Source organism: Onychostruthus taczanowskii, unplaced genomic scaffold (genome assembly GCF_017590055.1).
Source record: "Onychostruthus taczanowskii isolate IOZ18803 unplaced genomic scaffold, ASM1759005v1 scaffold9, whole genome shotgun sequence".
NCBI classification, from domain to species: domain Eukaryota; kingdom Metazoa; phylum Chordata; class Aves; order Passeriformes; family Passeridae; genus Onychostruthus; species Onychostruthus taczanowskii.
In genome coordinates this window covers 12,489,235-12,629,886 of record NW_024506993.1, presented here as the reverse complement: position 1 = coordinate 12,629,886, position 140,652 = coordinate 12,489,235, and the positions used below count along the sequence as shown (strand labels likewise).

Sequence of the window (140,652 nt, the reverse complement as noted above, 5' to 3'; positions counted from 1 at the left end):
GGGGGGAGGGGACACAAACACATATACCACATATGTGTATAAATATATATATTTATACATAAAATATTTTGTCAGCACTTAGCAAGAAATTAAGTTGAACTCTTTGTTCAACTCTTGGCTCTTTTTTCCAAGTTCAGAACCAATGTTTCTGATGTAGTTCTGATTTCCCTGCCCTGGTGACACCCCACAGGTCAGGCAGGGCTGACTCCAAGCCCTCTGGGCACTGCAAGCACCAACAGTCAGATACAACCTTGTACACATATGCAGTCAGTATTCCATTTTAAAGTACTTGATCTTGTTATCCCTCACCCTTTCCTTGAATGTGGGTGCAGTCTTTTCACCCCAAGTGCATTGCATAACCTTAATTACTGAAATAGTAGTGTACCCATATGCTGGGCTAATGTTTAGTGGTCTTCAAACTCCCTAAGTGTCCAGAAACCTTCAAGGGGCCCCTTTGTTGTCAACTTCAATTAAAAAAAAAACAGGTACTGGGGTCATTTCAGGCTAAATGCATTCCACAGTGCTGAATTTTAAATTGTTAGCACTATCTGCTTTTCCTCCAACAGTCTATTGGTTTTTTCCTCATTTTTCACACTGCTTTAAGTAAGCATGCTGCAAGAATATTCAGTTTTTACAGGTATTAAGAAAGAAAGGATCTATTAAACCTCTGCAACTACTGTTCAACCAAACACAAAAGAAACCAATTATGAAGGTAAGAGCAAATAAAGCAATTTGATTATCTGCTCTGTGCCCCAAGCATTACACTCACACAAAAAAAAATAATGCTAACTTCCACAAGTACACCACTACTATCAATTTTCTCTCCATCACCCCACATTAGGGATAAGACACCATAAGATCCAGGGGCGGGTAATGGATTTTAGAGCCACCTTGAAGTACAAAATGTTTATTTAGTTGTAACTGCCAGGGTTTTTGGTTTTTTGTTTTTTTTTTTTTTTTCTGCACGTCACATGCTTACACATCTGTTGGCTATATAATGTAAACTCATTGCAATTTAAGTACAGATTTGTGATCAGATTGAATATCCCTTTCAACATATCCTGCCTTAATCCCCAGTTTTTGCACTGTATGACCAGAGAGGATTTGTTCTATTCTGTATAAAAGGAAGTGAGAGTATACAATCAATACTCCTGTTCTCATCTAAAACACTCCATGCATCCTGCTCAGCTAATGTCAGTTTCTGTCAATAATTTAATAAAACATATGGGTTCCTTTCTGTGTAAAAAGCTATATAATAATATATCTTTCTACTTTTCAATTCATGCTCAGGTGCATCTTATATTTGACTTGGAAAACTCCACAATCCTTTACTATGCCTACTTTTTGTGGTTCACAAAGATTCACAAGTTTTGCTGTTTCTGCTGTACAGGTGCTCAAAGAGCACTGACAATCATTTAGTGAGGCAGCTGTTCCTAGAGGTGTTTCTCAAGGAAAGCATTTCAGTGTTTCCTCAGTTCTGTTTCACCACACTGGTTATCATCTGTATCCTGACTTTCAGGAAAAACTTAAGATTAACCAGCAAGCTCATAATCACACATTGCTGCACTTAATCTCTCAGAAGGCAGACTACCTAGGGTCAGTACACTGCACTTCATTAATGTTCTTACCTCTCCTAATTATTGTAAGATAAATAATTCTATTGGTGGACACCATTCAAATTCCATCCTAGAATTTTAGGAGAGTACTAGCAAAAAGCACACTTTTTTTACAGCACAAGTTACTTAAATAATAATATGGTAAACTGAAGACAATATTTTAAAATTAGATAATCAAAGGTAAATGAATTTCAGTGTAAAGGTCATGGGATTAACATTTGTATATAAGGACTAAGGGAAACAAAGCATCATTGCATTCTTGCTCTGGCCACTATTTGTTGCTCCTTAAGAGCAAAGCTGTTGGAAAATACAAATGCTGCCCCTCCAAACCTGAGAGCCTGTATGGCAATGAGAGCACTACCACTGAAGGATGAGTGTGACAAGCAATATGATCTTCGTAATTGTTACTTTGTTTTCCCACATCTCAAACTACTCTTCTAATGCCTTCTCTCCACCGAGCTATTGCTGTCACCAGTCCTTAGGATTCTTGCATCAAATCCCGAAGAGCTGATTCCAACCCCTCCATCTGAGATTCTTCCCCTAACAAACAAGGGAATCATCACTCTACAAGGTGTTCTTTTCACACCACATTCATAGTAACAGATACAGCATATTCCACTTTTTTGAACAGTTTTATACACACTAATTGCACAGAAAAAGTAATATTGATGATATTCCAAAGTGCACTGCTTCCAAAGGTAATAACATATTAAATTACTGTTCTCTAATTCAGGGCCATCTAAGCACTAAGAATTGGAAGAGATCCTGCTCTGCAACACTCTAATGCTGTACAGATGAGATCATTTGTAGCAGTAAAGGATTAGTTGCAGGGGAATTGCTCACTACTACTTCACATGCTCCCATAATTTCCAGTTTGCTTTCTCACTCAATCTATAAAGAAGCAAACGCACTTAGATTACCTCTGAGGTAAACAGTACTGCAAGATGCTCCTTCAGGTGTAAAACCTGTCCCAGAATTCTCTAGATCAAACCTGTATGCTACTCAGCAAATGAGAAAGCCCCATGCAAAGGAAGTTCTTACAGAGGATACAATCCACCACAAATGAGAACTTAGAGCAGCTATTATAAATTCATTTAGAAGCCTGCATTTTAAGCTATTAAATGTAATTACACTTATGAAGAAAACTGAATTAATTTTTTCAACTGAAAAGGGGAGAAATCAGATTTTATTCTGTAAGTATTATCTAACATCTTTACAGTCAAATCTAATAGCCCAAGAAGCCAAGCTTCTGTATAACCTTACATTCAAAACATGTCAGACAGAAGAGTCTGTTAATTAAACATTAGCATCACTCCAATCAAGAGACATTTTGTTAGAGATGCACAGAGAAATTAGCATTAAACACAACACTCTTCTTTAATGCTCCAGAGCAGACATTCTTACTTGCAGCCTGTAGATCAACTTGCTGGTGAAATGAGTGGATTGATGATCACAGGATAATTTGCTTACTTCAAATTTACTCTACAGTGGGAAGATATAGTTGCTAACAACAACAGGAAGCCACCCCAGGCACATTTATTAAAAATTATTTCTACACAAGAAGAAAATAATTAAGGCCTTTTCTCCAAGGAATGATGCCACACTCAGTGGTGTAGAACTGTCACCAATGAGGCAGAGGTACAAAAAGCATAACAGCCAGACTGCGTTCAAAGACACTGAGGAGAAGAGAACTAGACATCAAAAAGTGTGATCATGGAGTTCACAAAAGAGATTAGAAATCCTAGAAATGAGAATAAAATGGAACTTCAAAGGCATTACACTACCTTTTATCCCTAACAAGAACACTTGCCAGAATGGTAGCAGTAAAAACTGCATTACAGGGTTTTTTAATTCCTATGATCATTTTTTGTATCTCATACAGAGATGTTAGATGATGAGAGAAGCAAACAGGTGGTCAATGGAACACACCTTTTGTCAAGTCTTAACCCATTATCTCAGACAACACAGGATATGAATTCTACAACTTTTTCCCTTCTCTTCCTGCTTCAATTCCTCTGTATTATCGCTTACCTTATTAAAAAAGAAAACCCAAAGATGAAAAGAAAGACTGTAGCATTAAAACTGCAATTGTGCTCACAAACAGGACATACTGACCTTACTGATGTTTGCAACAGTGAATCAGACAGCCTTAGCTCAAAGGCCTATTTCATACTTTTTATTTAATATAACTTTACTCCTAATTCAAAAATCAGTTGAATAATGAACCACTCGCTATCACTTCTAATAAAAAACCCAGTACATTCAGTCTGTTCAACCCATGTCAAAAGTACTCACTGGGGTTTTTGTTACCTCTCCCAGCTGTCTTTTACTGAAACAACCTTGATCAGCTCCATGAGTCATTTGTTACTTTGACCCTCTCTTTAATATTCTCAGTTGTATTGGAAACACAAGTTCAGTCCTAGATATTGAATTTTATCTATTAAGAGAAAGAAGCCTAGGCCACTTGTACTCTGGAACTTGAAGCAAAAAAGCTTCTATAGAAAAGTGTACCTTAAAATAGCACTCTGCCATTTCTACTGCCAAAAACCTTAGTAAAACATATTATACTTTTTAGAGAGGATTAGAGGATTTTTTTTTCCTTTGATACACAGAGCCTGTAGAAATCCTGAGTGTTATCCATATTCAATAACAATCAAGTACCTGAATATGGTAATGTGAATAACCATCCCATTTTCCTCTGTTCATCATAAATATTTATCGACAAACCACAATCTAAAATATCTCAAGCACTTTTTGTAATTATTGATTACTCTAAAAGATAAAGGCTGTCCATTCCAAACACCACATTTCTGACTTGTACGCATATTTATATATAAAAAGCTTGTTAGTTGCAGTAAAATGTAAACATGTATTGGGATTAGCCCTATTCCTTTTCATCTCTCAGTTCACCAGATTGCAGAAGCTGCCAACATGTTACACAGTAATCTGTGCTGATTCCTTGTGCTTGGATGGGGAGAACTTGCTGCTCCTCAGGTATTTCTCAGACAGAAATGGAGGGGGATACCCACATAATCCACTGGTCAAAAATTTGCCCTGGAAAGGGTAACAGGAGATGCTGTAATCACTGCAGGGCTCTGCTGGTTCTCTTCAGTCTCAAAGAGAAGGAAAAATAACCTTCAAGCACAACTGTTTGGAGGGGCCCATCTAGCTTGCAATGCTTTGCTATCCAAATTTAAACTGCTTTACTTCTTTAGGTATTTCTCCTCTTTATTTCTTTTTATTTGTATCTCACTTTCACCCTTCCAATACTCTCCCAGGGGAGTGTGTGTGTGGGGCTCAGGCACCACCTGGGCTTAAACCACAAGAAAGATAATTGCCAATTAAATAATCAAATAAACAATGTATATTTCTAAGTAACTGTTCTGTGATTACCCTGCATTGCGTTTAGTAAAAATAGTATTAGAAAGGGAGCAAATATAAATTACATTTGTATTGTCCTAAACTTCAATTAGTCAGTAGCAATTTTCTTGTTTTAAGAGGTGTGCTTCCTTTTCTTCCAGTGCCACAGGAGGCTTAATCAAGCTGGACCATAAAAAACAAATTCCAGGAATGATGAAATGCAAAATATCCTGACCTCCTTGGAGAGTAATACTGTTTACCTGCCAAGTGAAAAGCTTTCAGCCAGCTGGATCATTTATTTTTAGCTATCTCTAAATAGAAGAGAAAATGGCTCCAGGCACTTCAGAAAACAAAGGAAATTAAACATTTAATTGCCTTTGTAATCAAATAGACTTACATTATTATTTTCTTCTGTATAATCTTTTATCACCTCTTTCCCTAATAATTTCTAGAATGAAAATGCTAGAGTCTTTGCAAGTTCAGAGCAAAGAGTTCAATAATTTTTTACTTGGGTAACCTGACAAGACCCAAGGACCTGGTGTAAGACCTCTCTTCAGCTAAATGTGCTAAGTCTAAATGAGAATTTCAGAATAAATCCTAATAATCAAGCATCTCTACTCAGCCTTATTGTGCAACTTCATTTGTATATTCTTCTATACTCCATCTTCTCTTCAAAATGAAACTGTGCTGGAAGTTATCCCAACAGCAAAAGATTGATAACTACATACCTGCCAACAAAAGAAAGTATGCGCAGAGTTTTCATTGTATTAAAATCAATTGTATGAGACAAAATACCAGCAGGCTGTTATTACTGATGTACAGATACATTTTTCTGTCCTGCAGCCTGATTCAATGCAAGCATCTGATAAAACCATTCAATAAATAAATCTATGCACTGTAGTCAGTTATAAATAATACCCAAATGTAGCATACTTCCACCAGCCAGAATTCAAATTTCATTTCAGCAGAAATAATGCAAGTATTTGTAATAGCTTTAGCTAATTAGACTTCTCAGCATATTGATGGTTTTCCTGGCTCTTAGTCTGGGAAGCAGTAAAAGCAAAATTTTCATGACATCCAAAAGAAATATCAAAATGTGCTTACTTAAGTTACAGGAAAAGGAAGCACTTTTAGACTTTTGATTTTAAACTTTACAACCTTTTTGACAATCTTCATCCCTCTGAACTTGATTTTATTTTCTCAATTCAAACTTATATGGACCATTTCTAGTACTTTATGGTGCTTTGGATTTTGAGTGCTTTCCAAAGTAAATGACATCCACTTAAAACAAGTTTTGTCTATAAAGGTCAGACTAGTCCTGATCAGATGGTAAACCTCAACACTTGTGTTGTCCCTAATAAAATGTTGCCTTTACTAAACAAAAATGCATTGTCTCCTAAAATATCCTGTAATGAATCTATGTGGCAGTTTTGATATTATGCCTGTATTGGATAGCAGCAGCTCCTGTTGAGAGATCAACATTCTTCAGTGTTTGAAGAGCTTTTGTGCAGTGAGTTACCACAACCTGCCTGTGAACAGGAGTGTCTGCTCTAGGTTTGCCACCAATTAATTTAGGTTCACTGTGGGCATGCTTCCAGATGGAGGTGTCCTTCTGGCACTTCTCCCCCTGATTTGGAGACAGATTCCCTGGTTGAGAGAAGCAGCATGAAAGAATGTCTGGAACACAGACTGATGTATTTGCCTGGATGATGTCACTGGTCATTGATGATGTCATTATTTATGATGTGAGCACCCTGCTGTTATTAAGGGAGGGGTTTGGAATACAAAGCAGATCTACCACAGGTAATTAATCTTTTAAACTTCCAGGGAGAGGTGAAGTATGAACGCAGTTCAAACACAAGCTGAGTGCTGTATTTTACAGAAAATATTGTAATTGAATGATTTAGTGAATGTCTTACAAATCAAAAAAAAAAAAAAAAAAAGGAAAAAAAAGGAAAAAAACCCCAAAAACCTTCCTAGATGATGGGCCTCCATTGCTAACCTAGCAATTAACAATTTAAATAACTGGAACAACTGAAATACCAGTAACCTTAGATGAACTGGGAAAGCATAGGTCCAACTCATTGTTAGGTGATAACAGGAACTAGCAAGCAAGAGAAGCCATCACAAAGTTTTATCCCTGGCTACAAAAGTATTTGGTCTCCCAATACAGATCAAAAAGCACAAGAGCTGAAAAAATAAATCAAGAATCAAAGCAAAAGTCTCAACTGTTCTCAAAAACTGTTCCAGATGCAATATAAGAAATTAAATTATTATTATAAAGCTTGGGATTTTTTATTTCCTATTTTATTGTGTCAGTCAGCACAGCAGCTACACAGTGGAAAGTGTGCATGTCTAAAAAAATACATATAATGGAAATCTTTTAAGTACATCAAAATTCAGACCTCCTTAGATAACAAATTAAGGACCTCTTGGTACTCCAAAGGGAATAACTCCTAAGGGGTTTTCTGTAATAGCCTCATTTTTACCCATTAAAACATACATATCACAAAATGGCATTTTAGTCTATTCAATGCACAGCCTTTAAATCCACTCTTTGGTAAATGCTCTTAACAAAAGAGATGAGCTCTCTTTTACTTGCTTTCTATAAAATTATCTCTGACCTAAAAAGTACTACAGAAACCTACAATAATATTATAATGCAAACTTCATATGTTCAAAAATCTAAAGGTGAATCATTGCTTTTAGCATAGAATCAACTTATACAGAAAAATGTATTGAAAACACCACAAAGAACACACACCATTGATGGGTATCAAGTTTTGCCCATGTGAATAAGGTTTTGTGCCCTTATTCAAACACAAGATTTCACAGAATTTAACTTAGTTCTACAGGAAATTCCTAGAGTTACAGTGGAACCAATCCTACTAGCCCTTTTTAACAGGTACTTTGCACATGTTTCAGATTATTTCTATTTAATTGCAGAAGGAAGTTCTCTTCATCAAGTGAAACACTGAATGAACTTCAAGATCACTCTGCACATTGAGATATTCACATGCAGCTACAATATGAACAGTAAATGAAGCTCTTTTAATATTATTTCAGTAAAAATTACAGAAGTGCAGTATCTTGCATATATGAAATTGGAAGGCATGTATTGAACAAGTTATTTTACTCATACATAAAAGTAATGTGGGTGCTTCACAAATTACTGTGACACAGATCATAAAATTAAGGCAGAACAAGAAAAATCATTATGCTGATGACATTATTTAACATGTTTCTAATATGCCAATTGAATGTATTTGCAGTTTCTAATACACAAAGGGCTAAACTCTATAGAATAAGTCAAGACTAAATTCTCTTTTCTGTGGAGCTTTCTAGGATCTTTGGGGCTGTAGAGGGAAAGCTGTGGACATTTCCTTGCTTTTATAGGTAGAAAATGTCCTGAAGACTTCAAATATTCTCATTTTCAGACAAACTCAGACCTCATATTTCCACAGAAATCCATAGTGCCTTCATTTCTCACCAGTGGATCAGCTGGCAATAAATACTAAACTACTAATTTTTTTCTAATTTTTTTTTAATTGCAGGTAGGAGGTGACAAAATACTTTACCAATAAATATACTCTGTAATTCAAGTAATTCCTACATGTAAACCTTAAAAGTAGCATTCACAACAATTTTCTATCTTTTGCTATGGTAAAATAATTGGAGGCTGCCAGAAATAACAGGGAAATCTTAGCACATCTATCCACTTCCAGTGCATAAAAGCCATACAGGCCTTCTAAACTCCATTATATCCCCAAGAAAACCTAGGGAAAGTATTAGTGCAGGATACATGTACATTTGCTAAATTCTGCACCTCAAAGTCTGCTCCCTCTTGCAAAAATAATATTCATACCAGCTTTTGAGGGCATTTGAGGCCCATTTCATGTCTTCCCAATTGCCAAAAAAGCACACAGAAAAAAGGGCAAAAAAACCCCCACGGTCAGTGATTATAAACAGTAAACACTACGATAAAGGTAGTTCATCTGAATGAACCAAATATAAATTTGGGGCTTTCTCCAACCCTTGAAAAAAGAAATCAAACTTACTTTTTTTTAGTATACACTTCTTCTTGCATGCCTCATGGTTTTATTATAGAAAACAAGTGCACAGGAACATATGGTACATCTGTTTCATATTTTGTCTTTCTGCTGTCGTGCTGTTTCTCTCAACATTCAGTTACACACACTTCTGTTGGCTCATAATAATTATTTTTAAGCTGCATATGAAACACAGCCCACCTCCGCTGTCGCTCCAGGGACATGATATTCCTCCCCACTTCCCTCCTCCTACAAATGCACAGTGGAATGTAAAGATAGCAGAACCAAAGCTAAAACATGAGAAACCAGGAGTCATTACCAAACACTTTACATTCCTCCACTTCCAGAAGTTTGGTTTTGCAAACACTCCTACACTGTAATTCACAGAGCAAGGGGTGGCAATGGAAAGGAGATGGTACCAGCAGAAACAATAGTTAAAACTCATTTAAGCAAACCCTAATACTCACTCAAATCTGTACAAAGACATATTCTCCAAGTGAATAGGCAACCTCAGGCACAACAGCCATGTGGGAACATCTGTGAGGCAAAAAACAGGACAAGAGCTGGGAGAGAGCACTGAGAAAAGAATGGTGAGGAACTGAAACCAGGAACACGGCATGAGCCAGCAAAAGGCACAAGGGGGGAAACAGAGGATGAAAACAGATATTATCTGTAGGGTGAACTGCTAGCTTGAAGCTCTCTAAGAAATAATAACCCTCGCAGCAAAGAATGTGTAATCTCTAGAAAATCTCAACCCAGAAAGGGGCAATGAAAGCACAACAAGGGAGGTGAGATGGGAGCAGTAAATATGCAAATAGTCAAGATAACTTGGAGTACAGCATCACGGAGAGAATTTTTTACACCTGCATACATACAGAACAGCCTGTGTCTCAAAAGAGAAGATATGGGCAAAATATAGAGAGAAACCAAAAGAAGCAATCTTTTGTGAATCTGATATTGGAAATTGATGGTGCCAGCATTGCATAAAAAATGCCACAATAAATATAACCAAAAAAATCTTAGTTTGTCAAAAATTTGCTTCCAGTCTGTCCAAGAAAATCTAAATACTTCTTAGCAGCTGTCTATTCCTATGGGCTTTAAGTCACGCTTCACAATGGGACACTGATTGGCAAACCTGAATGCCACTTTGTTAAATAAACAAACACGCAATAAAAATAATACAGCACTATTGCTGAAATGCCAACTTTAATTGCAGGACTTCAAGCCTCCCCATTTCTTTGGGAAGCAGATGGTAGTTTTGCTGGAAAGCAAAGGACTGGAGGTAGTTGGATTTGGCACACTGAAAATTGGCACCAGAATTTGAAAAGGTTCCATTTCAATTTTGTCACGGGGAAAGATGAATCTATGAATTAGGTCATAAACAGCGAAGTAGAAGCTAAAGGAGCTTTTAACTCTCCAGCCACTTCACCATTAAAGAGTCTGAATAGTCTCCTCTTATTACACACTTTACAGTATGCTGTAAATACCATAAATTAACAAATTATTCCAGCTCTAACCTGAGGGCCTCTTACTGTTTTTCTTTCCTGTTCTTTGTACATAACCACCAAAACAACTGCATCTTAATAAAAAGTTAGCATCTGTATAGTAAAAAAAAAGGCAAATGATTCTCATGAAAAAAGGTGTTTCAGGCACATGTTGAGCAAATACAGCATTATTTACTGGAGGAAAAGGGTTTTTAGAGATTCATTGATCCAACTGGTAACACTGACATAAGATCATCTATCATATTTCATATTTCAATAGAACATATGGCTGTCAGTAGATTATTTTATGAATTGGACTGTTGACAAAAAAAGCTTTCCAGATATGCCATTAGCACTACACTAAACTGAAATATTATTATATTCCCACACACCAACATAACAATATCAATATGCTTCCCAGCTGTATGGAAAGTCCTTTATACATAAAGATATATGTGTTTATAAATATCTAATCAGAAAATACAAAGTCCTATGAAATTGTTTCTACAGGATGATTCAGGATTCCAGTAGAAAGGGCACAGTAGAATATTTAAAGAAAGCTATAGAAAGGAAAACTCAAAAACTGGATGTTTACAGATAGTATTTCAGAAAGTTTTATTTTTCACTCATACAAAGAGAGCTAGGTCATACTTTCTCAGTATTTCAACAGCAAGTAAACAGGGCATTACTAATATACAAAATACAATCAATTACCAACTTTCTTCCTCCTGGTTACTTCACACTGCTGAAGATACAGCAGTGTAAGGCTACTGAGTGTGTATTACATCACTTTTTCAAAACTTCTGTTTTACTTTAGAATGGGATTTTGCAAGACCTTAAAAGAATTTCACAGCATGAATTCAATAGCTAAATTTAGCGAGATCTGCTCCCAATTTCCCCAGGCATTTTTCACAACCTTCCTTCAAAGCATTAACTACAAGCTTGCACAAACTAACTTTAAAAAGAACATTCTTCTCTGTCTCAAGAAAAGATATATGAAAATACATTGCTTGTCTCAAAAGTGGCATTGTTTGGGTAACATTCACTCCAATTCAAGGAAGAAACAAACAGGGTCCTCATACATCCCTGCTTCCCTCATGTCAAGACCATGTTCCTGTTCCAGATGCACTCAGAAGTTACCCTCCTGTCTGCTATTAGATTTGGGTGGGTTTTTTTTAATTAAAGTACAAATAGCAACATTTACCAAAGTCAAACTATGAAATAACACATTTACAATTCTTCAATTCACTCTCACTTTGATTACCATGTATTCATTGTTCCACCAATATTTTTATTCCATTGCCCTCATATCTCACCATATATTCATTCAGTGCTGACAGACACGTTATCCCCTAACCATATATGTACTTATGCCACCAACTTCAGGGCAGTAAGGAGGATATAAACAATCTCAGGGCAGAGTAAATTCAATTATAGGCATGCAGCTAAAATACAGCACAGCATACCTAGTGAAATGCTTTCATTTCTCAATTAAATTTTTCAAAGTAAACATTTCTGCAATCATGTTACGAACATTTTTAAATTCAGGCAACCATAAAATGATCACTTAATACTGTTTTTATTCTAGATGGGTCATATCCTGCCAATTTTCTTGGTAAGCTACTGCCTTCTTTTTGCCATGGCTCCACAATACCCAGAGGATGTCAAAAGGAAGCAGACAAAATCCAGCCCTCCCAGTGAAGCCACCTCCAGAGAAGACACAGAGCTGACACTGAGCTGCACTGCCTGGACCCGCTCCAGGGCTCAGGGCTGGCAGAAGCTGCCGGCTCTGAGCCCTCACCCTCCACCACAGCCTTGGCCACCACAGTGTCTCAGCCACCAGAGGCACCAGCCAAGCACCCAGGTGCTCACAGCACAGCAGAGCTGGCAGCTGGGACGTAACAAATGTGATAAAATTTCTTAGTGGCAGACATGACCTCACCCGAGAGAAACTAGTTGAGACCAAGGGATTTGACCCATCAGATACACACTTCTTTCTCCACCTAATGAAATGTTCAAATGTACATTCTAGTATTACTCTAATATGTTGGAAGAAGTCAGTTTTGTACACGTTGAAAAATAAATCAAACTGAATTAATATTGTGTAAAAAGAAAGTTAATTAGTATGTGAGATATAAAACTAAATTTGCAGAAACATTCCCTATTTCATGTTATAGAAGGAATTACTCTAGGGATTAATTTATGGTCTTATTCACAACCACTTTTCTAATACAGTCATTGAATTCTGCTTTATGAATCACTGTTCTCATCTGGGCTAAAGCAATTAAGTTCTCAAGACAGAACAGTAGGTGTGCTGGTGCTAATTAATACTCCCCTGAGGTAAGCCTAGAGTTTGCCTGTGTCTCCAGTACACCTGAGGTTGGCATTAATCAAGGTAACAATTCTTTCTTGGCATCTCTCTGTAGGAACAAACTGGGCACTTAGGATCAAATTTCTTTCCTTAAGACCCCCACCTCCATGGGCTATCCCTGCTCTAGTCCTGAGAATGTGATGCCACCCTCACTTGTAACCAGAATTTCACCCACAAACTGCAGTGCCTCCTACCTAATCCTTTTCTGTTATATTAACAGCCAGAAAATACTAAGTTTTCTAATTTTTAAGTCTTAAGATTTTTCTTTAGTTCGTTAATTCAAAGTTGTCAGGAAAAAAATGCAACTTTGAAAAATACTACTACGTATTCTTGCACAAAATCTGAAAATCTTGGAAGTTTCAATAAAAGAAGCTCTTCCATCTCATAACAGATTAAGGAATAAAAGAGATATGCCACACTAGGTGGGGGGAATCAAACAAAAACAAAAAAAAAAAAAACCCAAGCCCCTGAGATTGCTAGTTTCCCAGTACAGGGGAAGCAGTCAGTCTTGAAAGTACTTCTGTATGTCAAGATATTTTTAGTCTCACAAAGAAGGATGCTGGAATTGCCAAAGGCTGCCAACCAGCTAATGGAAGCAAAGAACACTACAGATATCTAAGAGTCAATGTAAAACTGTGTTTCAATAAATAGACTTCTGTAAAGTGCTTTCATACTTCTCTGGTACTCTGACAAGTGTCAGAAGAAATATCTTATTACATTGGTCCACTTCATTGCAAATAATATCACTCATTCTTAAACATATTCACATTGCAGCTTACAAAACAGGGGCTCACCATGAAAAATCAGAGATGCTGCAAGGGCAGTGAAAAGGCATCCCCAATGTTAGACACAACGTGCTAGGTGCCAGCACCTATTCCAGATATTTGTGCATTTTTTTACTCACAGTAATTATATTATCAAGGGAAAAGCTACTTATGCTCAGGCATATTTGAAAAGTTAGTCAAGGTATACCAAGAGCATAACAGAGAAAAGATTTAGTCTCAACTTAGAATATTACTCTGCAGATTCCTGATCATCAATTACAAGTGGGAAAAAAAAAAAAGGTAAATTAAATTCACAGTAAGGAATCTTATACACTAAAAAGAAAGCATTTCCTGCATCCCTTTAGGTATAATCACTGTTCTGATGTCCTACTGATATGAAACCTCCCAGTTTATATTTCAGTAATCAATTACTATAAAGAGATAAATTTCAACACAGGATAATATTAGCAAAAGATTAATGAGAATATTTATTTAGAAAAACTTACAGTGGTCTTAAAGGTCAGATTTGGGTTCAGTTTTGGTAAGATTTAATCATGAAATCTCTTGCAGCACAGCAAGAAACCATGCAACTAAGAAAGTGAGAACCAGTCTGAGCTGATGGAAAGCTGCTATGATATTTCACACCAGAAAAATCAAAGCCTCAGTCACTAAAGTATAAAAATACTTCTTCATGATTGACGAAGGCAAATGAAGTTATTTGATGGCAGAGACCCACACTCAAAAGCAATGCAAGAATTAAATTCATATGCTTAGATGCTATGAAACCTTTGCCAATAGGATTTCTGTACATCAAGTTTTACACTAGATCCAAGAGGCTAAATCCAACAAAAGAATGTATTTATCCAGTGAGTATTTCCAGATGCCCAGACAGGACAAAGCATGAACTCCTTTTGCTGCTGTACAGGGGTTTTTGTTTCTGAAATGAAACCTCCACAGTTTAATTCTCAAATACAGACACTTCTAAAGTATTTGTCCTTAAATACTCAGTACAGCACAGCTAAATTATTTTAAAGATTCTGCACAAAGAACTGTACTCCATTTTCAATAGGAAACATTGCTAAGGCCTCTTGATTTGCTGTGTCATTCAGGTTTTGCCCAGCTTAAAGGAAATTGTGAAGGAAAATAGAATAGCTCTGCCAAATTCATGAGACTGTGTTTGGACTCACTTATTTCATTACTCAGATACTAGATAGTTAGATTAAAAGAGTAAACTGCTGAAGCAAAAGAATCCACAAGAAAAACAGCAGAAAATGGAAGGGCATTAAAAGAAAAAGCTGTATCATCTCAACAGATAGATCAGGAGAGTTACTTCATATACAAGAATTAGCAATTTAAAATGTAAAGTTCACCAGGGTAGCTATGCACAGGCAGAATTTAAAAATACCAGTACAGCAAACATGCACATGTATATTTATTCTTTCTAGCATTTATCACCATTTGCTCTGTTTTCCTTCATATTCTTATCTGGCAGCCTGGTAAATGGAATGGTGAAGTGCAGAAGTGTGTACAGTTCCCTACCCTGGCAAACTATGAAAAGTGCTTCTACCTTTGTTGAGCATTACAATGCAAATTGTCAAAGCTACTGCTGGGTTCTCCTGAATTCCTACCTTTCTTCTTTCAGTCATTTTACATGTGTTCCTAGAAGATATTTCAGCATAATTTCTTGAAATGCAAAAAATATTACTATCTTCTTTGAAATAATGCTTCATTTATATTTCATATTATAGGACATTTCCTCTCTGAAACAAGCTGAACTTATAATTTATCCATGTTTTACCTACAGAGTAGCAGGAGCTGTGACACACTGGTCCAAAACCAATCAACTTCTGTCTAACATTTAACAGATAAGCAAAAGCAAGTGACTTTATGAAACAACCTATTAGTTAAGTTAACCATTCTAAACGATGAAGTTCTCTTCAATTGTATATTGGTCTGCACTGGTTTTGGATATCTAACAGTTGCAAAAGTATTGATCTGAAGTTCATTGCTTGCCTCTGCAGGTGACATGAGAATATCCACCTTCCCTAGTCTCCTATAATAGCTGTAGGAAATGCAGCTCACCCCTGAAGACAGAATCACTTCTCAATCTGAAAAAAAAAAAAAACCAAAAACTACTTCTTTGTCTGTTTTGTTTGGGTTTTTTTGCTTCCAAGCTAAAAAATTAGGTTTCACAGTTTTACAATAATTTTGTAATACCAAATTTCATCTGATCATTCTGTTTAGAGTCTTTTTACAATTGCACTTCCTAGTGCTTTAAAAAAAAAGAACATTTCAAGCCATGGTTATTTTATGTAACAGTTCTCTTTTGGACTGTTGGTGAGGTCTTTTTTTATTGGTTTTAAGAGTGGCTTATTCTTTCCAGAATTTGCACCAAAATTTTTCCTTCATCTGCAGCTTATGAACTGCAATTTAAGTTTTTTCATCCAAAAAACTGATGTCTGATTGAGTACTCAAATCATCTGCGTACTCCCAGAAATTCACAGTCTAAGTGGCAAGTTCACAACAGCATGAACTGATAATATCTATTTTCCCTTATCCATTTATTAGAGAAAGTAAATTGACTCAGAAGAACTTGTTGCAGACTATCAGAATGTTCCTCTTCCCTGAACTGTGAAGAGAGCAGGATTAACCTATTTTATAGTGGTCATTATAAAGGTTTAGCAATATCTACAAACTCTTCCCTTGTGTCCTGTGAAAAATGCCAATCACTTGGGTTTTTTTCAAATTTAAAAGTTTAATAGTAGTAATATAATCAGAATAATAAAATTTGAACAATTGAGATTAGGACAATATGAGACAATAAAAGAGATACAGACGTCTAGGTACCTTTTTCTGGGCATCACGAGTTAACAGAGGATTAACCCTTAAAAACCATCGCCTGTTGCATATTCATACATCTCATACATGATGCATAAATTCCATTCAAACACAGGATTCTGTCTGGTCACTGTCAACTTCTTCCTCTTAATCCTAATGCCTCCTCCTGTCTGAGCGAGGTGGGAAGAAGTTGTGGTTTTCTGCTGATAAGGGAGCAATAAATTCCCTTTCTCTGAAAGATTTAGGTGTCCTGTGGCATCTATCTGTGGCATCTAAGGTGCAAGTCCTTTCTTAACCAAATATCTTACATAGCATAGTTTCTATTTTAACATTATGTTATAATCTAAAACAGTACTTAATAGTTCATTTAATACTTAAGAAAATTAATACAGCATAACTTTCTAACTTAACACATACAATATTCATTTTAATACTTGCGAAAAGCCAATCATAAAATACACTTCTTTCACATGTCCACATCCATGCTCCCAACTGACAGCGAGTTTCAGTTCAGCTGCTGGTCCTGCAGCACTTCCCTCCATGGCCTCACTCCTGGGCAATATGGGAAAAGGGAAGGACAAGCCCTGGGGAACAGGGAACATTGCCTTTTCTCCTGTCTCCTCACATCTAAGCTTTTTATCCTCTCACATGTGGGTGATGCCTGCTGCAGTGAAGCAGAAGGGAGCACTGCTTGTAATAATCACACCATGCAAAGCACTAATGAAGAGCAAAGTTACTTTTGAATTTGGGAAAAGGAGGTGAGTAGCCACACTGTCCTAGAGAATTACTGCCTCAAGACAGCAGACTTTAAATTTAGGAGTCAAAGAAAATGCATCGTCAAAGCTGAACAGCACAACAGAGGAAAGGGAGATAATACAGAACATGCAAGATGTGTAAATGGTATAAATAAGGAGGTTATACAAATTGACTCACTCTTCTTAATCACACAATCCTGTCAGTAGCCTTTTGCAAGCTGAATTAAAAACAAAAACAGCAGCAAGCCTCATTATGTGTTTTCCTGAATTTTCTACCATCTGGCAAAAATGAGGTAATCAATAAAACAAATGGAAATTCACATTCATACTATAGTTTTTACAGTAAAAACTGTTTGGTTTTGCACATTTTGGAATTCCTCATCTGTTAAGATTATTACTAAAAACAGATTACTTAATTCTACCAAAAAAAATGTATGACAAAAATAGGTCTTGAAGGGTGAAGTTTGTAGTAGACACTATTAAACCAGGATTAAGGGGAAAAAAAAAAGAAAAAGAAAAACAACCAAAAACACCACACCAATATATTTCCACGGTAGTCAGAAAAGATTGACCTTAATTAAGATACTGAAAAAAAAAAAAAACACAACCCTTCAGATTATATAAAGATAGAATTTAAAAAATATATTTATGAACACTTGAAAATAAAGTGTCCAGGGCAAAAACCAAACACACTATTAGAGCTAAAACACACTGACCTGCCAAAGAGAGAGTAACTCAATGGCAAATTGTGTTGTTCACTGCACTCACAATATCATCAGCATCCAACACGGTCATGAAGCAGCAATGCAAGTGTGAAACTCCTGAGGGACCCCAAATGTGACACTAACTTAGGAAAAACAGCAGAAGAACGTCAGCAATTGCTGGTTGGCACAGAAATAAAGTGATTCTGCAAGTGGTGGGGAGAAAGGTGGGGGGAAAGGCACCTGCACAAAATAATTGTACAGGTTAGGACCAATTTAGTGTGAGGCAAAGGTGTCTTCCTGTATCCAAACTACTCCACTTTTTTGGGTGACTTTTTATTAAGATTGTTAAAATGCCTGAAATATTAATAATGCAACACTGTGTAACAAAATTTGCCATAAAATATGTATGTTAATATTTCAATTAGTTAATGCCACTAATTTTTTAATATATTTTATCTCCAAGTTATCATCAAATTAAGCTTTTGGAATATCAAAGAGTAGATTCTAATTCACATACTTGGAAACAATTCAACTGGACACAGTTGGGAAATGAATACCTAGAAAAACTTGGGGACAAAATTTGGTTTCCAAATACAGTTTCTAAATGGATCAAGTTACCATTTTCTTCTGAGACCACTGTGACACAAAAAAAAAGGAGACCCTCTAGATAAAACAACTAGGAAAAATATCTTCCTAAAGATAATTTCATTTTCTTGTACATCTGCATAATCTTTCCTCCAATACTCGATTCTGTGTTTAGCCATCCAGGCACCACTTCCCTACACAGTGAGGCAATGCTTTATACAAGCCCTGAACAGGATAATGACCTCACCCTATTTAACACAGGACCACTGGTGCCTTCAATTCATGTTTTATAGTTACATCTATATATGTCTTTAAGAAAAAAAAAAAATCTCTGCTCTAAAATGTTACTTACATATTTTTCCTTTCCAGGAGTTTGCCTGACTGGCACTGCTTGTTAATTCTGCAGTCCTGCAGCCAGGACAGTGCAGTGCACTCAGGTGGAAAAGTCTATCACCAGTGTCCTTATCTAATTGCTCAAATTCTCCATCTGACAGTTCTCCCTCTTCAGGGGATGAGTTGCCTGAACAGGATGAAGAATGCCTGGTTTTGCTTTCTTCAGCAGCTTCTGTGTTTTCGACTCCTTAGCTCTCTCCTTCCTTCCCTTACTGCACCAGAGAATCTGAAGTCAAAAATATCTCTCAAGTGTAAGGAAAGGACCAGATCCTTCATACACAATTATGCAGATCATTCATTCCCTTATTTCAACCAAGCTAAGAATGTACAAGTTATGTTATAAGTAGAAAAATAAATACACTAAAAATAAACTGAAATAATAATAATATAAAACTAAAATTTTATCTACCAGAGGGTGACATAGGAAGCAGTGGTTGTTAACCAATGATGAAAAAACATGCCAAATCACTCTTGATAGCAAAACTTACACCAGCATACAGCCCAATGTGCTTCTGAGAACAAGTTTTTTTAAGAAAAACATGATATTTCCAGAGTATTGTAGCATCATTCCAGTGGTATATTGTAATTTCCATTACAGTGTTAGTTATCAGAAATATTAAATGTTGTGGGTTTATTTTGGATTTTTCACAATATACATTAAAACAGATAAGACAATATAATATGTACCTAAATGTATTCATGTTCACATCAAACTTACAATAAACCTCAGTAAATTTTCAATAGGTAGCACGTACTCCATAGCCCAGAGAGATGTGCTGACAAGAAGGTACATTTTCACAATGATGAGGAGAGAATTTTGGCTTCCAAATAAAGGGTAATTGCAAATTTTGATTTTCCTCAAGATACAGCTAAGTTTCTGTCACTCAGGTAAGAAATTTAGTGACCATTGAATGCAAAACAGCCTGATTATCACAATTTATGTAAAATTTCTTAATATACACATGTGCATAATTATATATACACATGAATACAACAGACAGACATGTCATTACAGACATGTTGAGTGCAAACAGTGATTCTTCAAGTTTGGGATTGACACATTTTATTTATGCTTTGGTTTATCATGAGTTACATATAACCCACTAGTTGATCTCCACCTTCCAGAGTATCCAAAGGAATATCATACCACAATATTCAGACATTTCTTCGCTGAATTAGTTAAGACCATTATTATGCTTTACCAGTAACCAGGTACTTGGAAGTTAATCTCACACACAAGCAAAAGTTGACACTAACAGGACTATTCTTTCAGCCTTTCTACCTACAAATTGCAAAAGCTATGTGTCCATTTACAGTTTAAATCAAAACACAGAGAGAAGATTAATTTTCAAAGCACAGATCCCTGCCTCTTACTGTGATTCTCTCAATTTAAATGCAGGCTTTTGCAGTGAGACTTGTACTGTATACAATTAATGCTGCAGTCAATTAAATGGAAACTTGAGTTCAAAAAGCAGGCCTTGTTTTAGGGTTTGCTGCTCCTCTGAATCTGCACCCCAACGTGTGTTTATGCTTTTCCTGTAGGTTCTGCTGACCTTGGCTTTCATTCTACAGCAATGTCTGTGATGAGACCCCACCCTCTCTTTCAATTAGAGATGAGACTGGAACACAGACCTTACCAGACCTTAGCATTCTCTGCATCTCTAACACTGAAATATTCACTCTGATCTGCCTCAGAATTTTCCTTTTGGCAAACCCATCATTTATTCCTTTTCCTTCAGGGTACAAAGTACTTACATGAAATCTACTGCTTTCTTTTAACATGTGTTTTGTTAGCTTTTTTGTCAGCTTCCAACACCAAGAGTAAGAGCAATAACTATCCTGTGACAGATGCTTAAGGAAATTCAGAAAGTAAATATTTTCCCCATCCCACAGGCCAAATATTCTAAAATTAATAGATTCAAAAGACTTATTTGCTCCTGCCACAAGCAATCCAACTTGAACCAAAGTTATCCTTTATAAAATATGCCAAGGGTTCTTGAATTCTAGTTTCTTTACCAACTCAGCTAACAGATATTCCAGCAAAAAATTCAAGTAACAAATATTATCTTGTTGACAGGTTTCACAAGTAACTTGCTAGCACCATGGAATACACAGTTCCATAGTCAGGAATGCCAGACACCTTCAACTGAGCAAATGACAAACAGCCCAAATCTGACCCTGTGTGACATTAGCCGAGCAGAACTCCCAGACATGCAAAAACTCAGAAGAAAATTGAATCAATGACCAACAGGCTAAGTCACCATCACAACACTGCCCTCACCCTGACAACAATCTGAAATGCATCCTATAAATTCAGGAATATAAGAGAAAAGAGGGAGGTTAGCAAGTGTCATGCAAGTTTATCTTTAAATTATACACATATATAAAATAAATATAATGCTTTGCAGCACAGCCAAAAGGGTTGTGTTTCAGAAACAGCCCAGAGGAGGAGTTCTGTACTGCAGGTAATTGAATGTGGCATTATCAATGACCTGTTACATGATTTGGGGACAACTGTCAGAAAATACAAGATGAAAGGACCAAAAGGAAGGAAAATATCTGAAATTTTACTAATAAAGACTAAAAACATAAAATGAGAAAGAAATAACTTTTTCAGTACTCCTTTTCTCTCCCCCACTTTAGATGATGGAAAATTCTGGAAAATTATTTCCAGCATTTTCTTTATATTAAGTCTAAGACCTCAAGGAAAGAAGCCAGTTTGGAGAACCTAACAGAGAAATAAAAATATATTTTTTAAAAATACTCCATGAACTACTGGCTCCATGACAATCAGTGCAAAAGAAATTCATCAAGGATAACGTTTGATGTATTATTTATTATACCTGTGAGAAACTGTATTATTGATGAGATTAAAGGCTTAATTAACATCTCCAGGAGACTCCATTTATGTTCTGTAAAACTTGCTTTCCGAACAAATTCCTGCATTATGAACCCATTTATGATTAATGTGATGTATCCAACACTCCCCAAGTCTAACAAAATTCAAAATGGCTTATATACAATTACCTCTCTTCTAATTTCCTTAAGTCATTCTGACAGCATAAAGTACCTACCAGGATAGAATTGAAGCTGGACTTCCCTAATTTAAGACAGGAAGGGGTAAAAAGCAGCAGGTGTGGTTTAGCAGTAGGTGCTGAAGGAACACCTTCCAGCAGGGCTACAAGCATAAAGGGTAACTTAAAGGAAGTTTTATTCCAGCTAATATTCTGCTAGGTCTACATTTTTTCTGAAGTGATCTTTTCTGAGACCCTGACAGAATCCTGGCTTCTGTTCAAGGGTTTTATCCACACAGCCACACAACAATCACAGCTGAACAACAGAACAAAATGCATCAGACTGGGGAACAGAGAACACAGTATCCATCTGGTGTTGCAAGGGAAGTTTAACAAACAGGACGAAATTTTAACAAACAGGATGAAATTACTAAATTCAGCTGAAATATCTTCAACAATAAATAATAAACCCATAGCCTTTCAGAAAACTCCTCATGTGATACTTCAGTTTTCAGACGATCACGGCCATTACAGGACAAAAAATCCACAACAAACAGCAGCAGCTTTCATAGTGTTTTTGGGTGAACCATCAAATACCAGTTAAAGAAGTGACTATGTTCAAAGTTCCAACCACCTTTCATTTCAATGGTCAGTCTGCTATAGAGTCAATCCACATTTGCAAAATGTTGCTGGTCTTGTCTATTCTTTTTTATGAAGAACACTCACTGATACTCCTTATTTGACACTCATTCTAAGACTTCAAGATGCAAATGAAATTTCATGCTAGCACTTTGACACTGGATAACTGAGAATGACCTATATCCTGAATTTAGTAGGTATTTTGCAACAGTCAACTTTTAGTTTCCAACATGATGAATAAAGTCCCTTTTGTTCTAAATACAATAGCACTCTTTCAGTTGACAGCTACACACAGTACATTCTAAAGACTACAAATCATGGTCCTTATCTTTTTTAAAATACTGGTGACAACAGAACAAAACCAAAAACTACTTTCCTCAGATCTCTTTATATCTCAAAAATGCCCAAAGGGGTGAAACTTCTTATTAGTATCCTTTCCAATTTACCACTAACATGTGATACAGTTTTCATACAGCTTAAACTATTAGTTTCTACTTTTTAATGTATACATGAATACTACTATCTAAACTAGAATAGCACCAAAAAGCTTCAGGTTACAGAGTCACATAATAATAATGAATAATTGCAATTATACACTTACCAAGCTTTTTGAGATAGAGGGTCTCAAAAGGTTGAAAGTAACTAAATTCCTTCATTCACCCTCAGGCACTTCCAGGTTATTACTCCATCAAAATTTCCTTGGTTATCTGTAGTATCATGACCCCCTCCATGTCAAATTCTACTCCCCACCAGAGCCAGGAGCCTTTGCTCCTCATCAGTAACAGCAGAAGGCAACACACACCCTTGTGGCACAGCTTATTCACTGTTCCTCACCCATTACACACCATCCCTCCTCAGCAGAAGAGTACTGCTGTTTTCCCTTTTCCCATATTTTGAGTATAATTTAAAATCCACTGATTTCATTCTATTTTGCTATTCAGATAATGACCATTTGATCTATTCTATGTGGTGAAATGCCTAAGCACTTTGTCGCATTTAACAAACAAAGTAAAGAAGAATATTTTGCACTTACCTAAATTGCCACCAATGTACATGAATTTAAATGAAGAAAACAGTGGAAACATGCAAAATAAAGTTAAAAATCAACAAGTATGCATGCAGCTTAAGACAAATATTTTTTTAAAAGCTGAAGAAAGCAGAAAACAACGGTACAGTGAAAAACAGAAAACAAGATGAATGGGTGCGTTGAACCTACTGGCTTTATAGAATCATCCTAAAACACCTTAAGAAGCTTTCACTGGTTGTAAGTACTATATTAAAATTTGATGTTGGAAGTTTGTTGGTTTTTTTTTTAAGAAACTCATTTAGTAAAAATACAGTCAATTTCTTTTTGAAGATTATTCATATGAAAATATACCTCAGATAGCATAGTAAACCACAAGCACATTTCCATTCCTCAGATTCCTAGCTTTGAGTTGTATAACCATGTACTTCATTAATATTCACAATAAGCTTCAAAATCCTTGCTGTTTCAGACATTTACACAATGAGATGGGCTGAAAAATATTTATACCCCAAAAAATCCTCCTCTGACCACAACTGGTATTAACAAACAATAAAAGGTCCTTTCCAACCAGTAATCATGTGCACACTTTGACCCATTAAGGAAGGCAATACCCATCTACAGACTCACACTAAATACCCAAGGGCTGGCAACTGCCTGCATATTGCACTACAATGAACCTACAACAATTTCCAAGAGCATAAACAAAATATCTAAAAATTATTTTTGTAATAATGTACACCTTAGCCTAATCAATATTTTATTATGAACATAGTTTAATTAGTACAGAGAAGAGAAATGCCATTTCAGAATATTTGTTAGTGTGTTTTCTCTTATTGTTCTATTTAGATACTTGTCATGAATCAACGTGAAAATGAAGAGCACATTGTGAAATAACATTAGTAGCTACTCACAGGTCTAAATTCATGAATACACATTCCCTTCTGTACTGATTATTTTATCAGCTCTTTTCTGCTAATTGCAGCATCTGAGTTATTCGCATTGCTACAGATGGACAAAAGTTGCTCGGAGAAACTATTTCAAGAAAATTTTTTTTTCAGAACTATAAGCCTCAGAGGAACGGCTCACTATCCTTTTTATCTTGTCTCCATCTCATTAATCAGAAGTAAATTCCTCCAGTATCAGGATAGGAACTAAACTTCAAAAGATCAAAATCCGTAATGTGTTTTCAAAGAACGCATTAAGTCAATTAAAATTACCTGGTTTTTTGTAAGGGGAAAAAAGGATCATGACCACTCTTTATTTCCAGTATAACCAAGCCATGCCTGAAAAGAGCCACTGTTCTTGACACACAGTGTCCATTTTGTATTAATTATGTAGTATTAAACGATGCCATTTCTAACTAAGTAAAAGGGGCCTTATTTTGTGCAACAGGGCTTAATATGTGACTTTTTTAAAAGTCAAAGCGATTCAGTTTCTGCAGTGTCATAAAAGCAGTGTAACAACCAATAAACATTAATGTATTGTATTAGAAACAGCTAATCCAAACCAATAAATTAGTTTTCCCTCTTGACAGGCAGGCAACAACCTTAGAAATGAATATTGCTGAATAATGTCTTGTGTCTTCCCAGCACTTCCCACCTCATGGCCTTCTGCTCTCCACTGAAGCCTTCCACACTAACTCTCCTGTACATTACACATAATTAGAAGCTTCTAATCAAGCCAGATTAGAGAGAATAACTACCTACCTAGGGGGGAAAAAGCAAAACCTCTGTTTGAGACACTGTAAATGGATGATTCCAGGATGAAGAACTACTTTAAATAGTTATAAACATGTAGAGTACTTCCTGCCCCTATGTATACCAACACATATATAAAATAGTTCCAGTTAGACTCTGAGAAAATATCACAAAGAATAAGAAGACCAAAAAAGCAAACTAAATTAGAATAACTACCTACCTAGGGGGGAAAAAGCAAAACCTCTGTTTGAGACACTGGATAATTCCAGGATGAAGAACTACTTTAAATAGTTATAAACATGTAGAGTACTTCCTGCCCTTATGTATCCAACACATATATAAAACAGTTCCAGTTAGGCTGTGAGAAAATATCACAAAGAATATGAAGACCAAAAAGCAAACTAAATGTGGGCTGTGATATCAAAGTACAGGTGCTGAAAGCATACACATTCAGAAATATAACAACTTTCAAAAGAAAAACAGGAATGTCCAAGTTACTGTCCATAAACTTCCTCATGGATCTCCTTCTGCTTCTAAAAGGTTTAATTTCATCAATTTTCCTGTTGAAACAGATCCTACTGTTTCAAACTAATTCATTTATTTGGCAAATTTATTTTCTTTTACAATCCTACTTTCCAGGATGTTTTTAAGGCTTCCCAATCTTGCCATTATCTGGATGCATAACACATCCATCCTTTAGGACACTGATGAAAGCCTCAAGCACATGACAGATCCCTACCAGATCCTACTGGAAACCTTTCCAATTTCACCATGAATCATTGATAATTACACTTTGACATAGGCTTCCAATCCAGTACTTCTCCATGTAGTAGCAATTTGCTGTCATATGCTTCCCACCAACTCACTAAAGGAAAATCTTTTGAGACAAAGTTTCTTAACATCAATATGTTGCTACTACTCTTCCATTATGCATAAGGTGTGTTTTCCTGTCACCCAAGACAAATCAGATGTCTTTGACATTATTTTTGATCAATCCTTATTGGGTGAGTGTATTTTTTTACTTTCCATCTTTATATTTAGAAATAGCTGATGACTTTTAAAAATACAGCTTCCAAATAATTCTTTGGGTTTTGCAATATTTTTTTCAGAAACCACTATAAAAATATGAAACACATTTCACTCATTCTCTCATTTCACTTCATTTTTGGCAGGCAGATTTGCCCTTCTCCAGTCTCCTGGGAGCTCCCAAACTTTGCTAGGAGACCCAGAAATCCAGACAGGGTCACTTCCATCATGGGCAGCCAATGTGAAAGCACTTTTTAGTGTTTCAGAGTGAAACAACTCAGCTTTTAAGAAAGTTTTATAAGCCAACAAACCTGAGAGACACAAGGACAGACTGACCACTTTTAGGATAGAGGTGATAGAGCACATCACCTTTTTTGTTCTTTAAAATTACAGCTTTTTGATTATTCTAATTTAAATTAATTGTTTGAAAGAATCAATAGCCTCCTGAATAAGTGTGACAAACAAGCCGACACAGCCAGCTTGGGCTTCCAAAGCCATTCCTTCAGAAAGGCTCCTCTCCAAATGCTTACAAGAAAAGTAAGCAGCAATTACATAAGAGCATGGGTACTTTTATACACAAATATTTAATTACAAGAGAGGAAATAGCAGAAACACATGGTTGACTCCTAAAACCAACAGAAGGACCCTGGAGTTTTGCTGGAACCTGTGGCTGGGGTTTGTGCTGACTGACACTTCCTGAGTAGCCCAAAGAACAGGGTGATCAGTAAGATGACTGATTTTCCTCATGGTGTTTGGTTATTCAAGACAGTGAAGACAAAAGCCAAATGCAAAGAAGAATTTTATAAGACTGAGCAAATAGTCAGAGGCTGGCAGATGAAATTCAGGGAGATTAAAGTGACACACAAGTAAAAATAATCCTACCTTTAAGCATAACAAGCTGGGATCTAAACTGGTTAGAATGAATGGTGAGGGATTTTTCAGCTATGATAAATATTCCCATTAAGATATTAGCTTAGTACTCAGTAGCAGCAAAAATAAAGGCATCCAAAACTGGAAAGAATAAACTAATTGTTGGGAATTTCTGTGAGAGACACACAGAATAAAAGGGCAAACACTACAACATCAACACAACTCATTTTACACCTTATCAAAAACATAAGATGTTTTGGTCACCTTGCCTCAAAAAAAAAAAAAAAAAAAGAAATCCCAAACATTTAACAGGTCTGAAAAATATCATGTTACTGTTTCACAAGGAATTATCACACATGGTAAAATGCTGCTGTCTGGAAAAGAGCTGAGGGAGGGATGTGATGATGGCACTGTAAAGTCCTAAGTGGCACTGAGACTGGCACCAGACATCAATTATTTATTGCTTCTTTCAGTACAAGGAGCAAGAAATCCTAGCAAAAGCAGCCAAAGTCTAGTGCAAAACCAAATGAAAGCAGTGGTTCCTCACAGATATGTTAGGCTGTAAGAGCCTGTGGACACTGGCATTTTAAACAGGTCCAAAAGTAACTGGCTGAATGTAAAGTTCACTGAGTTATTAAGCACAAAGAAACAGCAGCTGGATCATAAGGAGCACTCTCTGGGGATACTTGGCCTCTTCTGTGAATGTTTGGACACTTAGCAATGGAATAGAGCTACCCAATCTCTGTGTATTATAGAGGAAGGATTCATGTTAAAAATACACATAGAGGAAAATACATTGCTTTTGTCAGGTTTGCTGTTACAAGAAAATAAGAATTTGGGGAAAAGATACAACATGAATGAACTCATAACTGCGTTACTAGTTTATTTTCCTTCAAGATAAGCAAAACTAGCTTTTAGGGGGAAAAACCAAAACAGAATTGTCATTGGTGTGTGATAAAGTCTCTAAATACCAGATTCAAATTCCAAATGTCAGTATAAGATATTAATGTGACATTTCCATAAGAAATACATGACAGACTATTAGAACAATTCTCCTCCTAAGGTGACACCAACTACCACCATTAAAGTATCTAACCAGCAAAGTTTTTGAAAAACAGAACCTCCACCACGCATCTTTTTGTTAATATTGGTTCTAGCAGCATCCTACTGCATCTGCTATAAATAAATAATCAGCAACTACTATTATCAGTCTGGATACAAAAGTTATACAAGAAAGTAATAAATTCATTTCACTGAATTCCTGATGACAAGCCAGCCAGTTTCCCACTGAAGTAACTGGTAACAGACTTGCCAGCTCAGTAGATATTCAGGTTCATGACATGCCTAAAGGTGGAAAGTTTGCTGAGAATCTCTAATTGATCACAACTTGAAAGTAAATTAAAAATCTCAGTTGTTGCTGCCTGCCAGCAAAGAAGTTTAGATTTGGAATCTGGAAGTGAGAGAAACACAGGACTGTGTTTTTGTCTGGAGAAAGTTAACAGATGGTCTAAAAAGGAGCAGCTTTAAAATTAGACCAGAAGCCAAAAAGTGTGCAGAGAATGGAAGGATAATTTTTTTATCTATTCTGTGCTGCTGTTGCGTATAGCTTTGTATATGTAGCTGTATATTTGATATAGCAAAGTCTCAATGTTTGACTTCACAGATTTATCCATCCAGACTAAAATATTTGACTCTTTTTATAACTTCAGGAAAATAATGTTACAATGTGAAAAGAAGTATTTGAAATACATATTTACAAGATACTCATTTACTACAAAGCAGGTCTCTGAAATGTTACTGAAAACTTCATTTTGTAATGCAGAAGTACAGAAAGCTGAATATGAGGATTTATCTTCTTTTAACTTTGAAACTGTTAACTCCCTGCACAGCTTAAGCAAAATATGCCTCTGGATATTTATTTACACTTTTTCAAAAATGGCTCATTTACCTCTTCAGAAAATGTTGCCAAGACAGCATTTAGGCAATTGCAAAACAAAACCCCAGAGACTTTCAAACATAAGAGACAGGGTAACAACAATTATTTTATCCATCTAAAGCATGAAGGGATGCTGCATGAAGGAACTTATAATCTGCATTTGGATTCCTATTAGTGTGCTTTCCTGCAGTTTAGTAGTCAGAAGCAGATATACCAAGACCTAAAATTCTTGTGGCAAATATCAAACTTGTGCCAGCCCTGGACACAGTACCAAAAGCAAAACATCAAGTGCTTGGTTGTAAATCAATACAAGGAAACTTTCATAATTACTTACCTGATTTTCTTCATGGGAAACTCTCATCTGTTCTTTAAGAACTGACATTCTGGCTGCTTCTTCTTTCCTCAATACTCTCTCTTTCTTTAGCTCAGGACTCCAGAAAGTTTTGATGCTGTTCATAGAGGACCCCAACTTGCTGTCCTTAATGTCTAGTTCTTTTCTGAGAAGGTCATTCTCCCTCTGTAGATCCTTAAGCTGAGCCTGCAGATCTAACATGGTGCTATCCCTAACCTGTCTCAGCATGGAAGGAACCTGGTGGTGGTGGTGGTGTGAGGATGTGGTCAGCCCTCCGTGCTGGTCAGCGTAAGAAAGGACATCTGTGTGTGACAGTCCAGCAGAAGCGATATTGGGGCTGCTCCCCATGGCTGTGACTCGGCCACCATACACAGCTCGATTTGTAGCCCTTCCAAGAGTCATTGTGCCCTTTGGGAAAGTAGTAGAAGCTACACCCTCGTGGTCACTCAGGTACATTGGTCCAGATGTTGCATAGGCTGCGTTAAGGGACTGGATGTTCTCCATGGACAACGTCTTCCCTGTGCCCCCTCCTCCCCCGCTGCTGGTTCTCCTGTGGCCCAGGCGAGGGGACCTTGGCAGGCGGGGAGACCTGGAGGGACTTCCTTCCAAGTTGCCGATTGTTCTTGCACTTCCATACATTTTTCTTCTACTTTGAGGTACTATTTAGTAAGAAACTAGTAACACTAAAGTTGAATATTAAATTAATAATTCCGGCTAGAAATACTGGCAGTTTCACTGCATTCTTCCAGTAGGCAAAATCAGGTTTACCACCCAAGACAGACCTGAAAAAAGATTATAAAATTAAATTTTCATTTTGGAAAATAATCTTACAAGTAATCACCATACATCAGAAAAACCAACTTCCCAGAGTAATGACTACAAAAATAAAATCTGCTATACATTTTATATTTAGGATGATTAGTTAAAAACGCATTTTTAAACTAATTTTAATCAAAATAAAATTCCCCATTTCTTTCTTGCTAGAAAACTGCAAGCTAAAGCTTGTTAAAATAAGTTGGAACACACAACATGGGCCCAATACCATACCTTACCTTGTCACTTAAATGACTGACAATATGAAATTTATATGAAGAAAAATATTTCTTATTGGCATAAAGAACTACCCTCTTAAAGCCTCCAGAATTCACTCCCAAGGCACACAGATATAAAGGAAACTTGTTGCTTTGCTTTTCCAAGTTTTGGCATTTTAACATCACTGTCCAAATCTGCCCCTCTTCTCAGCTGTCATGCAGCATTCAAGGGATGACCCACAGCTTGTTCCACCACAAGAACTTGTGCAGCTTTTCTGCTGTCTCAACTTCAACATATCAACCAATAAAAAAAGAAAATTCTTATCATGGTGAGTGGGGCAAGGCAACTGCTTATCCTCATTCTCAAGTGCCAGCCATCCTCTGGCCAAGTAACTCAGCAAGCCCTCTGAGAAATCCATCCTTGTATCTTTGTAGTTGCCTGAAAGAGTTCTGTAGCACCTTCACAAACAAACCTCCCATGAGACCAGAGCTGAAGATCACTTTCCTTCCACTGGGTCCTGGCAGATCCTGAGAAAAAGCAACAAACCTTCGGAACTGACAGAATTCACCCCACCCTCTTGCTCACTCCAATAAAAAAAAAACAAAAACAAAACACAAACAGCCCCATAAAAAACCCTACAATCTGGTCTGGTGAAAAAAAACAATACTGCTAGGAGGAAATGCCAGTGTCAATTTAAACTGCACACAATAAAATATCTCTAAATACAGTAGATATGATACACAGCCAGGTGGTGGGGTTGGGTATAAATTTGTTGATCCTCAGAAGCAGAAGTACAGAATATTTTATTTTATATCATGCCTGTGCTGTTTTTCCTTTTCAGTCTGATAAATCAGTACATTTCTTGCTTAGAGTTACATAATAACTTACTTAGCCTTCTGTTTATGTTTTTAGTACTTGTTTTGCCTTTTAGAGCTTATTAGTTGTGGCCCTTTTTTCTCAACTTGTGTGAAGTTTTCAAAGTTCTTATCTCATATCAGAGAACACTTATCTTGCATAGCACTCCAGCGCTTACCACTGAGCTCTGCTGAAAAAAGGGTCCTCATTCCTTATCCAAAGGGAGGGCTAACTTCTCACTGAACTTCTTAAACAATGTTCCAATGCTGATTCAACATTGTAACTTCTATAAACTTGGGAAAATTCTGAAAGCAACAGGAAAAGCGAAGCAAAACACCACCTACCAGTGTGATTACCTCCACAGCACTTTCAATTTTTTTTTTTTCCCCCAGAAGTATTCTAATCAAAACAGAGACCTCTATGTTGTAAACACAAGCACACTGATGATATGCTTGATTTTCTTATTTTAGCAGGCTATTAAGGACAGCTCACAGACCAAAAGCTGAAAACTCTGACTTTGCAAATGAAAACAGAGAAATGCTAAGAATTTTTTAGTTTGCTACCTTCTACAACCTCAATTATACAGACTGACTTTCCTGCAAACACCTCAGAAAAAGGCAAGCATGCAAAAACATGCCTTTTCAACATGTGTACTTGTTAAGGGTAAAACTGGAGCCTTCCTTTATGGCTGGGAAGTCTCAGACACAGTAGAAGCCATACACCATTGCTTTATGAAAGAGGGGAGAAAAAGCACCTACATCATTTTCTTTACTAGCTTCTATGTGGAGCCTTCCTAGCTTCAGGAAGATTTACTGTGTGTCTCAACACATCAGGAATTGGAGATATGAAGAAGCAATATCACCCTGAGGACCTCAACAATTGCCACACAGATCATCATCTACTGCCTGGAGAAAAAGAGAGAGGAGAAATTCTGCCTTCCCACAGAACCAGCTGACAGAGCCATCCCAGTTGAACTTAGAGTGGACAGGTGAGATATAGACAGCTCTATTTTGAGACCTCAACAATTGCCACACAGATCATCATCTACTGCCTGGAGAAAAAGAGGAGAAATTCCATCTTCCCACAGAACCAGCTGACAGAGCCATCCCAGTTGAACGAGTGGACAGGTGAGATGTAGACACCTCTATTTTGAAAGGTAAATTTATTTTATATTGCTATTTTAATTGCAAAGGGAGGAAGGAATACTAATACTCTCAAGTAATAATTCTTTACCAAAGCTGTGGATGTTGCAGTAGCCAGGACAAAGGAGTCAAAAAGGTCATATCCCCCTAAAGCCTTCTCTGAGAAAAAAAGTCACCCTGCTTCACTCAATCTTGTAGGGACAGACTGCAGAGCCACTACACATCTCTTCCTCTAGTTGAGTTTCAAAATCCAAAACAGCTTAGTACTAGGGGGAAAAAAAACCCCACAACAGCTACTCACCTGCTTGACTCAACATCTTTTTATTTTAAAGAAATGCCTTTAATGTACATGATGTAAAATTAGCCATTATAATAATGAATTTATTATTCTGCATTGAAATCAAAACTATATTTTGTGTGGATCCTTTTAGAATCCAGAAAATTAAGCATATGCATTCTCAGCTGGGGGCAGGAGGACAGGCACTAGACACTTTGCACCATGCTCTCAGCAGCCTTGCAAACCCCAGCAGACCTGATACCATTCATGCCAAAGTGCCCCCGACACCAGTTAAACTTCAGCTTGCCTCGTTCTCCACACTCCTGCCCCACCTGATCAGCTGCATTCTGCACACAGCAACGTCATGGGCTCACATTACTCACATGGCTCAAGTCTGACAACTCACTTTGTCCTTTATCCTTCTAGTTTTTGAGAAACTTGGAGCATAGTATTCTAATACAGATGCTGCTAGAAGATCTCACTCAATTTAGTTTCCAAATCCTTACTTCTACATTTAACATAATTACAGAGTTTGCTTGAAATACTGTATAGAGAGAACCCATAAGCTCTGATTTTTACTGGTTACACACTCTTACATGCTGAGGGATGATTTAGGCTTTTAGTGTCCCCTCCTGTGGCCTGAATCACCTAGTCAGCAGGAAGTTTGGGTATCAGCCAAATACTTAATAGCTTTGCACAACTACTTGCCAATATTAACACTGAGCCAAGAGCTCAAACATTTGTAAAAGTACCAAAAGCTTTAAGGAAACCTCTTCTTTAGAGTTAACCTTCCCCAAGAATATATGCTGACAATTAAGTGCAGAAATTATCAATCTGATTCCAAACTGCCTAAAACAGTTTAGTACTATACAACTCCCCACATATAAACCAAAAGAAGCAAAATAGGGAAGAAAAAAAAAATAAAAAGAGGTGACGTAGAACACAACAGTGCTTGTATTTTCTCTGCCAGGACTGCACTTGGAGGCACCACAAGAGGAAGGAGATTGACAGAAAAAAATCTGTTCCACAAAAACATGTCCTAGCAAACAATGATTTCTTTATTTTGATAACGTCTTTTAAATACTCTCATTTAAAACACAACATCTCCATACACAGGAAGACCAGGAGCACATCTATATTAGAAACAGTGACTAAGAGTCAGAAATATTTCTAACACTTTCTTCTGTTTTACCTAGGTTTTCTACTGCTTTCATAGCAGCACAATACATTTGCACAGCAGAGAATACTCTTGTCTTCACATTTATTATCAGTGCTGATGTAAAAGGAAAAAAAAGGGCAGCAAGCTGACACAAACTAGATACAGAGAACCCAAATCTGTTGTAGAGTAACCTTCCTTTCTTCATTAATCTAAGTGGACAGCCTGGCACGCCTTCTTTTAATAAAGTCAAGGAAAAAAAAAACATAAATACAATGCTGTTTATATGGTGTTAGTATAAGACCAGCACTGTTTCTATTAAAAGGACCAAGTACTCTCTTTTCCTACTTAGCAGGCTGACCAAGTAACTTCTTCTCCCCACCTTTTTTTAAACGAAAAAAGAAAATAATCCATTTCTTCCTGCTACTCTACTATTCCTTACAAGTTTGAAAAGCAAAGCGTATATGCCAACTTCAATAGCAACATTTTCATTTAGGCTGCTTACAGTGTCCTGAATCTGCATTTCTTATGTAAATTTGAGTTTTACTACAGTCTGCACGCTACGTTTCTTTTTACTAGTTAACAGACATTAATTTAGCCCCTCTCTTGTAGCTTGTTGTAAAAATTACACATATGTAGCTGTAAATAAAGTTAGTTCCAACGCCTGTTTTCATCTTGCGAGCTGCTCGTGTCCCTGAACTCCCATCAGCGCTAAAAGGAAGAACTGGCATTTATCACCTCACAGGAGCAGTTCACATCAGGCCTGCCTCTCCTTTCCCTTTCACAAAGAAGAAAATACGAAGGCAAAAGTAGGAGTGGCTGCTTAATATGCATCTAATGACATATATGGAAAATAAAGTTGTCAGGCATTCTAAAGCTGTCAGGTACAGTGACAGCAATGAATACTTGTCATGCAATCAGAAAACTCCACCAATTGAAATATTTGCTCAAAATGCTGTATTAAAAATCTTGAAAAGCAAGCAGTTCTGACACCATTATCAGGACTCTCAATTATATTACTCTCAAATATACTTAAGTGAAGGGTCAACAATACATTTTTAACTCTTTTATAAAGTTTCATGGGTTTAAAACAAGCCTAGTGTTCGAGAAAGGTGCATTTCTTTCAAAGCATTTTACTCTTTATTACAATGTTTGAGACATTGTAATTGTTTTAAAACATAATAGTTAGAAGTAGACTTGAAATAATATAAGTAATATTTAAACTCCATCAGTTGACACCTCCATTATTTTATAACTTTTAAATTAGGTCCCTTTGTTGCTCAAACTCCAATTCTTAATGTTTTATCTCTAACACTTCCATTAAAACAATTATTTCCTGCACTCCTGCATGTGACAAGTCTTCCTGGGGTTTCTAAGATACCTAAGAAAAGGGAGAATTTTCATATTTGTCTCATTTTACTTTTCTGATGTTATGTAAAATATTAAAGACTTAAAAATGGAACATTAAAAAAACGCTTCTACAGGCAAGCAAAGGCAGAACCATCACATCTAATTTTAATTGTTATGCCAGAGAACACACTGTAATCCTTATAAAAAACTATAGGGCAGCCAAATCTGGGCAAACACAACCACGTACAGTCTGTAAAAGTTATCTGCTAGTGCTGAGCCTTTCTCACTATCCAGTCCCTTGTGATCTAACAGCCACCCTCAATGCAGGGATGTTTAGGGTTACCCCTTGTTTAAACTAAAAAGCACAAGCACCAACAGTGGCATGAAGAGTTCCAGAGGTGCAGGGTAAAGCACCTCAGCTGTAACTGACTGAAGCACCCAGTCCCACACTCACTGTGTCATTGTTTTGCTGCCCATCTGCTCTCTGCAGCTCCTAACATTGGGATTCTATTTTTTATTGACGGGTGGGAGGGTGGCTGGTGTGAATCACAAGCAACAAGGGATAGAAACACATAAATTCCAAAACACTGCTTGTCCCGGCTCAGTTTTCTGGTTCTCATCTTCCCCACACCATAATGACCTTCCCAGGCTACACAGACATTTCTAAAAACCTGGCAAGCTTTTGGTTTTCCAGAGAAATATTACCTAACATTTCAGTCCTCGCAGGTAGGCAGGTGTCTTGTATGCTGAATTCTGCATCCCAGTGTGTATTCATCATGCCTTCCATCCTGCAATTGTTATTCACTTGCCTTTTATTCCCTTCTCAATAAGAATTCTCATTTATCAATGCAAGCCTGAATTTACAAACTCCAGTATTTTGTGGAGGATTATTCTAAGGCACTTCATAAATCAGGCAAACAGTACTTTTCATTTAATGACTATTAAAGAAAAACAGCAACAACAATCATATGTCTTGAATTTTTACTAAAATAGTCTCCTTTGGAGAAAAATAATAAAATGTAAAAGTACCAAACATTCTTCAGGATTACTTGAAAGTTATACCTAATTATTAGCACAGTTATGCTTTGCTTTTGTCAGCATTTACCTAACTTGAATGACTAAATAATTTACAGAAACACAGCTATAGACTGAATTATTCTTTGAGAAGGTAGAGCTTAAAAATAAGCATGATTTAAGAAAACCTAGAAGTTTCCTAGGAAAAACCTTAAAGACCCAACTTTTTCTATCATTGCTATACTGTCAGCATTTATACCAATTCATATATGACATGCATATAAAGACTACCTTCCTTTTAGTAAAATAACCTAAGAACTGAGAATAGTGTAAAAGGAAATTGACCGAGTTCATAGTTTGACCTGTAGGTTTGTCTATTTTCACATTAAGTATGCTTTAAAATAGTCTGTCATTTACAATTATGTCACACTTTTGATTTTAAGATGCATTTATAACTCTTAATGGTTTAGAAACCGACAGAGATACTCCCACACAACGGAGTACTTGCAATTTAATTCAATAAGGCTACTTCCATGAATGTTACTAAACACGGGCTTACACATTTTGCAAGATAAAGCTGTATTTTTCTTTTTTTGCTACAAAGCTTCCACTCTCTGTAAAACGGCAACAAAATAGTCACAGGATCAGCTATTAAGACTACCTATGCAGCCTATTTAGAATACTTAAATACTGGGATATTTAGCAAGCCTAAATATCCATTCCGCAGTTTACATTTATTTACTTCTAGAACAGCAATATGCCTACTCAAACTGCAAAACAAGAAGCATTCAGCATGTTTTGAAACCATCACAATGTAAAAACCTGTAGAACATCCCTCCTCTGTTGTCTTTGCCCAGATAAAAGAGCACGCACGTTTCAGTACCATGCCAAAGAAAAACTGGCTGTGCTTCAGCCCATCAGATCAAAGCTGTCCAAGGAACTTACAGGCTCTGTAAGCAGTGCAAGTGATTTAGCAGATTAGCTTTCAATTCATCATAGAATCAGCATCCTGGAACCATTAGAAGACATTGCACTTCAGGAATTGCCTTTTTGTTTATTTATTCATCAAAAGAGTTGAAGAGTTCCCCAAGCACTTGGTGGCTGGCTCGTAATTTCACAGCACAGCCCAATCTGCCCCCTTTGGGCTCACACTCAGCTAAGCACAATCACACCAGCTCACAAGTGTAATTTATAAGTCCTCACAGGCATCTGACTTAACATTTGAAGTTGATGACAGATGTTATTGTAGCTGTTTCCTTAAGGAAAAACAAATGGCTTGAGCAGATTTCAAATGAGGTCTATAAATGAAAGCTGAGGTACATCCTGACTGCCAAGACTCAGCCATCAAAAATAAACTTGCTGTACACAGCAAACTGTCTTCCAGAGAAGCCCCTGAGAGAGAGTACCGATTTCTTCCACTATTATTGGACATAGGTAAACAAAAAGAACTGTGCTTTATTTACCAGGTCATATCTGTCCACTAACCTGAATTGTCCAAAGAACATAAGTGGTAAGAACTGTATTTCAGCAATATATTTTGAGGAAAATAATGCACTTCAGAAAACTGTTTAAATCAAAAGCCTGACCATCACAGAAATGACACAGAGCTGTGCTGTTTTATAAAGTAATTAAATAATTCAGACACTGCATGTGCCAAGAGATAATGAAATATATATCTAAGCAGATTACCAGTAAATTAATTTTACTGACCGTGAAAAGTGTTTAGATAACAACACTGAAAACTGAAGGGGCAGCAGCAAAATCTCTAACAGGACTCAACTCATATTTGACAAAGAAAAATCAGTTTCTGAGAATTCAAGTACTATGGCCTGCAAGTCCTGCAATGAAACCATCCAAACATACCAAACAGTGTAACCACAAGTACAGACATATTAAACCTCCATGAGGCAATGGAATGAGGGGACCAAGATGTTCTCTGTAAACCTTTCAATGTATGGAGAAGATCATGTCCCATTAGTCAGCATCCCAAGTGATCTGAGTTGTTCACTTTGAGGGAAACTGCCCCACACATTACCAATGCTCTGTGCAAAATTCAGAAATGGCAGAGATTTGTTACATTTTTTTCACTTCCTTCAAAATAAATTGCACATTATATCCAACTAAGCAATTACTATAGACAATGCTTTCTCCAGTGGCTTCCCACCCCAGCTCCAAGTACTTCCTGAAACTATAGCACATCATTTCCACACAAACATATACAATATACATTTATATATACACACACCACTTCCATCAATCCTTTTATGCCATCCAATGTCCCAGTTTCTCACACAATGAGAGTTTAGACTTAAATCACTTGGAAAATCTCTCAGTTTTCAATTTTTGTAGAATTTAGCTGCTAGATTCTACATCTGCACTGTGACTTCAGTTAGAGGAATAGGATAATGAGCAGGACAAACAGTGGGAAGTATTAAAAAAAAAACAGAGTACTTGCTGCAAGTGGGGTATTCTAATCAAATAAAAAGTACATTGACCATTAAAGAAGCCCCATGGTAACTAGCCTGCAACATTTCCAGTGAATGCCAGTCTGCAAGACTTAGAATGAAGTCTTTAAGATAATCTAGAAAGCAAGTATCACCTTTCAAAAAACCTAATCTTAACATTTCACAGAAAAGCTCCAGCTTTGCTAAACATCCAAAATGTTAAAGACTCCCACACATCCAATCACAACTCAAAACTGACATACACCTCAAATTCTTCGACACATTCTTCTGCTTTCCTAATAGCACAGAAATTCCAACTCTATACATCTCCCTCTCATTTTAAAGTAAAGGAACAGCACTTCACCTGCCCATTGCAAAGTCATGAAGGAATTCCAAGTTCTGTAAATAGAAATGGTGTAGCAGTAATGGAGCCTTATCCAGAGAAGTGCTAAAACATCTTTGCTCCTCCTCTCCCTTTTGGCAGAGCTCAGCACCTGACAGACTGTCCCTGAAAGGAGATGTGGTTCCTAGTTGCTGCCATTACCCCAAAACAAAACCTGGCTACTTAAGAGACTCCAAAGCTGGGAATCTAAAAGCCACCATCACTAAATTAATCATAAAAATCCCTGAAATCAACTGCCAAGAAAACAACAACAAAATTTAAATTCCACAATGCTAGTTCATCAGACACCCACATTTTCTCATACAAACATTGGATACCCACGCTTAGAAAAGTCCTTGGACCTCCACAAGTAGTCAAGTGCTGCTTTCCAAGAAACAGGCTGGAGGTTTTTCTGCATCTTACAAAGCATTAACAAATCAACATAAGTCTATTTCACTTGATTTCAGAAAGACTTTAAGAGAGGTTTCTTTCTATAAAATACTTTACATCTTTAAAAAGGGAATAAAACAAAAATACTTCAGAACAACATTTAACTGATGTTTCTGCTGATATGCCTTTGTATTTTCTTAATGCCAAAGTATCACTCAGATACACAGTTCATTTTGAGAATTTAGTTTCAACTATGACCCTGAAAAAGAAATGACAAAGTCATTCTACATTCAAATAGCTCTTACCCTTTTGTCAGCACATAACAGAAAATATAAGCTAGTGTTAGTGTTGCAAAATATAAGCTCATCATTGCTAAGTACACATGAGATCATTCAAAAACTAAGATTTAATCACAAAAATACATTAACACAATCCTAAACCAAACAAATAAAATATCACAGATGAGAGGGGGTCACATAATAATTTAAAAAAAAAATCAGCATCACAGTAATACTTCCTAGGTGGATCCAAGATCCTCCATATATATTTCCCAGGCATTAAAAACTAAATTAAACAGATAACAAATGCATCATAGCAGATAAAAATATAATAAACACCCTAAGAGATACAGGTGGGGGAGCATATGTGGTCTTCAGAAGCGATACACAGGCTGGTTACCTCACCCTCTTTGAGGGGTGAACAACCCACTCTTTTTTCTTAGTCATCCTTCAAAGGTCAGTAACAATCATCTTTCTAAAGCAAAAGAAAAAAATATCACCTTGAGCATGCTTATACAAAAACACATGACGAATAGATAATCCTCTAAGTATCACATATATTTGACATTCTAAAATGGTTGAATGTATTCTTTTGGTATTTGGCTGCTAAGAATAAGGCCCACACCTTTCTACAGCCTTCAGAGCAGGCAAGGAATAGCAGGAGGGATCGGCATGGATGCTGGATCTCACACTACCATCCATCAGAATTTGACTAGCAGTAGAGGAGTTGAAGAACCACCCACAGGATAAGAGGCAGTAAGATGGGTCTCCTCCAAATGCTGGCAAACTACAAGAGCAAGGATAATGAGTATAACAAGGCACCCAAACACTAACCAAGAAATTTCTCAGTTCTTAACTGGAAGATCTACCCCACCCTGGGTGTGCTCATGAAACACAGGATGCGGTTTGTCCATATTTCAAAGGTGTAGTTTCAACCTGAGCTGGACAGCCATGAACCCCAGGGACTGACCTTATCTCAGTGAGCCTTTGGAAGAAGAAATTATGTTCCCTTCACTCACTGGACAGAAAGCCTCTCCTTCCTCCCAGATGGCTCTAGGAAAAGTGAAAATGCTAACTCACCTTGATGCCTTTGAAAGCCATTTTACACACAGCTTTCAAACAAAAATAACAGCAGTAAAAATGCTTCCTTTAAGGCACTGAGGAGATGTGGAGGCACTTTCACACACAGCCCTTAACACAGTCACCCACAAAGCCAAGGCTTGGACTGCAAGTTTCTTCTATCAAGAAACTAGGAAAGCTTTTCCCACAGAAACATATTCCTCAAGGAACCTGATATACCATTACACTATCTGCGTGTGCAGAAATAGACCCTTTTAAAAAAGGCCCTTTTGGAAAGGAACAAACAGGGAACGCACTGCTCCAGCACATGCGACCGTGAGGGGACTGCGGCTGAGGGAGCTTCGCCTGCCTTGCTGCTGGTGGGGTCTTATGGCTGGTGTTTCCTTCACCTGAGCTGTGGGAGCGTTCGCCATCCTCCGCCCTTACACGGGGACAGCCCGAGGAGATTCCCCGGGCACGGGGACTGGTTTGGGGTCCCCGTGGGGACGGGCAGCCCTGACACCGCCGCTGCGCGGAGCCGGGCCGGGCAGGCGGCCGGGCTCCCTCAGCCCCGCTGCCGAGCAGGGAGGCTGGGAGGGCAGCGCCCGATGTTCCCCCCGCACCGGGGCTGGGCAAGGGCCGCAGGAGGGCTCTGCCCGCGCCCCCATCCAGGCTGTGGAGCTCTGCGATTCCCGGGGGAGGGAGGAAGGGAGGGAGCGCATGTCCAGCATCTCCCCTCAGGGCAGGGCGGCGGGGCTGACACGGGGGATCCGCTCCGTCCTCGGCTTGGCAACGGGGAAACCAAGTGCCAGGGGCGAAGCGACTCGGTGGAGAGGAACCTCCCTCCCTTCCCCGCCCTCCGAGGAGGGGGAGCCGGAGCTGGGCCTGCGCCCGGCGCGGCTGCCGGGAAGGGGCCGCGTTCGAGGCGGCCGCCCTGGACACGCACGTGGGGCTGGAGGTACAGGGATAGAAATAAAAACAAATCCCGAACGACAACAGCTAAGTGAAACCACTGATTTAGAAAGCCGACCAGAAAACTAACCCTGGCAAGTAGGATTTGCCCTCCCCTTGGCTGCACTTATTGGCCGCGCTCTTGTGCAACGAGCTCGATCTGCCAATGCCAGTGGTCGGCCGGCGTGTCCATCACCACGGGAAGAGCAATTCGCCGCTAAGGGAATAGATTCCCATCCATCCATCCATCACAAGGCTTAGCAGGTAGCCGCCTAGAAATCAATCACACACTAATAAAAAAAAAAAAAATATCCTTCTCCATCAAATTACTACTGTAGTGCTCCCAGAAAAAGATCTATGTATCCTTGGTGAACACAGGCGTGGACTTCATCACATCCATCACTTGTCCAGCCTAAAATGATCTTTTCTTAAAAAAAATAAAAATAAATCCCAGCATCATAAATGAGCGACCCCAGTAAGTATTCATTAATTATATAACTGAAAAATAATACCCTGTTAGCGTCTGTTTCCATTTGCCAGCCACTAGAAGGGAACAGAAATCTCTCACCTTTTTTCTTGACATGGTTTTTAAAACAGCAAACATTATCCATTATTTAGGTATAAAGCTCGGAATTTCCAAAACTGATCAATTCTATTCTAGAAAACTTTAACAACAACAATAATATTTTTAAACACTAAGTACAAAAAAATAAATAAATAAATAAAAAATTAAAAAACATACCAAAAAATAGTGTCCTATGGCTGCTTTTAATAGAAATTGCAAGAGAGGTTTCTGGTTGACGATTCTGTAGGGAGAGGCACTCTGTTACCAGAATAAGATGTTCACTTGGTCCCGTTTATTACAATGTATTTCCAAAGCAATATAAAAAGCCTATTCTGCAAATTCATCTCCAGATTCAGCTACCAGACAGTTGTAAAAAGCAATACCCAGCATTTCCTTAATCACAGCAAATTTACAGTCATGCATCCCAGCCATATTCTTGTTTAAGCGTCTCACCTTTCAAATCATTGCATCTGCCTTTCGTCCTCACATGGATTTTACAACATCACGTTTAGCTGGCATCCCATTTGCGCGGAGGAGGGAGGCAGCAGGGAGAGCCGGAGCCGCGGAATACCCGCCAGGGGCTGAAGAGAAGGAACCTGCTGCAGCCGGGGGAGGCTCGCGTGCCCCTATCCCTCGTCTTTCCGTCCCTCAGCGAGTCTCCCTCAGTCAGCTGCGAGCCCGGCTGTCTGGGCTGCCAGTCCCTGACTCAACATTCCCAGCATTCCCGGGGAGCCGGGCTCCAGCGGCGCGGCTCGGAGCCGCCGGGGGCAGCAGCAGCAGCAGCGGCGGCACACGCACCGCAGCCCGTGATTCCTGCGAGCGTCTGTCTCCGTCCATTCATCGCCAGCCCGCAGGTTCCAGTCCCCACCCAGCCGACGGCTGCGAGTGTGTTACTCATTGGGAAACAGCCTAAAAATACACCTAGGTCTGCGTAAAACTGCAGAGGATAAATTGCTTCCTCGCCCCTGTTCACCGAAGGCCAGAAACCTTCAAAGGCAGGTGCTTCAGAACATGATGCCTAAAAATCTATTCCTATATGCGTGCATTTACATAAACAGAACAAACCCAGAAATCTGAATCTGTGTTTGGGCTTAAGTGTAAAAGAAGATGACAACCATATTTTTTGTGGGGTTTTTTTTTTTTTTTTTCCAAAAAGCAGTATGCAGGAGGGGGGGAAAAAAACACAGATTAGCTGCTACACAAAGCCTGAAAGTCTTTTTCAGAAGAAAACTGCATTAAAAATTATTCCTGAAGTTTTATTGCTTTTTATTCAGGCGAGTGAAAGAAACTTCTGTAAACATCACTGGCTTCTCATCCTACGATCAGAGGGTTTGTGCCTTTTCTATTTTTCCCCCTCTTCCCAAGTCTTTTTAGTTTAATCACTTTGTATACAATAATAAGTGATCACCTTCGGTCTTCAGCAGCAATGCACCTTCATACCTTACCCTACACAAAATTTCACAAATATATTTTATCTGTCTCCTCTTGATGCCATTGCCAGAACGATGATTTTAAGAACAATTTCAGATCTGTAGTTGCTTTAATATAATCTCTATTTTATTTCTCTCTTGCCCACATATGCATCTATAAACGCCGCTATTAAACAGCAAGAACAACTCTTAGGGAATTACAGTTAAAAACTATATCAAATCAAATTGATTTCAACCAATCATGTTTAAAATTAGCATAATCCTTTTATTGCTGTATCTGAATTCTCCAAAGCCAATTGAAATAATTGGCTGTAACAGGTATTTATTTGGAGATGCTAGAATGTCATTCCCAGCAGGGGCATAGCAGGTTTGTATTTCCCCAAGAAAGGATCACACTCTTACAGTACCCATGTACCTTAGCTATAATTGCAATAGAGGGCAAATACTTTTTCTAAGTTCATAGTAATGGAATAACCATGATTAAAATCAGACTTCAATTGCTTTTAAACCTGCATACTTATTTGAAGACATATCTGCTCAAATAGTTTCAAAACCGTAAGAAATATGGACAGAAAATCTGTTCCTGAAGAAATTGACAAGGAGGGACATGGTTTTGTATACAAATAATTTCACTTGATCTGAAAAGCAAACAAAGTATTCCTCAAGAGTTAGCATCTGTAAGAAAACGAATAAGCACTACAAAATGTGGGTCACTACACTGAATGCTTCAGAGCACAAGAAGTGTCCATTTTCAGCTTAGCCCTTAATTTGGATTCAGAGTGAAATAAGAATCTTTTACAGACCTGTCTCAATATTGCTAAATCCAATTCCATCTCAGTACTGTATCCAATTCCATAACAGTACTGTTAATGACAGGACTTTTGTTCTAAGTGGTGTCAGCTGCTGACAGTTTTTTAAACAACATGTCACACCATTCCTGTCTATATGGAAAGACAAGGAACATCAGGTTCTGCCTTATCTTTTTATGACTCATTCACTGGCAAAGACTGAGGGCCCTAGGATAGCCAGCAAAAGCCAGAAGTGTCCTGACAGAGGACCAGTAGCCTAAGAATCTTCTTTCCAAGGAATAATCACTGTGGGAAGACAGAGAGCCCCCATAAGGCTGCAACAATACTACAATGAATTAAGCTTGCTGTCATTCAATAACCTTTACAGCAGAGTTCATCACAGCCCATCTCAGAGCTGCAGACCCTCTGCAGGGGACTGCCAGCATTACCAGTGCCAAAGAACAGAATATATCGACCATGGATAAGGCCATTGGAGAACTTTGTGGGGAAAAAAATATTTTGCCAAATTATACTCAAAAAGACCTGTTAGAAAAATGTGCAGTTCAAGAGAAGGAAGGAAAAAATAATCAGAATTTGACAGCTAATCTACTTATTGTATTAGTAGAAATAACATCCATGCAAAGAACCTCAGGGTCACATAATCCAAACCCTTCAATAATATTCATTCCTTATGTTCAAGGCCATGCTGGAATTCAAAGGGTAGGATAATAACAATTGTGTCCTTAAGGCTGAATTCTCTGCAGCTGATGAAAGTTCTCATTTCAGTCTAATCACAGAACCATCTGTGTTGTCCTTGGTACCATGATGCAGGTGGGTGCCATTAAGCACAAAAAGAGCCAGATCCTATAAGCAAACTACCACTTTTTCCTTTTTTTTTTTTATTGTAAGAGGTTCCCATTAACTACCAGACATATCTTTCAGCCAACTGTTAGCAGAAAGCAGTCTGTTGTAAACCTTAAACCACTATTTATATTATAAGGTGCCATGTGATGCAGTGTCTAATGTTTGCACTTGTCAACAGTTTCCATCTTCAAATAGATTTTTGGCTAGCAGACTTCAGTTTATTTGTTTTCTACCTTAAAAATGCAGTATAGCCACAGTTCTTTCTGCTTTCACATCAGGAGCTGTGGAAACCCCACTGAAATTAATAGGCCAAATTAGCCCAGATTAAGGCCCTAACCAAGCACAGTAAATATGAAATACAGATTTTTCAAGTCTCTTATTTTCCTTCATCTATGCTATACTGATTTTGGAAGCAGAAGAGTATAAAACATTTATTACAACCGTTCTGTTATTCGCATCTATGCTATACTGATTTTGGAAGCAGAAGAGTATAAAACATATTTATTACAACCATTCTGTTTTATTATTCTAAGCACAAATAATTCAAAATAACATATAATGTAGAATGTTACTTACTCTCTTCAATTCCTGTGCATCCCTTCATCCTTCCCAATTCTTTCTCACCTGTGGTACTAAGACTTTAGCAGCATCTAGCTCCTTTTCATGTTTTGGTGAAGATGGATGTTATTTAGTACTTCATTTCTTTGAAAACAGAAATACAAATAGAGGCTTGGTCCCTGCTGCATAATTCCTAGCAAGCAAGTGCAGGTGTGTGCTTTAAAAAGCCAGGAAAATGTAGTTCAGCTTTAGTCATGGAACCTGGCCACACCCTATTCCTCTGTGCTTCCCTAACTTGAGTTACACTGAAATTTACAGAGCTAAAAAAACAAGAAAAATATTTGCCTTTACCATGATGTGGTGATGAGATTTCAAGTAAGCACTAGAACCGAAAGAAACAAAAAACCAAACAATGTAACTAAAATAAAATTCAATTTTCTGTTGATTTCAGAATGAGGCCCTATCGGTCAAGTCCACAGAGACTGTGCATTCATCAGTCATTAACTATGGACTGTTCTTACCTCTTTAGCAGTTTATATACTCACCTACAAATACCTGTCAAACTGAATGACAAAATAGTTTCTACTACACATTAAGCTTCTGTTTTGCTTTCCTCATGACATATCACCCAAGACTGATATTTGTGGTTTTAAAAATCATTAATATAACTTATTTATTATTAGTTTACATGATCACATACTTTCTAAAGGATAGAAAAGTGTTACTTAAATATACCTGAACACACAAGAGGCCATTGAGGAATTTATTATAATGTATTATAATAAAACAAAACAAACAAGGAAAATATACTCATTTGTAATTACATAATTTAGCAGTTTATTGTCCAGGATAGAAACAGAGCTACTCTGGCAGATACTGTTACTATCACAATTAGAGCAAAAATACCAAAATAACTTAATAGTAAAAATACCCATCTCACAGAAGATCTCCAGCTTCCACATCTCAAAATAGGGCTATTAATAGGCTTGTGCACCAAACCTAAAACATATTTCAGAGAGTTAAAAATGCTTCCTAGGAAAACTCAAACTCCAGGAATTTCTAACAGTGCATAGCAAAGACAACTTAAACATCTTGAATTAAGTTTAACATTTTAAATTTTATCAATAGCCCTTTATTTCCATGGTTGGAAACACAGGATTACTGCTACCACTATTGTACACTTGAATATGCACAGTGACTGTTACATAGAAATGCTGCTAAATGAGCACTGACTAGCAAAACTCTTAGATGCTGGTTTGGGAATTTTTTAATCACTTCAGTGCTAATATTCAACTGACTTTTCAGGAAGAATTAAGCTTTCAAATGCCAACCTCACTCCAGAAAAGTCAATCCAGATACTAAGATTTTACTAACGAGGATCAACATAAGGCACTTCATGTGCAGGCAGCTGAGGTTCTCCTCTCAATCCTCAAGCTGCAGAAAACACATCTTCTTCCCTACTTATGATCTCAACCTCTACAGCAAACCTGGCACACACAAACACCGGGATTGTAGGACTACTCACCCGTACCCATCACCTTTTCCCAACAGAGCTACAGGGCAGCTATTCAGTGAGGGAGCCTTTTATTGGCAGCAGATCTCCTCCAATTTTAAACAGCTGACTACTGAAGCCTGAGGCACTGCCTTAATCATGTTCACATGGTGGGAGGGGAGGACTGGGGCAGGAACAAAACTACCTGGGCTAAAATCTATCCACCACAGCAGTCCCCAATGGAAGCAAATTTCTGCAGTGAATGTGGCCGTATTAGATTAACCAAATTCAGGAATAATGTGAAAATAATTAAAACCAGTAGCCCTGTATGGCTGCTTTGAAACTGACACTGAGCCTACAGCTGCTTCCCTCTTTTGTGGTCCTTGTGGATTCTGTTGGGGAGCTGCGTGTCCAAATGAATAACAAGAAACACAAAACACCTGACCAGGGATGGCAACTCCAGCTCCCACAAAGGTTAATTATTAGCTAATAACTGACATTAAGTAGCAGGTGTGAGCTTCACACTACTGTTACATTTATAATAAGGTGACTTGATAGTATTCCATCTGTTACTCTAGAGACACACTGAGACAATTTCTACACTGTTTTGAGAGGGTAACACATTAACTCCACTTTATAATACTTCACAGGATTACACAAAGTACATTTATGAGAAATTAAGTTGGATTTACTTTATATATTAATTTAAACAATTTAAAACATGGTTTTATAGGTGCTCTTACACATACAGTAATACTCCTCTGCATGCAAACATGAAAAAAACCTCCAGAAATTCCACAGTAAAAAATCTATTATACAAAGGTTCAGGTTGTCTCGATCTTGAAATCTTCACTACAAAGTCCCAGAGCCTTTAAGAAGGAAACACTTTTCTTGCTTCAATGGTTCATCCAAAAGTTTTTTTTTTTTATGCAAAAAACCCCCAAAAAACCCCCAAACCAAAACAAAAAAAACCCACCAATCTAGAGTACACAAGAATGTTAGATTTCTATCTTTCCTAATGTAGTTTTTGCTTCATGTACAACCTAAGGCTAGACAAGGAATCCTGCATTTCAGTAACCAGACAGTTGTCACATAGTCCATAATCTTCACTGAAGTAACCTTAACTTTGTTGTCCCATTTTACTCACAACAGGACCTCATTGGATATCCTCATTGAGATTGTCAGTGCTGTGACACAGAGTAACAAATAACACAAACAATTCTGACCACTTAAGTTCTGGTCTTTAAAACTGAAGAAAGATAAAATATAGGCTTTAAAATTGCCTATTAAATATAGGCTTTAAAAGAAAGGCTTTAAAACATCCTTTTATCAGTATTTCTATGTCGACCATCCACTAGCCTGGCTTTGTGAAATATCAGGACTTCTCCCACATTTGAGCAAAACTTGGCCACTACTTGAGGATCTGACTTCAAGAGGTTATGTCCCCTTATTGCACCAATTCTAGAACTAAGAAGAGATGATGGTCTTTTTCTCATTTATTTTATCACTTAGAACCAGCCCTATGAATGCAAGCACATGTAATTAATTTTTTGTAGAACAACTCTCTGGTATAAAGAAGAAATGGCTTAGCATTATCTTGATTTATGCCTCTGGACTCTCTCAACTCCCAAAATAGCAAAGTCCCATGAAGAATTCCAGTTGAGAATATGCACAAACTTATGCCAGTTTCCAAAACATGCTTGAGAACTGGGATAGGGGGAGTTTGTCCAGTCCAAAACATGATTTTTCTAACAACTCAACAGTTCCTGTGCCAAGAATTGTTTCCTGAACCTGTTTAATTTACTAGCAGAGATGTAACCACAGGTGAAGTTCCTTCTCTCTGCTTGATTGTCTGACTAGAGAAGCATCTAAGGAATAAGTTCCCCTCAGAAACTGAAATGTGCCTTTAAAGAAAGCCTATTTAGTACTGATGATAGCAGATTAAGCACTTTCCTTAGGGGAGGCTTCAGATCCAGGATGCAACTTGGCAGAGCCTTTTTTGCATTCCTCCCCTGAGAGTTTCTGCTTTCTTCATTGCTCCAATCCCACTTTTACATCCTATTCCACTCATAAAGTTTGCTGTTTATCTTTCTAACTAAGAGCAATCTGTGACTTTAGTGATAGAAATCACACATTGTAACAGAAGAACTTACGTATATACCAGTAATGGAGGTCAACATTAAATTCAACTGATTACCTTTTATTTCTTTATTAAGCTATATAGAAAAAAAATGAGAGAAGGCTCATAAGTTAAAATAGAAAGGAAGAAATACTTTTAATTGTCAGTTCGATATTGTATAACATTTCCCTACAACTGGGCACGAAATGGCTGCTGAAGTACAGGAATCCCTCCCTGCCAGTCTGGCACTTCTATTTCTTGTGTGCAGATCGTGAGCATGACTGTGCCTGAGGTGTAACTGTGCCATGGGGGAGAAGGTGGCTCTCATAATAAATTTCTTGCAAATTCAAGGATTTTTTTTTATTACCACTCAGTTCTGGTCACGGATTAAATATACCATAGCAACTTTCATCTCCCCATAATTTTCCTGTCCATTTAGACATAATCTTGGGAAGAAAACTTACTTGAATTAGCTGAAAAAATTATACACCTTGAAAACACAGGAAGAAAAATGAATCCTATAAACAATTGTTACTCTGTCCTTCACTCACTTGTAAGGGTGAAGAAATATGGATGCTCCTGTCAATGCATTGGTATTGAGGATTCTTTTGGCAGGAAAAAAACAGAAGAAAACCATACTTTTTGCTGAATCAATATAGAAATTATGAGAAGCAGATTTAGAACTCCCAGAAAAAAGCCAGGCAATAAAAACAAACAAAAGTATTGGTAAACCTCTTTTGTTAAATTACAAGCTAAAGCAATGCAATGCAATATTTCACTACATTTATCAGCCAAATAGAAGGTAAGGGAAAAGCAATGGAAAACCTCACAAATATAGCTTATTTCCATTTTTTGCTCCTTCAGGATGTCAGATACCTATATACAAGTGAACTATTGACTCTAAAGAAAATGATTTTTCATGTTGGGTAAAGCAGTATTTTGCCATGCAGTACTGGATTTATTCTGAAATCTTCAGGGCAATCAGAAAGCAAATATGTATAGCACAAGAGAGACAGGCAAACCACATTTTACAGCAGCAGCCACTGTGAAAGGAAGGATAAATGCATTAATCACTTGAGTATAGCTCAGTTAAAAAGATTTTTATAAACCATGAAAGATCAGACTACAATACAGAGCATGATTTCTTGATCCTTGAGCAGACTGTGCTGCTGCTACTGTGTGAGAGCTGTATATGACCATCTTTAACATGAATTAAGAACCAGAGAGACCTTGGGATAAAACAGAAGGCAGAAGTAACAGCAGCAGTATTTTAAATAACATTTCTATGCATCTTATTTACACTTACTTAAATTTCTCTGCTCCTTATTTAAATGTATTTTCAATTTTCAAATATATATTTTTATTTCCTGCATTAAATCTTTCTTAGTACCTTGACCAGGCAGCCACAAAGAGGAGTACATTTGAAAATTAGTAGAAATATTTTGCAGCTACAGCAATTGGTCTAAGAAAACATATTGCCTCTCTGCACAAACCGTATTTCAATGGAAATATTTTGTCTGCTTCTTTTATGCAGCTAATTGGATTCATGGATTTGGTGTTAAGGTTCACTTGCAATTTTAGGATCCTAAACATTTCCATAGCCTGTGCTTGACAGACAGAAGGGTTAGTTTAGAAATAAAAGGTAATGTAAACTACTTTGTGGTTTTTAATGAGAAGAAATGTCGGGAACATGGGAGCATAACTAGAGACAACTAAATATTTTGGAAGTTGACAGTTATTTAATTTATAATAGTTTACAATTTTATTGATTGAGTGAAATAGCACTTCTGTGGTATTGTTACAGAGCAGAGATTATGGTGATTCACAATGTATTATAAGGAACACAGGTGAAGAAAGAAGATCAGGCTTATGAAGGATTTAGTTTGGTACAGCAGCAGGTACTCAGGAGTGTAAGGTGAGTTCAAATTGTGAGCACATAAACCCCCCAGATCTCCAAGACCTCATATAGTGCCTGCCCAGCACACCCATTACTGAACTTTCCTGTCATACCTCCTAACACAAAAGGTTGGTAGGCAAGGAAAAATGCTTGGTGGAAATATTCTGGCTACACTTTTTCTTGCAGGGCTCCTACATGCATTCAATTTTCAGGAGCTCTCTGTAAAGAAGATTAGGCTGCCCAAAGGCTCTGAGTCTTGGTTTCAGGCCCTTCTCACACCCTGGTTGCACTATAGCACAGGTGTTCTTTTTCTTGCCAGGCTACTTTCTTTGCTTCTTAAGAAGCTGCATGTTGATGGTTTTTTTGTTGATCTCTTCTTCCTCCTAATTTTTTTGATAAACACAACACAGCAGCAAAGGCAGCTGTGGAACTGAAGGATGATGTCTGACAGGTAGCTCCTGGTGAGATGAAGCCAGCAGGGGTATAAAAGCCCGAAAGCATGCCTTTGAAAGAAGAGTCATGTTCTTAAATATTGAGAAGTGATTCTCTTAAGATAATACTTGCAATCAGCACTCAGCATGAACACTCTGAAGCAGCCACGTTCTGCAAGACAAAATTGGCTGCTTCAGAGAGTTCAGCAAAAAGCAGACGGTTGGGGTACTGCAGCTCTCCTACACTGAGTTATTAAAAGACAAATCCTATACACTACTGAAGCTCCAACTGAGGTGTTCCAAAATCATGCAGTTCTGATATAGAACAGAAAATATTCAAGATCTGCATATTGCCATTTGAAATTTAAGCTGTGGTCACCAAACCCACCCATGTAATTAGCGTGGATCTTAGAGATGCTTTTGGCAGAGCAGCTGGGAGTGTAGAACGCTTTCAGAGGTGTAGAAATGACTAAGACACTTAAAAGTAGAGCAAAAAACCTAAGGAAGATATGAATAAGAGAGGTGGGGGAAAGATCAGAATAAAGTACTGCAATCATTAGAATTTTTATTTGTAGAAGAAAAAAAACTCCACATTGCAACAGAATTATGGCTGTGGTTATGGACTAGATACCAGAAGAATAAGTGCAAGTTAGTGAGTTACTGATGAAGCACTTTTTATTAGCCCAGGTGCAAGAATGGTCAGGGATGATGGTGATGATGATGACGCCTACACCAATGAACTCTGGTAGCAGGGTTTTGATGGAATTTAGGATACAGTACTATCCCTAAGATTGCAATTTTCTTCTTAATGTAGAACACAAGGTGAACCAGTATCCCTAAGGTTTCACAGTTCTTGTACTCAAAAACCAGATTGTTTCCTAGCACTATCAGTGCTATATTTTATTGCAGAAACATAAACTAAAGATGCATTTGTTTTACTCAATCTCTCAACATTATATCCCCCCTTTTCAGAAAATGTGGTCTTTTCACGATCTGATTTTGAAGGGAAGCTATCAAAAAAACCCCATAAATTGTTGAAACATTATTTTCATTTTTATATGCTGTTCCCTCTGCTGCTCTCCTGATGCCATCATATTTTATAGGAACGCAGTAAGGATACTTCTGAGCTATTTTTATCTTTCCCAAGTTATTTATTTGCAGTACCAACTTGTTTGTTAGTCATAATTTGAGTAAGCAATTATTGCTTATATTAAACACATATCTCTCTAGGAAAAAGGAACAATTATTATCTTTGAAGTGCTGACATACAATTGACTGGGAAAATTTACAGTAGATCAAATAGCATTTTTAAATCTAAAATAAATGCTTGTGTAATTTTAGTTAAAAATTCCATTTGTGTCAAATTAAAGACTCATCAAAGGCTGCAGAGCATCTATATGTTATATACAATAACAGACATTTGCCTTTGTCATCAGAGGGAAAAATATCTATTTACTGATATGCCTGAGCTATCTTTTAGGAAGTATTACCATTCTGGTAATGAATGGTAATACTTACATCCTTTGGATGATCTATTATTCAGAAGTGGTGTGTTCTAAGGACAGTAGAGTGTAACTGTGTTTTTTATTAGTTATTTCATGATAAGCATTACAGACCAGAATTTAACAACTCCAAGAACAAAAATGGCCTCTTGTAACAGGGGCTCTCCTGCCAAGGGCTGACATCCATGGGTCCCCCAGCTTCTGTCACATGCAGCCTGTTGGTTGTTTAGTTTGTAAATACAAACACTGCATAAATCAGGAACATTTTCAATCTAAACAGGGATAAAATATGACAGATGGCTGTAGAACGCAGATGGAAGGAGGGAATAGAGTCTTCATTGCTGTATCGTACTTATTAGGAAGACAGAAAATAGCTGGTTCTGAAGCACCTGTAGAATGTATTTTTAGCTTGGAACTCTCATAAATCAGTTCCTCACAAATTGCTCAGCAGCTTCAGCTCTTTAGGCAGTCAACAGTCCCACTGCCCCTATTTTTCTCCCTTTTTTTAAATTTTGCATGACATAAAGTTCTAATTGCCACAGACATCATCATCATCCTTTTATTCAGCAAACCAAGAGTTAAATGTGTAAGCATTTTATGATTTCCCAAGTGGTCTTAAAGTTTAGTTTAATCCCACGGTGGTGTTATTTGGCTTATTCAAACTTCACAGGTATAGAAAGGTCTTTCAGAAAGATCTCAAGTGTTCTACATTGTTGATTTCCTTAGCATGAGGAAAGAAAACACAATAACTCCTTTTTTTTAAGGAAAGAGACGGAAGTGAAAAAGACACAGGCAACAGGTCCCTTCTATCTATTATCTCTCTCTCTTTCTCTGTATACATACTTATATATATATATATACACACACACACACAGAAAGGGAGAGATCATTCAGACAACCACTCCTTCTATACTGCAGCTATCAGGGGTGATATGTATACAGCAAGTTCTGGGTAAGGAATCCCCTTCAGAGAAGCTTTTATGCAAAGCTTCAGTCCTTCAATTTGCCAACTATTTAAATCATTTATGAAATATTACATATCATATCATGAAGAGCCATGTAGCATTTCTAATACCATTATTTTCAGTATTTTACTTCTCCCTGAGACTGAACAAAAGAATTCATTTACCTTGAAAAAAAATAAATTACAATTTTTCAAAAGTCACATTGTATAACGCCACGTAGCCATAGAGATGAGATGAAACTGCATTTTTCTGTGTTACTGGAAACAAGAGCAGTGTACATGCTACGAAAGGGAGATGCCATTTAGAGCATAATCTAACATATTTGAAGAAAAACCTTATCAAAGTCTTTATTAATACTGGTCTTTTTTGCAAAAGGAAAAATGAAGTAGGGAGGGAAGAGGTTACACCCCAATTATGCAGGAACAGCAAGCAGTGTGTTTGAGCTCCTGGCCATAGGGCAGTTTCACAGGTTATCTTTGGGAATTCTATTTCTGCATTTCTGACAGGATAGTAGTAGCACACAGTATAGCTAGCTCTGTAGTTTAACTCCCAAAATATAAGACAAAAAGCACTTACAGACATACAATTGGCTAAGAATAATCATCCAACATTTCAGGGAAAATATTTGTAATCAGTGTTAGCAACATAAATGGTCATTACTGTGTCAATGTGCAGCCTCTACACTTGCAGCTTTCCAGATACAGATTCCTTTTCTGAAACATTCATTGGTCTGGCAATAATCCTTTCAGACCCCAGTTATCTTCGACTTGGTGTACATGAAAGTGACAGAATTGAGCTCATTCTTATGATTATGATCCAATAATGTACACTTGTGAATTACCCACGTTGTGTAAGCATACTCAATTAAAAAGCCAGGTAATGACACAGCATTACAGAACTCCCTTTCAGAAACTGGTAACTTTTTATAACCCATAAAGATTTGTCCAAGTATGAAGCACTTACTTGTAGATACTGGAATAATGGCTGGCAATTTCATTTGTTCCAGAATACAATACAGCAGCACTATCAGATGTGCACTTGCTTACAGCAGGACAGAAAAGAAACTCCCTGCAGCAGGAACTCCAGCCTGACCTGAGCTCCAGTAAGAACATGATGGTTCCATGTCACACTTGTCATCACCACCTTCAGGCTCGTTCTGTAGTAGCCAGATAAGTGTTTTTTCTTTGAAGAGAATCTTAATTATAATGGAAATAATTGTTTTGCAGAAGCACAGAACATTTTTGAAAGCCATGGCACAACAGTTTTATCATCTCCTTTTCTTAATAAAGTTATTTTGCCTTTTCAAAAAGAATATCCTGAATTACTGCTGTCCCAATCTGTTTCTATTCAAGCTTATCTAATTCAACAGTGTGAAGCTTTCAGAACAAGCAGAAAAGCAATACAGTAAATACTTGTATTTTTGGATAAGTATGCTTATAAGAACTCCATATATTTATATATATTTGATATATGCATGCATGTGTACACACCCCCACATATATAAAGGTTTCATTATAAAAACAAAACAGTTGGCAAAGCTTACTCATGAAGTGAGATTGAATCATAAACCGTTCAAGAGATCCAGGCTGATTTCCCAATTTTCTGCAAAACAATTATTGCCAGATATAATTAACATTCTCTTCAAAGACTGATAAGGACTACAACTAAATTAATTTACATGCTCAGAAATTCTAAAGCACTAATGAAAATGATAATACTCAGCAAGTAGTACTTGTTGAGATTTATTTAAATTATTTTGAAATATATCAAAGATCAAGCCTAACTTGGTTTAAGAAGCAAGTTACCGTTAAAGAGCTTTGCTTAGAAAACTTGACAAAATGACACACTCATATAAAAAAATGACGGAAAGCATTACATTAGCATAGGTCATTCTTTCCTTTTTTGTTAAATCTCCATTATGCTGCATTTTTTCTTTTGGCTATACCTGAGGTTTGGACAGGTTAAAAACAAGGTATAAGCATAAAAGCAAAATATTTCCAATTCTAAAAGGCTTTTTCTATTGTTAAATTTAACAGGCAGGAGGATTCAGTGTAGTTGATGATTTTTAACCAAATCAATTTCTGCAATTATTTCTTCTACTCAGAGCTGAATCTGCAATTTGTTATCTTTTTCATGCATGATTTAGGCAGTCAGAAATCTCCACAGGCTCATTTTTGCCTGTGGCCCATGGATGTGTTTCCCTACCTTTATCAGACAAATAAACTTGAATGTAGATTGGTGATCTCAACAAAACTTTTAAATACACAAAATAGTCCCATATTCCCTAAACATCACAAGGGTATATTAATTATTTTCCTAATTCATGTTACAATAAATTGTAATATTTGTACTTACTACACCTTCACTCACCACTTTAACATGTGCAGCATTTCTGTAGTTGAAAAAAGCATGTAAACATTCATTTTTGAAGAAAAAAAAAAATGTGTTTGTACATACTGTCAGGGCTCCATTTATTTCCTGCACAAAAATAAGCCCCTTTATACCTGCCCTCACTTCCCAAGTTGAGGGAGCTCTGCAAGTCAGTGCTGAATCCACCCTAAAATCCCTGGAAAACTTGGCTTTAGAAATCAAACAGAAGAAGCCCCAGGAGCTCAGAACATACCTTTCATATTCCAGATATGATCCATTACAGTGTGAACACATGGTTTTACTTCCCCTCAGAGCTTCTTCTGAACAGTCCCTTTGCCCAAGTTCTAACAATCAGAATGGTTCAGACTGAATAAGTTCAATCTTATCCCAAGACAAACAATATAATACAAAGTGATGGAAATATAATTACTAGCATTCATTTGCCAAAGCTATAATTTTCTTTTTTATTTCTGCAGCTGGTTTAAGTCTGATTGCTTCAATGCTTTCTCCTAGAATATCCTCTGCATAATGATTTGTCCAAGCTCTGATGAACATTTCTTATTGAATGGATATAGTTGTTTTTATCTTAGGAGTTTTGGATTTATGGACATTTTCTTTTTAAGGTAAGTTGCACTTTAAAAGTGTATGTTTACAAAAGCAGAATAAAGGAGAGGGAAGGTATAAGACCTGATCAAGTGCTTGCTCTGAAAAATTCAGTGGCTTGACCCATTTTTTGTATGCAGAGGACTTAATTTTCTCCTTCTTTTCTCCACTTCTTTGGTCCCTTTAAGACAACATTCTTAATTTTTAAACTATAATACAGTTTTATTTTATTAGTATTTGATTTACCACAGTTCTTCCTGGTTTCATGAAAATCATTAATATTTTATAACAATAACAAATAAACATCATTACTAGCTCAATTATTTGGTTGTTTTCTGCTGTTCTTGCTAAGGTTCTTGTTGTTTTTCACTCAGCTTTCATTGGTGTATCTTCCAATCCATACTGATTGATTTCTTGTGAGGACAGTTTCTTCAGTCCTCATGTTGGACATTTATTTTATACCTGCTCTAAGATACTAATTTTATAACATTAAATTCTTCTATGTAGCAAAATCTCATCAGTTCACATGGGCCAGTTACTATGCATGAAGCTGAAAAACTCACCAGTGCCAATTTGATGTCTCTATACATAAGAAGGCTCCTTCAAGAAAAGCAGAAGATGATTTGACAACCTCTTGGAATTTTATGAAGGGGAAAAGTGGGAGAGGGAAAAAAAAATCAGATTTATTAACCTGGAGCAAAAACTCTGAGCTGTCAAAGGCTAATCCTGAGATGCTTGCCATGTCTTAATTAAACACAACATGGGCTATAAAATGCAGAGAAACGACCTAAAGTCCCTGCTGCACAGTGAATTTCTGCCTAGACATCAAAGACTATTTTGAATTCTCTGCAGCTTGCAAATTGTACTGAGCAGTTGTCAGATTTCTGCATAATGCATTTCAGTCAAGACTGCAGAAGAGACTAATTTGTAAGTATTTTGCAGGAGATGCTTTCCTGACAAAAATGAAATGTTAAGTGGTAATCCTTGTTTTTATAATGTTTAATTATAAACTGCATCAAGATATATTTTTGGGGGAACAAAAAAATTATACATTGTTTCAAAGGAACACTTGTCCATCCCCACTTAATAAGCTGATCATTTGTAATTTAATTTTTTAAAAACCCAAAGTTGACACTACATATTAGCATTATATAAATAGCACTCTAATCTCTCACTACCAGAAAATACTGCTATTTTGGTGCAAAATTTATCCTTTTCCAACACCTGTTGAGAAATATATTTGTTAGGAATATGACAATTTCATTGTTTTGACAGTCACTCTGTATTGCAGTAAAGGACCACGAGGTTTTGTTCCTTTGCTAGTAAGAATGCAGAAAGAAAACTTGGTAAAAATCTGCAGCCCCTCAGGTTCTTTACTTGGACTGCAATACATTCTTTTCTTGATAGCCTTTTGCCTTACCATAAGTTCTTACATAAGTTCTACACTTGATACCACTTCTATCATAACTCTACATAGAAATCCTTTTTAGTCACAAAAATGTTGAAAAGAGTTTTTGTGATGGATTTGAGAAATTTTTTTTCAGTTAAAATTTCCATGTGAAGAAACAGTACAGGAATTGACTGTGAGGAGAACTATGGCTATGTGCAATTTGAAAGTGCTGTGCACAAACAGAATTGCAGCAACCACACCTGTCCTTTTGAAGCAGGCTTGCTTTCAAAAGTGAGTAACCTTTTTGGGAAAGATCCAGTTATGTCATCTTTGAATAATTCCTACAAACAAAGCTGAGTGCAAAGGTTACCATCCTTAGGTGTGCATGACATACCCAAATACACAAAATACTTCACAAATACTTATGGCAAATGCTATAGAGCCCACGCAGCCAATTGAAGGGTTTATCTCAAGTGGAAATTAAGATTTCTTGTTCTGATATGGAGCAACAGCTATTTTACCACCCATCCATCTGACTGCAGCCCAATCAAACCCATGGTTTGCATGTCATGGAAGGAAAAGACTGCTGCAGGTTTCAATTTACATAAATTTGGGTTGTTTATTCCCAAGTCTCTCCTCCCAGTTTAATGATGCTCAGTAACATATATGCAGTAAGAACATACTTTCTTTACCTTCCTTATGTGCTTCTTGGTGGTCTAAACTGTGCATATTTGAGAACATAAAAGTATTAATACCCCACAGAACAGGTTATGCAAACACAATGCCCATGTACACAATCTCAAGCACAGCTATCATTTAAATTCATCTGTATGAAGGAAGAAAATGTGCAAAACCCCACACTGAGAACAAAAGTATGGTATGGATGGCCTGCACATTTCTTGGCCGCAAAAGCAGGTTTCAGAAACTTAATTCCTCTGCTACAGATAAATATATTTTATAAATATTCTAGTGTTTATAAACTTCTCAGTAGGTAGTAATCTATGATATCAGATATAAAGACTAATTTTTGGACATCACATAAGCCCCTGTTTGAAATTATAGTTTAGAATCAGAACACGCAGTCCTGTGTCAACTGCAGTATCAAAAATTATTTTCTTTAAAGAAAGATTTTTTTTTTTAAATTTTAACACTCACTTTATTTGGCACACAGATCACACATTCATTCCATTAATCATCAAGTGCCTGCTGGCTAAAGATTAACACCATCTCATGCTAGCATTTGATTGCATTCAGTTGATAGTTACTCCTCATCTTGTTGCTTTTGCAGGAAGCAATCAAGGAAACAAGTCTAAAAAACTTCCATTTGCATTATCTAAAATGTATTGGAAGCAAGGCCAAAACTGTTTAGGTTTCCCATTTAACTCCAGAAGCCCTGAAAGCTACATATGAGTTTGAAACTTTAAGGACACTCCTGATTTCCTTTACTGCAATGGCTGGGTACAGAAAGTACATCCAAGTATTAAGAGGAAGGATATACCCATCACTGTAGGGTATAAGGATACACTTTCTATGAAAGTTATATTATTCTGAAAACGTTTGGGTATCACTCCTCCAAAAGTAAGTTAAAAACCAGAAATTAATGGACTCAAACCACACTAGAAATATTCAACTATTTAAAAAACACTTGCCCATACAGCAACAATGCCAAATACAAATCTGGCTACATTCCACGTGCAAGCCCCAAATAAATGTATTCTTGGGGGACTCTCTCAGCCACATTTGCATTGTAAATATATTTACAAACTAACTTCCAGGCCAAAGCCCCATTGTTCCAACTTCAACAAGGCATCACTACTGTGTTGAATTTAATCATTGTGCCAACCCATTTATCCACCTAGAATACAACAACCATTCTGAGTGGGGTTCTCATGAGTAAGTGATTGAAAAATCAATGTGACTTGTTCTCTTAAGTCAATTATAACCAGATATTAATGATATTTATGTGTCTGGAGATCAAGACAGACACCTGGTGGGGCTTTCATAACACCCACCTCCCACTGAAATCTCATCCTCTTACCTGGCTTATACGAGCTAGTCAAAATTTTAATTAATGAGTGATTGAAGTGCTTGTGTAGTGTTTCACGAGCCTTAGGAGAGATGCATGTAGCCTGAAAGCATTTTTATTCAGTCCTCTAGAATGATAAATCAAAGACTTGGGAATGCTGGCTGTGAAACTGCAGCTCTGTTAAGGGACTTTGGATATTTTTAGACTTCGGCCTCTTAATGCAGGAATGACACACGACATTCCCAAGGCAGTTTGAAAGCAAAAAAGAAGTTATCCGGCCTTCATGGTAACATAAAGCCAAGGGTGCAGAATGGAATCAGTAATTTTTTTACCACGTAGGAAGTCTTTTTACACAATCTTCTTATTTGCCCAAATAATTTTATTTTGCATAGTATTTTATCAGATGCCTGAAAGACTTGCCAGTTTTGAAAGATCCACTTCCATATATGCAGGACAAGTTTTGTAGATAGTCTTGATTTGTCTACAAAGAACAGAACTGTTTTGTACCCATGTTCTGAAACCACCAATTAACTACTATCAGCTTTTTGAAAGAATATATCACTTGCCTAGCAAAATATTAATGATTTACAAAATATTAAAATATAAAGAAATATAAATGGACTGCGAAACTTGTTTTATTGTTCTTATGATTTTCTCTATGAGAAAGTTTTGAAAATATGCTTGAAATTATATTGCCACCTGCTGTTTCTGACAAAAAAGCAGGAGCCAGGACTGGTTGGCTGTATTATTTAAAATTCTGCAAGTATAATGGAAATCTATTAATTTAGGGAATCCATTGTGAAGCAGGTGATGAAATTTCACTGCTTTTATCACCCATCTTGTATGTTCTGTGCTTCACAGGACTTCATAAGCAGTGCACTATTATGAAAAACTCCAGGCTTTCTTTTCTTTTCTTCCCTTGTTCTAGACCCTAAATGACAGTTTCAAAGACTTCTTAGCTGATGTATAGAAAGCACCGAACAATAAGCTGCAAAGTAATATTTCGAGGGGAAAAAAAGGTAGTAATTTTGTCTGATAAATGATAATTTTACAGAAATACAAGCAAAGCAGTTCCGAGATTTTGTGCGCACAATAAATTCCACCTCAATTGTCTATTCCTCTATTATTGCTTAGTTTCCTGTGCAACCTCACAAGGGCAGCACTTCTCTTGCCGTCAGCTGGAGAACACACCAGAGGATCTCCGCCTTTATCTGTGGTACCTTTGGCAAGACAAAGGTCCTGCCAACCACATCTAGAAGCAACACTATTCCAGACAGATCTGCAGGTCTTAACTTCCTTTGAAATACTGGAATCCAGTAAGCATTTAGCCTTAAGCCTAAATGCCATCTTGAATAGTAAAATAACGGAACGGGCTCTGAAGCATTTTATTGAATCCGACTATATTCTTTAACACGACCAAATCCTCCTTTGCAAAACGCTTAATTTGCAGATTTACGGGTCCCATTATTCCAGAAGGTGTACCCACACAACAGCAGTGCTCAGCCTCCAGCTCCTAAAGCGCTCCGCGAGCATCACAAAGGAGCCAGGAACACGCAGCAGCACCTGGAGCGCGGGCTGGGAAAGCGGCAGGAGCGGGCTGGGAAAGCGGCAGGAGCGGGCTGGGAAAGCGGCAGGAGCGCGCTGGGAAAGCGGCAGGCCGGCGGCGATCGCTAAGGGCCGGATAGCCCAGCTCGGCAGGAGCGGGATGCAGAAACCGCCCCGGGCCCGGCAGGGACGGGGCGGCTCCTACCGGGACACGGCTCCGAGGCTCGCTGGGGAGCTCCCGGCCTCCGCTCCGGCCCCGGGCAGTGTCCCCCTGGCAGTGTCCCGTCTGGCAGTGTCCCGTCTGGCAGTGTCCCCCTGGCTGTGTCCCCCTGGCTGTGTCCCCCTGGCAGTGTCCCCCGGGCAGTGTCCCCCTGCTCGGCTGCCCCGGCTCTCCCTTCCCTGCCGCTCCCTCCTCTCCGGACGGGACAGCGCGGCCGCCGCTCCCCTCACAGTGCCGGGACACCGGAGACCGCCGTGCCGTCCTCCACCTTCGGCCTCTCGCTCCTCTCCTACCTTGTCCGCTTTGCCCGAACCACACCAGAAAATAAATCAATACGAAATTAAATGATAAAATGGAAATGCGAGCGAGCAGCCGCCGTCCTCCCGCGCAGCGCGGCCGCTCCGGGGGCAGTGGCCGGCTCGGACCCTCCCCACACCGATCTTCTGTCTCCCCCCGCCCGCCCCTCGTTCCCCTGCGTTCCCTCCTGCCTCCGCAGCTGCTCGAGGCCGAGGACAATCCCCCGGCAATTGCTTCGCACCCTCGGCCGGACTGCGAGACCCCATCCCCCAGGACAGGCAGGTGCAGAACCACCGGACCCATGCCCGGCTCTCCGGGCCCAAGGCAATGTGCGGGACTCCATCGGACCCATGCCCGGTGCTCCGAGCCCAAGGCAATGTGCGGGACTCCATCGGACCCATGCCCGGCTCTCCGGGCCCAAGGCAATGTGCGGGACTCCATCGGATCCATGCCCGGTGCTCCGAGCCCAAGGCAATGTGCGGGACTCCATCGGATCCATGCCCGGCTCTCCGGGCCCAAGGCAATGTGCGGGACTCCATCGGACCCATCCCTGGCTCTCCGGGCCCGGGGTACGCGGGACTCCATCCCCCAGCGCTCCCGGCCGCGCCGCCCCGCAGTGCTGCGGGTGCCCATTGGTGAAGGCCCCCCAGCGGGCAGCCAATCGGCGAGCGGCTCCTTCGGCGGGGCGCGGAGCTGAGGGCGGGCGATGCTCGGGGCTCCGCGGCGCTCCGCGGCCGCTGGGCAGCGCCATGAACCTGGGGTAAGGAGCGAGCGGGGCCGGGCCGGACGCGATGGGCCCGGCCCCGCGGAACGCGTCCGTCCCGCGCGGCTGAGGGAGTGGGGGCGATCTGCGGGACAGAGCCGGGGGCCAGCGACCCTTCCCGTTCCCTCGGGACGGGCTCCGGGGAGCGGTGCCCGGCACAGCGCGTTCCGCGGAGCGGGGGCGGCGCGCACCCTCCGCGCCCGCGGCACAGAGCGGGCCGGGCCGGGCTCCGCTCCCCGCAGCGCCGCGTTCGGAGGCGCCCCTCACAGAGCTGCGTGCGAGCTCGAACTGCGCTGGGCTCTTTCACTGTTAACATTTTACAATGAAATGTGAAGATAAGTGATGTTTGGGGCGCTTATCGTCACGCTGGATTGTCCCAGCGCGCCGAGCAAAGAAAGGCACGCGGGTATTGACACTGGCACGTTTTTCTCTTCTCCCGAACGCTTAAAACAGCGCTTGTTCACTTGCGAGGGTGAACTGTTGTGCATGGAAGCACAACTTCCCAGAATGCAGCCCCGCTTTGTGATCAGCGCTGGCGTTCCGGGAGGCTGGGGTAGCGATTTGTGCAGCGCCCAGTTCATAGTGTTGGATTGTTAAATTCTTGAGGCGTATTGCTCTGTGTAACGATACTGAGTGGCACCTTTAAAGATCTGCTTTGCAACGTGGAAAGTTGTAGTAGTTTTTTCAGTGTCAATAAAACTACACCTTCAAGGCGTGTTCATTTCTTTGTTTTAAGTAACTTCTCAAAACGTAGCTTGGGATGTGAAGGACCATCTGGAACAACAGGAATTGTTCTTGTTGTGAATGTTCAAATCTTACCATTATCAGATTACCTAATATTTCAGATTCCTCTCTCTCTCTCTCTCTCTCTCGTTTTGCAGCGATGGACTGAAGCTCGAAACTGAAGTGCTGGATGGAAAGCCTAGGCTAATTTTAGCTGCTTCTGGTATTTTTTTAATTTAATCTTTAAAGCTTCTTGAAGTTAAACCTAATATCCAAGAGACATAAAGCCCAGCTTTCCTGAAATATTTTTGAGATTAGGAAGAATGTTTGTGCATTGTTATTTATAAGTCCTCTCTCTCTGTAGCTCAATTCTCAACAGTAGGTTGATGATGAATAGTCTGTGCACCAGGGAACAGCTGGCAAACAGTCTCCACTGCTTAGCTAGTCATTAAAATAAAAAGTTAAGTGCTATTGTGTATCAACTGGCATGACTTGATAATTTCTGTAACTTTATAGCACGTCACTTGCCAGGATAAGAGAGGCTGAATAACAGCTTAATTTACACAGCATGACATCATTACAATCACATTTTTAAAGCAGCTTCAGTATTTGTGGTAAACATTTCTAATTTTCAATAAGCAGTTTATTTAGGCCAAATCTCACTACTACCATCTGAGACAATTATCAACATAGGTTTTTCCAGTATAAGTGTAAATAAATTCTGTTTCTGTGGTTTGTCAGGCATACGTCTCTGCAATAAATTCCAGCTTTGTGATTTGTCAGACATACATTTCTGTGCAAGTCTACTTTTCCTAACTGTTCTGCATAGTCAGGGCAGATGATATAGGAAAAGTACTTTCCCCCTGATTTACAAAAATCACATTACTAGAGTGTTTTAGTAATTTCTCAAGATTGTTTTTCAGGGACAAGTTGTTATTAAATACTTCTTTCATATGTTTGTGTTTGTTTCCCAAAAGAGAAATCAAAGCCTGCCATGAAGGTAAGTGTAAAATTTTTAGAACACACAAATTCACTATTTGTTAATAGAAAATTTGAGAAATTGAACTGTATAAATACTTGGAAACAGTTATATTTATGAAAGAGAAAGATGTGCTTCTGAGTCTCTTTTAACTTGAGATATTCTGTTATTTCACAGGCTTATAATAGCTGTTCAAAAGGATGAATTCAAAGTTTTGTGACTATTTTTACCTTTAGAAAATGCGTTAATTTCCTTGGCCAAGAATTTAGAGCAGCAGAGGGAATCATCTAAATCAGAACTTTAGAGATCCTTTCAGAGATCTTAAAGGAATTCTGGCAAAATAGAGCTCTGAAGTGTGTTTAATTTCAAGTTTGGTCATACAGGCTGTCTCTGAGTAAACTGCAGTGGGGTGGGTTTGGGAAGGAGAAAAAGCAGAAAAAGGCCCCAATACACAGGAAATAATTACAAGTTTGCACCAAGGACCTTGGAAAGAATAAAACTTAGCTCAGAATGGAAGAATCAAGACTGAAATACTGCTGGCTGCACGGTGAAAACATGTACCTATGTGGAGCCAGGAAACACCTGTTCCCTATTCAGAAACACCAAAGTAAAGCAGAATTAATGCTTGTTAATTCTTTTAAATGTCATGCTACATAAAGTTATTATTCATACTGTCATTTTGAAATACTCATTCAGGTGCTGTGTCCTCTTCCAAAGTTTTTCTGGTGCTTGTGAAGATGTTTCATTAGCTTATGCAGAGTTTCTATTGATGGAACAGAAAAGAAAAAAATGACATTTTCCTTGTTGCTTTAGTCTTGTTTTTATTTGTTACAAATACAGTTTTTTTCCTTATTTAATAGATGGTGAAATCTTTTTGCTTTAACAGATGGGTAATAAAGCCAGAGCCCCTAAACAGGCATTGAGAATAAAGCACACTGGACTCCTTTTGAGGCCAACACAAAATGCTTGTATCAAGCAGGAAAACTTAACAAAACCAAGGAGTGAATCAAGCTTATCAATGACAAAAGGTGAAAAACTGCAAGTTAATAAGCACTCCTCACATGAAGCCACAACTAAAGGTTACTCTTTGATTTTCCAAAGAGATAAGACAAACAGATATCCTGATTCAGAGGATACTAGCATTGTGAAAAAAACTAAACACAAACCTCAAGGCCCACATGTATCAGCTGAAGACTTAAAAAGTTTGGTGTGTTTAACACAAGCACAGCTTCAACAGATTTTGATGATTGTTAAAGAAGGAAGAAGCATCTCTGAGACTCAGAATGAAAAGCAAGAGGAAATGGGTAAGATACCAGCCATTGGATGCATTTGTTCCATGGAAACAGAGTAAAACATGAAAGCTTAACTTGCAGTCAATAATTTCAGGTTATTTGCACATTGTAGAAATTTTACACTTCTGTTGAATGGTCTCAGACAAAATACCATTTGCCATTATGAATGTGACATTGTTACTGGGAGAGCCAAGCATTTCAGAATCATCACAGTAAAAAAGACTGTTAGGTTTCCAGTATTCTGAAGAGCAAACCAGCCAGAAACATTTCACTGTTCCATGCAAAATAAAAACCATTTTACACTGGGGGGTAAAACATAGAACTGCACTGTACCACTACCCAAGGAGAAGAGCCCTTCTGGTTTGTGAAGAGTTCAGGCCTTCCTCTGTGTCTCAAGAGCAGTTCTGGCATTTTCCTGTGGCCAAAGTTGGATATGTGTCTTTTAGCCTAACTGGACTATTAGTGCTGAATAGTATTTTTCCTTTCCCCTCTCCAGTTCTTACAATCAGAAGTGTAAGAACTGTTGTTTATCTTCCTTTATTGCATCCTTCCTCCTTTTGGTGGATGTGTGGAGGGGGTCAGCTTTTGCACCAAGACATCCTGCAATTAATTACAGTCCCAAACTCTGAGCCCTTAGCCAAGAGTAAGCGATTGCTACATCTAGCATTTTAAAAATACCCTGTGAAGGTCTAACTTACGTGCCTTAGGCTGAAAACACTTATGTTAAATTGTGGGGAATCTGAAAGTTTCTGCTGCTCTCAAAGTATTTACTCAAAGCTGAAGCAAGTTTAGTGGCTATATGTACATTTTTATATATTTATGTTCTACCACAGCTACTAATGAGGCATCAGAGGAAAGTGTTATAGCATCACTCCAAAAAGTTTGTGAAGTGTCCCCAGTTCCAGATGAAGCAAACTCTGATTCAGGCAGGAAACAAGAACCACAACCACAGCCAGCACAGAATGTTATGTAGGTACATTTGTGTTACTGTATACAAAAATTGTGTCTCCAATAAAGGTTCATATCATATGTTCTTAATAACATTAATATTTTTATAAATACTAATTAAAAAGTTACCTCTAAAATTTAACAGATAGCTTTCTAGATAAAAATCTTCCCCCTCCTTCCTTTTCTCTAGAAAGGATTCGTGGAAACCTGCTGACTTGTTTAGTACCTTGGGTGAAAGAGAAGGGGAGAAAGCCTTATTGGAATTTAAAAAGACCCAGTGGAAGAAGGAATTAGGTATTTATGATGTATAAAATACATTTTTGATATATTTTTATTACACTCAGGATGCCAAGAAATTTGGTATTCCTCATGCCCTTTTAAATTGACTTAGATCAGTGCAATTGCTGGAAATTGAAAAGAAAATAATAAGTCTCCAAGACAGATTAAGATTCTTGAATTTCAAAAGTTTATGCAAAGATTATAAATTCTTGCAAGAAACACTTCTTTGTCAATTAAATACTATCTCAAATGTATTGTTATGCTTTGTATTTTAGGTGCTACTTGCCAGCAGTTTTGTCACATTCTGACAGTAATTGACAGCCATTATCATTAAAAAATTCATTTGGTTTTTAATGGGAACAGCATCACCCCAGTCTACAAGCATGACTGAGTGTATGAAATTGCAATTTGAACTTGGGAGAGTTTGCAGTCCAGCCCCATCACCAATCAAGGGGAGGCTCTGGAGGAAATGAAAACTGTTCAATACAGTAGCAAATTCTCTCTGACAAATTAAGCTTTTTATGATTCACATGGAGGAGTGCTGTGTTTTGTTTTGAAATTGGATTTAGACCATTTGGTTTCAAGGCAAAACTCCATTGGTTTGAATATGTTTTGAAATTGGATTTAGACCATTTGGTTTCAAGGTTCAATTCTGCATTGTCAGTAGCTTCCATTATGGCTCCATTGGTTTGAATCATATTAATGTAGTTCAAGACTGGTGTAACAAAATGGAGAGAGTTCATATACTTGGTTATTTGTTGGTTTTCCGTGGGAAATTGTTACTCCAGTGTTTTTTAGTCTCCCCAGAGAGACTCCCCACTTACCTCTGCATCCCTGGGCAGATGCCCTCTTTGCTCTTAAGAGCAAGGTCATGAATGATGGTCAGACTGACTGGTGACAAGTCTTGTGTCCATTTCACAGTCCAAGTGACAGGGAAGATGTGCATTACTGTCGTGTTTTCTTGGGTTTTTTTTTAATGTTTGCAATAGGAATTCTAGTAAGAGTTTGGTTTTGTTTGTTTAAGATGAACAGGTAGCACTGAAGAAGAAGCTGAAAGAAACTTTGGAGGGAGAAGTGGGTTATTTCTGGGCCAAACTTGGCAGTAAGAAAACCCCTAAAGTGGAAACACCTGACCCAGACCAGGTAAGACTGTCTATAAACACAAGAGCACAGTTTTCACAGCACTGTTGTAGAACAGTTTAACTTCTAATTCATAGAATATTTTATTTTCTGTACAAATCCTCTAGAATCCAATATTGGTGGTGCTTTAAGCCTTCTCAGGGCATGAATTGCTGCAGCACCCTGGCCCACGCTTACTTGTTGCTCCAGGTCATAACTTTTCAGCTTAAGATCTTTATAGCAGGAACAACCATTTTATGTCTCTCCATTTGGATTCCTGACTAAAAAGTATAAATCTTTTCTTGTTCTGTTTTGGGGAATAGTCTCAAATGTAATTCCTGGCTATATAATTAGATATATGTGACAGCTCATGAACAATGTATTTGACGGCTTAAATAATGAGCATAGCCAATATGACATCTAGCTTTTTAAAACCAGTGTGTTAGATAAATGCATGATATTCACAAGACTCTTCTCCAGTGAAATTTATTGCTGTTAAACAGAAGTTAGGGTTGCATCTGCTATAATTTCTTTTAGCAAAAGCAACTTGCACTTTTTTGTGGCACATTCAGCATTCCTAGCAAAGTTTTGACTCTGTCCTATAAGAATTTGTTTTAATCTACATAATTGATAAATAGTGGATAAAAGATGCTTAGTTAAAAACTTGGGCTGAGGTTTTAATGAACAGCAGCTTCTAGAAGTATAATTTTGTTAACAAACAGAACAGGTGAACTGAATAAGTCTTAAAATGGTCCCTTTGTTTGCAGACAGTGCTTCCAGCTGACACAGTTCATGGCACTGAGGAGAACTCTGCCTGCACAGCTGCTTTAGCCACAGAGGCTGATGGAGTTGCACTGAATGTTCCAAGAGCTCCAGCTGGGCAGTCTTCTGATTTCAGTCCTTCTGACTTTCCAGCTGGCAGTTGCACAGCATTGCCTTTCAGGGTAAGATCTTTAACTGCATGCAGGGTATTTTTACTTATTTATTAACAGCAAATGTTTATCTCAATAAGTTCTTTTAAAACAGAAGAATTCCTTAGACCTTTCTACTGTATATAAATACAAAAATGTCAATGTTTTGAAGACAACACTTCCTTCAAGGCTGATGTGAAGAGCTTTACTAGAGGTGTGACATGCAGTATTAATTAGTTTTGAAGTACGTGCTGAGGAAATAGAGAGGTGGGAGCCTATATAAAACAAATTATATTGATGGCAGAAGGTTCAAGAAGTAGGTCTTAATTTATGGCTGGTAGGCAGTGATTGAAGAGAGTTTTTTGTCAGATGGCATTGGAAATTCTCAGTGCCACTGGAGCTTATTAAATAGTACAGAGATCCCTTAAGCAGAAACAGAAGAATGAAGATGGCAGCTCCTTAATTTGAGACAGATCACTGCTAATTAGGTTGTGGTGCTGAATCTGCCTGGAACATAGACTGAGCAGTGAACCACAGGAAGAAAAAGGGATTTCTGTTCATGATACAAATAAGTAGGAGTGAGATGGAGTGGCTGATGGTTTAACTTACAGTAATATTCAGAATTCATCTTTCTATTAGCAGTCAGATACTTGCTACAGTTAAAAAGTCCCATCCTTTTATTGTGCTAGAGAAAGACCCAGTTTTGCGGAGCTTTCTGCCAAGTCCTTATTATGTGACTAGAGAAGATACTTAATTTTTTGTAGAAGAACTAGCAGTTATCTTATTTCAGGAAGCTGTGCCACAGGAGAGACCTTTTAGTGCTCTGAAACATGAGCAACAGAAGAAGTGGCTTGAAGAGTTGGACAAGCAGAAGGAAGAAGCTAAACTACGAAAATTAGAAGAAAAACTTAATTCATCAAAGGTATCTGTGGTTTAGAGGAGTCCTGATTTTTGTTTTAAGAAATAAAAAATGGAATTAGTGAAGTGGCAACAAAAATGGAATTTTGTGCAGCATGTCTAGGTTTTCACCATAAGGATGCACTTACTGAACATGGAGCCAGTGGCTGTTCAGTATTTCAGTGATGTGTTTGAGGGCTTGCTGCAGGGAGGGAGACAGTGAAAATCGGGGAGGAAATAAAACCCTCTAGCACTATATTTGAAGTGAGAGAGAATCAGGCATTACTTTATTTTCTGGCCGGGATGTGCCAAGGAAAATGTTCCAAAGATACGTTTGTGCAGGATTTTCCCCCCTACTTTATACGGTCAAAACCCATAGAGATGAACTGTTTTTAGGTTAATTGGGCTAGAGTTGAGCAACCCCCAGTATTCAGTTTGCCACTGGATCCTAATCTCCTTGCCTCCAGTGTTAATTAGATTTTCATTCTTACCAGATGTCTCCAATTCTGCCAAAGGCAGCATCTGAGGGTAGATGTTTTTTAGATGACCACTAATGTTTTGTTGATGTTCCGTTGATGGCCTTTTATCTTTCTGGGTATCTTTGGGCTACTCCTTGTCTGTTGCTGAGTTCAGCCCATCTCCTTAGAGTGATGCTACAGCTCCTAAAAATATCAAAAAAATTCCTTTTCCTCAAAGCCAAGTCAAGCCCAACTAGAGAGACAAAATAAAAACTTACAAGTTACATTGTTTTCAGCAGTAGTAGTTTCTTTCTCTTTTCCACTATATGTAGAAGAATTTGGGTTGGTGGTGTAGAGACCACGGCTAGATGCTTTGGAAAAAGAAAATTTGCATAGACTACAGGAGGTGAGAAAAGAGAAACCGAGTACAATGTGTCACAGCGATGGCAAAATCCTGGTTGTAGATTTATTTTTTTTTTTAATACACATACACACTCATGCAGCTATAAAAAAGTTTAAAAGCAAGTACTTTTCCAGAAAGTTAGGAAGAAAATAGCCTTACCTTTCTTTACCCCCAAAGCTAGCCTTGTTGCCAGGGGTGGTTACAGACCTGCACAGGCTTCCTGTGTAAATGGAGTTTTTACTGTGTAAGGGAACACAGCTGGGATATGTTTCTTCATTAGCTGCCTTGTTGTTAATTGGGTAGGTGTGCTGTGAAAGGAGGGCTGCAGGCACCAGGGAGTGACCCTTTCCTTTTTTTCATGAAAATGTAGTAGCAATATGTTTGTGCTGACCAGGTGTTGGCGTTCAGAAACACATAATCACAGAATGATGATATGCAGCTGCTTTTATTGAAGGGCTCTGGGTGCCAGGGGTACGGACACAAATCTGACTCCCACGTGGGTTTGGGATGAACACGTTTTTATACCCTTATCGATATATAACTACATATTCATAATTAAACTTATATTGTTCTGTTGTATACATTGATTTCATCAAGCGTGGATTCTTGTAATTTCCATCAAACCCCCCAAACATCGTTTCTCATGATTCCTGTTGCAAAAAAAAAAAAACAGACATCACATTTAACAATCATATAATTTATCATAGTCATTAAATGATTATACAGGTGCAGTTTCACATGATCCAGTAAAGCCTTACGTTTTCCCAGGGCCCACCAGGCCCAACCTTTCTTTCCAACTCCCCTGAATATCCCATGATTTTAGAAACATTTTATCCCTATACTATCACAGGTATGGATCAGCATTATAATCTGTGATTTGACTTGCATTTTAATTGTCTTCTCACTTAAGGAATTAACTGCTGTCTGCATTACAGCTTTTCAGATGTTCCTGGTGTACAAAATGTGTATTGTCTGTTTTATTAACTACACTTTACGCTTTATAGACACAATGTAACTTTTTTTTGTTTTTTGTTTTTGTTTTTGTTGCTTGATACTTATTTAGGCAGAAGAGCATGACAGATGGGAAATGCATTTTGATTCTTTTAAGAAGCACTTTAATACTAATGCACAACACCCCTTAAATGGAATGCACGGAAAGCCTGAAAGTCTTTCCTTGTCACCTGACCCCAAGGACCAGACTGCTTTCATTCACCCTTTGTCCCCTGCAGCTTTAGGCAACCTCATGCCCTTGCAGATGGGAACTGCAGAAAAAGCTACTAAAAATTGTGCTTTGGAACAAAGTCAGAGAGTCAGGTGAGTGAGCTTTGTAAGGGTAATTCTTTTCCCAGCCAGTACATTTATGGTACTGCCTCAGAAAAAAAAAAAAAATTCACATTCATTTGGCTTTTTTTTGGTTTTTTGTTTTTTTTTTTTAAATACCTTTTGTTTCACTGTTGAAAGAAACGAGTGCTGCCAATGTTTATTAATGAAATTTACTGCAAATAACCTTACTTTGTTCCTTAATGAAAAGGATTTCCTAATCTATGAATTAATTTCTATATTAATTTATAATTAACAGAATAACCTCAATATGAAAATGCAGTCTAACTGATTCTAATTAAGAAAGGCTTAAGGATTATTTTGTCATGATTAGAAACACTGACATGTCCCTGTGTTCAGTTTCCTCCGCTCCATGACGGCTCTGCTGGACCCTGCACAGATCGAGGAGAGGGACAGGAGGCGGCAGAAGCAGTTGGAACATCAGGTACACTTGGGTTTTAAAGCCTCACACGTGTTTAATAAGCAGACAGGATGAAAGGTATTAAATCTCATGAATAAAGCATGACATTTAATACCACAACCCAGGGAGGCACTTGACTTTTACACTTTAGATGACATGGGCATTATTCGGCAGTGTTTCCTTCAGTCAGACTCCACAATTCTCTTTCAATATTTGCACAAGATTATTGCATTTCTGTTACTGAATTCCTGCCTCAAAAAAAGGCACAGTTCAGCCCTTAGAGCTCTAGCAGGTTTGTGTGTATTTTCCTTCAGTCTCCACTGTTATAAGGAGGAGAAAGCTGATATTTACAGATTCCCACTCCATGAACCTCTAGTTTTTTATCTACTTCACTACCATTTACCTAACCTCTGTGGCACCCTAACAATGTGTGTCTCTGTGCTGGTGTGTCTCTAGCACGGTGTGAAGAAGTCTCAATATAAATGTAGAGCCTGTTCTGGACATGCTGTTACTCTGCTGGATCAAACTCCTGGATTAGCAGGAGCTTTTTCACCAATAAAGTGAAAATCAGACCTTCATTTCTTTACAAGAAAAAAAAAAGTATTTTCTAAAACATAAAAAGCTCCTTTTTTTCGCTGGATTAGCAGGAGCTTTTTCACCAATAAGGTGAAAATCAGACCTTCATTTCTTTACAAGAAAAAAAAAAAAAGTATTTTCTAAAACAAAAAAAGCTCCTTTTTTTCTATCTGAGTATTTCAGACTGCTCAATTGGGCTGGTGGTTTTCCAGAAACAAAACCAGGAGTATTTGAAATAAATTGTCTTCAGGCTTTTTTTTTCACTTGTCCAAATCCAATCCTACACATATACCAAAATACATTAATAAATACCTTACAATATGTTAATGTTCTATCTTTTACTTTGTCCTTTTTTTTCTGATCCTGCCAGAAAGCAATAATGGCTCAGGTGGAAGAAAAACGGAAGCAGAAACAACTGGAGGAAGAGCAGAGAAAATGGGAAGAGCAACAGGAAGAACTGCGCCTGGCACGAGAAAAAGCACAACTGCAGAAACAGTTTGAAGAAGAAATGCTGAAACAAAAACAAAAGGAGGTGGGGTTTGCATTATCTTTAATGCAGATAACACTGAATTTTGAGGAAATAACACTGAATTTTGATAACACTGAATAACACTGAATTTTGAGGAAAATAGTTCTTGTTCCTTACTTACAAAATTTTGCTCATCATTTTGAAAATGAAAGCTATCCAAAATGTAGACTTTCTTAATAAATATACAACACCATACAAGAATAAGGCCAGATTCTTTTTTTGAACAAGGGCCTTTTCAGGAAGAGAAATTATAAGAAATGGCAAAACCAGAAATGTAGTTGTAAATAGTGCAGAAACATCCATTTTAAAATGCAAATTTAAAATTAAAAAATATCTTGAAGTATGTGGTCCATTTCTTGTTATTGGTAACTTGGTGCTTTTAAGGTGCTTCAATACCATGAAGTTCATCCAAGTGAATGTGCTTTCAGTCTGAATTTAAGACTTAGGATATAGTCTGGAAAAGGCATTTTAAAAGTCATTCAAGTTCTCCATCTTTTTCCTGCATAGCTGTTGCTGAGCTTTACACAGTGCTTTCATATAAAAGTTAAACCAAAGGTACATTTTGACCTTTGGTAAATACAGATTTTGCATTTCTATCTCTCCTTTAACCCCTGTGGAAAGTTAAACACTTGGTCTGATGTTTTGTTCTTCCTTTTGGCACAGTAGAGCTATTACTGTTTCTTTCCTCTTTGGAGCAGTAGCAGATTCCATGGTGTCATAAGACAAGGTGATTCCAGAAACAGACTCCAAAGCCTGCAGAAATGTGGATTGCTGATTTCTCTGCATTTTCTGGATGAAGTGTGTGGCATCTGCTTGTAGATGCTTAAACAGACTGGTTCAGCATGGGGAAAGTCATCCTCTGTAATTGCTCAGCTCCTTTGAAACATGTCACAGCACCAGTTGTTCTTTCCAACTGCAAATGCAGGAGGGAGCAGGACAGGCTGCTAATAGCAGTTGGGAAATGAGATTTTCCTTGGCCAAGTCTCCTGCACCTTGAACCCCTGAGTCAGGGAACTGTAACCCCCTGACATTTGCTGGGGAGCTTGTACTGTCTCCTTCCTGTGCAAGTAGGAGTGGGGTTTATTGATTTTGTTTGGGCTCCTTTGATTTTATTAAACCATATGTTACAGGAAGTCACAGATGGCTGACATCAGATGGCATCTAGAAAAACATGAATTTATTAGAAGGGAAATAAATATCCAGATAACTTGAAGGATATAAATGCTCATTTTTTAATGCTAAGACTGAAGATGTTTCATTAGTACAGCAGAGGTTCTGAACTTATAATAATAGAAATTATAGCTTACATACTGTACTTACTCAACTAGTTTTAGTTTTGAAATAAAATACTTTCCCTAAATAAAAATACATATAAACATTGAGGATTATATGGTCATTAAATAATCCAACTGATTTTATTCTCAAAATAAATAATCACATATTTACCTTTTTTTTTTTTTTTTTTTTTTTTTAAGGAGCTTGCAACTCTTAAAGCCAAAGAGCTTTATCAGACAATGGAGAAAGCTCAGGAGTTAGCCCAGGGATCAAGACAAGACCAGCACATTCCAGACTTGGCTCAGAAGGCACATGACATTTCAGAACTTCAGAACAGTCTTGGTGGTGGCAAGTATTAGTCTTACACTCAGTTTTCCTCTCCTTTAGTGGTTAAAAGCAAGATGTTTATAGGATTGGGGTGGTTTTTTTTTGTTTTTGTTTCCCTGTCTGCATTTGGGTCACAAACCAAATTTCATTACAATTTATTTACCTTTCAAACAAATCTAAGTGTTAACTCCTCTGGAGAATATTGTGTTTTAATAAGTTTCAAATACTGTATTACATAAAGGAGGAAATGCAGAGATATTGGCAGGAATGCACAGGAATATTCAGGCCTGTGTGCTGTCAGATTTCCAGTGGAAGAGGGAGAGTATTGGGATTTGGACCAGAGCTCTCAGTTGCTTTGAGCTCTAAACCACAACAGTCTGATAACTCTGTAACATAGTTTAAATTGAACATAGGTTACTAAATGGAACAACTCTACCACTTTTCAGGTGATAGAGAGTTGGACAACTGTAATTCTGGCATTTCAGCACAAAGTACTGCTTGCCCTGCAGGTGTGGAGAGCCCCCCTGAGCAGCAGGCCTCCCCTCGGAAGGACACGGCGGTGCAGACAGGTACAGAGCCCACGCCCGAGTTACTCTGACAGGGGGGGCTTGTTTGTCAAACTGAGCCAAATCACTGACACTCACAGGGAATAAAGCTAGGGAGAAATACCTGCACAGACACTGTCATGTTGGTGTGTCACAGGGTACCACTTCAATCCTCTATTTATCGCTATTTATTCTTCTAAATAAATGATATTTCTGTGTAGCTGTTACTTACCAGTTACAAATCCCATAGTCTGGAATACTGTGTCAATTTAGGGTCACAAGCCACATAGGTCCAAATTTTTAAGGTAACTTGATTTGGTCTCCAGTCTTCTGTGTCTTATCCCTTCCTCACTGAGTTTGCTTCTACAGGTCCTATCTGTCTTACAAAGAAAAAAAAGAATAAAAAAGCATTATAAACCTGTAGCAGCCATTTTTAAAGTAAAATAAGTAATGGTAGATTGATACATATACAAAAGTCAACAAAGTAATTTCAATAGCTCAGACTTGGAGTCAAAATATTTTTTTTTTTTAGATTGCTTTAATACTTCAGCATACATGGGATCAGCTGAGGAAAGAACTGCATGTTGTGAATCACCTGATATTTCCATAGAATATAAAGAAATCTCTAACAGCAAAAAATACCAGAAGGAAATTCAGTATATGGATAAAAATAAACTTCCAGGAAAAGGGACCAGTGGTATTTACAGTGATCTATATGAACAATATGCAAGAAAAGAAAGGCACATTAAATCTTCCGAAAAATACAGCAAAAGACCTGACTGGAACATAAACAAGCCTGGGAAAAGATACATTCCAGCCTCAGAAAGGTACCCTGAACCTCTGCAGAAACAGAGGGAGGAGAACAAGGTGCGCCGCCAAATGGAGCTGCTGCAGCTGGTGGAGAGGAACAGCCCTGGGCAGCTCAGTGCAAGGAGAGGGGGGCACTCAGCCAGGTCTCTCTCACCTCGGGAAGAAACAGCTGTGAAGAGCAAGGGCCACAGAGGCAGAAAGGTGGGTCACTGGCTGGCCTTTGAGAACAAGAATGTGTTTTTAAAACTTTTGTTCCTCACCGTTTTACCTGTGTGGGAATTCAGTTGTGTAACTGGAGCACTGAAATTCTCCTATTGCTCATCCTTGTGTCAGCACTCTGTTGTTCATCAGGAGCAGAAGAACATACTCAGATTTTGTGACTGAGTTTTTACTGTTATTTCAGTCTTCCAAAGTGTTGATTCCTTTTCACTAACACTGATTCATGATGTAAAAAGAGAGCTTAAACGAAAGCAGTGTGCAGGACACAGTGACATGACTGACTTTCTCTTTTTTGTCCAGTCATTTTGTTGTGCTGACAGGTGAGGTACAGCAGCACCTGCTCAAAAACACTGTTTATTTCTGCAAAGAATATGGATTACTGGGGCTGTGCTCCATTGCCACAGAAATGCATCCTTCTTAGTGGAGTCATTCTCCATTTGGAGGAAGCATTATATCAGCAGAGCTGGATTACTGGGGCTGTGCTCCATTGCCACAGAAATGCATCCTTAGTGGAGTCGTTCTCCATTTGCAGGAAGCATTATATCAGCAGAGTTTGTGGCTGGAAAAAAGTATTTTGAAGAATATACTATCAAATATATTTTTGGCTTCTCTCTTGCCCTCTCTCTCACACCTTCAAATAACAAAACTCTGGACCTTTCCTTTAATATCTTGGATTGAACCTTTCAAGTTTATAAATCCCTATGTTCCAAGGACAGGAGAACAGACATAATATTTTTGATAGTGCTTAGAGCTGCCAAAGACAGAAACTTAGAGTAAATCCTCCTGTATTTTGTTGCTTTATTTCATGGGCACTACAAGTCTCTTAAATGCAAATCTTTGATAAATACCCTTCTCCTGAACCCAGGTCAAACAAGTCCTTTTGGAATTTCAGAACAAACTTTCTCTGAAAAATCAAAGCTTTTAATATAAAAAACACAGAGTTTTTTTGTTTTACTTTTGATTTTTTTGGTTTTCTCCTAGGAAGAAAAATTTCATAAGAATCACTTGGATGAAGAAAGGTATGTCAATACTCTGCACTAATGAAATGTAGGAATACATTATTACTGAAATGCCCTTGCTTTTGTTTCCTCATTTTTTAAAAGAATTTAAGATATATCTAATTGTCTACTATTAAAAAGACACAAGACCATACAGATTGCAGGTATAAAAGCAGAATAAATAACCAAAAATCTTGTCCTTCAAAGATTCTTAGTCTCTGTTATTTGAGAAAATCACATTACTGAAGCATTGTTCGAGCTTTTTAATAACTTCAATTGTTCCATACAGATCCGAATCACCGCCTGTTCCAGCAGTTAGGAACACATTACTCCAAGTCCAACAAAGACAGATGCGAGCTTCCCATTTCCCGGCGTACAGCCCGCGCTGTGGAAGGGAGAAGGAGGGCCGGGCAGGCCCCCAGCACGGGAGCAGCCCCGCCGCCGCCCCCGCGAGCCCTCCGCCGGCGCGCTTCGTGCCCTACGTGCGCACCCGCCAGGTTTTGTGCCTGCCCCCCGAGGCACCGCCCAGCCACCCCCACGGTACTGCCGGCATCCCGGGAGAGCGGAAAGCTGACCCTGCGCTGCTGCTGCTTCAGCCCAGCCCCTCGCTGCTTTTCACTGCATTGCGCACTGACCTCTCTGTGTCGCAGCAGCGCACAGGAAGGCTGTGCAACCGAGTTATATTCGGTATTAAAAAAAAAAATCAAACCACAGTTTTAGAAAATCAGCAAAGCAACAAATGTGTTATCAATTTTTTGTTTGTTTACCTTTCATGAAGTATGACTGCGCTTTCTTGCTTTGCTGTATAGAGATTGGTTAGGAATCTAAGTGTTGTTTGATTTAAAAATAGAGATTATAATCTCGATAGCAACCAACCCCTGATTTTCATAAACTTTCAAAATCTGCTGCTTCAAAATAAAAAGAAAATTAATAGAGTTTCGTTAACTGATTTGATATACGTTTCCTTTTAGATTCTTACCAAATGCCACGACAGATTTTTAGCTCAGATCATGTTAGAGATCCTCTTCTAAATCCTGATGCAGTTACAATCAGAGAGAGACAACAAGAAATTCTCAAAGGATTGTCAAAATTACGACAGGTAAGTAGAAATTTATTGGCTAACTGTGCATGTGTATGTGTGTGTATATATATATATGTATACTGAAGTAAAAATTATCACATCATTATCTTTAATTCTGTTTCCATAATTTGATTTGTATTTTGGGCCCTGTCCTCTACTTTTGTTCCATTTTACTAGTTTTGTTTTTCACGTCTTGCTTCCATCTTTGGACAGTCTTTACAGAGAGAATATGGACTCCTTAGTCCTTAAATTAGCTCTGAAACAGTGAAGTGCCTGAGCAAACTTGAAACCAAGAGAAATTACTTTGTTTGGTGTCCAGGTTTCTGTGGTTAGGGTTGTTTATAAAGAATGTATCAGTTTCAAAAGAGCAGACACTAGAACCTTGTTAATGAGGTTTCCCCTCTGCTGTTCCCAGGTTAGGACAGAACCTGGGTTGGTGGGGTGGTCTCATGTCAGGCCTGGAAAAGTACTGGAATTTGGAAACTGGAAGTATGAACACTTAAAAAATCCTTCCAAAACACCTGCTACTTGTTAGCATGTAAAAAGAAAACTCAGGATTTGTCAATCAACCAGGTTTTCTGATAAAAAAAATGAAAATTAGCTTAATGCCACAGACACACGAGCTCCTGAGATAAAAGGCTTTGTGTTTGTGTACGTTGTTCTCTCTGTAGTCAGGCACTGGTAATGGCATCTGGTTATCAAAGCCTGAGTGAACTGGACCTGTTGGCAGCAAGGTGTGGCCACAGCCACTGAAGCCACAGGTCTGGACATGCACGTGAGCACTTCTCCTTTGTGCTTCTAAATGGCCTGACAGACCTGCAAGACAAAAAAGTATTTCCTTCAGGCTTGCCTTTTCATTGTGAAGAACCTGAAAATAAACATGTACCACTATCTTCCCTTGCTTTTGAATGGGTCCAAACTAAATGTACCTTATTGCTAGCAACAGGATTTTTCTCTGCTTTCAGAGAGGAAAATTTCATAAATAATCAAAGGGAAGAAAATCTGACAGTGAAGCAAAACAAAATTAACAGTACTTGAGGCTGTTGACTACCTGTTGTGCTTTAGAAAGACAGAAGCACTGCCTGTACACTGTGAGAAACGAAGCCCACTCTTAAATTTTTAAGAGTTTCAATAAATGATAATAAGGGATAAAGCAAAAGTTAGAGGCCTGAGTGCTTGGCAAAGCTAGTGGCACACCCACTTCCTCAGCTTACAGTCTTTTATACTGTTACAGTTGCATTGCTTCCTCAAATGCCTGCAAATTTATTTTGAGCTCATTGACTACAATCTTGCTTCAAAGTTTTGCAGCATTTGCACAATTCAATAGTTGCAGATGTCAGCAGTCTAGGGTGGTCTTTGGATGCCACTTTTAGACTTGGTAGTTTTCCTGTTAGGGTCTTCTGCTCTCCACTTTATGCTGTCTTAGATATACATTTTGCAATAGCCAGCATATCTTAAAATACATCTTGTGAAAGCCTTGCTTTCCCTGTTACACTGCCCACAAATGATTACAAATGCTATCACACTTGAAAAGCAGTTTAAAACTTTCAATAATTATTTGCAAACAATTAAAATTTAATAATGAAAGCAAATAAATTGTAGCAAAAGTGAACTTCTACAGAGCCATTTATAACATACCCACAGTCCTTCAGTGGTAGGTAAACTCCTTGTGCAAAAAAAGGTTCATGACTCTCCCCAGGTCAGTAAGGAAAGTTGTGACCCAAGAACACTGAAAGGCTGTCAGTTTCTAACAGCTACTACATTGATTTCACTGGGTCTGGTGTTCCCCACTGCTCATTAACATCTTTGTTAAATATCTACGGCTTTTAAGTATTTTGGCTTCTGATCCAAAGGAATCTACTCCCCAGCAGGTACTGTAAAGACAGCTTTACTGGTGCCAGGGGTGTGCAGGGGTCAGCACACCCATCTGCACACCCCACTGCTATTCATTTCACACCAGCTTTTATACAAATCTGACACCAATCCCTGCCACTTACTTATCTTGGAGTCCCAGATCTGGGGGTTGGGGCCTTACATAACTTGTGGTTTTGTTATCTTCAGCTTACAAATACAACACACCATTCCAATCTAACACAAATAACTACATCTTCTTTATGACACAGAGATCTTCACATTAGACTTATGAGCCACTTATACCTATTTCACTGATTACACTCTAGTTCCATATCTGTTCTAGCAGAACCTATGACTTTGCATCTATACTGTTTTCTGCTGGTACTTTGGGAGTTTTCCACTCATTATCACTTCCAGCTGGCCAGGGCCAGGTCCTTGTTTGGGAAGCAGTTGCAGTTATCACTCCTAGCATAGGGCTAGGTCCCTCCTTGGGAAGCAGTTACAGTTTGCAGTAGCCAGCCCCTAGGTCCTGCTGGTTCACCTTGCTGAGACAAGTCCATGTTCTGTATTTCACTTCACTTACCAGTGGCATTTTGTTGAGTGAAGTCAGATTCAAGGTACAGCTTGATCCATGTGCTTGCTGAGGCTAAAAAACCCTGGTTATGTAAACAGGTTAAAGTTGGCAAGCTCAGGGAAGCCACGTGAACTTATTTCGCAGTGGCTAAAAAGTAACAGGTTAGTGTTTCAGTAGGTCTTGATTCTGCAAGAGAGTTAACTCAAAACATGTGGAGTTTCTTTTGAAATACCCTGCCAGCTGCAGAAGGCATTTAGGACATGAGCTGTTCAATTTCAGTATACCAAAGTATTGTACTCCTCCTGATGTACAGATGACACCTGCTCTGCATCAGTTATTTCACTGAGAAGGTATGAACAGTGCAGGATTTTGTCTGAAATACAAAAAGCTGAGTTTTCTGTTTCAGAAGAGAATCTAGTCTTGCCCTTCTACATTTATATACACACATCTGGAGTGGCTTTATAGTTTCAGTCTACATACATACATAGCTGTATTTACAACATATGAAGCCATTGTTTTGTTTGGGGGAATTCACATAATAGTCACATAATTTCGACCAGTCTTTAGTCTTTGAACGCCACACTGAGCCAGTGATAAATACAGCTGTGCTGGTGCAGTAAGAGCCCAGTGGGACTGGCTGACCCAGGGAAAGGAGGAGGGAGGGCGAGTCTGCCACTGCATTTGCTACAAGACAGCAAATCTCTTCCTATGTCCCAGGTCACAGCAGGTATAGGAACTAGCAACAGACTCTCTTTCCTCACTGAAATCAAAAGTCAGTGGATAAGCCAAGCAAAGTGAATTATTTGTGAAAAAGAAGGTACAAAGTTTAAGAGGACTCGCCCCCAGGTCAGTACTACCAGAGCAGCCCATTGTTCCTGAGGCAGCAGCACTGCCAAGGGCTGCAGGTGACAATGGCTGGGTGGGGACACACCCCCACGGCTCCCTGGGGAGCTACTTCCCATTGCTGAGCCCCTTTCCAGTACCTGTGCAACCCTTCTGATAAACACTCAGCTGCCAACTTTCAGGGTTACTTGTTCCTCAGCTCTTGGTCTATTTCGGGCACTTTAATTTATAACTTGGTTTTGTGACATGCTTCTAAATGCAAAAAAATGCTCTGCAAAAATACTAATTATTGACACAGAGACTGAAAACACTGACCCATTAAGAGAAATAAGCAGATCCTGTTGATTAATTAGAAAGCAATTTATTAAGTGATTGAAAGTAGGCTCCTTAGAAGGAGCCAAAGTGAAGTCTTACAGGCTGCTTTACTGACTTTGTTTGGTGCTACCAGGAATCTGTGTCTAAATTGCTGTAGGAGCTGCAGCCTTGCATTAGGTCTGCACTGAGCTGTGCCAGCAGCCTGTAACTCTTATCTTTGAGAAAGGCCTTGTAACTTTGAGAAAAATAATTACCTTTTCTTTTTTTTAAATACCAAGCTTCTACAGTATCAAATTATTTCTGATAAGTCTAAAATAGATGGAGAGCAAGGGGCCAGATGCATCAATATATATGATCCTGTAATTACAGTAAAAAAACTTTTAATTTATGCACATACTTGTCATAGTTCTATCATGTATGACTTGATAGACAGGGATACATTTCCAGGAGGTTTTTTGTGACAGGCTTTCTCTGTCGTCAGTACTTACAAGAACCATTGCCACAGCAGGAACCTCAAACCTTTTGACAGGTAATCTGTGTCTCCTGCAATGCCAGACACTGCTCTGGTTCCAGTGGCCCTGCTGCCCTTGCTCTGAAGGGTATTACTTGTGTTAAGGCCAAAAGCCAACACCCATCAGGGTTTTGGGTTCTGCTTCATTCAGGAATTCACTATACTGCAAATGCTGAGGCAGTGCACAAAGGGATGAGAAAGTTCCATTTCATACAGTGGAAAAGTCCTTTTCTCCTCTGCATGGTCATCCCTGGAAACTGGCCTGGCCTCCACTCCAGTCACACTTCAAAGGCTGCTGCAGAAGTTCCCTCTTCCCTGAGTCTGTGAGGCTTTACTGTTTTTTCTGAAGTTGTGTACTTAAAAACCATTGGGCCTTAACAAGGAGATTGTTTTGAACTATGAAACAATGATGCTATCTTGGTTCAGGATGCAGAGAAGACAGAACATTCACATTTGCATTTATTTCAGGGCCTCCTGCAGAAGCAGAAGGAGTTGGAGAACACTTTGATTCCACTGTAGCTCAAGAGAACTTCATGCCACCGTTTTGAGAGGTGCATATGAACGTTCTGAATCCTTAATATGGAAATGCACAGCACTTTGCTACTGTAATTAATTACAAACCACCTCTAGCTTTTTTATGAAAATTAAATTATGAGAATTTTGATAGACTACAGGGTCATGTTACATTTTATATTGAAGATATTTAAACTTAAGATGGTTTGTCTGTTTAGGAATGGTTTTCATGCTACATGAAGACAAGTGTCAATTTAATATAAACCACCAAAAACATGGAAGAAAACTGTTATATGGGTTTTTATAGAACTCAGTGTGTGAATTTTGATAAATAAAAAGATTAAGATGCATTCTGAATGGCTTTAGTTATCTTTGTTGCTATTTTTAACTATACAAAACTGCCTGTATTTCAATATTCAGCCACCTTTCAGCCTTATACAGTGAGTATCAACTCAAGTACTCCCAGATTCGAAGACCACAGTTCATCACACAGTCTGGTACAATTAATGGATAAAAGGCAGTTCTGTTTTCCAGAAAAATTATTTGTCATGCTTGGGGGGAGGGTAAGAGGTTTTACACTAGTCTGGTACTGGTTCTTAACTTGAATAAATCAATCCACTGTTTCTAGAGGGAAATAATCAACTTTAGGCAAAAGTCTATGGGTTTTGCTTGTTTTTAAAAACTGCCCTTTTTAACCAGTAATTTTTTCCCAACTAATTTTGTGGATTTAGAGTTATGTAGTTTCAAACACTCACCTGGTACCAAACAGCACATCCCAGAGAAAAGCACTAAAATCAAATTACAACCAGGAAGTCCCCCAAACACAGACTTTAGAGAACCTGAAGATGAGCACTAAAAGCCAGGAGTCTCAGCAAAGTGAGCAATGCAGCTACTCCACAGCTGCTCCCTGGGGCTGCTGCCTGTGGAAGCCTGAGGCAGAACAAAATGAGAGAATCGCTGAGGGGGAAAAGGTTGGTAACTCAGCAGATGTGAAATTTAAAAGACAGGATTAAGAAACAGATAAAATTGTACTTACCCCAGTGCCAGTTCACAAAACAAACAAACAAAACCAAATTTTAAAAAAAAAACCCTGAAAGCCTCAGGAATCATTAAGCTGAAGTGGGAGAGGATTGAGGTTTTTCTGATGCAAACTGAATTGCCACAGTCATTAAATCCAGTTTTGTCCTTCTCTCATTACAGTAATCACAGTGGCCAGAGGAAAGCTGGGAGGACACTGCTGGTGCTGCAATGGCACAGAGCACCAAGTGACACACAGATAACTGCTGTGCATGAAACCAGGCTTGGGTGCTCCTCAAGCACTTTGCAAACAATGTAAAAACCACAGACAAAGCAATGTGTTAGCAAGCCCCTTGTGCATTAAGAGTTTATTTGATTTTTTTGTAATGGAACTGCACCATCGGTTACTCTAATTGAGGTATTTAGCCAAAATCCAGTATATAGTCATGAAAATAAGTACACTGCCTTAGAGCTATGTAAAAACATTGTACAAAATTTGTGTCCATGTCAAATAAATACATTAATTTGAATATTTACGTAAAGAAACATGACTTGGATACTCTTGTGGTTAAGAAAAAAAAACCAACTGGCTCTTTCACATATTTTAGGCAAACATTCAGCTTTACATTAAACAGACCTCAAACTGAAGCTTAGGTAACAGGTCAAATACAAATGTAGAAACTTAAAAGTGCCAACAAACAAGATAATTCAAGTACAGTAAACGTTAAAAAATATATGTATTTATTTAAATTTTCAGATGGTTCCAACAGGGACAGGCCATCAGGGATTTAAATAGAACATGAAAACATCTGAGATAACAAGAACAAGAAACATTTTGTTCCAGAATAAAATAGAAATCATTAATCCAACATTTTAGAAACAGAGAAGTCCACAGCAACATAGAAAAAGAGACTTAAGAGTTCATTTCTGTTCTGAATATGGCCTGGAAGAATCACAGCAGCTATCCCAGCCACTAGGTGATGATGACTTTTCTGTATCCATGCTCTGATTGTAAGCAGATAGAAAATAATTGCTCCCTTCTTGGTTTTGATTTGCAGGAGAAATTGGGTATGTTGTTCCCAGAAAAGTCTGATGAGTGAGGACATTAAAGTGGCTGAATTGATGGGACATGTTTAATGGTCTGCTATAAACCTGGAAGTTACTGAAAGGAGTTTGTTCAACTGCATTGTGTTTTTCTCCTTCAGCAGAGCATGTTGTAGAAACTCTAGTAATTGGCTGCTTCTCTTCCAAGCCAGTTTTGTGAGTCTTTTCCCCAAGGCCAGTTTGTGCTTCAGGAGTTAACTCTGTAACTGATAAGCAGCTTTCTTTAGCATCTACTCCATGTGGGCCCTTGGCCTCTGCATGCAAAGCTTCCACATGAGTATCATACTTAGAGGCACCACTGCAGATTTCTATTTCTGCCAATTCATCCCCTGAATCCAGAGACATGTCCTCCTCATCCTTCTCATCCTTTTCTACAAGAACTACATTAAAAGAGAGAGAAAGTTCTATTCTATTGAAATATAAACTTTGGTTAAAAAGGCCATACACTACTCACAGTGTTACACTTCAGGTCTGCCAGTCCAACAGCACTTTAAGTCTTGGTCTTCTGCCACTCGTGTTCACTTACTCAACACACACACTCAACCCTCTGTAGGAGTGTCCAGTTACTTGGTGCTAAAAGCTTCTGCACAGCGTGCTCTTATTTAGTGCTGGGAAATCCCAACTCCCAGCTCCAAAGGGGACAATGTCAAAACAGCATCTAAAGTTACACAGCAGGTGAGTATTTGATCAGACAATTAAAGGAGTACAATTACTGACATCTCAGTACAGTTTATCTACTCTAGTAGATAAAGCAGGTAGAGACAAGTTTATCCTTTTCCTGAAAACAATGCCCTGTCTAGTGCCTCAAATACCACGTTAGCCTGTTCTTTAAGGTCTCCGTGCTCCATCCCCACTGCTTTTCCCCCATCATTCAAACACAAGAGTAGCTTGAGAGTTGGGTTTTCCTTGCCAGCTGCAGTGGCTGTTGACCAGAGTCAAGGCACACTGTCCCAGCACCTCCACCCCACACATGCAGTTTAGAAAGGAAAGCTTAAGTGTGTTTGACCTCACCTGATTGTCTTTGGCCAGCACTGCAGGAAGCAAGGTGGTTCTGCTCAGTAACAGTGTTGTTAAACCCAACGAGGCTTTTAAAGTTACGCATGAAGTCATCAACAGCAGCCACCACTATGCCGTTATCGACGTAACTCGAGAGCGTCTGCAGGTTCTTTTCTAAACACATAAAAGAGTTTGTATTAATATTTAGCACCTATTGTCCAAAAAGGGGGAGAGGTATTAACAAATGTGGGATTTACCTGTTAGGAAGACAACATGTCTCTGTTTTATGTTTTGAGCCTGAAGCCTGATGAGACAGTCAAGTTCTGGAGCATTTCGAGTTTGAGAATCACAGTTATGGTAAGACAGAATCTCAACCAAGTACTTCTTTTCATAGGTGTTCAGCAGGGTGAGCAGGTCCAGGGCATTGGCATTCATCCTGCAGCGGGGGAAAGCTCACTGTTAGAAACAATTTAAGGTCAGTCTAAATATCAAAAGACAAACATAGGAGTAAGTTCTATTTAAGTGTTTTGGATGGCATAATGAAAGCTGAAGCATTTTAACAGCTCATATTATAGAACCTTACTTACCTCCCCAGCTCCTTCAGTTTTTTTTGTATTTTGCAGTGGACTTTCCATTGCCATTTCCCATCTGGGGTATTGAGATCCTCCAGAAATGTTAGGAACTGTTTTAGTTTATCTGTTATGGAGATATTGAATAAAAGTTAAATTTTGTGGTACGTAGACTGAGAATACTGCTTCAGTGTATACAAAAAGCTGTTTCCTGTTTTCATCAGAGTACAGTCACACAATTACAAACAGCAGCCACTTACTTCAAAGTTTTATTCCATACAGACTGGCCAACAGCAGTATCATAAAACTGAGCTGCCTTTCTGTACCTCAGGTGCCCAGCAGTGGTATTTAAAAGCTGACCTCAGTATACACACTCTGCCTTGCTAAAATATTTCAAAAAATTCTAACTTCATTAACTATTCAATTTCAAATGAAGAAAAAGTATATATAACATATTTGTGGATGGAGTAGTAAGGAATAAATGGCTTCACAGACACAACTACACAATGTAATACAAACTGAAGACAAAATCTCCCTGTTCATGTGTTCTTCAAGAACACCACTGGGCTGAGAAAGAGACTGAATTAGCTGAAGTTCTCAAAGAACATCACAAAAATTGGAACACCTGATCTTCACTCTGGTGAGTATGGGACTTCTCACACACTGAAATGTCAGGATTTTAGTTCTAAAGCTTCCAGAAGGATCACACCTACCTGTAGTGATGGACTCCGGGTTAAGGACAGATTCATCTGACACAACAAAACCCCCAGACACAAACAGGTCATTGTAAGTGTGATTTTTCACATCATCCAAACTATCGACCCCTGCAAAGCTGACACAGGAGAACCTCTTCAGAGTCACCAGGCCAGGGATCTGTTAAAAAACATCTGAAATCAGAGGTGTAACCACAGGTCACGCAGAAAAAGGAATTACAGAACTCTCCTACCTACTAATGCCAGACACCAAACTTCAAAACACATTTTCAAAAAATTACTGTTTCTTCTCCTGCCTAGGGAGGTGCTGTCTCAGGACCATTACAGGAATAAGGTAAATGGATGTTGAGCACTTCAAATAATTTTACTTTCTGTCCAGCACAGGGCCTTAAGCTGTCAGGAATAGCTCAGGTCATCTGAAAGTTGCCTTCACCTCCTGTTAGAGCATCACAGAACCAGAAGCAGAACTACTCAGGACTCTGTACTAACAATACATATGCATTAGCATATGCATGGTGGTGAAAGAAGTTATGAGTAAATGTTGTGACAAGACCATTTTTACTACAACCATTTTGTTTCTTCAAACAGCAGCTAAACAGGGTCCTGTTGAATGCTGTGCTGTTAGAAGAAAGCAGCCTTGCTCCAAATGAGCTCCTCTCACTATTGCCAACAGGTTTCTGTAGCTCACAATTACTTACGTGGGACATACCTTATGGATGAGATTGGCAATGTCTTCATTTTGGATAATGATCAACAGTTTATCTGAATTATCTCTTCTTTTAAGGAACTCCTCTGGATGGCACTCTGTGTTCCCTAACCTTTTAAGATATTCCTGCCACCACAGAGAGAGGAGACAAGGAATAAGTCAATAGGTAGTTTGGTAAAAACAATGCCCAGATGACACCCACAGCAAGACGGTTTTCCACTTCAGTGAATCCCAGAGGGACTGGCTGCTTTATCTCTCCCAAAAATTAATCAGAAGGATGCAGCAACAAAGAGCAGCTGTTTCAGCAATACAGTCATTCTTATCAAATCACACACAGACAATCAACTGACAGTACCAAACTGACCCAGTTTTCAAGGAAGGCCAGAAGTTTACAATTTCCATCCTACATATTTAAGTACAGAAGCACAGTGATTTCTCAAAGTTCTGTCTACTATTAGAGGGAAGAGAAAAAACCCCAAAGGCACACAGAGTGACTTTCATACATTCTTTCTAAAATGGTAGCTATCACATTTCTTCGCTAATCACCTTTTTTCTGTAAGCCCACCCCCTGGCAGGATCTTCAGAAAGGACCAACCTGCAGCCTGTTCTGTTTTCCAACTCAAAGAAAAAGATTTACGTCAAAGCTAAATATAAGCAAGACTACCACAAAAGCTCAATGAAGAAATGGGACAGGACAGCCTATTTTCACAACTCACTTTCACAGTCAAAGTGAGTCTGGTTTCATACAAGGGGATTTGAAAGACACTCTGTTCTGACACTAGAGAGAGGTTGAACTGAAACAGCTTTACCTTGATTTCTCTGCAGAGAACACTTTCTTCCTCTTCATGAATATAAAATTTGAGAGTGTTTTTCTGTACATCTTCTATTATTTTGACCAATTGGGTAAGTACTTCAGGTTTTAACTTGCTTATTAAATTAGAATAATATGGTTGAGTTGAAATGTTGAAGTTCTTAGGGGACTTCTGAGTCTTTTCTGGTGGTTCCATGAGATCACCACCAGAAGCAGTTTGATCCTCTGGTTTAGCATTCCCACGACTCATTTTCTCCTTCCCTAGGGGTAGGCTTGCTGAAGGCTGCTCATGAGAATGCAGCTCTTGCCCCAGGTCATTGCACAGTGGCTCTGGGCACACAGCCAGCGTGTTGGGCCCCCCGGGGGCAGTGCTGCTCACCACCTCCAGTGCTTTGGGACTAGAATAAACTGGGAGAGTCTGCTTCACGCAAGAAGAAGCAAAAATGACATTGTTCAGCTTCTCAATCAGGCTCTCTATGTGTTCTTGGACAGAAATCTCTGATGCCTGCAAACAGATGTGTTCAGAAAGTCTCATTATCCTCTCCTGGGCAGAAAGGACTGGTGTGGACATGTCACTGACATAAGGAATGTTTTTTTGCTGCAACATTTCTTCAATCTTTCTTGCAAAGAGCTTATATTCTTCTAACAGTGCTGTCTCTATTACTGCACTAATGGAATGCTTAGCTGTAAGAGGTTGATCTGTTAGCTCATACTGATCTTCAAGTTTCTCCACTTGTCCTGTGTAATGTCCATCTTCTGCTGTCCCCTTCTGTGTGTCTGAAAATGGAGAGCATGGCAATTGATAATCAGAATTTCTCTGTCTATTTACTACCCGGGGGTCATTAGGAAGTGCATCCGTTGGTGGCAAATATTCCAGCGGCTCTTCTGGTGATTTCAGACCTACAGAAGAAGAGTTCATCATCACCAACACCATCAACTCATGTGTGAAAGTCACACACAGCTGATACACCAAAACCTCCAAATCCCAGCCTGGAAACAGCATTACTGTTATGCCTGCCCCACCAACCAACTTAAATCCCAACACTCAAGTGTTCCAGTCTGCTGAGGTACAGAAGCACAGTACATTTAACAGCTAAGACAGTAAAACAGCACAGTCCAAGTCTGCTGAAAAAGCAGAATACAAGTCGTTTTCCCAGAGATAATGTAGAATAAGCACAACAGGATATACCTCCATTACAAATTAAAAATTAAATTAGAAATCAAGCAGGGCAACATACGATTCAAGTATTTTCATTTGCTACTAGGTTAAAATCCTCACTTTTAAAAAGCTTAGACACAAATGACTTTGTGGAGTTGGACTACAAGCTGCATCTGATCTTGCAATTGTGAAAACAAGTTTTTTTTATTGAAAAGGGAAGGATATCAGTCTGATGGATTACTGACACAGCTTCAGTGGTGCTGCAAGGAGTGCTTGAACGACCCTCATAACCCCAGCTCAATTTCTTCACCATCCATATTCAAAACTATAGTTCTGTTTGTTTTTAAAGCATTCACATTTCTAATTTGTGTTAATATGAGGCCAAACCAGCAGTACCTGTTTTCATCAGGCAGATTTCTGTATTAATCAAATACAAAAAAATAACTGCACAGGTTTCAGATGTGCTTCTGTACCAACATGTGATCCAAGAATGGATCCATGAATCCAGATACAAACCTTTAGGATATGTTTGCATTCACTACTTGTAGGAACAGAGGAGTTAAAATCCATCTTACCTGTAATTGGGATAAGTTTCCAGTGCATTCCGACTTCCCCTACACTATTTGGGCAGGGATGTTGCCTGAGATAGCCATGTTCTATAGGTGCACTAGGACAGGGACTGCAGTCTTCAAAGGTACTCCCAGAGCTTGCTTCCTAAAAAGCAAGCAAAATACTCATCTCAAAACAACTTCTTTTGGTTTTGCTCACTATTAAGTTTCTACATTCTGAGCAGTTGACAGAAAGAACTGAGTTCACCAGCACACTGGCAATTCTGCTATCAATCTAATCCAGACAAACCTGGAAACATTTTTCCATGAGGCACCTCTCTGGTCTCTCATTACTAACGCAGTCTTGAGCACTGGCCTTACAGTATGGAAGCTGGGGGTGCCAAAGGGGAAGGGAGGGGAGAACTGGCTGCTCCCTCGCTCTTTTTCCAGGCTGTTGTCTTGACACCTGACTAAAGCCATGAGGCAATTTAAATAATATAGTTTAAATAATTTAAATAATAAAGTTTCTGAGGCACTGCCTACAACTAGTATTGGGCCCTTAAAAAAGCCAATTTCATCTCACATTCCAGATGGGTAGAAGCAAAACAGCATAGAGATTACAGGCAGGACAAACTCATTCGGGCTCTGTGACTTAGAAACTGGGCCTTGTGTGGAAGTACAGTAACAGAGATCATGGAACAGTCACTCTTGTAGGGTAAGGATCTGGGGCACTGTGATCCCTAAGCACAAGGGAACTCATATACAGGACTGCACCAAGAAGGCACATTAAGAGAGGTGAGCATGCAGTGAAATGCTCAGAATTCTTCAATTCTGCTCCTTTTTTATTACAGAGAGAATAAAGAACCATGAGCACACACTTAAGAGTGCAGCAAATTTCCACCTATGTTCCTACCAAACAGAAAAGCTCTACAGAAGAGTTAGTATGTATCTCCGTTTGCCTCTGTAAAAATTAGAATGTTTTTTTCATTCAGTCTCATATTTATGAAAATAGTACTTTCACTGTCAGCATCACGGCAGTTTCACTTACTTGTAAATGTAGTGTGTGCTCAAGGGGTGCTTCGTTGGGTGGGAGCAGACTGACATCCACGGGGTAGGGCAAGCACGGCACGTCAGTTTCCAGCACGGCCGGGCTCTGCAGGTCCGTGAAGGTAACGCTGTCAGCCTGAGCAGCGTTAGGAAGCTCATGATCCTGTCTGTCCTGAGCTGGAATGGATTCATACTCATAGTTTTGTCTCAGATACTCTTCAATCTCCTCAGTGCCTAGCGCCAAGGCCTGAGTGACAGACTGTGCCAGCGCTGGGTCCCAGGGGCTGGCAGGGGCCAGCGTCTCCAGCAGCGCTCTGACGAGCCCCTCCGGGTCGGCAGCAGCGTCGGGCACATCCGCCTGCCCCAAGTCACCCTCGTGGCCACCATGCTCAGAATTGGTTGAGAACACGTAGTGTGGTGAATCCAAGGTTCTGCCCCCTTAGAAGAGAGTGAGGAGGGGAAAAGGAATCCATTCCTCAGTCTTAAAATAAAAACAAAACCAAATTCCCCCCCCACAAACATCTGCCACGTACCCACAGTCTCAATCTTTAGCATCGGTTTGTATGTACACACACTTATTTTAACAAAAATGTACACATGCTTTCATCAGATATTCAATGTCATTAATCAATGTCAAAAGACCTTTGAAGGTTCACAGAATTCCAAGCAGGAATCCCAACCATAAAGTCCACCCTTTGCCTCCTTCATCCCTCCATGCCAGTCAGTATCTTTTGTCCCCTCAAGAGGACAACTAAGATCAGTCACTTCATCTTCCAGTGATTCACATACATGGGAGTGACTGGTGCTTGATGGACATCCCCTCTTTGTGTCACTCTGCTCCCATTTCCCCCTTCTGCAGGAGGCTTCTATGATTGCCTTGAGAAAATGCTCAGGGAAACAAATCAAAGGGTTTTTTCTGGCAGACCTCAAGTCAGAGGGTATCTGTGATACTTCTCTGAGGTTTGGATGTAGATCATTTCATGTACAGAATTATTTAATCTTATTAGTTTGTTTCCTTTGTCCCACTACACACATTACGGGCTATTTCAAAAATGAACTATGGTCTTTCCTTCAACCTAAGCTCCTTAGGTATGAAATAGGGTAGTGGACACATGAAGAATTACAGCCAAGTCAAACTCTACAGAAGACAGTATCATGTCTGCTGAGTGTTCTGTATTAGAAAGTCTCTGGACAGCTCCACAGGCAAGTACTCTGAAAGTCTGCTTTCTTTCTAAAGAGGCTAAACAAAAGCAACTTCCAGGAAAATTCCCCTTAACTTGTCTCCCAAAAAGTGGAAACCTGCAAAAAAAACCACTTTCAGATCTCAGGCCAATGTTTAAATGAACCATCATGCATTAAATTGCCACAGCATGCAAAAAGATACTCAATCTATAATGATGAAGTGTTAAATATGCTCTGAATAACAATGTTTAAAGAACTCTAAACAAAGACTTTCTTACCTTCGCACTGACAAATATTCTCTGAAGAGTCACTCATTTTTAGGTATTTCTGTGAATTTTCAGATTGTTTTTCCAGCTTTCTTTTCAGACCACTTCTAATTCTGGGGTCTTCAGAATCAGAATCTCCACCTACATTTTTCTTCCTACACTGGATCAAGTTAATAAGATCCTTGAGTCTTTCAGTATCATAGTCTCCAAAAGGAGGCACCTTTTTTTTGACAACAGTGGCTTCATATTTGGGATGGAATCTTTTCCTGCATTTTGCCTTGGCAAAGTCAGAGTAGTCTTCTGTAGTTTCATAATCTGAGAGAGGGCTGAAGCGCTGAGGCTTCCGATTTCTATCCAGCAGTTCCTTAGCCCTGCAAACGGGGAGCTGATAGGCCTCCTGACTGAAAACGTATTTTTTCAAGTACCTGTCAATGTCACCTTTGTGTTTTGGGGCAGGGTGCAGAAATCTTTTGTCATCCAGCCGTGTACTGTACTCATGAAATGTAAATTCCCTACCTCTTCCAGGGCCGTTGTAGAGTTTTTTGAAGTACTCATGTATGTACTTTTCCACAACAGCATGTGCTCTTCCACAATAGTAATCCACACTGCTGTGTCTACGGCACCGGATCAAAGCAAAATACAGAGCCGGAACCAACTTTGTGAATTCTGCAACGATTTCCTTTTTCTCATGCAAAACCACGGTAGCCGAATTTTTCTGTGTTCCATATAAAACACTTTTTTGTGCTGCCAAAAGGAGAAAAAGGAATCCACAATTAAAATCAAACCATGAAGCTATAAATAAATGACTAGTTAGCAATACTCTGTGTTAATACATGCTGGGTGAAACACAGTTTGGAATGACCATGAAGAAGTAATTTAGAAGCCAGGGATGCCATATAAAGAAATTTCAACAAGTTTTACATTCTCAAATATGAACAAATGAACCTACAACGTGCAGTATTTGCTTCTGTGAAGAAACAAATATTTCTAAATACTAACACCATGACCATAACCAATGCAAACTGTTACTCTTGGCTCGCACTGACTGAATACTACAAAATCTTCAACAGAATATCACCTCTGTATAAATAAACCTGCAAACAACAGTGAGCAAACCTACCTGAGTTAATGACACCTCTAGACTGCGGAAACAGAAACAATGCATGAAGCACACGGGACCGTCCAGTCTGGTGGTCTAGAACACAAAAAAATAGAAACAGTTAAAAAGGAGAGGACCACCCAAAGTCAATCTAGTACTCAAAAACCCACCCCCCTAAAAAAACCGAAACAAACCCAACTCAAACACAAACCCAGAGTATGCTTACCATAAGGGGACATCATCTGCCAAGGAGAAAGAAGAAAAAGAAATCCTCTGTCCACAAGTGGTTTCACAAGGACCTGTTTTCAAGCAAAAAGAGCAAACTGCTTCAAAGCCATTTTCTCACTATGAATACTCTTCTTGACTGTACGATAATTCTGTCATGGGCAGAGAAATGCCCTGATACTTAAGAGTATGACAGCCAAGGAATTCCAGTGAGACTGTGGATCTTGTAGTATGTCCAAAACTACTAACTAGTAAAATTATTTTTAAAAATAGGAACAGTCAAATCTGTTACACTCACCAGTTTCTCTTTCTCTAGTTTTTGAAGTAAACCCTCTAAGTGACTCCCAGAACGGGACTTCTCCACAACTTCATACAGGCTACAGTACACGCCATTCTTCCACACTGACAGGACACAAGGGGAGAAAGAGAGTGTAAGGAAAAAAGAAACAAAACTGTAATTCAGAAAACTTGAAAATTCTGAATTTAATGAATTTCATTCTGAAATAAAATGAGAACAATTTACCTTCTTTTCTTTCTTGGTAAGTTTCTTTCAAGAACAGTGCTGGTGAAATTTTTTTCTTCAACTGATCAATGCTTAGAACTTTTTCAACCTCAAGTTTTTCAGGACTGCAGAAGAAGAGTGGGAGGAGATAAAAAATAAAGACCTCTTTTTTTACCTTCTATAGTCCTACACTCACTGATAAAATAAGAACCAGTAAATACATGCCCTTAAGAATAATTTCGGACTATCTCATGAGCCAGGGGTGTTTATTCCTGCAGAGGAGTGTGTGTCACTTGAATGGAAAAAAAAACCAACAAACCCAAAAACAACAGGACACCAAACAGCAAAGAGATGTTGACAGTTGTGTCCCTGAACTCAAGAAAATTCTGGACACACACGACTCAAGTCTCATTTGATGTATTTAAGGCACTTAGTATTTCAGATTTTCATCTGAATATACCCAAAACTCACCAGTCTCTCTCAAAAGAGTTTTAATAGAACAGTATTTCAAACTTACTGTCTAAACGGCAATACTCACAGCTTGCATGGAAGGAAAAGTCGTGCTGCTGATTTTAGGGAAACGTGGCACACCAGTTTGCCTTTATTCCAAAGCTGACCCCTCCACAATGTAACGTTGGGTGTCTCTAAATTACGATGGAGAAAGGAAGACTAAGTGAAACCACTTGCCAACTGTGATTGAAAGAAGAGGCTGCTGAATCTCCAAAATCAGTACAGGGAAAATTTCATACTAATACCAGACAATTATGTTAAAAGGAAACAGAAAGGATGTCATCAACCCGGTTATGTTTTGATCTGCTCTGAACAGAATGAAGGAGGTTGGTTTGTTACCTACACCTGTCAGTATAAGCACACCCTTGATTCTAATTTCTGAGGAATTAGATCCTCTTTCCTTTACTGTCAACCACTTTCATACATACTAACTTTGCTTGAACGAGGTTCAAAACAAAGCATGACAGACAATCATATTATTTGAAGTGCCATTGAACAGGAGATTCAGGAAGTGAATATCAGTTCTTACTACATTCTAAGTAGGAAAGGAGGGAAAAAATACTATTGATTTTGTTCACTTGTGGTTCATTCTGATAAAAGAAGATGCACACCAAGGTGTCTGTTTGATCATCCAGTATCAGCAACCAGCATGGTTCAGGATAAAATTCAGATATACACTCAGCATAACTAAACTGGTCAAACATAAAACTATGGGAGAAAACCACCATAAAACCAAAAAATGGCATTCATTCTTACCTGCATTTCTATCTGCATGGAAAGAGTTTGCTCTAAACAAAAGAAGAGAGGCAGAATGACTAGGCTGGAACAGAGAATTCTGACCACTGAATTTTACATCAAGAATAGTTTATCACTCTAACAAAATAGGAAGACTGGTAATTCCCTCTCTAACCTCAATCTATCACTGCTGCAGCATCTCGTACTACTTTAGATACCTTGATAACTGCATTTCATAGCACAGTCCCCACACCTGGACATCTTCTATCAGCACAGGTATCACAGTGGATCTGTGATCAACTGGCCATCTACATATTCTCTCCACCAATGAAGGGTTCAGAGACAAAATATACAGAATATTATTTTACAGTACCAAGCAAGATAATGCTGTGAACATTTTAATGTCCACAAATTTCCTCAGTTAGGTAAAACCCCCCACTATTTGTGGATTCCACCCAGGCAAACGGGAAGCAGGTGGGAAGAGCAGCAAAACTGCTTCCCACAGGAACCACCGTGCTGCATAAAACCAATCCTGGCACCTCTTGCTTTGCATTAGAAGCATTTATTATACTAAGTCCCTGTGACACATTCATTCACTTCAGCACTGTTCATTCAAATCAATTCTGAGCTACTGCCAAGAGCTATGAATTCTTCAGGCTACATGCAGATTTTCCACAACTCATTTCCTAGCTTACCTTGAAGGGGGCCCAAATTTTGGTCCTTGTACCATGTCTTCTTTATAAATAAATGAAACAACAGCATAAGGACAAACATGTCTTGGTCTTTGCCTGATCTCATCAAAGTCATATTCATAAAAGTAGTACTGGGAAAAAGAAGAGACAACATTAAATCAGAAACCTGGAGCAATCACTAATTTCTTTAAATGCTGGTATTTAAAATAAAGAAAGTTTTCAAATGCTCCTCTCATCTGTGCTAGAGAATACAATACATTAAGGTAGTTTTTTTTATCTTCTCCCTCCTTTATTAACCACTTATATATGGACAGTACTTTCAGGAGTGAATCAAGAATAAAGCATTATTGAAATGCAACATTTACTTGGAAGTATTTTTGGTGAATAGAAGAAGGGATTAACTAATAAAAAACAAAAAATTCAGAGAAAAGTAAATACTGCAATGTGTTTTGGAGTCTATGCTTAGCTCAATCACCAATATAAAATGTTATTTTGGAAATTTGCAATGAGAAATGAAAATATACATTGATTTTTAGCCAATCTGATTCAGTGTCCAGACCAGTGATTTACAGAAGACAAAAGAAGTTGTTAATACTGAAGAGAATGCTTTCAAGCAAAGATCCTGAAATCTGCAGACTTGCTGGAATAATCTGACTGCAACAGATTGTTGCAGTAAGAGATAGAACACCTGGAGGAACATAAATGCTTGGAACTGATTTCATTCTGTCTTCCCTCATCATCTCCAAAACTGAGAATCTGGAAAGGTGAATAAGAGGGAAAAAAAGAAAAAAAGAAAAATGCTTTTCCTAGCCAACATTTTCCCTTTTAGAAGTCCCCTTTAAAGACCACAAACCAGTTGTACTTTTACACTTCACACTCCCCACATTAATTCCTCTCTTCCAGTCTCCATTCCAGTCCCATGTACATTCCCCAGTCACTTCCTATTCCACCTCCATCCTACTCTGAGGGAGATCTTCAGCTGAGGTTCAGGATCACACAATGGGAACAGCAGAGGCTGCCATGCTGTTCTGGCATTTCTAAAGCAGGCACCTGCAGACTGCTACACACCCAGCTGCAGCTTCACAGGGAAGCTCAGGCTCTCTTGTATCTTCAGGGATTCTCTCCATCGTTTCTGAAGTTCTGTTTCTGAAGGTTTTATGTCAGAAGGTAACACAGGCTCAGCTTTACCTGAGTGAGTTCATAGGCTCGGTAAGCCAACAAGGAGGTGACTTTAGCTGCATTCTTTGAAACATGACACTCGTGCTTTGGGGTGGGATCCAACACGCTCTTGACAGTTGATTCCATTGCTTTCATACCAATGTGGTCATATATGCTTTTCATTTTTCCCTGTAATAAAGCAGAAGAATTGTCAGCATGAGCTTTGTCCTGGCAACTAACAAAGTGCTTCAAGTACCAAAGAAATAAGAGCAGAGAAAATAAAAGAAGCCATTAAGAAAGCTACTTCTGGAGGTACATTATTTTCATACTTTCAAAAAAACCCAACATATTTTTGCCTTCTGTAACAATTTATTATGCTTTATTTAAGCTTAATATCAATTAAATCTAATAGAGGTCTAGTTTCTCTATACACAGATGATTGCACAAATTATAAGTAAGTCAGTTTAAAAGCACCTGTGTGTTACCAGTAAGCAATGTAATTCTTTAAGAATAGTAAGATAAAATTACCTTTATTATTTTAAAAACAATCACATCTCCAGAAGCTCCAGGTTCTAGAGGATTAGGCTGCAATAAATCAGCATACTTGGAGATATATACACCTGAGTATAAAAATAAACCAAAATACATTATGCTGAATTTTAAAACAGTATTACAGTTTTAAAAAGCATTACATGGGATTAAAGCTCAATGCACACAAAAGAATAAAGATACAATCGACATTCAAGTGCAAAGGTAAAATAATTTTGTCCTTTTCTGTATTTAGTCATTTCATAGATTTTACAGCCTCAAACACATACTGTCATTTGCTGGTCTGGCTGACTACCTCAGATCAAAGAACTGTAACTGAATTCAGATACTCTAAAAAGCATCCATTTGGCTTAGGTTCCTCACATTCCAAGTCTGTATTTAACTGCTGGAGCAAATTGCTCCAGACCTTTTACCAGCTAAACAGTAAAAAATCACATGCTCATAAAGCTTTGTTCTCTGCCTCACACCTATTTCTGCCTTCAATATCAAGTCTATATTCATTCATATTGTCTCCTTTCAATATTCATGATACCTCTGTATCACGTTCCTCTCACACAGGATGACAAAATTTGTTCCAAATTTTCTATTTGAAATGCTTTGCAAAGGGAACTTACTGTCTTGCACTCTCAAAACTCTTTAACACTTTGTGACTCTTCTAAGTCTCCAATTTATCTACACTCTTCTTGGATTTGTGGATTCAAGAATTTTAGTTCTATCTACAACAAAACTGAGCTGAGCTACTGTGTCCATGAGGTATCTCTGAATGCACACACCTACAAACAAACACAGAGGCAGCCAGCCACCCACTGCATTAGCTCTTTGGCCCCCCAGGTTTACTGGAAAGACATGGGATATGGGTTTGACTTAAAGCCAAATGAGAATTAGGTGTTCCCTTTGGAAAGGGAATTTAACTGAACTACTCAAAAACAGATCTACGAAATAATGTTCTGATATCTATTCCCTTTGCTAAAAACATCTTGCTGTGATATTGCTGCATTTAGTGACACAACAAAGACTGGAAGTTCACACAACTGACCACATTATCTACCAACTGCTACTCAATAACCAGCACTTCTAATCAAAAGATACTTACCCATGGAAGGGCTGCCGAGAATTGTGATTTTGGAGTGGCCAACCTGCAGCCCCTTTTCACATATGCTCTGGATCTAAAGAGAACAGACAGTTTTTTAAGCAAGTCTGTTAGGAAAGCCAGGATATGAACAGAACAAACAGCGAGAAATTACAATTACAGTATATAAATTGAGATGTAAACAAAACCCCAACCCTTACAAACAGAGGCAAGACTAGTCTGAATTCTCTATAAAACTATTAAACTGTGTAAGTTGAACTGTGATATGGAACAGCTACACAGACTCATCTGTATCTTAAAAAACCACAGCCTCCCTACACCTTAAACACTCTTTATGAATTAATATAGAAAATTTTAATATGTAAAACAGAAGTATACCTGTCAAATGATTGCATGCTTAAGAAATCCCAACTCTATAATAGCAGACAAAGCACAGAAATCACCTTTCCATCAATTTGATTAAAAGTATATGACCAAAGAAGAGACATAGAAGACAATGTCCATTTTCTAATATTACAGGTTACCTTGCTGATGCAAAAAAAAAAGAAAAAAACCACCAAAACCCAAATGCAATGAAAGCACAAAATATTTCTCCTCAATTAAAAAAAAAAAAAAAAAAAAAACAAACCAAACAAAACCTCACATGTCATCCAGAAAATCTATCCTTTTATTTATAAAACAGAGCCTAAACCAGCAAAGATACAGAGTCATGTAAATGGAGCACCTTAAGTAGCAGGGAAGAGAAAATTTAAATGGCGACAGATCCCTTTCCCTTCCTTCTACACCTTCCAGTGCTGAATTTTGCAAAAGTAACTTGAAGATTGTGTCAATAAAAACACTGAAAAAAACCCCAAAGCCCCAAAAGCTCCTAGTCTGAAGAAAGCACTTCCCCTGCAGGGCTCACTCCTCACCTGGCACCGATCCACCATGAGGAAGGCGTAACTTTCCGAGAGCTCCTTCTCCAGGTGCCCGTCAGACTTCAGCTGTCTGCGTTTTTCTGTGAACTGTTCACACACAAAGGTCTCAACACAGCTACACACACTGCTGCTGGCACAACCAATTGTCAATGTTTTAAGGCCCCATCTATGTTAGCAGATCCAAATGTACAAAAATAATCAAAAGATAATCCAAATTAAATCACTGGATGCTATAATTAGATTTCAAAAACATTATACCTGTGGGAAATCTAATTGGCTTAATCTGCCCAAGTATTTGTTTTTTTAAGAGACACTCTTCAAACAAAGCTGTGCAATAGCAGTTTAGTTTGATCTTTGTAGAACTGGCTAGAACCATCCAGCCCAATGCCTCCCATATCATCTCTGAAACTCCAGAAATAACATTTTTTTGTCATTTTAGGAGCCATATCTCTTACACTGTGGAAATATTTTTGCAGATGCACCTCACTGCCGCTGAGGTGGTTTTTACCAATATTTCTCAGCTGCAACCATGAATAATTAATGTAATAGCAGAAAATGCTTCAGTTTACTTCATAACTTCAAGATGATAATCACAGCAAACAAACTATATATTCAATTAACTTCATATGTGAAGCTTTTTGGCACTGGGAATGAAAACTTCATTTGAGAGTGACGAGAACAAGGCAAGGCTGGATTTAAGAGACACCACATAAGGCACAACAGAGGGGCTTCAACCAAGGTGCTCCAATTACTAGATCAGTAATCAACTTGAGTTAAAGTACTTCTTGGAAAACAACAAAACTACAGAGATTATGGAAACTTCTATCAGGCACATATTTTCATCTTAATTTTCACAGGAAGCACCAGCCTTGTAAAGAAGACATTAAAACACCTTTCCAGGATATTAAAATACCTTAATAAAAACTAACAACAATTTTGAAAGCTAAAAACACACAGATAACTGGTGCCAGATACAATTTTTCTTTTAGTCTTCTTGGAGTACCTGGCAGGCAAAAGTTTAAAACTATGCAGTAATAAACTTGCCTGAAAAATAGCTGCTTTCATTGCAATTAAAGACCAATTACATAATGAAAATAATCCCCAGGTCTCTGCCTCTAGATTGAGAAGCACTGTCATTTGTTTGATACCTTATTGAGAAGCAGAAGCCACAAATATACTCACTTCCTTTTCCAACAGTTCACTATGAACTAAGCTGGCTTTTCTGTATTTAAAACTGGACACTGAATTTGAATCCAAGTAGGAAGAATGCAGAATCTTTATAATACCCTCAAATTCTCGAGAACCTGGATGTACTGGCTGAAAGAGCGCTACAAAAGGGAAGAAATAAAATAATTAGTGCCGATAAACATGTGCCGAAAACATCCAAAATTTTCCAGTTCACTGACAGTTTATGCATGAAGATAAATGGTTTGTGATTCAATTTCAAACACAAAACACCTAAAATACTTGGCAAATATGGACTTGAGAAAGTTTATCTTAAAATTTCCTAGAATGATAGCATCTTTTAAAAATCACAATGATATTTTTTTAATGTTGCTCTTGAACAGCTACTAGCTCTCAGAAGTTTGTAAGGGAAGCACCTCAAGTCTGAATCTACCCCTTGAAAAACATTTAACATGGACTGCAAAACACTGTAATTAAACTTTCAGAACTGTAATTTACTAATTAACTCCTTTAATTAAGAAGCAGGAACAAATCATTCCAATAAAAACCTCAACAAGAGTTTCATAGCTTGGCCCCACTTCAGAACTATTATGAGGTTTTGTGTTTGTTTGCTTATGGCAATTAAGCTAAATATGAAGAAATCCAATCCTATTTTAAGAAAAATAAGCTACTATTATGAAAAATACCAGGACCCCACTGCCTGTGCTCATGCTTGATGATGTTATCCCTTCCTATACCTGCTTTAAAAGGAAACCCTTCAGGTGCTGCTGTACAAACTCCCTCCTGGGCAAACCTTTACCCAAATTCCCACAGGGAAGCAGCCATGTCCCTGAGGTTCTTATCTGTGTTTGGGTGCCAAGGTAACAAACTGATCAGAGGAGCAACCCCAGAGTGAGCCAGCAGAGGATGGCAGTGCAGAATTTGAGAGTAGCGGCCAGGAAAATAACATCTCCAGGAGAACCAGCACAAAACAAGGAGTGGTTTTTATCCTCGGAGTAACTTCCAAAACACCCACCAAAACTGCACAATTTTTACTGTAGTTATAACAGTTAGGAAAAACAACAGTACTAATCTCACAAAAAAAAAAACCCAAAAAACAAAGACAAAACCAACAAAAAAGCAGCCTACTATTACTCTAACAACAAATTAAATTTAATTCTATCTTCAGAGTATATCCCCCAATTTCATTAAATAATTGGCAGTAGGTTTAGGCAGCAATCTTTCACTCATATGCAGAAAAAGATTTATTGCATAAGCCTCAATATAAAACAAATGTTCCTAATGAAAACCAAACTGTTCTGTGTTATTTACTAAAATCTGCACACTTTAGAAGGCAACATCACATCTGCAAACTGAACTCCAGCAAGGATTCCAACACCACCACCAATGAGAAAGTGATTTTTAAGAGCGGAAATTATGAAAGTGATTTAGAAACCATACTTATGCAACATCCTTTTTAGTAACTACACCTTCATTCTTCAAAAGCTGACAGCAATATGGGAAGAGGCAGAATTGAGAGCGAATGGAATTCTCAACTTAGTATTACAGGGACTGAATGCTCTTGTACTGAAGAGATAAATGCTTATTAATAGAACAGGAAACAAGCCTGCTGCAGGTACACTCGCCCTGGGAAAGCACCCCCTGTTCCACCCCAGCCCCTCGGACACTACAACACTAACTCCCTGTCAGAGAGATCTGGGGTTCCCACACTGCCAGCTCCTCACAACAACCAGTTAAGGCACAAGGTTATCAGTGCCAGCTGCTTGACAGAATTTCCTGTTTTCTTACCAGTGTTTACTGTACCTTATCCCTTCTCCCTTCTTCCCCCAGGACAAGCTCAGTAAAAATGAGCCTCTCACTTCCAGCTGGAGCCCAAACAAGCAGAAAGCACTGCAGGGTGAGCTAGAAAGAGCCACCACAAGCCATAGATAATGTCTCACCTACTTTCCCAGATGCAAATCTAGGAAGAGGCACATTTTTACATGAATTAAGACCCTGTCATACATGCAAATATTATCAACCATGCTCTTTTTTGTGTTTAAACATGTTCTGCTCTGTGGAAAGCTCTGGGGAGCAAGCTGAGACAGACTTGCCCTAAACCTGCAAGTCACCCTATTCTCCTGGTAGGGAGAATCTGCAAAAAATAGTACACACTTAGTGCTCAACACATTGATGGAAAAGCCCTACCCAATCATAAAATTATGGAAAACGAAAAATAAGAATTTTTTAAAGACTGTTGCAGTTTTTTCTTCTAGAATTTGAGGCACTGTAGACTTCATGTTCTCTATCAAAACATGAAACACGTCCCCAGTGAGGTGAGTAGCCAGGCAATACTTTTCAGTTTGTCACTTGAGCTGTGGTGTTCAAGGACAGTGATGGTCTAAAATGTACATGTCACCATAGCAGGGCCCGTACCTTACTTCAAGGAAGGAGTGCAGAAATAAGACAAAACTAAAATAAAACCGAGAAGTACTAAACTAGACCTTGTACAGCTGTCACCAAGGCCTGTGCCCTCAGGCAAACCATGAAATTGCTGAGCTCATCCCCAGTCCTCCATCACTTCAAAGACCAGCCATGTGCACATCTGTATCTCCCAGGCTTGCTGTGCACAGCTGATGGGGGTACGCTGCACCTTTACTGCCCTGTGCTAATTAAACAGTAATTAAAGTAAGGACTAACCTGCAGCACCCTTATAACACAAGCCAATTGTTCTGGGGTTTGCTGGCTTGTTTGGCACAGGTAAAAATAAGTAAATAAATACTGGGTTTGTTCTCCTACCCAGGGCACTGGAACGTATGTAATTATTTTTAGGTGGAAATTGAGTTTAGCTAGTAAGTACTAGTCAAGGGACAGGGACTGGACTGGACATTTGGATTTATGTCATGCCTGAGAGGCTCTACTTTTCTTTCACAGCTGTCTGATGTTTCAACTTCAGAAAGCTGAGACTGGAGTTCCTGGGTTTGGTTGCTTTAAGTCAGAATGTGAGGACAGAGCCATCCTCCTTGAGCAATCCTGAACAAAGTTTGAAGTGAAGATAAGTGAATTAATGATTTTCCTATCGGCTAAGTTGGCAGAATGCTAGCATTCTTCACACACAAGTGCTCCTGCTACAAAAGCTCCATTGAGAAGCACCCTTTAAAGTCTCCATTTCTTTCAGTCTTCATTTTTTAAGACTAAGACAAAAAATCTGTGGTGTTAATGAACTGTGACATTTTTACCTTTAGGACTTTTTCAGCCCGAAATACCTTGTACTCTCAATAGGCCTAAATAGTTACCAGGTTCAGGGACTGACAGACTTCTCCACCTAGAAATATTGTGTAGCAAACAGAAGATGCACATCTCTACCAAAGAAAGGGAAAATGAGAAGACAAAAGACAAGGCAAAATGATGACTTAGAAAAGGGACAACCTAGACCTTCATGCAAGTATTGCAGAGTTTCATGGGTAAAAGCAAGACCTTTTTCCTCCCCTCAGCCTGAGAAACAGTAGACATTTGCTGCTTTGACAGACTCCAGAAATAAACTCCAGCTTTAATCAACAAACAACCCCCTAAAGGCACTGACTGCAATGTCAGCATCAAGGTGGAATTATCCTGTAAGGGGACCACTCATATAGTTCAGCAAGTTAAAGGTGCTCTTACTGACTTATCCTTAAAATTTGCTTTCCTAATCCTATCAAGGACCTCTCAAGTTTCAAGCAAACCCGTGAAGATCAGACAACTGAACTGAAGAGGCCACAGCAAGCCTGAAGACAAATGACAGATAAGCTGCTCAAGAGAGCATAACACCTTTGCTGAACCCTTTGTACCAAGAAAACAAACCTCCAAGGAACTTCTAAGGAGAAAGACAAACGCAGGCACACCTTAAAAAAAATGTTACAGCCAACCTTTGTTTCCTGAATTCCTATGCCAGCAAAAAGGAAGAGAAAAATCAGAAGTATTCTCTGTGCAAACTGATCACAGTTGTTATGAGGTATCTCTCCTTCAGATTACAAAGGATTTCTGTTGACTTTCAGTCCCTACTTAAGTCTCCAAGAGGAAAGATAAACTCTGAAGAAGAAAAAGAAGCAGCTAAAGCCTAAATTTTCTAGGATATCTCTCTTACATTATGGAAGCTAAAGCTTAAACTTCCTCTTACATTTGTGCTTTCCAGATTCAATTTTTCATTTCTTCACCACCAAAAATTGTTCCTGAAACACATTTTGGTGTTTAAAAATACTTTAAAATCCACCAAAAAACCCACCTCCACACAAACTCAAACACCTGCAACAAAGTGATCCTGTACACACTTTGCACATAGCAGCTAAGCCTTCACAAACAAGGCAGCAGCTGTCTCTCAGGACGGTATGTCCAGGAAAGACATGGTGGTTTAAAAAGCAGAACAAGGACAACTGCAAGTCAAGGAATGATGGAGGAAGCTTCCACATGTATTGCTTCATGCTGGGCTTTAGAATCAAGCCAAGAGAGCTCTTTTGAGAGGAACTGGTGTCACTCAGATTATTTTGCAATTTAACAAGATGGATTTAAGCACTAGCAGTAAGGATGCTGCAAGCGCCACTACAGCATTAGATGATCCAGTGCTGATCTTCCAGTTCAGTTCCAGAACTGAATTGCATCATTTTCCAAATGACAATACAAATCCCAATAGCAATTTAGTTGTCCTCAAACTGCAGTTTGGCAGTCCATGCTGAGAGAACAACACTCAGCAGCTGTAAACCCACAAGTAATGTGGGCTGAATGGAGCAAGGTCTGCTCTGAGAGCTTTGGAAGCTCTAAATCATCAGAATGATCAAAATACCTGAGAGCCTTTCTGCAGGCTGAAAGGGAAAAAGGTGAGAATGGCTCAAATGACCTTGACATTATCAAGTCAGTTTCTGAAATAAGATAAGAATGGCTTCCTCTTCTACCTCAGAGGCCACAGAAGCCTGAGGTTTGAACTACACCATCCAAAACTTTTTGCAGACTGCAGACGGCTCAGCACAGACAAATGACGAATCAGATGACCTGAGAAGGTATTTTGCAGGTCTTCATTCACACTGGAACCAAATGTTAAAGTGGAACTTCAAATAGCATTGGTTAAGTAGTAAACATCTCTGAAATACATTTAAAGGTATTCACAGGTAACCACACTTGGGTGTGACACACAAGACACTTCAGTTGTTCGTGAGTCATGTTACATCCAGGTATTTTTCTGCCAGATGAATTATAAAAGACTTTTTTTTCTCCAAATCAACCCACTTCTTTTTACAATGAATCTCTGCCAGACTTGAATCACCCCAGAGTGGGGTGGCAATGGGAAAGACCAGGAAGAAAAAGGGGTTATTACTGCCAAAAGGAATTAATCTATTACTGGAGAGAAAAGACTGGATAATGAAATAAACCTACCTTCATCTCTTCCTTACAGAAGAAAGCATTTCAAGAAGTTAAGATGTTACTCTCTTCTCTGAAGAACAAGAAGCCTATTCAAACAAGATTTTTTGTGATATGGACTGACTCCATATTGCAAAAGGGCAAGAACTAAGATAAATTTCAGGGAGGAAATCAGACATGTCTTCAACTCCACTTAATAAAAACAAAGTTAAGCAGAAACCAGTGGAGTTTTGTGAAAAGTAAGAAAAACCACCGGCTTTTAGAGGAAGAGTTACTCAGAAACAAAAAAACCCCAAACCCTGGACACTTGGAAGCAGAACGCTTCCAAAGCGAGGCACGAGAACGTGGGATGCTCCCTTTCTCCCTGCAAAGAACTTTCACCAGATAAGAACAGTCTTCTGCGTATCATCAATGAAGGACAACTCTGCTAGGTTTGGTTAGTCTACCCTAAGGATTACACCCTTCTCCTGCAGGGAGGAGGTCGGGGAAGAGAAAAGCGAACCATCTTCGCAGATGTCGGTGTCCCAGAGAAACATCTTCTCCACATGCTAATGCCACCTCCAGAAGCAGAGCTGAGATCAACTCAAGCCCACCCAGATCGCATCCAGCTTCTCCTCCTTTTAAAGCAGAGGTCTGAAATTCAAGCCGAGCGTTTGTTTTGGTTTCGTTTCATCCTCGTGACAAAATAAAAGTGAGAAAGAGCAGGGGTAGGAAAAGAATGTAACATCCTGACACTAAAATGGGCTCGCTCCCCAGCAGCCTCGCGAGTGCGAGCCAGCAGAGCCTCCTCCACACCGCAGGGTTTGCATGCAGCCGTGTGAGGTGTCTGAGAGCTGCCTGATGAATCGGATGGAGAGGGGAGCGAGGTAGAAAAGGGAGGGGAGGGGAAGGAACAACCTTTCTTTTCTCTGCTCTTCCTGGGTATCTGAAAGTTCCTCCTAACAGGCTGCTGGTCTTCTGAGGGCTTAGGGAGAGGGGGCGGCCCCCCGAAGACTCCGCTGGGCGGCTGCTGCTGCTGCTGCTCATTTGCCGTCGAGATGCTGCTCCTGCGCTGGCTGCTGCTACTGATGCTGAGGTTTGTGGGGACCTTGTCCTCTGCAGCAACAGCAGCCACCAGCAGCGCCTCCCCAGCGCTACCGCTCTCAGAGCGTCCGCCATTTTGTGTGGTGTCCTCAGCGGCTCCAGCTCTGTTACTCTCCACTCCGAGGACGCCCGCGTTGGTCTTCTCCATCCGCTGATGCTGCTCCGGCTCCATCTCGCTGCCACTGCGGATCACGGCATCCGCCATTCCCTCCGCAGAAGCGAGCCCGGCAGCTCGCGCCTTCTCCCCAGCACAGCGCCCCTTCCCAGCGCCAGCAGCGCCCGCGCCGCCTCGCCTCGCCCTCCGCCTGCCTCACGGCAGCCCCCGGGCCACCCCCGCCCCACCACACAACATGGCGGCGGAAGGGGGGGCGGTCTGCGGCCAGCCCGGCCCAGCCAATCCGCTCGCGGCACACGTTATAAATAGGGGCGCGGCCGCTGCCCACGCGATGGGGCGTGAGCGGCCCGTTTGGGACCCGCTGCTCCCGCCAAGGGACACCGCTCGGGACCCGCTCGGGGCCCGCTGCTACCGCCCAGGGACACCGCTCGGGCTCCGCTCGGGGCCCGCTGCTCCCGCCCAGGGACACCGCTCGGGCGCCGCTGCTCCCGCCCAGGGACATCGCTCGGGCACCGCTCGGGGCCCGTTGCTCCCGTCCAGGGACACCGCTCGGGCACCGCTCGGGACCCGCTGCTACCGCCCAGGGACACCGCACGGGGCCCGTTGCTCCCGCCCGGGACACCGCTCAGGACCCGCCGCCCTCGCGCCAAGCGGCGGCTCCTGTGCCGGGGCCGGAGCGCTGCCCTGAGGGGACGCCGCGCTCCCGAGAAGGCCGCAGCCCGCACAAGGCTCCGGCCCTGCAGCGGGGCGCGGCGCTCGGGAACGGGCTCTCCCCGCATCAACCCGCCCTTGGGCACGAACCCCACCCGCATTTCGGGTCCAGGAACGCTCCGCTCCAGGGCTGCACTGCTTCTCTGCGAATTTCCAACTTCAACTACAAGTTCACTACACCGTATGCCAGCCATACTCATACTCTCAGATTCAAAGGTCTTTTCCAAGACATTGGGCAAGATGACAACAACCTTTGAAGAATAAAAATTCATTTTCTTTGTTAAATATATACTAGTGCTGTAGTTGTTGAACAGATGCATATATTAATTAGCTACTTAAAAGATTTACATTCAATTTCCATAACTGTAGCTATTCATATGTCATCTTGAAAGCAGACACTGACCTTAAAAACAGGAAGTTTTCGTGCTTTCGGGTGTGCAAGGAACAGGTAATTTAATCTGGCCCTTTTATTAATCTCTTTTTATATAAGCTGTAGATACGAAAATATAAATAACCTATCAGCTCACAAATGGCCTGGTGCTAGTGGTATCTTCCAGGGTGTTAAAAGAAGATAAGCTAATAATTATTAGTAGTTCTTAGAAGTATTTGGGGACCCAGCAAGTTTAAACAGGGTAGTTAGTATCTGTAACTATAATTTACATAAATTACAGAAACATAACACCCAGTATTTATCTAACTGCAGAAAGATAATGTTCCATTATCTAGAGGTAATGAACACCACAAATGCAGTGTTCATCCTATGGATAAATTAGGACTGTCTCTCTGAGAATCTGATGTCTGAGAATTTGATGTCCTACCTCTCTGTGAGGATTCAGTGCTGGTGCAGAGAATATTACAGATGTATTGGCATATTATTGAAATTATTTTGCTGTGTTTTACGTTGTTTAAATAGAAATTCCATATACAAGAAAAAATGGAAATACCAATCTGGTTCAATTTAAGGCTGTGTTGATCCATTATATATATCTCCCATCACGTCAAAGTGCTTTACCAATTTTGAATTGGCAGAGCTGTTAAAATCACTTTCAGACTGTGCATGTCTTCAGAACACAAGCAGTTCAGTTGATTGGTGTTTGGACCACGGAATCTCTGAAGTCTTCCTTATTTACCAAGCAGCACACAAATTTTTCCTCATCACTTGCTTTAACAAGATATGTCTTTGCAGTTGTACAGAATTATTTTTCTATATTAATTAACCTAAGTCTGGGAGAGATCATCACAAAAATTACCCAGTACTAATTGATAAATGCTCCAGCAATTCCAGATGACTGCACCACACTGTGCATCTTAAATCCCGATAGATATCAAACAGGTGCAAAGAATCCCAGTTCACAAAACAGCAAAAAACTACCATAGGAAGAGGTTACTTAAATAATCAGAAGTGAAAAAAGAGGTTATAAAATCTGTCACCTTACTCTCTCTAGTTTCTGGTTTCTGTGGTTTTTGATACTTGCCAAGCATTCCACCATGACTCCAGGGCTTGCACCAAGTGGTTTCCCACCCCAGTACAAAGATCCCTTTGATTCTGACATCAGATGACTTTAACACATTAGTAATACAGACTTAGATCAGATTAAGAACCACAAAGTAAAGAAGGGAGGGTTGCATGCTCAAGGAGCAAACTTGGGTGCTTCCTCCAGACATTACTTCAGTATCCTTTTATGAATGCAAATTTAAGAATTTGAAAACTAAATTAGAAATTTGAAATTAATCAATCTGAGTATATCATTACAATTTAAATAACCACAAATTACTATTTTACTTTCCCTTTCTACTGTAATGATGCAAAACACATCTAATTTCTTCAAAAGCTTAAGAGCTAATTTTGTGCCAACTAAATTTCAGGTTCCAGGAGATCGAGGATAGAAGAACTGTATAATTAATCTTTCTTCATAGACCATGCAAAGAGAAAAATCTTTGGAAAACTCAGAAACAAAACCTAATTTACACACCTGGAAAGAGCTTTAGTGTAATTTACCAGCCATGGAGAAAATATGCCTATGATATTAAAAGGCGAGACAAAATGGGGCAGTAGTTGACCTGGCTCTGTAAAACCAGGAATTAGTAGCAGAAATTCACCTAGTACTTTCTTTTTTTCCTAACAAATATGTGATCATCAGGTAAAAGACTGAAAATATCTACTTGTATTTTTTTAATACTTTCATTTTGTAATTAATGCATGTAATATCTTAAAATATTGAAATATTCCTGTAATCAAATCAGGTGTGAAACTACATTATTTCCTAGAGATGGCAGCACCAACCTGTAGAACACATTGCAGTATTTTAAAAAAAGTATTCATTAACAAGTATTAAATATGGAAGAGCTGCCCATCCTGGATCTGAAACCCCCTTTTAAAAGGAAACAAATAATCTTCCATGTATGTGGAACTTGGTTTCAGACTTTGTTAGATCCTGGGAATCGAGATTTGTCTAAATGCCAGGCAGTGTCACCATAAAACTTCATTTTTATCAAAAAGTGCAATGCATTAAACTGCTATCTGAAAGTTCTGATACAGCTTTCAAATTCTAGAAATTCTGTGAAACTTAAAGAGACCTGGTTCCCACTGTCACAGAAGCATTCCAAAGGCAGCAGCCCTGGTTCAGGTGGGTAATGTTGAATAGGAGAAATACTTTTTGCACCCTGCAATTTTGCCCCTAGCCTTACCCAGATTCTAGCAACTGTTCTTGGCACTGAGCTTCATAATCTCAAACTTACTGTTCCTGGTGTCTCATTACAGACCTTCGTGTTCCCATCATCATCCTGGCTTTGTTCATTTCAGTGCTGCAGAGCAAATCTAGGGAAACAAAGGCCAGACAGTTCAATTTTGTTGCAGTCTCAGAGGACCCCCACAGTTCAGAATCCCAAGGCCGTTCTCTTTGCTTACCTTTCCTTCTCAGTCAAGACAATTTCTGCTTTTACCTTTATTGCTTCTGGTCCATCAGGTGTTGCATAAGCTATAGCTACACTGACTCTCCTCATCAGGAGCTGAAGAGCAAACAATTTGCCACAAAGGGATGGATCTGCCCTCTCAGACCACTGACATCCTGCTCTTGAGAGCAGGACAGCTCGTCACTCACCCTTCTCCCCGAGTGGAGATGCAGAGGGCTCGTGCCTCAGGTTTAGATGAGTGTCTCTATCCCTCTCCTCATTTTGCCAACTCGTCGTGGTGATCCTGGAAGCACCTGACACCTCAGGCTTTTCACTCACTGCCTCTTGCCTCTTCACTGCTGCAGCCTCTCAGACTCTCCCCCCTGGACAGCAGAATTACTAACTTGGACATTCACTTGAACATATTTATGTATATGATTCTTCCTCTTTACTTCACAGTCGTAATTTTACATTTCACCCATCCTTTTTGGTACATGTTATAGTCCAAGCCCACCCCTCCACCACCATCCTCCTGCCACAATCAAAAGTCATCCTTTCAAAAAGCAGTAGCATTTTAAATACACTAGAACTAAAACAAGCTTAGCAAATCCAGCATGATATCAGTATTCTTAAACTGGAAAGCTTAATCCTTAGGATGATTTAGGAGAAAAACCCAACATCCTAATGATGTATTAGATTAATCAGTAGCTAAGTGCTACAAAGCACAACCACAACACTTGCACTCCAGAATGCTGAACAGTGAGTGGGTGGCTAAATTATAGTAAACAAATGTAAATTAATCTTCTGAGATCTTCTGGCTGGTTGAAATACCCCAAAATTAATAAACTTAATTGTGACCCACGAGGAATAATGAGAGAAACTGATGACAGGACAGTACATTTTTGTTCCACCTACTTACTAAATTAATTATGCCATACAGAACCTTGGGGAATGTGGTGAATTGAGTCCAGTGACTTGCTTCTGTTACAACTGTGCATTTAGCAGATTAGATCCAAATATGTACCACTTTCTAAGAAACAAATGCAAGCTTTGGTCACTTATGTTAAAGCCTCACTACACGTACCACTGAAATCTTTTTGTTGTCTTTTTCCACAACCAACCAAACCAAATTAAAATCAAAATGGTTTAATGTAATTTATTTGAAATGCTTCCAGAAAAGTTTAAGGCCATTAATAAAAAAAGTCAAAACACACATTCCTTCTTTCTTCTCTACCTGAACATTTTACATGCTTTTTGCTCTTTTTCAACATTTTTGCTTAACAACTTCCCTATGCCTTTTCTTTTGCAGATTTTTCCTTTCATCTTCACTCATTCAGCTCTAAAAACGAAGCAGTTGAAATAAATTACAAAGCCTGAAACAGAAAAGAAAATTGATTTTTTTTGAAAAACTATAAATACAGAAATATGTTCTATAGGGTAAAAATGCCATTTTTTAAAAAATAAAAATACCTTGTTTTATATTGTTTATCATCTCGTCACACTGATTTTCTGCAATGCACATCAGCATATATATATGTAAGACAACTAGTAAATTTTATGTAAACTTGTAGAACACAAGAAAAATATTTTTGGCAATAACTTAGCAGTTTTTCTACTTTTGTTGTTACATGTACTTTGCACAGGTTATCTTGTGTAATACCAAGAATCATTTAAAATTTGTAATATATCATTTTCATAGCTTGCCATAACATCACTGGCATTATTTCTTACAGTAAGAAATAAAATACTACCCAGGGATTCCTGAAAAATAACAGGACGATCACTACGTGTTTTAGACTGCATTTAAGTGACTCATCTGCTTCTCATCATAATGAGTAGGTCAAACCAGCCACCAGAAAACACAGTAACATTTCCAATTACAGTACGAAATGAAATGCAACAAAAACTTTTAAAACAAAACTTGAGGAAAGTAAAAAGGATGTAATACATCCTAAAGGACAAAAAATTCCCTTTTTGTTTAAACTCTCTACATAATCCCACAGGGCGTATATGTAGAGCACTGTTTGTATAAAATCATCACTTAGTTTTAAAAACCAACTACATGTAATTGTAAAGAGACATTTACAGAAAATTAAATGTTTTAACATTAGTGGTGCTTAAAACCAACAGTGGAGGTCAGTGGAGTGCAAAATGCTGAAGAGGGCCTATTCACAAGCAAAAGCTCCTTTCCATTCTTATTCTGTTTGGGATAATATATATATATATATATGGCACTGAAAGCAAATTACCAGCTTATTTACAAACATCCAGTATTCTCAGCATTTCATTTATTTCAGTGCTGGCTGTAAAGGTTTGTTGTGGTTTTTTCAGTTGATTATTTTTAGCATTACATTCTTTGAAAAAGAAACCATCTTACTTTGCTGACAATTTGAAATGTCCAGATTTTAGTAAGTTTGGCTGCTGCATCTTAGGACAGTGCTTCATTTTGAAAAATAAGTCCTAAAGAGTCCCTAGTTCCATGGCCCGCTGTTTATAGTTCTTGCTGATTTAATAGCACAGGACTTGGGATAGCTTATTGCAAAATAGTTTTCTTTTTTGTTACAAGAAACTACTTTTTCTTTCCATACCTTTAAGAAAACTTATTATCTTGAAACCCATCCTGAAATTCTGTATTAAATCCACATCTTCAGCTGCCCCTTTAAAGGGCAAATAAAGTACTTAAAAATTAGGAAAAGGTTATTTATGTAATGCATACATAAACAGCAGTTTAGAGATTCAGTTTACAGCAGGACATTGAGAATAACTGGTCAAGTACCTCTTTCATCCACCTTGGGTGTTTATGGAATATAATCACAGGACATGAGTTGCAAGAGATTCCAGCTTATACAGATGGGACGTTACAGTACGACACTCACAGGAACAAATACAAGAACTGCATTGACATTGTCACAAAAAATATTCTAAAAGTGCTTCTCCAAATGGTTCCATGTACGGAATGCAAATACTGTACAGGTAAGAGACAGGCTTTCTTCCACGAGCTGTAAGCTTTTGTCAAACGTTGGTTTCTATTTGCTTTTGGCTCTCACAAGAGTTCGTCTGCTCCATGCGCTCGCAGTCGGCGCCGAGCTCGCTGGTGTCCATGCTGCAGTCTGACTCGCAGTCCGACTGCTCCATCTGCTCCAGGGCCTCTCCCTGGGGCACCCTGCAGCCCTGGGGGGACGCAGGGACCCGCGCCTCCAGCCCGCCGGCCGTGCCCGCGCACGCTGCCCTCTCCTTGGCCTGCCGGATGCAGTTCAGCCACTGCTGCTTGTTGAAGGAGTCATTGGCTTGGAGAGAGTGAGTCTGGCTTTGGGATCCATTTTTGAAGCTGACTCTAAAGAAGTTTTTGACTGAAAGAAACAATATATATCAAACCCCTGAATGCTTTGGTTGAATGGATTTTATAATCAAAGAGTACATTTAAGTAACAAAATCTGCACAATCTTTGCCTTAAGGTCAGACAAGACCATGTGAGACCAGAGAAAAGAGTCTGGGTATCTTCTTTTTTCTGGGAGTAGACCACAGAACACCACACCTGGTTACTTCTAGTAACTTCATATTGCTGGATTAAATAATTTTGGTTCTGCCATGCATGAGCTAACCATAATGCTTAAGGTGAATCAGCAAGATTAAGGCTTCTCCCACATTTTAATGCCTCTCCTCCTATTTCTCTGCAAAGTGAAATTGCCATAACCTTCACTGAATGCAGTGTCCTTGTGCCAGCCAAAAACTGCCTCATCTCTTCCTTTCACTTCACTAATACAGTGGATGCATACAAAAACCCCTTGAAGTTTTGACCAGATGAGATTTAAAGGACCCTTGTAATAGAAAAGCATCTTCATAATATACTTAACTGGAAGGACATAAACATGAATAGCTGCAGTCTTGACCCTGAGTACTACAGTATCTGCCAGCTTAAAGAGTTATTCAATAGCAATCAGTGTCTCCAGTACAAGGAAAGGCAAAACAGCTGAAGCTCAAGATTTCAAAATACACTTGCTCATAACTTTGCCTTGCAAAGTCTGCAAAACTGCAAAACTTTGCGCTTTTGCCACTCCAGTCTGTATGTTCTCCCCTTCTCAATTCAGTACAGGAGCAGGTGTGTGGAGAAATTCTATTAACAATACAGTAAGCTTTGAGGAAAAATTGAAAAGAAACAACCTAGAACGTAATAAACAAGTCTAGAACAAAATTCACTGTGTTGGATGGAGATAATGTTAATTTTCGAGAGACTATTCTGATGCCACATTGGCAGGTATCCTACAGTTACGATGACCCTACATGAGCAAACAGAAGAAGCTGTTGCATACTTCTCTCGTTGTTGCTGAAGGCTCCCCGCAAGGAGCCGCCCAGGCGCACCTCTCCGTCCTGCAGGTCCTCCAGCAGCAGCTCCCTGACGGGAATGGGCTGCCGGTACAGCTGGTAGCACAGCTGCTCGTTGTGGGTCACGGCCCGAGTGATCACCAGCACCTCCTCGAAGAGGAACACATGCAGTTTCTGTTACAAGATTCAGAGATTATACAGCGTTATTCCTTGACTGAAATATCATTACACCAAATGGAACAAATAAAGTTTGGCAGAAAGATGAAAATCACCGGTTTCTTCCTGGTAGTTTGGTTCTGAGCTGCCTGCCTGACCTTCGTCAGGTGAACCAGGAAACAGCACCTGTGTCACCTTTCCCTCTCAGCTGTGTGGTGAAACTGGACCCTTCCACTGTAAGCATAACCAAGCAGTTCCACAGCTGAAAAAATACACTGCTTACTTTGTTACTTTCTAAAATAAATTTTTCCAAAGTTTAATCTACTTACTTAAGTGTCATACTTCCATTAGTGTCAGTAAAGAAAAAAGATCTTTTTTCATTGTTTGTCCATTCAAAAGTTCTATTTAACATTGAGGGGGGAGAAAAGCTAGGAAAGACTGAGTTCTCTTTTACCAATATCTTTTTTTTTTTTCCCTTTTTAACTGAAAGCTTGGATTGTCAAACTTATCAGTAGTGCAGTATTCCAGAGACTGGAATTCAAAGTACCAAATTTCTCTAGTCAATTAATTAACCTTGATCTCAACAAAGAATCAAGTAAAGCATTTTGAATAACCACAGCCTTTGACAGATGTAAAGTTTGTTGGTACATTTTGTGTGTTCTTTATAGACATTAATATCGCATCTCTGAGACCAGAAATTTAGGGGTTTTCCCTGCAAGTATTGAAATTGATCAGATTTACAATTTATCCAAGATATTTTTAGGCTCCCTAAGAGACAGAGATACATATAATCTTATTATCTCCCTATACAGATACTTAATTACTAACAAAAAAGATTAGTGATATATTAATTAATATTTATCAACTTCCTATATATTAGAGAATGATGTTTCTCTATATATGCTCACAGCTCTTTTAGCTGTTGTGCAAAATGAAGATATCTTTTAAAGTTATTGATGACAAAATATTTATTCCTTACCACTCCCCTGTTGTTCTTCAGTTCCCCATGACAACACACAGCACGTGAATTATCAATCAATGAATCCCTTTGGCCTTCTTCGAGATAAATAAGTCTCTCTTTGTAATACTGGCATTCAGATTCACCAGTCTTTACGTTGATTTCAGCCACAATGCCCTGAATTATATTTATCTGCAGAAACACAATGAAAACATATGAATTTTAATTACACAGTCCCATATTCAACTGTTCATATAAATATTTGCACTTTTTTATATTTTATGTAGCTTCCCTTAATTCACTAATAATTTAAAACTACTATAATCTCCTAAAAAACCCAACAGTAACTCACAGCTTCTTCCAGATGCTGTTGATCTGGATGATCGTTTGGTGTGTGTCTTAAAATTTCTCTGAGCAGTAGTGGGTATTTAACCAAACGGCTCCTGGGGATGTCAAGGAAATTCCACAGGTCCAGCTTGCGGCTGAAGGGAGACTCCAAGCAGCGCTGCAGGAAATCCTGCACCCTGTGATCTTGTTTCTTGTGGTCCAATAAAGCTTTGGCTGCTACTTGATTGCTGCAGTAGCTGTCATAGGAGTTCAGGCATGGCAGCTGAGGAAAGAATAAATTATTCTGTAGCACGATTTCCTGTACTGAAAGGTTCAGGTGATTCAGGACATCAGAATCCCTGCTGAGACGCCTTTAGCTGGAGATTTATCCACAGTTTATTGATGCAATGTTTCCAACAAATATAACCTTTACAAGGGTCCTCAGACCACCTTGTTCAACATTTAAGTAATTTAGAAGCACTTGCTCATCACTCAGATCCTACAGAGCTCTATTATTGCAAAGCATTAAAAATATAAATTACTTAAGACTGAGCACTAATTAGTGCAGACAACACTTGAACACAGAAGCCTGGCTTTAATTATGAATGGAAATAAAAGCCTAGGAATGAGTACTCCCAAACCTGGCCTTTTTCAGATCAGCAGATTTCTACAATCAAACTTCTATATTGCCCACAGGAACCTTGACCAAACTAAGATGACAAAACTGTATATATATAAATGTGAAAAAAGTAACTTGTCTGTTGATTAGAACAATATGTACATTTACAAAACATGCTGTAGTAACAACCAAATATGCAAAATCTTTAAAAAAAGGAAATTAGACTTGAACATATTGGAACCAAGAGAAGTTCACTGATGTTCAACACACATCAGAAAATACATTTTAAATTACTTTATGCAAAGAAAATGGAGATAATTTTTTTATTATTTTTGACATTTAGAAATTATTTATCATTAACTACTTGCATTATATACATTATATAATTCTTCCCTTGTTGACCATAGGCCACACTTTCACATACAGCTGCTAAATGTCATTACTTAATTCCTTTAAAATTTCAAGCCTTTTTTTCCCTGCTAAATTTCATTACTTACATTTACTTAAAAGCATACTTCTCAGATATCTAAAACAAAAAATAACTTTCTGATAACAATGAACAGTTTTATCAACAAAACTAACAAAAACTATTTTTAGTGTTTATGCTGTTGAATGCTAGTGGACATGAACCTATCTACTTTATCTTTTATGAGGCAGCAACATCTCTCTTGTATCCCTGTCTGACTTTCCAAGGAAAGCAGAACAGAAACAGGGGCAGATTCTTAAAGGACCAACATAAGAAAAACTCTAGTCGGACTCTTGATTTTTATTTAAAATATATTAAATAATGCTCAACTCCTGAATAGCAAGAGCTTTAAAAACAATATCCCAGTCTAAATCTTTTCATGGAAAATCCCTGAAAAGAAAATATTCTATTGTGTCCCTAAATCATTGCCTTACCTTTTAAAAGTATTTTGAGAATATATTTTTGACACGTTATAGAAAGGAAATTGTCTGAGCAAAACTACATTACAGCTCCAGACTGAAGTCCCAAGACTGGTTATAAACCCTGCCTTACCCAACCCACGAGGATGTGGCCAACGTGATCCGTTGATCCATCAGGTTTCCTGACTTCTTGAAGGCGCCTAAGAAGATCTGAGAGTGAATTGAAAAAAAAGAAGAGAAACCTCATTTTAATACACCTGACTAAATCTATGTGCTATAATTATGCAGCCAAAGACTATTTGAGTTTTACCTTCATGGAGAGGAATTAGAGAGTCCAGTGTTCCAAAAATTTGGTTCAACTCTTGCTCTGTCATTATGGAAAGCTTAAGCATTGGGTCATGATAAGCCTGAAAAGAAAAATAAACATTTGTGGCTTGGTGGTTGCAAAATTTGTAATAGAATTTCATGGTCTCTGGAAGTAAGTTTCATAACCATATATAAAACTATCAATTTAATATTAAAAAAAAAAAAGGCAGCACACATAAGAGTTTCAGAAAGAACAGGAAGATTGAAATATGTTTTGGATTTTTTCCTCTTTTACTATCTTAGCAATTATAAAAAACAAAGATTGTTTTAAATGTGTTATGAACCAATTAGTACTCTTTGTTGTGGTTTGGTTTTGGTTTTGTTTTTTAAACAGACCTTTTTTGCCAACTTCAGATCTTCTATCAGGTCTTCTTCTCCCTGGGAAAGTTCAAAGATAGCCTGTAAAAAACAGACACAAATATTAGAAAATATCTTTATTTAATCTATGCTCCACTTCCTGGGTTGATGTTATATTTTGAACAGCTGTCTTAACACCATGTAACAGCATTTCCCTGCTAAATCTACAGAAATAAAGTAAGGCTTTATTCCAGAACTACAGAATCAAGTGCATTGTTTTTTAAAACAGTTCATTAAGAGCTTATCTCAAATAGACAAAAAATTTTTTTTCCAAAGGGATGTGTTCCCAGATGTAGGACACTACCTTCATTTTTGCGTTGTTTTGACTTTGACTTAGCCACTTATCCAACTGCTTGCACAGGAGTTTGTTGTGTTCCATTTTAGCACATGCAGTGGCGGAAGTCACAGGGGATTCTACCAAGTAGGAGACAGATCTTACTTAAAGCATTTCATGGTACTGAGCACTTCCATTTTGGTCCCAGTTCATTTTTTTGTTACCAAGGCTGAGCTCTAGATAACTGTTGGCTGATGTTAGTTACTCCTCTTAAAGCACATTTGAGACTTTAAAGCTGGCAGATTAAAAATAACACCACCCTAATTCACTGGTTCATCAAATCCCCATTGTTATTAACTTTTTGCATGATTTCCTCCTTAAACTGGGGTACAGGAATACTTAAGGACATTTTGGGCTAGAATTCCTTGCTTTGCAGTCAAAGCTTTCAACCAGTATCAGTCATGGAAGCCCATCTCCAGCTGGAGCAGATTCCAGCTGGAGCTGGGGCTCAGAACACCCATTCCTGCCACGTTTGCCCTAGTGCAGCTCATGGGCAGCAGGTCAGCTGTCCCAGCAAAGCACACAGGATGGGAACAAACACACAGCAGAACCCTCCTGCTAAACCTGCTGGGACACACTTATTTGGGTTGGACCAAGGATCCTGGCTCCTGCCCCCACACAGCAGTGACTGCTATACACTGTGCAAACAGTTTCTACAGTTTAGTTTTCAGTAAACTGCCTTTGAAGTTCTCAATTACAAATTTATTTCCTACGAATTCCTGTACAATGTTAAGATTTGCACAAGAAATGCCTGACACTACTGTTGTTTGATTTATGACTCAGTCCCTGAAATATGCTCAGGGAGATTGTTACAAGCTTTGTTGATACTGCTAGAAATTTCTTTAGAAAATAAAAATACCTTGATTCTGAAGGAGCTCTGTGTTGACTATAATATGAGCTATTTAGACTTTGTCTCGTCTGACACATTAAAACCCCTGGCACGCTTCTGTTTTGCTTTGGAAGACACATCTTTTGATCAATGTGTCATCTGTCTAGCACTGGAACCTTCCTCAAAGACAGTCTTATCCAAAAGGGAAATGATGGTGCATTTTTGTGTGTCTGTATCACCTGATGAACACCTGTTCCTGGCCCAGCATGCTCACCTCACATTTCTAGAACAACAAAATGAAACACCAAAATATCAACCATGGCTACCGGAAGTGTCAGAAAGAACACGCACACACATGCAGCCAATCACAAGACATCTCAGTAACTTCGGGTTTGTTAAGGAAATAAGATGAGCTGGATTGAACAAATACATTAATCTAATATAGCTTGGGTCATAAAGACTAGAGGTGGAATTCTGCTTCTAGTGGAGGTTGTGACACATTTGAATTGCAGGACATCTTCAAGTGCTAGCCCAACATCTATGAGCATTCCCAATTCTGTGCTTTAAAGGCGACTTTTGAACATGAAATTTATGGTTTAAAAAAACATATCCATATTTATATCTGTACCTCTTGCCTCTTGATTTCCTTGGATGTAAGCATGTGATTGACACAGACATCGAAGGTCTCACTCCAGAGTTTGCTGTCTCTCCTCTTGGTGCTAGCAGGGGGCACATTGCGAGACCACGGCCGCGGGCTGAGCAGGTCGGGGCGGCTCTCGCTGCGGAAACTGATGGAGCGCTGGCAAGAGACAATTGGGTCCATGTTACATCAGCTGCATGTCACACCCTCACTCTGCTCATTCCTAAGGTCCAGTACAACAAACAAATGTTCTCTGATCAGTTTTTACTTTGAACTTCATAGCAACATTTAGTACCAGGAATGTAAGAGAAATTATTTCAATACATCCTCATGGAAGGGCAGGGCCTCCATTCCTGCAGTGAACTCTGTCTGGGTCCTGCCCTCAACAAGAACAAAATTTCTGCAATGCATTCCCATATAACAACCACCAAGAGTGTACTAAGGGGATAATGCAGAATGGTGCAGCACACTGAACTAACAGAACTGACCAAATACAGAATTTCAGTTCAGTGGACAGACAGGAATGATTTGTACATTTCACTTCTGCTTCATCAAAAATTTAGAATTAATGCAAATATTCGACACTCTACCAGGGTGTACCAGCATCTCTGCATCTATTATGTGGTCTGGTCCTAAACTTCAATAAAGCCAATTTCAAGTTTAGGAGAGACTTGAGAGTTTTAATTGCCTGTAAACTCTTAGAAGGATTTCAGGCTAAGGATGCATACTTTACCTTCTTACTATTCTATTTTGAAAAGGTCTCTTTTTTGCTTCATTAGAATGAGAGGCTTCTTTTTGAGGTCATACCTCTCAAATGCTTAAACTATCTCACATAGTTGAAATACTCTACATTTTTATTGTTATTTAAAACCTGACTTACATAAAAAATCATCTTTCAATTGCCTTGGGTAAGACTATTTAAAACAAAATAAATTCTCTCAATTTCCAGGTTGAAAGCAGCATACACGAAGGACAATATTTGAAATTTTTCTCTTAAGAGCCCATGAAATGCAAACAGAGCCTATAAATACTATGTTTTTACCACAGCAGAAGACATGATATAAATAAAAAAAACCTGTCCTTTAACAGAAGCCATTCTGAGTGGTGCTTGGAATTGACAAAGACCTTAATAGAAAACACATAAACCGCCCCCCCTTCCAAAACTTTGCAAGTCAGGTGCTAGTCATCCTTCAAGAGTTGAGATACAGAAACACATGTGAAATTACATACTTAATTTACACTTGTTATAATGAGGAATCGTGGAGCAAACTCAAATTAAGCAGTATTTTGTGAAAAGTGACCTTTCACATGCAGTGACAGAATGTTCCTCCCTGCTGCAGGAGAACACTCCTTACCATTCTCCCCAGCCCTGAACTGTCCTCATTGGGCAGATGGGGCACAGAGGGGCTAAAAGACTCAAAATGAAACCAAACTCCCCAAATCCTGCTTGCCTGTATGCTTAGCATCCTTGCTACCTAGACACAATGAGTACATATTTAATTGATTTCTCTCATCCACCAGCGTTTTCATGAACCATACAAAGTGTACCTTGCTTAATAAGGGGACACAGAACTGAGGTTATTTATTATTGGAATACAGCCCTAAACTGAAGTTCTACCAAAAATTCTAAAAACAACCTTGAAGATACTCTGATGCTATCTTGGCTTTGTACTTGTCAAGAAGGAAAAATTTAAAAAAAAACCCCAAAATAATCAGTCATGTAATAGAATCCCATGAAGGAACTGCAGTAAAGTCAAAAGAGCATTTCTAGATCTCCAGTCTTTTTAAAATATTTTCCTATAAGGAACTTTCTGGCTTCCTTAAAAAACATGTCCCACACACTGTTTAAAAATTATGGCCTTGTGGGATGATTAAAATTTTCATATAATTCCAAAAACTAAAGAAGCTGGGGAAAAATCCATCCACAACCTCTCATTGTGTTTACCATATTTCTCTGGGCAACAAACTTCCCTGGCTGTTATAAGATTGTTTCTTGAAGGGTCTATGTGTTACCAATCAATGCAATTAAGAACCCTTAATTAGAGCTGCACTAAATCAAACAACTTCATATACTGGGCAAAGGCCACCACTGATGAAAGCTGTGGCATTCAGAACTGATATTAAAAACAATTTTCTTCTTGAGGATTTTTAGAAATGTTTGGTGTCCTAAGACAGAAAAAAGTAATTTGGATTCCCTACTTAAATTCAAGACATGCTGATTAAAATGGAAGTTGCAGAGGAAGCCAGGCAGACTTAAATTTCTTTCTTCAGCATCAGCTGGAGTTCTTTTTCTGATCCTATTTTCTGCTTTAAGCCAAACAGCACAGCTGTGAACAAGACCAGGGAGATCATCACAATCATTAGTGTAGCTTGATGGAGACTGGAAATACAGCTATGAAATAAACTGGCTTCCCAGGTGGATTAACAAGTAAGAATACCTGCTTGGCACTGGGAATCCTGCAGCTGCACAGACACAGTGTGGCTGGCAGAGATGAAGCTAACAGCATTTTATTGGTCAGCTGCAGTACACTGCCCTACATGACAGGAACAGAGTGACTACAAATAGTCAATTACAAAAACAAACAAGCAAACCAAACAAATTAAAAACAAGAAAGAAGGCCCAGAAAGAAAAACTGAAAGAATTCAAATATTTTTTACTTGGAATCCTTATGGAAAAAAGTAATGAAAATAAGTGGAAAATTGGAATAAAATGAAGTATACACAAAAAAAATCAACAGCTACGTCAAAACATAATGAAGTGAAATAGCTATATGCACTTCCCAGAACTTCCAAGTAGGACACCTGAGCACAAGGTCAGTCTTTTCTGTCCTTGCTCTACAGTTATTGAGAAAATCAGATAAGACATCAATTTACAGCTGGGACATCACCAGCAGGATCTGGAGAACACAGAAGCTGATTTCTCATTCCAGCTCCTTCAAGAACATAGTTAGAGGGGATGGTATAAATAACATCACTATTTCATCTGCTAATTAAAGTATATTCTTATGGGCAGTATGAACAGAGCAAAACAGAAATACTTGCAACATCAGGACTTGCAACAAAGCTGTTATTTTCCCCTCCTACTTTTGTCAAAATTTACCCACATTAACATAGGTATCATTTTGGGAAGCTGCTACTGTATACATGAAAGGATAGATGTTTTGGTTAGTTTGAAACAACTTTATTAAATACAATATTGTTCTGGGCACTGCATTGTGCAGTCCCAGAGGCTTTCCCTGCAGAACAATAGCACAGGTACCGAAATGAGGCCAACAGCTGCCTAAGGCTGTGGAAAGGGAAGCACCCCGCTCAGAAGCAGTTTGGCCAAAAATTAAATCCTTTTCCACACTCCTCACAACTGGAACTGATGTGGCCCTTCCAGAGCTGGGCCAGTTTCCCCTGGAGGCAGACTGGCAGACTCTGCAGGAGACTCACAGAGCCCAGGGGATTCAGGGAGCTCTGCACCAGTCACGCAGACCTCACCTGCACCGAGCCCAGCAGGGCTGCAGACATTTGGCTGATCCTCCAACCCTGTGCAGAAATCTGCACTTTCAACATCACAGGAACCAAAGACAGGAAAAACAATGTCAGAAAAGCCTGTAATATCAATTTTCTAGGTAATTACAACTACAGAAAAATGGAGCTCTTTCCCATGACTTTTTATTTCTCAATAGACTCTGAAGTTTTATTTCTTACATCCTTAACAGGTAACTTCAGTAAAGCTCTAATTTAGGTAATTTTGATTAAGGAACATTTCTAACACATTCAAGGTCCTTTTACAGTTCCTCTCGAAGAAATTAAGCTTGTCAAATAATTATCTTTAGATCTTTGTCATGCCTTCTTACATAAACTCTTCTAAAGAGGAAACAGTGGCTTTCTGGGCCAGACCCAGAGCACTGCTGCAGCTCCCAGCTGTCACTGCAGTTAGGAGTTGAGCACCCCAATACTTTGCCATCTCTAGGTCTGCAGGCACAAATGCTTTATAAACTAAAATTTCATTAGTCTCCAAGTATGTACAGTATTACATTCCCAATCTCTAACATAGAAACTGCATTTAAAATTTGTTAGCCTTTTACTAATTTTCATCATCACCTTCAGAAAATGACTTGGAAATTTCCGACTGCTCACTAACTTTTGTTTAGCTAAGGTCAAAGTTCACTCTACAGGAGGAAATTTAGCAGTCTTACCTGACCAACTATAGCAAAAATAACACTTTCAAATAAACCAACCAACATGAAGAAAAAGCATTATGGAATATTCTCTTCATCAAATTTTAAAAGCAACTGTAATCCTTTTGTGAACTATTTTTATATGCTACAGGTGCAGTAGTTTTCTTCCTAGTAAGTGAAAAACATTAAACAGAGAAGTGTTTTTTTTTTGAGGTGAGAGTTGAGAGTTTTAAGCTGAGTGACCTTGTGCTGACAAGGTGCCTAAGCCTGTTTGGCACATTGCAGTGGTGGGTGCCTGTGTGTGAGCATCCCTGCTGCAGGAAGGAGCTGCAGCTGATGGAGCAGGGGGAGCCGCAGCTGGTGGAGCAGCAGGAGCCGCAGCTGATGGAGCAGCGGGAGCTGCAGCTGATGGAGCAGCGGGAGCTGCAGCTGGTGGAGCAGCGGGAGCCGCAGCTGATGGAGCAGCGGGAGCAGGAGGTGCTGCCCTTACCTGCAGGGTCTGGCTGAAGCGCTTCAGCGGAGTGGCTCGCACCGGGGGGATGAGGCTGGCCAGGGACGTGACTCTGGAAAGAGGCTTGACCCGTTTGTTACTGGGCTCCTGCAGCACAGGGAGAAGGGAAAGGAAAAAAAGTCAGCAGAGTGTGGGCATAATCAGGTGAAGATTGCTAACAGTTCTGCTGATTTTCCTAAGAAAGCATTTGTAGCAAGACTGTTTGCAAACCTGGTCTATCATCAGGGCAGTAAATAAACAAAAGCAGTTTCAAACGCTGACAGTGACAGATTGCTCTTGGCTGGTACATACAGGTCCTGGAAACTGCTGAAAAATGTGAGACGCTGGCATGGCCAGGAGCAAGGGAAGGGAGGCAAAGAAAGAGAAAATGATTATTTTTATGATTCATTCTTAGCAGAAAAATTTTCAGCAGTGCTCTGCAGCTAATGCACATTATGATAATCTCACTGAAAGGAATGGTTTCAAATATAAACAATTCTCTGTGCCCTTGCTTCTGGCACTGCCAGCATGTGACTCTATTCAGTTAAATGTATTTTCTTCCAGAATATATAATTTAGACAGAAATCTTTAACTGTTATTGTCTCTGAATGCAGGTTCTTATGAAAATACTCACATATACAGACGAACACACTAATAACATGCTTACTTACACCTATTGTTTGCATTAAATATAAAGGAAATTAACAAAATCTACCATAAAGCATTCAACGTTTTCTTTCACATATATATTTTAACAGCACAACAGCACCCAAAGTAATGTATAACCAAAACAATATGCCAATTGTCCTGCAGATATATATTCTTTAAAAAAACAACCAGAAATTGTAACACAGAAAAAAGTGATTATAAATACATAAAATTAGAACAGTTACCCTTGGCTTCCTAACCTCCATCTGACATTTAATGGATCTCGAACAGCACATGCAAAAGGCAACAGAAGAAGAGCCAAACCTTCCAAGTGAAGTTAAAAACCCCATCCAACACCATATTTCAAGGACATCTTAATGCAGTTCATCTTTCTTTTTCAGCCATTCTTATAAAGTTTGTGTAGGTTTGCTATGCCTCCAATTGTCTGGACATAGCTTTAAGGAAATGAAGCATGCCTATTATCCTTTTCTTCAGAAATATAAATCCTTCTGGAAATAATGCAGATTTGTCATCCTTCTTGATACCACATAATAAATCTCAGCAGCGATGACCACCATCTGTATTACTGGCAAGAAAAATTCTCTTCCCTTAGTGCAGCAACAGAGAAAAGGTGAGAAGCAGCTACATATTTAATTTACTTCTCAGCAGGCAGACCTGGAAATCCATAAAAGCCAGCTGAGATGAGCGACAAAGTGTTTAACCCTCTAGCAAAAATAATGTATTCCATCACACATGACACCTGGCATTAAAGAACTGCAGCAGTCTAAAGTGAGTTAAATCCTTATCTTCATCACTGCACTGTTATTCATAACCCTTCCTTGTCAGCAACCACGTCTTCGAGGCAGGTTTCAGAAGGAGCATTTTTGACGTCACTGCAGCACTCGCATTCTTACACACTCACGTTCTTCTCTCCAGCAGCAGCACCCCACCCCCTCCCCAACTCCCCAAAACAGAGGGAAATCTTTGAGATTCCAGTGCAATTCTCCTCTAACTGGTGGCACAAGCACGAGGTGTTTGTGACTGTTCTGAGTGCTGGTGGCCAGAGCAGAGCCCCTGGCAGGACCAGCTGCTCAGGAAGGTGCTGCACTGCAGCGCAGGGACACGGAGCCCGGGCAGTGCCAGCAGCTCAGCCTGTGCCAGCAGCTCTGCCTCAGCAGCACCAGCACCCCAGCCCACAGCAAAGCCTGGAAATCAACACTGTACGCACTTCCCAGGAGACAGGGAGAAGAGGATTAGGATTAACAGAAATTATTACTCCTTCTTTATGCTGTATCCCTTCTGGTATCCATTGCCCCCATCCATTTCAAGAAGAAAAGTGCCAAGAAATTATAATTTTTACTAATGTTCATGTTGCAAAACCTCACTGAAAATAGAAACCGATTTTAAAGATGAACTCCAAGCAGACTTTCAGCCACCATCAAACACCATTAAGATCTTGTGGAACCTCTTGCTGTGAGCCACTAGAGGCCAGCCGTTCCCCCAGCAGGCAAAGCCAGGTCAGATAACTGCAGTCCTGTCCTTCTGTGCCAGCACCCCACCTTGAATTCCTCATGCAATCTAGGGTGTTCTGATTTCACATGGAAAATTCTGCCCAGAATTCAGAACAGTCAAATATGCAGTCCAAATACAGAATTCAATTTTATGGAAAGAAATCAGCATTATTACCGGATTCTCTCAAATAACATTACTACAGATAACTCCAAAAGCCTGAGACTTGACACCTTTACCAATGAGTTCTGAAAGAAAATCTTGTTAATCGTAAGTTCTTAAGTACGAGGAAAGCTTTTCTAACTAACAACATGATTTCCCCTCCACTAGAAACTGTGCAGTAGGTTAAGATACTGAGCTGGAAGTGAAAACTCATCAAATCTTAGTGTTCCAGGTGTCATGTTATTCAGAGAAGTCTCACCACAAAAGCCAGCACTGTGTCACCCCTTCTACTTTAGTAAAATGAAGTTTGTACAAACAAGGCTTTGACTGTGCAATGAAAATATAGCAGTACCAGAGCAATTCTGAAACTGCCAGACAGTGTTGCTGAAACTGCTGCACATCTGATCACAGGATTTCTGCTGTACTATCTCCATCCCTTCTGCCTCCCCTCTCATCAGCACCCTCATTCTCAAGCTGTGTCACCTCTCCAAACCAGCACTGCAGAGAAGCTGAACAAACTACTGAGACCAATAATCTGGAGAGGGAAAATTCCACAGTCAAGGGCAAGTTCTGAACAGGTGAGTGTTTTTCTCACCAAGGACTCTGTTCATCACAGCCAGCAACACAAATGGAAAGAGGGCACTGCATGAACTATGTTCTGCTTTACCCAGAGATACTGACCAGAAACTGCACTTGCACTTTAGTCCAACATGCTCATTATTTCACTAACTTGCCTCTGAAGACTCTCCAATTTTCCAGTTAACCAGAAGCCCCACAACCATAAAACCCTTTGGGGTCTCAATCTTGACCAGTGTCTGCCCAGCACGAGGAGGCTCCGTGAGGACACACTGCACTGGAGGGATGAGCACCAGATCCAGGTGTCCTCAGAGCTGCCAAAGTCATCACTGCTCCTCTCCTCCTGCCTCCCCCCTCACAGCTCTGGGACCTTAGAGGGGATCAAGAGGATTTAGGGGCTGGATCCATTGCAAAAACCATCACCTGTCCAGACTGGGAAGCAGGCCAAGTTATGACAAAAAATTCAGGAGTTACAATGTGCCACCTGACCTTTTAAAGCCATTATGATTGATATTTTTTTTTAAAAACCTTATTTCAGAATTTTGAAATTACTGCACGTTAGACTGTATTTTCAGAGTTATGAAGGCTTGCCAAAGCAATACGGGAAGTCAGTTACAAAAAAAAAGACCCAGACTACAGTTTGGCAGAGTTTCCAAAATGTGGAGCTGGTATATGTGAATAAGTAACATTAATCTGACAGGGCTTTAAATTTGATATAAGGCTAAGTAAAGCTGAGGGAAACATGAGTGCAGGAACTTCAAAGGCTGAACAGTCAAGTGAAGTCAAATTAATACCTGACTAGGCTAGAACAATGAGCAGATGGCTTTTGGAGGGAGCTGTATATTTGAACTTAAGATGACTTCGGGAACATTTGAATTCAGGGACAAAAAAAATTTAAGCTGCAAATACAGTGAATGCAGCCTGAGAAAGAACTTGAAACTGATAAAAGGAGCAAATTTGTGTCCAAAATATAGACAGCTCTGAAAACCAGACAATGAACATTTCAAACACCTACTATGTCCTTCTTTGTACATTTTTCTAATATACTTTTCTGAAGAATTAGTAGGAAGAAAGACTAATCAGCATAGCATAATCAGTGATTATCACAAATTTAAGACGGGAAGCTATCAAATAAGCAGTTGCAAAGGTGCCATGCCTCTAATTAGGCATGAAGGACACAGTACTTCCAATTGCTTCTTCATTCTAAGTTACTCTTTATGTATAGGTACAATTGTATCTCCAGTATCTTCTATATATTAAACTCCGACCCAATGGTTTAGACTACTGAGTAAGCACGGAAAGCTCTATCTTTCTGATTTCTCTTCTGCTGTGGGACAGCAGGAAAATGCAGCACTCAGCTCCAACCAGAGCATTACTGGGAAGCCACACTGAGAGGACTAACAGCTGTCAGCTCCCTTTTCAGTAAAATTTAAGTCTTTTTGCCTAGCACAACAGAGTGGCTATGTTCATGCTATTTCTGCTTCTTCATTAGTGAAACTGGCACCTAATAATTGGTTATATTGTATCCAAGAAAACCCTACACAGATATGAAAGATTCTAGAAGGCTATTTTAGGGGAAGAAGGTAATACTTTGGTGCCCTTCATCAGCAAACTTAAAAAAAAAAAAAAAACAACCTCTTTTACTAGTATATGTAAAGAATGGAATATTCCTGAAGTTCAAAAGCAGTGAGTTAAAGCAGTGAGTTAAAGCCATTTAACTGTATCAATTTTCAATACATTATTGTTCAAGACCACAACAGCTTAATTATCACCCTTTGGTGGATAAATTACTCCAGCAAAAGACTGCTTTTCATTTCCAACAAACAGAAAGAAAGGGAAAAAAAAAGAATGAGGCCAGATTCCCTCCATATTGCCCTAAGAACATCAGAACCAATGACCTGGATAACACACGCTGAATAGCAGTCTAGGTGCCATATAAAAGGTCTTCACTTGCTCCAGTACCTCACTTGAAAATTCTTCCACTCTGTGCCCCTCAAGGGCTTAGCCACCGATTTCCTGGCAGTGAAGAGCCAATTATGTTCACCGCTGCTATGATTGTTTTTCCACCTGACTCCCATCTCTTATCAGCAGCTTCAAACACGGTCTCCATGTCGGAGCACTGGTGCTGAATCCCACAAACAAGGGAAAATGTTCCCCTGAGGGGCCATTATTCTTGTGTCTGCTGCACTACTGTGACCAGGATATTGTGTTGATTTTTCTGATTGTATTTAAAACCAAACTCAACAAAAGGAAATTACAGAGGTTTTTACCCAGCACAGAAAATAAGTGCTGTGTGAAAACTGGTACAGAAACTTAGCATTTTAGAACAGTAAAATTTATCCTGCTTTCCTTTAACCTTCAAAGGCCAACTGAACCCACACACAACGTGGCTGAAATTGCCAATGCCTGTCAGATTCTCAGCTTACTGGAGTTCAGCAAGTTCTGAGACATTTACAGCAGTAATTCTGGATTTAAGGTAGCTACCTTGCTTAACATTTTACAAAAGTCATGCTGGTTAACTTTTTTCCATTTTTGATGTGAATCAAGACAAGCAGACATCCAAAGCATTGATTCTGTGCTATGGGAGCGTTCATTAAGGAAAAAACTTTTAACTTAAATTAGTCTCAAGAGTGTTAAGAGTGTAATAAATAGAAGACACTATAAATTGAAACAGTACAGTAACCTTTGTTTCATACCTAATTCACAAGCAGTGCCAGTAAACTCAAACAGAACCACTCTGTTTCAGATTTCAAGTAACTGGCTATATTTCCATATGCCTTACAGGTTTCCATACTTTAAAGGTTATTAGTTTTTAGTCAACTTTATAAGGGTAAGTCAACATTTGTCATGGCAGGAAGCCCAACAATATTATTTTTGTTAGTCTGCTACTAGTTAAATTGGCCTTGGATTAAACAGCTCTAATAAATGCCCCTGAAACTTGGAGTTTAATTTAAAAAAAACCCACATTCAAGCTCTGTTCCACAGGATGTTATCGGTATTTAACCTTCAGCAGGATAAAAAACAAAACAAAACAAAAATGGTTAAAATAGAAAAAACAACCTACGTTACAACAATCCTTAACACAGCAAACACTTAAATCTAAAAATAAATTAAACCAAGCATCTCAACCTTTATGTACCTTCAGAACAAAGCAAGTCTAAAACTAGAACAACATTCTCAATTGATTTTGGCACTAAAAAGACTGGGGTTTTATACTGCAACAGCAGAGAATTTGCCTTTGCTTCATAGTATCTTAGAAAGATTTTGACTGGAAAATTATAGAACAGTGCTTCTTCTAGAACTCAGGTGTGTGGTCAAGAAAAACAAAGTAGGTGACTCTAAAGCAGTTCTAAGTATAGTTCAGTGTTGTACAAAGGTAACTAAAACATCCACGAGTCTATACTAAAATCTGGAAGAAGAATCCCTCTACCAAAACTGCCAGCATCTCAAGGAGCATTTAACAAGCAATTTTAGTGAATTGACACAAAGGCAACTTGATTATACAATTAAGTGTGTGCATTGGTGATACAATTTTCCCTGAAATCCATAAGGTCCCATGCACCACCTGCACTCCCTCATGGTAGCAGGAAGAGGTTTGTTGTTCCTCCTCTGTCAGTCTCCTCAAAACCAGCAAGCAAACAAAGGAAAATCCAGAGACATTTTAATAACAGCATTACAAAGAACCTGAAGTGATAGCTGGGGTACAATGAATAGCCATTTAGGGAATGGTGAAATATTCCTGGTCAAAGACAATAGTGAAGTTTTCATGATGTTATCCCACCACGTGTTGACCAAAGATTGGCTCCTGGCTGCACACAGGCTGCCCTCGCTGGTCACCACCCTTAGAGCCTCAGATTTCATTTGCCAAAGGGAGGGCAGAGCCACTCAAGTGTCAGCAGCATAAGCACAAGCTGTATCCAGCAATCTTGACTGATCATTCGTCTGCAATATCCAGAAATCAATACATCTATCAGGAGTTAGGAAATGAAGGCAAATGAACAGAAAAACCACACATCGAAGTCAATTAACACAAGCAACAGAAACCCTGAAAACCCAGACAACTAATGTAGAGTTGATTAAATTCTGCATTTCCTCTCATTACAAGCTGCTTGTACAGGCAACCTAAGAAAGACATTTTCCATTCTGGAACTGACTAGATATTAACCTGGACTGCCAATTAACCAGCAGATATCACACAGTGATTTAGTGGATGGAAAAATAAAGACAAGCTGTTTGTTTCACACTGCCATTAAGCAGAACAGATCAGCAATTCCAAGCGCACGGGTTTGACAGCTACACTGCACATGAACTTACCTAAAATATGTCAAAACTGCAACTTACTAATATTTCATTAACATGAAATACATACATTTAGGAAGATCAAAGAAAAATCATGACTTGGAGTTTATCTCCTAATCTTTTGGCCCCTCTCCCTCTGGCTCCACGCCTGGTTCCCTGTTAATGATGTGCCATAGCCTAGAGGCGGGTGGGTTCCCCTTCACATTCCCCATCCCAAATAAACACCATCCCCAAATGAACACCATTCCGAGCCCAGAGCTCCTGCACAGATGCTGGAAGGATAGCTGGAGACAACAAGAGAGGCTGCAAACAGCCCTGGCTCCGAGGTCTGAGTTCTGCACTGCAGGGGCTGTAAACAGACATACAACATACTGGACACACAGAGGAATCCTATGCCCCCGTTGTAGTTTTCAGAGCCTAAATCCAGGTGTTGTTGGATCCTGTATGGCAGAACAGGACATCCTTACTCTGAGGAGTTCGGGAGTTCCTTGCCATGACTTCACACTCAGACCTTTAAACCTCAAACTGTGGCTGTGAATGTTCCTTCTCACCTGCTGCCCACCCAGTCTGGGTGTTGGCTTTAGAAGGTGAAAAATGGAAAACAGTGTTTCTCATCGGGAAAAGTGTGGGCTTTTTATAACTAGAGTAAGCAAGTTTCAAATGTTACTAATTGTTTCTATTTTTGAATTATAAAACAGTTGGGAAGAACCCAACACCTATGTACTGCTCACACCTAGAATTGTAGTACAGGATTTTATATGGGGTGTGGAATGGTTCAACTAAAGACCTTGCAGTATTTGCCACATTAATTCACATACTAGGTAATGCAGTGTTTTGCTGCCCTTAAATTGCACTTTAAAAGAACTATGATGACTTGGACTAGAACAACAGTTTTTTATCAGAATCCAGATTTTAGTGTTTACATATATTTTGGAAATTTCATTTGTCATTGTTTTGTGACTGTGCAACTTTCCACAGAGTTTACGCCAAGGGAGCTGGCACAGCTGAAAGAAAGAGCCGGAAGCAGAAATCCTCGGTTCTCTTTTCTGCCCCTGACTTGTTCCGCAAAACACCTACAGAGCAGAAAATCTGTTCTGATCCAAATATACCAACATTCATGCACAATTTGAGTTACTAAAAAGAAAAAACCAACTTCACGTGTTAATAATTAGAACGAAACTCGCGTTTGCAAAGGCAGAAACGCCCAGCCCGGACACGGGAGCGCTCTGCTGCAGTAACACCCAGCTGTGGTAGAAGGCGCCCAGCAGCTTTAATTCCCCTTGCAAATACTGAAAGAACAGCTTAATGTTACAGCTTAAGGATTTTTCCCCCGTACAGATTTCAAAGAAACAGGCTGCATACATCAGTCCTTGTAATGCCTTTCCCAAAGAGTAGCTTTTATTTCTGCTTTATAAATCAGTATTTTGGAGTGGCGGGTGGTCTTACCCTCCTAAGACAGGATATTTAAAAGTTTCTTTTTCAGAACGCTGGAATCCCATCCTATTCTCAGAAAACAGCTCAAAAGCAGAAGGATGCATTTTCTTGTTCGTATAAAACACAAGCTGTTTTCACGTTGTAATTTTGATTGATCACATCTGTTACTCAATACTTCCTCATGCTCTCAGCTTTCACTGAGTCTTTTTTTTTTTGGAATTTGATTACAATCAAGGTTCCTAACTGTAACAGAGCAACACTCCAACTATTCAGATCTGACAGCTCTATTAATTCACAAAAAATCCCTTCATGCAGTAAAGGCTATAATAATGATTCTTTAATATTACCATTAATATAATGAGTACCCTTGAGAAGAACATTTGGTACCCAACAGCTTGTGTTTTCCATAGATGGATATACACACACTTAGGGTGTTAATTTTTCAAAAACACATAGCTGAAAAGAATCCCACTTCCCTTAACCTCAATAATTAAGTCTCTCTATGAAAAGTTCACTGGAAAGCAACAGTGCAGCATCATCTCAGTTCTTAGCTTAAGCATCATGATTAAATAAGGTCACTGGGCTTATGTTACTTTTACTTTAGACCTATTCAAGTGGGGAGGTAATTAATCTTTGATAGAGATGTATTAAATGAACCCAACTTAATAAGCTGTCTTCAAGTCACTCAGCAAACAAATTAATAAAGAAACTATATATTTAAGTAATAAAAACTTTCAGATAAATGTTCTGCCTTCCTCCAGAGCAGACAAAATCCTTAATGCCACTGCTTTTTCCTAAACACAAACCAACATTAACCTAAAGTATCAAATAGTTAAGCTTTTCACGAACATTGCTGAATTTGAGTTAGTGAATAAGATATTTAATGTCGCTTGAAAGGCTTCCATGCTTTTTAAGAAATAGAGCAGTCAATCTGCTGTTAGGGCAGGATTTTCAGTTAACTACACATCAGATTAATTTTCTCTTTATTGTGATGAGGAAAAGACAGTTAATGTAAATGGTAGCTTAAAGTTCATGCTTTAAGACACCATTTTACTGATTCCTTTCCAGCTCCTACGTTAAGTTTAACAATTTGTAAGTAATGCTTAGTCCCGGAATAAAATACAACTAAATCTCTTTAAGCTCCTTATGTAAAACAGGTACGTCTCAATCAGCTATTTTAAAGATTAATTTTCCTAAAGTGACAGATTTAAAAAAAAAAAATAAAAAAATCTGGATTCTGTTTCTGGCTTTATTCCAAAAGAAAGGTGCATACCTAAAGAAGGCAGCAAAGGATGCCTAAACAAAACGGGTATCCATAGACTGCAGCCTGTTCTCAAACCACGTTACTTTCCCCCAACGCAATGCAGGTCACACAATAAAGAAAAACAAAGTTGCAGCCGTGTCAGCAGTACCTCGGTCTCTTTAGCTGGGCTGGTCACCGTCTGCGCTTCCAAGGCGAAATTTGCCCTCTTGGCGGACAGGTAGAAGGGATAATCTTTGGCCACCATGCCGGCTGCCGGAGCGGCGCTCCCGGGGCTCGGCGCCGGCTCAGCGCGAGCGGCGGGCGGGAGGCGCCGGCTGTGCCCGGCCCCCGGCCGCCGCGCCAGCGCCGGGGCGGGCCGGGCCCGGAGGGGCGGGGTCCGGGCCTCCACACCCGCGGGGCCCGCCCTCTGTCGCCGCCGGCGGAACGAGCGCCTTGGGCCTCGCCGTGCCTTCCGTTCGGCTGCTGGCCGCCGCAGCGCTAAGAGCGCACGGGTACAGGGGCGCGCTGACCGTGCGCTGCCCGCAGGATGGCTGCGGGAGCGGCCGGCTGCTCTGGCAGGAGGGCAGGACTGCCAGCGCTCGCCAGTGGCACAGACCCAAATCCAGACTGGCACACCACACACGGCAGTGGCACCGACATTCAGAGCGCTGTGCGCCCGCTCATCTCAGCGAGCCTGCAGCATGGCACTGAGGATGTCACGGTGCCACAACACAGAGAATTGCTTTTACTCCCTCCCCAGCACACTTTCCTTTTTTTTTTTTTTTTTTTTTTTTTTTTTTTTTTTTTTTTTTTTTTTTTTTTCCTCCTAGCCATATTGCTGCTTTTTTCCTGTCTGGCAAGCTGTAGTTCGTTTCTTGTGTTTTCAAAGTTCCAGTTTTGTTCCTCTTGTTCAGCCAAATTGCTCCCCTGCCTTCATCGCTCATTGTACTGAGCTGAGAAAGTGGAAAAACACCACTGCCTAAGGAATGTCACAGGGCATTTCAGTGTCTATGCAGCCAGGCAAATTCTGTTTGAGGGCTAACTTAAAACAAAGGTAGTGAAAATTTCCTGAAAAGACAGAGGAAGCGTTAGGGGCCCTGTTGGCAACACAGGATCAGTCTGACAGAGACATTAATACGGGAAACAAGGAAAAGGAAATTGAGTAGGAAGCTGGATGGGGGAGGAGGGAAGAATATTTTCAGCCACACGGAAGCAGCCCAAACAAGAATAACTTCACAGACCTTGAAAATAACTGATTTTAAAGGGAGATCATGTAATGGATGTGGCTTTACAAGCATCTGTTTTTCTAAAGACTTGTAATCAGATAATGATGACTTTAGAATAAGATTCATCAAATGGCAAATCTAGTCCTCATTTGGACACTTTCCTTTAACTTCACCAATATCCCAAACATATAATAAGCTCTCACACTTACTCTCCTAGGCCTTTTGAGGAGCAGCTGCAGTGCAACCAGAGATGCTCTCCTGTGCCTGTCAGGCACATCTCTATTTTATGGTACTCTGTCCTTAAAACAAAAACCACACTAGATTCCCAACCCTGAAATTCCTGCAAAATCACTAGAACAGTTATCAGTACTTCTAGATGTGCAATGATTCTAGAACAAAATGTGACATTGGAACATTTGGATGTTCTGTGCCCCCTCATCTGCATCACAGTAGGGCAAGACAAGGTTGACCGAAAGTGAAAGTGCTGACAAGAGGCACAGAACAGCTTTCATGCAGATAATGGTTAAGCAGATAGGACATACAGAAACGAGAGAGGTTAGAGCAGATGTGATAAAGACCTACAAACCACAAGTGACAGAGGGAGCAAGGATGGAATTATTTTTCACTGTGATCAACTACAGGGGGAAAAAATGGTGCATCAGATTAAATCAGATGGTGGCAGATTCAGAGCAAAGAAAAAGGAGCTAATTCTTCATATTATATACAACTTTTGTATTTTACACAGTGGAAGTATCTGTCATGAGATACTGCTCCTAAGAAACATTCTCAGACACAACTGCTTGACTGTTGGAGCAATATTTTGGGAAACACCATGACTGGCTATTTCTGTTTTGGACTCTTCTCTAAGCATCTACTTCTCACCATCACTGGATATTTAGTGTTAGGTGAGATCAATTTTTGCAGCCATCATGTTACTTTTCATATTGAAAAAAAAAAAAAGTAGCATTTTATTTGAAAACTACATACAAGCCTTAGCTCAGGATTTCTGAAGCTATGAACATTACTTCAGTCACGTGAATGCACACTCACTTCTGCAAGTCTTCTTCATTGTGATGTTCAGAGGACACAGCTCTGAGCACAACCTGACAGTGCTGGGCAGTTTATCCTCACATTTCCATCACATTAAATTACCACGACATACAAATTGTAAAAAATTGTCAAGAACCTCCATGAGAACACTGCAGCTGCTGTGTACCCATTTAAACCCAAGCAGCCTTGATTTCAAATACCATCTGTGTATGTTTGCTTATGAAGGTGTATGTTAAACACCATTTCAAAAATCAGCTTCACTTAAATCACTTAGACAAAATACCTTCAGGGCATGTTCTCAAAGCAATCTAATCCTGTAACATGCTTCATGGCATGAACAGAACTGCACACAGGACAAGAGCATACTGGTTCGGAGATTGAAATAATGAACTTGAGTTTATACACAAAAAAATATGCCAAGAAAGCAATTCTGTCATTTCTCCATTAATCAGGCCAGTGCATTTCAGCTTGATTAAGCATTCTGAAGAAACACAAGAAAAAATAATTTTAAGAGGAATATGATTGTTAATAGCAGGACCTTCATGTGAGTAAGTTTCAGAGCATCTTGTACCTACAAGACAGACTTAAATGACATGGAAAGCAGGATTCATTAGACTCCATGGACATTTGTGTACTCCACCAGAAAAGTGTAAATACAGTTTTAGAAATGAAATGTGGACCCAAAGTTCATTGATGAATGGCACTGAACTTTATAAGTATAATATTATCTGATGGAATAACAAATGCAA

The 140,652-nt window shown here is 39.1% G+C and overlaps 4 protein-coding genes across 7 annotated transcripts in view; 1 reads left to right on the top strand and 3 right to left on the bottom strand.

Annotated features, from left to right (window-relative positions):
* ERC2 (ELKS/RAB6-interacting/CAST family member 2) overlaps window positions 1-30,119 on the bottom strand; it is a 283,355-nt gene extending 253,236 nt beyond the window's left edge. Inside the window, exon 1 of the mRNA XM_041425936.1 lies at window positions 29,463-30,119. Within this exon, the coding sequence (XP_041281870.1) occupies window positions 29,463-30,119 (657 nt within the window). The remainder of the gene's footprint in view (window positions 1-29,462) is intronic.
* A 33,451-nt stretch (window positions 30,120-63,570) lies between these two features.
* Window positions 63,571-84,687, top strand: CCDC66 (coiled-coil domain containing 66). 3 transcript variants are annotated; one of them, XM_041426014.1, is made up of 19 exons: window positions 63,571-63,632; window positions 64,517-64,581; window positions 65,336-65,358; window positions 66,224-66,641; window positions 67,463-67,598; window positions 67,768-67,871; window positions 68,881-68,999; window positions 69,743-69,919; window positions 70,677-70,808; window positions 72,708-72,958; window positions 73,325-73,409; window positions 74,332-74,493; window positions 75,966-76,113; window positions 76,539-76,661; window positions 77,170-77,648; window positions 78,648-78,685; window positions 78,954-79,351; window positions 79,636-79,763; window positions 84,311-84,687. In XM_041426014.1, the coding sequence occupies exons 1-19, from the start codon at window positions 63,622-63,624 to the stop codon at window positions 84,359-84,361; spliced, it is 3,048 nt and encodes a 1,015-aa protein (XP_041281948.1). In that variant the 5' UTR covers window positions 63,571-63,621; the 3' UTR covers window positions 84,362-84,687. The 3 variants fall into 3 exon arrangements, with proteins under 3 accessions (XP_041281948.1, XP_041281949.1, XP_041281950.1); XM_041426015.1 differs by having other exon boundaries at window positions 63,576-63,632; window positions 76,602-76,661; XM_041426016.1 differs by having other exon boundaries at window positions 63,576-63,632; window positions 78,954-79,204.
* Window positions 84,688-85,733: 1,046 nt separating this feature from the next.
* TASOR (transcription activation suppressor) lies at window positions 85,734-109,911 on the bottom strand. 2 transcript variants are annotated; one of them, XM_041425994.1, is made up of 23 exons: window positions 109,400-109,911; window positions 103,133-103,278; window positions 101,945-102,037; window positions 101,037-101,109; window positions 99,923-100,014; window positions 99,425-99,583; window positions 98,240-98,367; window positions 97,566-97,597; window positions 96,838-96,943; window positions 96,321-96,424; window positions 96,096-96,199; window positions 95,799-95,871; window positions 95,594-95,668; window positions 94,486-95,217; window positions 93,027-93,463; window positions 92,006-92,144; window positions 90,270-91,171; window positions 89,464-89,586; window positions 88,755-88,914; window positions 88,060-88,168; window positions 87,730-87,908; window positions 87,488-87,646; window positions 85,734-86,856 (listed from the first exon to the last, which is right to left on the bottom strand). In XM_041425994.1, exons 1-23 carry the CDS (start codon window positions 109,788-109,790, stop codon window positions 86,294-86,296), a joined length of 5,079 nt encoding a protein of 1,692 aa, XP_041281928.1. In that variant the 5' UTR covers window positions 109,791-109,911; the 3' UTR covers window positions 85,734-86,293. The 2 variants fall into 2 exon arrangements, with proteins under 2 accessions (XP_041281928.1, XP_041281929.1); XM_041425995.1 differs by having other exon boundaries at window positions 86,307-87,134.
* A 4,522-nt stretch (window positions 109,912-114,433) lies between these two features.
* ARHGEF3 (Rho guanine nucleotide exchange factor 3) lies at window positions 114,434-137,977 on the bottom strand. Its single transcript, XM_041426017.1, has 10 exons — window positions 137,797-137,977; window positions 127,757-127,864; window positions 123,086-123,256; window positions 121,274-121,336; window positions 120,882-120,978; window positions 120,705-120,781; window positions 119,093-119,350; window positions 118,762-118,932; window positions 117,614-117,800; window positions 114,434-116,653 (listed from the first exon to the last, which is right to left on the bottom strand). Exons 1-10 carry the CDS (start codon window positions 137,890-137,892, stop codon window positions 116,316-116,318), a joined length of 1,566 nt encoding a protein of 521 aa, XP_041281951.1. The 5' UTR covers window positions 137,893-137,977; the 3' UTR covers window positions 114,434-116,315.
* Between the last annotated feature and the right edge of the window lie 2,675 nt (window positions 137,978-140,652).

Excerpts from the sequence above, each read along its gene's own strand:
- CCDC66 (XM_041426014.1), top strand. Across the intron at positions 66,642-67,462 it reads TGAAAAGCAAGAGGAAATGG|CTACTAATGAGGCATCAGAG; the intron begins GTAAGATACCAG and ends GTTCTACCACAG. Across the intron at positions 79,764-84,310 it reads GATTGTCAAAATTACGACAG|GGCCTCCTGCAGAAGCAGAA; the intron begins GTAAGTAGAAAT and ends CATTTATTTCAG.
- TASOR (XM_041425994.1), bottom strand. The coding sequence starts at position 109,790 with ATGGCGGATGCCGTGATCCGCAGTGGCAGCGAGATGGAGCCGGAGCAG. Across the intron at positions 101,110-101,944 it reads TCATGGTGGATCGGTGCCAG|ATCCAGAGCATATGTGAAAA; the intron begins GTGAGGAGTGAG and ends TGTTCTCTTTAG. Across the intron at positions 99,584-99,922 it reads TTGTTTTTAAAATAATAAAG|GGAAAAATGAAAAGCATATA; the intron begins GTAATTTTATCT and ends GCTTTATTACAG.
- ARHGEF3 (XM_041426017.1), bottom strand. The coding sequence starts at position 137,892 with ATGGTGGCCAAAGATTATCCCTTCTACCTGTCCGCCAAGAGGGCAAAT. Across the intron at positions 121,337-123,085 it reads AGGAAATCAAGAGGCAAGAG|GCTATCTTTGAACTTTCCCA; the intron begins GTACAGATATAA and ends TGTTTTTTACAG. Across the intron at positions 117,801-118,761 it reads TGAAGAACAACAGGGGAGTG|AAACTGCATGTGTTCCTCTT; the intron begins GTAAGGAATAAA and ends ATCTTGTAACAG.